Source organism: Acartia tonsa, chromosome 5 (assembly GCF_053477335.1).
Source record: "Acartia tonsa isolate MP-2025a chromosome 5, ASM5347733v1, whole genome shotgun sequence".
Taxonomy (NCBI): domain Eukaryota; kingdom Metazoa; phylum Arthropoda; class Copepoda; order Calanoida; family Acartiidae; genus Acartia; species Acartia tonsa.
The window spans coordinates 29,867,485-29,991,781 of NC_137264.1; the positions used below are offsets into that span (position 1 = coordinate 29,867,485).

General features: G+C 32.0%; 3 protein-coding genes and 1 non-coding gene across 7 annotated transcripts; 3 read left to right on the top strand and 1 right to left on the bottom strand.

Annotated features, from left to right (window-relative positions):
* Nucleotides 1–8,789: 8,789 nt before the first annotated feature.
* Nucleotides 8,790–30,470, top strand: LOC145320094 (uncharacterized). The gene is made up of 12 exons (XM_080162535.1): nucleotides 8,790–8,982; nucleotides 9,501–9,538; nucleotides 10,327–10,399; nucleotides 11,486–11,557; nucleotides 12,317–12,373; nucleotides 12,605–12,651; nucleotides 13,250–13,300; nucleotides 13,758–13,864; nucleotides 16,732–16,843; nucleotides 27,510–27,600; nucleotides 29,579–29,722; nucleotides 30,390–30,470. Exons 2-12 carry the CDS (start codon nucleotides 9,519–9,521, stop codon nucleotides 30,468–30,470), a joined length of 855 nt encoding a protein of 284 aa, XP_080018661.1. The 5' UTR covers nucleotides 8,790–8,982; nucleotides 9,501–9,518.
* LOC145319236 (uncharacterized) lies at nucleotides 25,957–94,236 on the top strand. Of its 3 annotated transcripts, XM_080161237.1 has the most exons (27): nucleotides 25,957–26,112; nucleotides 27,510–27,600; nucleotides 29,579–29,722; nucleotides 30,390–30,466; nucleotides 31,043–31,172; nucleotides 31,570–31,628; nucleotides 32,769–32,843; nucleotides 41,847–41,916; nucleotides 43,248–43,302; nucleotides 43,675–43,787; nucleotides 44,187–44,253; nucleotides 49,156–49,182; nucleotides 49,627–49,680; nucleotides 50,972–51,028; nucleotides 56,109–56,169; nucleotides 56,362–56,397; nucleotides 59,416–59,507; nucleotides 59,830–59,908; nucleotides 70,259–70,312; nucleotides 73,109–73,178; nucleotides 79,527–79,561; nucleotides 82,043–82,100; nucleotides 84,640–84,690; nucleotides 85,787–85,864; nucleotides 86,058–86,197; nucleotides 86,819–86,868; nucleotides 93,260–94,236. In XM_080161237.1, the coding sequence occupies exons 5-27, from the start codon at nucleotides 31,107–31,109 to the stop codon at nucleotides 93,316–93,318; spliced, it is 1,506 nt and encodes a 501-aa protein (XP_080017363.1). In that variant the 5' UTR covers nucleotides 25,957–26,112; nucleotides 27,510–27,600; nucleotides 29,579–29,722; nucleotides 30,390–30,466; nucleotides 31,043–31,106; the 3' UTR covers nucleotides 93,319–94,236. The 3 variants fall into 3 exon arrangements, with proteins under 3 accessions (XP_080017363.1, XP_080017365.1, XP_080017364.1); XM_080161239.1 differs by lacking the exon at nucleotides 86,819–86,868; XM_080161238.1 differs by lacking the exon at nucleotides 30,390–30,466.
* On the top strand, nucleotides 34,621–34,692 carry TRNAT-UGU (transfer RNA threonine (anticodon UGU)). The gene has a single exon. It is a non-coding gene; the product is annotated as a tRNA-Thr (tRNA).
* Nucleotides 94,237–101,802: 7,566 nt separating the features above from the next.
* Nucleotides 101,803–110,327, bottom strand: LOC145319237 (uncharacterized). 2 transcript variants are annotated; one of them, XM_080161240.1, is made up of 7 exons: nucleotides 110,110–110,327; nucleotides 109,743–109,855; nucleotides 109,080–109,106; nucleotides 108,320–108,392; nucleotides 104,794–104,850; nucleotides 103,730–103,804; nucleotides 101,803–103,348 (listed from the first exon to the last, which is right to left on the bottom strand). In XM_080161240.1, exons 1-7 carry the CDS (start codon nucleotides 110,170–110,172, stop codon nucleotides 103,262–103,264), a joined length of 495 nt encoding a protein of 164 aa, XP_080017366.1. In that variant the 5' UTR covers nucleotides 110,173–110,327; the 3' UTR covers nucleotides 101,803–103,261. The 2 variants fall into 2 exon arrangements, with proteins under 2 accessions (XP_080017366.1, XP_080017367.1); XM_080161241.1 differs by lacking the exon at nucleotides 109,080–109,106.
* Between the last annotated feature and the right edge of the window lie 13,970 nt (nucleotides 110,328–124,297).

Here is a 124,297-nt window from a genome sequence, read left to right on the forward strand (position 1 = left end):
ATTAAATAGAATTCCTTTATTGGTCAGTTCGTTCATCCAGTTGTAGTGGAGTGGATGGTGTAAAGTGTATGGAAGAGAAGAATCGTTATTTTAGCCCGCTGCATGTTTCACTTTCTTAAGTAACATGAAAATTTGGTATAAGATCCAAGTAGTTATATATCCATTATGCTACGATAAATTGCTGGAGCCGAACCCTGCCTTTTTCTCCTCACATTGTTACTCCCATTTTGCTTGTAGCTGCGGACGCAATTATACCGCATTGTTACTAAATATTGCAATCCAAAACAATTTCAAAACTTTACAAATTAAAATGATTATAAGCAAAGAAAATTCCTACATAAAGGATATCTTTAACGGATAGGCTTGTAATAAATGGGGGAAATGTGATTTTCCAAATTATTTCAAAAATGAGAGTTTTTATCGCCCCCACCTAATTTTTTCAACGTGGGTTAATCATTCTTTTGTATCATCATCCCTCCCATAGAAAAGGTTTTATTTCCATGTGAGGGGGGGGGGGATGGGTAAATATTCTTTTTTTTTTGCAAGATGCCTTTTAGCTGAAGAGATGGGGGATATAAATGGATGGAGATGGGGGATAGGGATTAGACGGTCCATAATCAAGTAATCCCACCCCCTTAAACGCCCTTATTTGAAATAGGTATATATAATCAAAATGCCCCCTCCCTAAAGCAAAGTGCCACCTAGGAGCACTTTGATATAGGGGGGGGGGGGGGGGAATTTTACTAAATTTTCAAAATGACCCCCCTCCTCCCCTTCTAGACAAAGTGCTTCGCACGCCACTGCTTTAACTACTTTTAATCTGATTATTGTATAAATCAAGTGCCTCAAGATCCATCTAGAGGTGTAGCTACTAGTGATGCATAGCAAGAAGCAGCGGCGATAATGAAAGAAAGAAACATTTAAAGTTATACTATTGTAACCCACTTTGACATTTAGAAAATTAATAGGGATGTGACAATAGATGATACAATATTCTACACAAAAATCTACTCATCAATACAAGCGAACAAAGGCAGAAAAAAGAATTCCACCCTCAAGAATCTGGATAGGATTATTCTAATGTCCATTGTCCTATACTTAAATCCCTGAGGATAAGGAAAGTTGTATTCAAAATTGCCGAATCTTTACTTTTTATCCCCTAGTCCTAGAATTATACTTATAGTATCAGCTGCCAATAATTGACCATGTATAGATAGACTTCTTTGATGCATACCATCTTTTTAAGTATTCACTTCTCTCACTGGATTACTGACTCATACACTCCCTCCAACAGAAGAGTTGTATACCACTATATGCCATTAGATTATATTATTGTGTATTATAAAGTATACTACACACCTTTTATTAGTAGCGAAGCTACTCTATAATTCGAAATGTCCGTCTGTCCGTCCGTCCGTCCGTCTGTCCGTCCGTCCGTCTGTCCGTCCGTCCGTGTAAGACAGAATAGGGGAAACGTGATTTTCTTGGCTCCTATTAAAGATAGACAGCTTAAATTTTTTGACAACATTCCCATTATTAAGGAGCACAATTAACTATAAAACATCAAGGTCGGTCGGACCCCTTTTTAGCAGGTTTTAGGCTATTTTTGTATGTTTCACATTTTCTCCATTTCTTCAGTGTTTATGGTCCGATTTTCAAAATTTTTTCAGTTATTGATATCAAAATTAAATTTCCTGTCGTTTACAGAAAACAACCATGACGGCCACACTGCCATTTTGCAGGTTTTAGGCTATTTTTGTATTTTTCACATTTCCACCATATCTTCAGTGTTTATGGTCCAATTTTCAAAATTTTTTCAGTTATAGATATGAAGATTAAATTTCCCGTCGTTTAAAGAAAACATCCATGACGGCCAGACTGCCTTTTTGCAGGTTTTAGACTATTTTTGTATTTATCACATCATTCTCCATATCTTCAGTGTTTATTAGGGTGGGTTCATATCGGAATTAGACAAAGCGGGGATATGCAACAGATAAAATTAACCTTAAAAACATTTCTGACCGAAACAGAATTTTAAAAAATTGAGTTTTAGAACACGACCACTTAAAATATAATTCATATTTATTAGTATGCAAAGACGACATTCAAAATTTATTTTGAATCAGAACTATGGCTTAATGGTGCTCCCTGGAAAGGCCTTGAGGAGCTAAATCAGGAACTTTTGTCCGTTTCAAAATATCTCGTTCCTAGCCTTAGAAATCACTAAAAAAACAATTTTTTTTAAGGTTTATTGAGAATTGTCCAATTTGTAGAGGTTTTTTAGATTTTCTCAGGCTAGGAACGAGATTTTTTGAAACGGACAAAAGTTCCTGACTCAGCTCCTCAAGGCTTTTCCAGGGAGCACCATGAAGCCATAGTTCTGATTCAATAAATTTTTGACTTCCATTTACAAATAGTTATACAATTGAATGTCTGGTCGTCAGCGGTTTTAAGTCTTAGGATAAATTTTAAATCATCCAGAGGTGTATTATATCTATATAAATTGAGTGCAGATCCCCGCTTTGGCCTCAGAAAAAAAATGTCCAAAATCGACCCACCCTAGTGTTTATGGTCCGATTTTCAAAATTTTTTCAGTTATAGATATCAAAATTAAATTTCCCATCGTTTAAAGAAAACAACCATGGCAGTCAGACTGCCTTTTATCAGGTTTTTGGCTATTTTTATATGTTTTACATATTTCCCCATATATTTGGTGTTTTGGTCCAATTTTCAAACTTTTTTGGGATAAATACACTTTAAATCTACTTTTACGCATTTCCATCCACAATTTTTGTGCTTTGCTACTTATGGATGTTGTCATCCTTGTTTATTTTACCCCCCTTTTTAGTAGCAAAGCTACTTTATAATTCAAAATGTCTATCTGTCTATCCGTCCTTCTGAGACAGAAAGGGGGAAACGTGATTTTCTCCGCTCCTATAAAAGATAGAGAGCTGAAATTTTTAGGGATTAAATTTCTTACCATTTTTCATATTTTCACTAAGTTTCATTAAGATTTGTCAATTAGTTGAGGTGCTAGATCGAATCCTACATTTTTAAGTTTTCATGATTTTCTCAAAGTTAGACAGCTGAAATTTTCAGGGTTTGAACACTTTTATATTCTGCATGCTTTTATCAAGATTTGGGGTGCTAGTTAGATTCCTAGATTTTAAAGTTTTTATTATTTTCTTTACTATTATTCAAGACAGCCGGCTGATATTTATAGTGATTATATAAGTTAACAATTTACATATCACCACAAAGTTTCATTGAGATTTGCTTATTGGTTGAGGTGCTAGATCGATTCTTAGATTTTCAAGTTATAAATCTAGGTTTCAAGATTTTTAGTTTAATGTTTTTTTTTATGAAACTGCAACATAGTTTATTTTCATCAGATATCCATCCATAATTTTTGTGCTTTGCTACTTATGGATGTTGTCATCCTTGTTTATTTTTTGAAATGTACAAGATGGATATAGAGATAAATAAACTTTTCTTTCTCATTTTTTTCTTTTTGTTTCTTTTTATTTATATATTTGTTAATAAATTTTATGTTAAAAAAATCTTCCAAATTATTTGTAAAAATACTTTAAATTTATTTTAACCTTTAGTTTTACATTGACATCTGAAGAGTGCAAACATGCACGAAACAATTTGTAATGTCTGAATAAATATGTAAAATTCATATTTTGTTTGTGAGTTAACCTCTTATATTATCTTTACATTATGTATTGAGAACTCTCTGGTAACAATTTTGATACCTTCACTTGCAAGATGAAACTAGTCTCCTATTATTAAAATAGTTGAGACCTCTGAACAAAATTGAATGAATGCTCTGAAACAAAATGATTTCCTTCAACCACCATCCTGAAGAAGAATCTGCCCCCACCCCCTGACCAACTTTACACAGCACCTGGCAAAACTGGTCCTCTCATGGCTTACAAGATCAAGAAGTAGAATTTCAAGAAAGAAACATCTCTTACCCTGCATCGACTGAACTTCTGGTGCTGCTGTATATAAATATTTTTTTTAAATTTTATGTTCAAAAAATCTTCAAAAATATTTGTAAAAATACTTTAAATTTAAATTTATTTTAAACTTTAGTTTTACATTGACATCTGAAGAGTGCAAACATGCACGAAACAATTTGTAATGTCTGAATAAATATGTAAAATTCATATTTTGTTTGTGAGTTAACCTCTTATATACATATATATATATATATATATATTTAATCATTGTATGATAACTCATGTATACATCTTTGTGTAATTAGAAGGTGCGCTACGAAAAATAAATTGAAAAGAAAGAAACTGTGGACATGTATTCTATATTAACTCTATTCTTTCTTTTTTCCAAGATTGGCGCGTACCGCCGCCCGCCTATTTTCCCCCCGGGATGCAGTCTCTGACCGGCCCGGCGAATTACAAAACACGCAATTTCTTAACAAAATTAAAACAAACTCACCAAATAATTGCAGTTTAAATATTGTGTTCCTATTTTAAAAAATGTAAATATTTTTGTAATATGACAAAAAGTAAGATTTTATTTTTAAATTTATTAAAAATCTTAGGATAATGGATTAATTTAAATGTTTTCAGTCTAAAAAGGTCAATTTTTTCAGGTTCCATGATCTAATTTGTAGGGTAACTCGCATGCTTTGAAACACCAAATTCAACAAGTTGTAAAACATCTCAATAATTATTTCCAGTATGGCTTCAAAACGAATTAAAATCCGCTGGATTAGAACCAATTCTCAGCCATGCTAAAAAATCATATATGGAATCCTATTAGAGACAGTTTTCGAAAAATATTAGAATTAAAAGTATGAAATAAATACCAATTTTGTTAGCCCGGCCTTTGCCCCTCGGGGCTAACAAAACCTACTATAATCTTATAACTTTGCATTTTAATATCTGCGGAAAGCTGACTATAATACGATACGATAAATAACTATTAGATATTTTTTTTAAAAAGAGTCTTAATATTATCAAGGCTTGGCGTAAGCAAGGAAGAAGAGCACTAAAAGTTGCTTTTTATATTTTGTTTAGTGCATCAGATGTTTAGCGTCATATATACAATATTTACACATTTTTTCTGGCCTAGAATAAAAAAATTATTAGAACTGCGTTATAGGTGAAATTTAAGCTACATATGATGCAATCATTCATGCTACTAAGCACAGAAGTGCAAATTGTTTCAACTTTTTTTTGTGAAAATATGTGAGAAAAAAAGTTTTAAAAAGATATTTTAAAGCAAAGATTTTTTACATTTAGAACCGATACAAAGGTCTGATTGTATGTCTGTATTAGATTGGACTGATCACGTTATGATTTAATCGTCCTATCGATCTGAAACAGAGGTGAATTCTTAAAAAAAAACTTTTGCCTCACTAAAATCAGTTTGCCTCACTAAAATTTTACTGAGGCAAAATTATCCCCCCTAAATTTTTAGCGAGCCTCACTAATTTTAGTCAGGCAAATTTTTTTTTAAGAATTCACCTTAGATTCTTTTTACACGGAGGCATAATTTTGGACTTGGTTGCACAACCAGAACTTCTGTAATCACGGTTTAAACATTTGTTTATTAATTTTGGATCTACTGCAGTTCATGGTAAAATATTGCAGGTAACGAATATTGCTAAAAATCTATGAATTTTAAAGGCTGCTAGCTGACAAACGGATGAACGTACAGATCATACCCGCACACCATTTTAAGCGGTATAAGAAGGCCTACAAATAATCTGGAATAGCCAAGATCCAATGATGCACAGGGAAAGCTTCACTGAAGAAAAAACGAGTAAAATAGGCCTTTTTCGCGCATTTCTCTGCACTGCGAGATAATTATGCATTATTGATTTATGGCTATTCCAGATTGTTTGTAGGCATTCTTATGCCGCTTAAAACAGTGTGCGGGCATGATCTGTACGTTCAGCCGTTTGGCAGCTAGCAGCCTTTAAAATTCATAGATTTTCGTTACCAGCAATGTTTTACCGTGAACTGCAGTAGATCCTTAATTTTCAACACAAAGTTGAACTAACCAAAAAGTGTTTGAAGTAATTCCTTCTGTTTTTAAATAGATTTGTTTCAAAACTTTTGATAGTGCCCATAAAAATTACACAATTAAAATGTATACAGGCCTACCATTGGTCAATTAAAAATGTATACTTGCCTGCCATTGTTATTGTTTATTTAATCATTGGTCAAATGTATTGTCACACCCCTCCTTAACCGAACTTTAGATTTAAAAAATTTCCCAAACATTTGGACAATTGGGCGTTCAAATAGGACCTAGTGGTAGTTAGAATCAGTTGAGAACGAAATCCTAGCCGTTCCTTCTTGCCGGATATGGTCATTTTAAGATTTCAAGTCAAATTACACTAAATAACCGGATACAAACTTCACTCTTCTTTCTAAATTTTAGTGTAATTGTAGTGGGACAGCCCTAAAACAGAGTAGATTTGCTCCTCTTGCCAAACATACTGCCTGGAGTTCCTAACAGGAAATGCCTTATAATGTTAACACAAGTGGGGATTCGAACCCATTCCCAAAACTATCTAATGTGTGGAATAGCTGTATATTACAGCTAGATGACAGGAATTTTGTATATTTGGCTCAGGAAGGGTTCCCATAGTTTAGTGGTTAGCACACTACGCTGTGGTTGGGAGAAACCATGTTCAAGTCCCAACATAGACTTTGCATATGGTTGACAAATGTTGTGGCAATTTGTCAGATTATGACAATGCAATCTTCTCTGAGATGCCCTAGGGTTGTAAGGCGGGATATTTGTAGGAAGTTAGGATTCTACCAATTGAGCAGCTTTAACCATGCTTTCCCTCACCCCTGCTCCTTGTATGAGAGTGCCATTAATTAGGATGGCTTACCATTGAACACCTGCCAAAACTTTAGGCCAGGATGATGCAATAATGAAGTAGCTTCCATGAGAATCGTGGATAAGCTTGTAATGTAACACAGATTACAATTAGCTGTGTGCAAAGCTTACCAATCTAAGATTGGTCCAAGGATTCTCACATCCAATCTCTGTGCGCATCTAAATATTAACTTCAGGGAATCAGGGCTACAACAACAACATATTGGGCTCACGCAATGCATGCCTCTCTGGATACACTGGGTATTGTTGGTGATCAGCCGGGTCAGCTTCGTGGTGGACTTGTAACTAGGGTTCCCCACATTAAGGCCCATTGGCTGGAAGTTTAGCCTGGTCTTTACCACCATCTCTGTTCTGAGGGGCAGTTTGATGTGAAACCCCACCCCTATCCAGTTTGTGCCTCCTGGAGGCACCTTGAATACCATGGGGGTGTACAATTTAGAAAAGCCCATGTCCAGTTTCTTCTTCTGGGGGGCCTTGGCCCCTACCCTGATGAGAATGGCCAGCAACTACAAGCTACCCATATCCTGGTCGTCGAACAGCTCTGAACAGTTGCTCTTTGACCACGGAAATTTAATGGGGGCAAGAGCTGTGGCCCCATGAGAGCTGCCTTGGCCAGACAGTTGATTGTACGGCTAAAGTGCTTCAGTCACTGGTGGTGGGAGGGGCCCTAGGCTTTCCCCAGGCTTGGCTGTAATGGGAGTGAGGGCGAACTATGGCTACTCTCTCAACTGATCCATACTATCAGCTCAGGTCCGTCAAACAGTAACTGTGTCCCCAACTCCCTCAGAAAGAACCCTCCCAGGTTCAGGGCAAGGGTTAAAGTGCACTCAACTATGATCTCCTGCAGGGTCAAGATCAGGGTAGGGCTAACTTGCATCTTGAGTGAAGATATACGGACCACCACCTGCAGCTCTCCTTCCATGGCAGCAGTGCTGATCTGGTATTGGCAGGGGAGCATCTCATTGCCCAGGGCACGAACCAGGGTGTGTTTGCCAAAGTCCACCATGGCATCTACTTCTTTTGTTGCCATTCATAGTTGGGCAGCCACACCCACAAGTGACAGGGTTACTGGGAGTCTGAGGGCACCATTGGGTCTTGGCCTGCCCAATCCTTGGGTGCAGGTGAACAACACCCCAGAAACACACCTCCAAGGTGCTCCATTTAGGCCTGGGGATGAATGGTCAGGTTTCTGGTTAGAATGGCTGGCCATCTATCAATCAGTGATGAAAATACTGACCTCATGCTGTAATGTACAGTTATTCCACACTTTGAATAGTTTTGGGAATGGGTTCGAATCCCTACATATGTTAACACATTAAGGCACTCTCTGTCAGGAACTCCAGGCACTCATTTCGGCCAGAGGAGCAAATCTACTCTGTTTCGGGTCTGTACCACTATAATTACACTAAAATTTAGAAAGAAGAGTGAAGTTTATATCAGGTTATTTAGTGTAATTTGACTTGAAATCTTAAAATGGCCATATCCGGCAAGAAGGATCGGCTAGGATTTCGTTCTCAACTGATTTTAACTACCACTAGGTCCTATTTGAATGCCCAATTGTCCGAATGTTTGGGAAATTTTTTTAATCTAAAGTTCGGTTAAGGAGGGGTGTGTTGTATGACGTCATTTTTTATAGGCACTATAAAGAGCTTTAATTGTTACCCTAGATACGAGTGACGAAATTTATAGCTAATTTCGCAAAACAAAGCCGATCCTCCTGAAATTCTACTATTTATTGGTGACTTATTATATGAAAAAAAATAACAAAATATCTTCCCTGTCGTACCAAAATGTGTAAACTTTCTAAATTTCTGATATGTTCGGATTGTTCCTAATTGGTCTAATTATGGTATATTGGATCTAAACTTTCTACATTTATTTTTTTGTTCATTTACAGATTTTATTTGAAACTTAGTACTAATCCTACAAAATGAGAAGCAATTCCAGTTTTTGAATTGTTAAAATTGGACTACAAACAATAGTGAAACTGTTGTTATAGAGTAGCTGTGCTACAAAAATCAGTGATATTCAGTAATAGTATGACATGCTATTGATTAATATAAAGCAAATTTAGTACGTCTTAATAAACGTGAGGTTTATAGTTAGCTACGCGATACCATTACATTTTGTTGGGAGAGCAAAGCTAGAGTTTTTCAATGTACTTTTTTTTCTAGTAAAATGTATCTTAAATCTGTTATTACCTTATAATCTTTATCAGTATACTTTACATTGTTCCATAATAGTAAACAACTAGGTAATCATATTAACCTTTTATAAAAGTGTATGTCGATATTGTGTCAGACATGATCACTTTCACAGTTCCTACAGTCCTATCCTTATGGATATCCCAATAAATCTTTAAATAACCTAACCTAACTTAAGATAAGCGTCAAAAAGTTTTAAAAATTGTTTTTTCTTTTCAGGGGCGATTTCTCTTGGGAGGTACCCTCTCCCCAAATAGCTTAAAGATTATGTAATGGTAATCATGACTAACGTTCCTAAAACCATAAATACAGATAAAATTACAACATAAAAGTTTGTCACAGTAATTATAATTTTGCTCATCTACTATAATGCAATCCCATCCAGTATCTAACTATTATGTATTATAGTTTTAATTGTGTATTGCTATGGAAGAGAGTGATAGTAAAGGAAGGGTTTATAAGAATTGCACTACCACGGGATCCAACCCAAGAATATAAACACATCTATAAAAACAAAGAAATAGATTAGGTTAGGTTCAATTAGAATACTACCTTTAAATTTGAGAAGGAGGGAGGGTGTAGTGTTTTAACTTTGGTTAGGTTATATTTGTAGCCCCACCGTGTGGGGCACCGCAATACAGGCCCCACAGGTTTAGGGATCCTCGTAGAGGTTAGGCATAAAGAAAAAAACCTCCCCCTTTTTTTAAAGGGAAAAGTAGGTTGCGTGTAAAATCCGTAAAGGTTGTGTGTTTTAAGTTAAAAACAGAAAAGTAGAACAATAAAAATTTATGTTAATCTTTAAAAAAAAAATTGTTGTCTATAGTTCTTTTCAACAAGAAATACACATATTTAGTGAATATTATCGTTCTACTACTATATTTAAGCCTAAAACCACACACTTTTATAGACTTTACCCGCAACCTACTTTTCCCTTTATCAAAAAATAAGAGGAATAATTCTGTGGTCGCTAGGCACTTAATAAATACCAATTCCATTTCAATTTACAAGTTTTAGGCTTTTTTCCACGATTTTGATTTTCATTTCTAAAGACGATTTTTATAAGACATGGAAGACATGGTTTTTCTTTATGTTCAGTTAAAATGCGGATATTTGACAGTAAATTATAATTTGATACTGTTAAGCCATGTTAATTTTTCTGGAAGGATAAGGTTCCCCGCAGGGTTTGGTAGGTTTGGGTGGAATCCAGTTTGGATGCAATTCTGCATACCCCTGCAGGCAGAGTTGTGTTGACATGTCAGCCAAGTTCTTCCGGATTTGATGTTAAAACAGTTTTCATAAACGAACAGGTAAATTAAGTTAAAAGCAAAGGTACGTTATAACTATGAAGTTAACCCATTAGTAAGAGTAGGGGGATAGTCTTATCCAGCAAAATTTCAATCCACAGAAAGGGTTTTTTTCTTTTATGATTATTGGGGATGTACAGTACACTTGTACATCCAATTATCGCCTGGTTATTATGTCATTTACATTGGACTGTAAATGTTTCTTTTCCCCAAAGATCAATAAACTAGAATGACATCATCCATAAAAAGAACTTGATTATTGCGCTGCTTTGCCATTAATATTGCAATCTTTACACCTTTTTATCCGTCCTTAGAGACCTTCGATTATATGGAAACTGGAATTTTCGCGGTTTTTATTAGAGATAGACGTTTTACGTTTTTTGTGAAATATTTTTGTTGTTAAAGTTTTATATATTCTTTAATGACATCTATAACTTTTTTATCATAAAATATCCAATTTAAATTATATCAAACAATGAATTTTTTTACATAATATATTTATTAGTGTCTTTTTTTTGCTTTCAAATCCTCACAACTCAATTTAAGTAATAAGTATATTAACAAATTTCAAATTTTCCCTTTTCACATTAAATATGTTTATTTTCTTATCTTATTTCTTATAAAAAGGCTTTAGGAATTTAATATAATAATGGACTCAATCCATTTTGGTCAAATATAGTACGGCTCAAAGGGAAATATGCGTGGATACTCAGCTACTATTGGGGAATTCGTAGATACTCAACTACCATTGAGCCGATAGTACTCCTAAAGCTCTTGGTGCATTTCCTCAAATACCTTTTTCTTTCCCCCTGTATAATTATAAAAGTATAGGTATTTATTATGGATTATTAATTGAATTCTTAATTTGTCTGAAATTAAATATCATAATGTAAACTCAAAATTTTGAATGGATAGAATCAATTTAGAGTATTGTATGTGCTATATCCTAAGCTAGGGGGTACCTTTTAACACCTAAAACATTTTATTATTATAAATCTATGTAATTTATATTCTACACAAGAGCTTGTTCCCCCCCCCCCCCCCAACACACACACGCCTCGTGTATTTGAATAAAACTTTAATTTGTAGGAACCTGAAGTAATTGGTCGTAGCACGAAAGAAGAACCTGTCCAAACTTCAAACTGTAGGTTTCTTTCTAAGGTAACTATAACCCAGGGATCTTAAGGGATAAAACTAAGAACAATAATAGCTATTTCTTTCATCTTATTATAAATTGCTTTCCGCGGATATAGAATGTACAATTATTAGATTAAAACCAGTTTTTTTAGTCAGAGGTGCCAAAGGCACGGGCTAAAAAACTGGTTTTAATCTTATGACTGTACATTTTTATATTCGTAGAAAGATGGATATAATACGAAGCTAGACATAGTTTTTTTTCGTATGGATGAGAACCGGTTCCTATCGACCGGATTCGAATGAATACGAGAAATTAATATATGTACATATATATACTCAGTGATGATAGACAAAACTGTCCCTATTGTAATTGGATTTATGGATAAACAACAAATAAAAGTCACATTTTTTATCCAACGAATGAGATAACGTTGGTAATAAACTATTAAACAACTAATATGAAACTACTAATAATATAATACGAACTATGTCTGGAAGTCCTTACTATATATGGCAATGAGTGCCGGAAAGGCTTTTAACTATTTTGGGGGAAGGTACCACCTCCCTCCCAAGAGAAATCGCCCCTAGAAAAAAATTATCTCCCCCCCCCCTAAAAAAAAATTTGATTTTTGAAAAAAATTTGAAAAAATTATTAAATTGGTTTTGGGATTCAACTCCCTCATCCTCAAAAGCCGCTAGAGGCCTCTAGGGGCGAAGCCGCTAGAACTATTTATATAGCAGTAAGTTCATATTTATAATTTAAATTAATCTTTATTGTTTAAGGTTTTATCGAAGGAGCATGCTAAAATAAGCTACAAGTATTCAGAATTCTTTATTCAGGTCAAATATTTTTGTAGCGTAGCTACTTTATAAATAGGGTCTGTACGTCAGTATGAATTAACCAAAAATCTAATTTTAATAGCTTTTATGCAAGATAGGCGTCTAAATTCAAGAATAGACAGTAAATTTCGTATTTTTTATTAAAAAATTATTAGACTAAAATAATTTATGATTTTCAAAAAAAACTGTAGATTTTTCAAAAGATTTAATATGACTGAAAATGTATTGTAGGATTTGGGAAGTAGTAATGGAACATTTATTGGTGATTTCAGATTAAAGTAAGTTTTCCATATCAAAACTACATATAAATAATTTGCTGTATGAAATTTTAAAAATTTATGGATCATTGAAAGAAAACGAAGTAGCGGGTTTCGTCGTATTTTCACAATAGCTCATGATAGGTATTTGCACCGCAGGGTTTGGAAATGACCTGGCAGGGTTGGAGCCCCCCACAGAGGAGACAAATAGGAGAAAAGCTACTGTGAAAATATGACGAAACCTGCTACTTCTCTTTCTTTCCATGAACCAAATTTTATTATTTGAGGGTGTAAAAACCTACATTTTGTAAATGAAACGTCAAAATTTAACCTAATGATTTTTTAAAACTCGAAACTTTAAAATGAGAAGCAATAAAAAATTTGTTTTGTGTGTTTTTGAGAAGAATTTATAACCATATATTTTCCCAATCTTTTACTGTAGATTTAAGACATTACCTTGAATCACAAAAAAAATATTAAGCATAGCTATCTCAAATGACGCCCAAGCCTTTTTTTTTGGGGGGGGGGCTTTACACCCCTTCATTCCCCCCTGCCTTTTGACGTCCTTGTCTATCTCTATATTGATGTATCTATTTCCCAGTTATTTTGATAATTTCAGATCTGAGGGAGAGGCTTCTGAAGTTAGAATCTACTCTGGTGATGTCATTAGGTATATATATATTTTTTTTATTAACTTTTAGGAGCAAATATTCTCTACATTTTCCACGTATTTGTCTGTTTGTCATAATATAAGGTCATTATATAAAAACAACTTTACTTATTTTTAATTTATAAGATATCTTTGCTTTACTGTTCAAATTATAATTGCATACAATCAATTCTACTGTAAAAACAACTAAGTTTTTTTGTGTTGTCTGTTAAGATCTCGCTAACCCCTGAACCGAAGAAAGAAAGCTCTACATAGGTCACAAAAGTTTTCAGATTATTGTTTTTTTTGAAGTTTAAGTAAATAAGTTTGTTTTATGCTATTTGTCTTCCCCTCCTTTCCTCCTCAAATACAGTGTCCCAATCTAATCTAGAGTAAAAAGCATTTTTTTGTGAGCATTTTGTTGTAAGCTGTTATTGCCGCGCTTCCTGAGGAAATAATATTATCTTTGTATTTTTAGATTTGGCGCAGCAACGCTTAACAAACAGCGTCGACAGAATGAAAAATGTGTCATTGCAAAATTTGAGCTCTTTCATCCTACAGGCAAAATTTTTATCAAATTCAGAAGTATATTATACTTTTTTCTTAAACCTTTTTATTGCATAAAAATGTATGGATCAAGACGGAACTACGATGAATTCCCTTTTGAAAAGGATTGAAAATGCGCCAATTAGCATTGGGTAATTTCACAGTGTTAACCAGGGGCGTGCGGGATGAGGGGTGTAGGAAGATTTTAATGTTTATTCCTATCACCAGTGGCAAATATCACTGCAAGTTCTACCCTTCCCTAGTTTCTTGCCTGTGAGCTGCCAAATTATTAAGATACAAATGAATAACTTTAAAATCAAAAGTATATTTTTTTTTACAGAAATCACAAAACCTTGTTATCACTAAAATCAGACATATTTATTTATCACTTATGTTCAAAATGATGTTTAATGTTTTTATAGAATAAAACGGCCTAAAAATTGTCTAAAACTATCGGCTTCAATGTCCATAAAATGTTAAATTTGAATTTGTTGCTAATATTCATTTGCCTTATACAAAATACAAATTGCAAACAAAATTACTAGGAGAGGCAAAATTTGCAATATATGTAATAAATTTTTTAAAGCATTCCTTAACTTCAGGGAATGGGATTTAGGCAATGATGGAAATTTAACCCTTTTCCCTGCATAACTCTTTAAAGCTTTGCCCTAGAGCTGACACAACTTCATATATCCATACTTACTATATAAAGTGATTTCAGCAGCGAAGTTACTGAATAAGTTGGTAATGGGTAATGGGTTTGAGCCAACAAAGTGAAAGATAAAATAACTTGCCTGAAGAGGTCATTGCGTCCAGGTACGCATCTCTTCAATTCCAATGGCTTAAATTAGATCCAACTTTTAGTACATTATTTAAAAACTTATCTCTTTTGGGTTCGCCACTTGAGGTGAAAGAGAAGGGGGAAAAGAATTGTAACATTTAATGTCATTGTCATTGTTTATATCTGTATAGAAACTTTAACATTTACCCAAGGGCGGACCAAGCCTTTTCATTTTTTTTTTTTTTTTGGGGGGGGGGGTTAATCTTTATATCACATAGGCAAGGAGGGGGGGGGGGGGTAAAAATTTAAACTTTAAAAATTTGGGATACGGCACCCCCAAATTCAACCCTTTTACCTTGCATTTACCCTCAAAAAATATCACAGAATACACCTAAAACCTATTAGAGACCTTTAAGGGGACTTCCATTAGGGGGAGGGGGGCGGTATTAACACCCACCCAACTTTGAATTTTAGTTTAAAACGAAAAAGAAATAAATCGAATCCCACTACCCAATTGCCTAAAACCTTCTCTAGACCAATGGAAAACTTCCCTAAACGATCAGATCAGACGCTTGCGAAATCTCAGCATACATACATATAGATCAACACCCTGTTACTTAACTAAATAAATGCTTAATAGGTTTTTACTTTTGCATTTTGAAATAAAATACTTATTACAATCTGCTTTGAAAGTTTGTATAAAATGAAAAAGTATGCAGCAAAATATTCCTCTGAATTGTTCAAATCTCGTAATAGCTATAGAACAGGTTACATCAGGGATAGGATAATCAATGATAAATAATTTTTTTAATAAGGCTCTGCAAATATTTAGTTTTCTGTAATATATATAATTATACACTAAATTCTTTTGCAATTGTCCTCTCCCTCACTTTGAAAATTGAAGTTGAAAAATTTAGTGAAAAAGATTTTTATGTTTTTTTTTGCTTTTTACAAATTAACAAATAGGCCATTAAATAGAAGTTGAACATCGACTTGCTGCAGATGCCGAGCCCTGCAAGTTTTTATATCGATGTTTCTTTCAAATTGAATGTTGAAAGCCTTTTTCTTTAAACATAAACAAATCCTAATATCATATTTGAATTATATAAACAACTTTCCTTTAAGAACATTGGATATTTTATAACAAGGATGATAACTAAAATAAGCGTAGTCTTAAAATTCTTAGAATAAGGTATTGATTTAAAGTATCAATATATTCAAATTAGTACAATTAAAACAATTCATACTTTTGGACTGTTCAAATTGAAAAAGAATAAGACATCAACAGTATAAAATGGACTAATTGACATACAGACAAACACTAGTTATAGAACACCCAAGATATTTGAGCTTTGAGAGAAGTATATACCTATTATTTTTTAAGATTGGCTTGAAGCCAATACGTAATACAATTGAAGCTTTTTAGTCTGTTTAGTTCTCAACATGGGGTCAACATAATAGCAACATCTTATTGATTGTATCATAATTAAAGTACAAAAATTAATTTTAAGTGTAAAAAACTTAGATAATTATTCACTAAAGAAATCATTAACTTTAAATTAGTGACAGTTATTCGAATATAGTGTATTATATAAAGTTATTGTGTTTGATTAAATAGATATCCTTAAGTTATTTCAAGGTTACAACAAAAGATATATAAGAATAGATGAATAGTAAAGAAGCCAACTAGACTGAAAATGCATTGACCCTTTCCATAGCAGACCAAAGCAAAAATAATATTTAAAGTAATGAAAGAATAATGGTCTAAATACGGCAGTTTGCTAATATACTAGAGGCTCTATATTCGACGAGATATGGAAAGGCATAAAAAAAGACTTAAACTATACCAAGACTGATTTATGAAATTAAAACAGCCAAAACCATTTCAGCCATATTGGTTCATCATCCTTCGCTAAAGACAAAAAAGCTTACTACTTTATGTAATAGGATTATAATGATGATAAAAAAATATTTGAAATACAAAGTTGAATAATAGAGTTTTTTAAAAATGCATTAATCCTTTAATTGCACTTTATTGAATATATTTTTAGACAATAGTTTGTGATCAATAACATAAAGATTAGCTTCTACCCTGTCTTTAAGTACATACTACATTTTTTAATAGGCAATGACCAGCAACTGTGGCATAACATTGTTGGAAAGGTGATAGGTCCGTATCTCGGCGCGGCATACACAAAGACCTTACAAATAGTTCCTACTGCTGCTATGCCAGGCGTGTAACACAGTCAGTGCTTCTAGACAAAGGTCGTGCAATTAGACCATATTATTAAGCAAAGATTTGGTTCAGAGTTGCACCAACATATTATCTCGTGGTGTATTCAGTCCTCTTAAGCGATTTTTCAGGCTGGGCTTCTATACCAATATTTACAAGACTTTTAGACAATAATCGCCTTTGTATGAAGGAGTTTTATTGATATTATAATAATCATTCTTGATGTTTATATACCTTCTAATTTTTATTCTGCTGTAAAGATACAGCCTAGTTGTCAATTTAATCTTGTACTTCAATTGTTAGTAGTGAGAGTAGAAATGCCTAAGATGACTACAGGGATAATACAGCTTTCTTTTAATTATATTATTAACAACAATCACAACATCCATAGAGGCGAAGCTCATAACCTGCATAAAATATAAAAATGCTTATTAGCATATTAGATTTTTATTTTTACATGTGTTTATATGGTCAATATTCAATTTTCCTTTAAAATTAGACTATTTAATTCTCACGCTTGTTATCAGAAGGGGGGGGGGGGGGTGGTGTTAATCGCACCATGTGTAATAGTTTGATTTGTATATTTTTTTCGGCACATTTGAAAAGATCTGGTATTGTTTTCTGTGAAAGTATCCTCATTAAAAACATTAACAATTATTGTTGTCTTGTGAAGCAGAGTCTCGTTCCAGGGAGAGACGGGACACTGGGCTGTTTATTACAGTAGTCCCCAAAGTTTTATATTAACTTTTCTTGTTAACTTAACAACTTTGGGGACTCTTGTTGAACTTTGATAGTTGGTTCATAAAGTTGAGAGTCATAACTTATTAACCGCTTCATCAGAAGGATTAACTTTGTGTATCATCATTGGGGATTTACCTAATTTTTTTTGCCATTGCACATAGGGGCAACAAGGGGCAACAATTCACCACCCCCAAATCAAGTTTTAAACATTCTATGAGCATTATCATACCCAATGTACATCAGATTTCAAAGGAATCGTAAAAATACGCTTTTTAAGTAAGCATTCTAATGCATGGAAGTCAAGAAATGCAAAAATTTTCTTACAGAAAAAGGCATACTTTTTGTGTTTCACCAACAATTTTAAAAGTATTATAAAATCTCTTAGAATTAACGTAATTAGACAAAATAACTTCTGATGAGTCATGCATTACATATATTTTGACAGTATAAAAGAAAAAAACACAAATTGAAGAAATTAGTCCTAAATAATTCTAGTTGAAGTCAAGATTTTAGTTTTTATTTGTTTGTTTTTTAATCAACATTTAAGAAGACAGTAAGAGAAAACATGTTTTCGCCGGGTGTCGCCGGCTAAAAAATCGATATTTGATTACCCAAAGACATATTTTAATCGCCAGTACTGGTTTCATTTACCCCCCCGCGCCCCCGTAGGGGTTTTTAGCAAGTTCTCTGAACGTGGGTGCACGAAAAGCTTGTAAAAAAAGGCGTTTAAATGCGCTTATAAAGTCAAAACTTAAGATATAATTCAAATAAATAAAAGACACAAAAACATAGACATATTGGGAAATATTTATTCTGACTTAGAATTAAAGTTAATAATAAATATTTTCAAGTTCTATTGCACTAAATGATGGTGAGGAGAGGGGGGGGGGGGGCGGGGGGCTAAACCTAAATCTAAATCTTTATGTTTGATGTTTTAATGTAACCAAATAATCGTTTCTTTCTATAGATTATTACAAATATCAGGGATCTAAAGGGATAAGACAAAGGTCAATAAATTGTTGTACATCCCCAATGATAATACACAAAATTACCCCTTGTGTAGATTAAAGTTAGTAGTTAAAACGTTTGAACACACAACTGTAAAACTTTGGGGACTAGTGTTATAAACAGCCCAATGTCCCCTACCTCACTGCGGAAAGGTATAGTTAATATGCAAATAACGTGAGGTTCTTATAATTATTCTAAATTGGAATTAGCAAGTAGTCTTCTGTCTGTCTATTGGTAATGCTTTGTTTTTAAATTATGTAGTTACAGGGTATTCATGTTTAAAGTCAGCAGTTTTATTTAGAAAGGGAGGGGACTGTTAATTACACTAGTCCCCAAACTTCAAAGTTTTATAATAACGTTTTTATATTCGTTAGCATAAGAACTTCAGGAAATTTAATTTTTTTTTTATTGGTTGGTTCATTAAGATGAGTGTCAAAACTTTTCAACCACTAATTGTCATCTACAGACAAATAATTTTGTAATATAATTTATTAAATAAGTATTTAATTTATTTATTAAATATGTATCAATATTGGGGATGTACATATTAATCGGTTATTGTTTTGTTCCTTAGATCCCTAGGTGTTAATATATAATACAAAGTAGCTTGATGTCTGTTTGTCTGTCCGCCCATCCCTTAAGATCTCGCTAACCACTAAACTGATTGAATTCTACTCTTCAGGGAATATATCTACTGGTCCTGTGGTTGTTTAAAGATCTTTTTCAAAAATAAAAATCCCCCTCATTTTTTTCATATTTCTATAATTAGGGTCGGTCCGTCCGTACGTCTGGTACAGTTAGCTCTTTTACTTAACTTAAACAGGCTAGAATTGTCCTATCAATCTCAAACTTTAAATGCTGATTTCTACAACAGTTAGGTACGACTTAGAAAGCACAGCAACTCTATAATCGTTACCAGAAAGTCCGTACATCCATTTATAACAAGCTGATTTTTACTTTTTTGACAACAAATAATGGTTTTGAATGTTAAAAATATCCTATTCATCTGATTTTTTTTAATACTGATTCCTATTTCAATAACGTCTATTGTTATAAGCGAAGCATCTCTATAATCAAGTCCTAAAAACGTCAGTATGTCCTTAAACAGTAACATGTATTTAATCAGTTTTAATTACAATTTTGTATAGACATGCATTAATATTCAGTTCTGACACTTCACAAGTGTTAATGTTTGTTTGTTTCAGAGCTTCGCTTCTTTCATGGATGTTGTCATCCTTGTTTAATTACCTCTTGGGGCAAATCCCCTAGAGGCTAGGGGCGAAGCTGCTAGTGTACATATAAACAGTAAATAAGAATCATAATATCATTATAAATATAGATATTAGCTAATAAAAATTTATGTCAATCATGCCCACATTTATAATGGATTTATTAAACATAAAAATAAAGTAAAACTTGTAGCTTGCTAAAATAAGGATCCCCATCCACCCCCATTTACACCATCCCCTCCCCTCCTACTGAAATGAATTCCATGACCGCAAATTTGACACTTTGAACACTAAAATCGGACTACAATTAACCTAGTTACACTTTAAAGGGCCTTAAAAGCTAGTGATAGGGTAGCTGCGCTACTAAAAAATTCTCATATTGCTCTGATAACCAAAACCCCTAATTAGACATTTTAAACACGAAATTCAAGATAGTTGATGGATAGATAGATGGATAGGTAGATGAATAGATATATGGATAGATAGATGGATAAGTAAATGAATAGACAGATGGATAGATGGATGGATAGATAGAGGGATAGATTGATGGATGGATAAATTGATAGTTGATGGATAAAGAGATGAATAGTTGATGGATAGATAGATGGATCGATAGATAGATGGATAGATAGATGGATAGATAGATGGATAGATAGATGGATAGACAGATGGATAGATAGATGGATAGATAGATGGATAGATAGATGGATAGATAGATGGATAGACAGATGGATAGATATATGGATAGATAGATGGATAGATAGATGGATAGATATATGGATATATAGATGGATAGATAGATGGATAGATAGATGGATAGATAGATGGATAGATAGATGGATAGATAGATGGATAGATAGATGGATAGATAGATGGATAGATAGATGGATAGATAGATGGATAGATTGATGGATAGATAGATGGATAGGGTAATTTTCTATCTACCTTCATAAAATGACCTTTATCTCCATGTTCCTTTCAAATGACAGAAAAAAACATAAAAGCAAACTTGTTTGTTGTTAAATTACCTACAAAAAAATATAAAATGAAATTTTTGTGAGATGAATTTTAAGGGTACTAAATAATTAAATCCCCTTTTTGGTTGATTTGCCCCAATGTGCATTGTCTTATCCATTTAGATACCTGGTGTCGTGCACTTTGAAATTATTTTACTTTATGAGAATTTGCTTGCTACATTTAACATTTAAGTTATTATAAACTAGCCGCTACGCCCCCAACCTCTATGGGCAGAGAGTGGCAAGAAAAATTGCTTAAAACCATTGTAAATCTAAAAAATAGACTAAAAACCATCACATGACTTATATGAAGATTACACAAAAAAAGAGAATTCAATCGGCTCAGTAGTAATTGAAATCCTAAACTTCAGACAAAACAACTACTTCATATAATAGGATATTTTTGGGTCAAATAAGGTATAAAAATATTTAACTCGATCTATATACAAAAGAAACAGGATGCCTATTTGTGAGTTATTCTGTACCTAAGTACTCCGCTTACACTCACGCGTCATTAAGGAACCACAAACTTCTAAATAAATTATAAAAGAAGAATTTATCTTTTCAACTAGTGTAGCATTTATTACTCTAATTTTATCTAATGTAAGGACAAATGTTTTTTAATTGTTGTACAATGTAAATTATTTAGAAAGCAAATACGCAAAACATTTACACAAGAATAGAGGGATAGGACAAGCAACAGTAAATTTACTTTCCCCCCCCCCCCCATTTCTGATTTTGAAAATCTACATTTGAAACACAATTTTAAGGGAGGGGGACGGGGGTTATATGTTGTAGATTAACTTTATCATCGTTGACTCTTCCTTCCCACTGGTGTACATGTAGATAAAACAAGCAAAGATTCTTAACAATCAGATTAAATACAGGACGATAAGTTCCTCTTATTATTTTCTTTCTTTATAAAATTAATATTTATTGGATTAAGGAACAAGAAGTAGAAAAAATTTACACTGATTTGACACGAAGCAACCCTAATTTTTTTTGCTACCCATCCCCTAAATCAAATCTTACGTTTTTTTTGTAGCTTAAAAGTATAATTAACTATCTATTTTTGCCAATACATTTTTCACACAATGTGATTGTTTTAATCTTTGGAGAATTTAATTCTTGTTATTAAAGCCTTGTGTTGCGAGCATGCCCTCATAACATTACAGTTGTATAAATAAACACAGACAGTTATACTTCTTATTTCATATACAGTGTGTCAAAAGGAATGTTTCAAAAAAAATATTTACCGATAAAATGTTAAATGTTAACCGTTACACTCTGGGTCTTACATTTATCGCTCGATGAGTGGGCGTTAAACACCCCATACCCTTCATCTCAACTACTGATTCAGAGTTAATGGGCTACAAATTAGGGTTGGGCCGGATACTTTTTTGGCCGGATACCGGATATCCGGCTGATTTCAAATGCCGGATATCCGGTAACCGGCCGGATATCCGGGGCCAATTACCAGATATTAAAGTAGTAAAAAAAAATTTCTTCAGAAATCTTATATAAATTTACATAAAGTTAAACTTATTCAGAAAAAATGTTCTTCTAGCTTCAATAATAAGAAAATTATAGCCATTTAAGATTTTAAAAAGCAGAGATTTTTGGTGTAAAGTATAAAAAATTATAGAGCCGGATATCCGGCCGGATAGTTTCAATATCCGGTATCCGGCCGGATGTTGAAAATGGCCGGATATCCGGCCCAACCCTACTACAAATATGTGTGTGATTTTCTTATTATGAACTATTTCTATCTTTTAAAAATTGTTATGTATTGTTTCCCTTCCTTTGCTCATTTATTTAGCGACTTTTGTGTTTAAGAATTTTTTTGAAAGCGAAGCTTTTCTATAATTAGGGTCGGTCCGTCCGTATGTCCGTTACGGATAGCTCTTTTTTTCGTTAATTTAAACAGGTTAGAATTGTACTGTCGATTTCAAATTTTGTATGATGATTCCTATATCAATTAGGTACGACTTAGAAAGGGCAGCAACTGTATAATCGTTACCAGAAAGTCCGTCCATTTAAAACATGCTAATTTTTTTACTTTTTGACAACAAATTCTTGTTTGTTAAAATTATCTGATTCATCTGATTTTTAGTATACTGATTACTATTACAACAAGGTACAATGTCATAAGCGAAACATCTCTATAATTAAGTCCTAAAAAGGTATGTATGTCCTTAAACAGTATCATGTATTAAGCAGTATGCAACAAATTTACTTAAAATTTTGTTTAGATTTATGCATTAATATTCTGCTTATTCAATTCTTACACTTTACAAGTGTTAATGATCGTTTGTCCTCCCATTTCAGAGCTTCGCTTTTATGGATGTTGTCATCCTTGTTTTTGTAAGTAAATTTCATTTTTATAATTTTCAATGTTTTAAGAAAATAAGATTAACATCCATTAAAAGCAAAGCACAAAAAATGTATAAATTGACATACAGACTATCTAGGAGTTGGATACATCAATTAAGCTTGAGTGTGTTGCTCTAACAAGTCAGGATGAATAAAGTTACAACAGTTTAATAATTAAAATTTTATTAGGTGATTCACCTTCAAAATTTAAGCTTCAACCAAAAATCTTTCAGTTCAGACATATATACATTGAAAGGTTTTGAATAGTAATAAGGATTTTTTTATTTCTGTCTTATCATGCACCTAAAACAAAAATTGTACAGCAACTTTTTTTCAGCTAAAAAAGATAATTATTTATAATTATTTATAGCCAATAAGTCTCTAAGTAATAGGCGAAGCCTCTCTAGGATCAAACTTAACAAGGATGACAACATCCATAAAAGCGAAGCTCTGAAAGGGTAGGACAAACGGACATTAACACTTGTATAATGTCAGAACTGAATAATCAGAATGCGAATGTGTAAGAGTCAAAGCAAAATTGTAAATAAATTTGTTGAAAAACTGCTTGATACAGGATAATGATTATGGACATACTTACATTTTTAGGACTTGATTATAGAGTTGCTTCGCTTATAATGTTGTACTTTGTTGTCCCAGGAATCAGTATACCAAAAATCAGACCAATCGGATAATTAGGTCACATACAAATTTGTTGTTAAAATGTAAAAAAATCAACATGTTTAAAATGGACGTACGGACATTCTGGTAATGATTATGAGTTGCTACGCTTTCTAACTCGTACCTAACTGTTACAGGAATCACCATGCAAAATTTGAAATCGATAGGACAATTCTAACATGCCTAAATTAACGAATAAAGCTATTTTAAAAAGTAAAAAAATCAACATGTTTAAAAAGGACGCACGGACATTTTGGTAGTGATTATAGAGTTGCTACGCTTTCTAAATCGTATCTAACTACTAAAGGAATCACCATGCAAAATTTGAAATCGATAGGACAATTCTAACATGTCTAAATTAACGAAAAAAGCTATCCGTTACGGACGGACGTACGGACGGATCGACCCTAATTATAGAAAAGCTTCGCTTTTAAAAAACTTTAGTATGTATATCAAATACATTATTAAAATTAGTTGAAGACATAGTTCAATGAATTGTTTAACATTTGTTTGTCTGTTTTGATTGTTATGGATGTTGTCATCCTTGTATTTAATTGGAATTGAAATATGTTGTTATCGCAGAAATCCATTCCGTAATCCGTGATAAAGAGTAAACTGTAATGCAATGCCTGGCTTTTTCTTAATCTTACATTCTCATGTCATAAGATTATCTTCAATATTTTTGTATATAAGCTTACTGTTCTTTTTTACTCAAAAAATAAAATTTTCACATAGAGTTAATTCTTAGTTTGCTTAAAAGATTTTTATTTCGTAGCTGCGTTACTAATGTACATACATAATTCACATTGATTTATTGGATAATTCTTGATATTACATGATTTCTGCCTGAAATGCGATGAAAAGAGAAAATGGCAAATTCTCTTAAAGTGACTAGTCAAGCAAAAAATAAACCCCTTATTTTAATATAAATTAAAAATTAGTGGGGGAAAGTTTTTACCATATATCAGGTTAGGTTTAGCCATAGGAACCCCCTTATATTTTCAATTTATTGCAAAAATAAGGAGTGGGATTGTAGTACTGGGTAGGCACCCAGAAAAAAATAATATTGGTTTATCTGATACATCTAGTAATATAAGTATTGCATGCATGTGTGTGCAGATAAATGTCAAACAAGGGAAACTATGTCCAAACGCAGCACAGCAATAGGAAGTTGAAAAAGTCTAGATGTAATCCTTATACTAAAGTAACAGGATGTCTGTGTGTTTGTCTGTGTGTTTGTGTGTTTGTACCGAAGGATCTCGATAACCGCTGAACCGATCGGGTTCTCCTTAACAGGGTAGCTTCTCATAAGTCCCGGGAAGGTTTATAACTATTTTGGGGGAGGGTACCACCACCCTATCAGGAGAAATCGCCCCTAGAAAAAAATTACCACTCCCGAAAAAGAGACTCCAACGAAACATAATCCAATTATTTCTGTAGTTAGATATTTTAAATAAAAAAACAAACATTCAAAGTGCCACTAGAGGCCTCTAGGAGCGTAGCCGCTAGTATGTATATATAAAGCTATTATTTTAGCAGACTTTAAATAAAAACCATAAAATATCCTAAAGACTTTTTTTTAAAAAATGAAATATATATGTTTGAAAATAGTCTTTTGAATACGTATAATTTGAATTACTCTGACGTCACTATATAACTACAGATAAACCCTAAATATAGAGAAGAAATGAAAATATATTCGGGGCTTTAAAATGTATAAAATAATGAAAACATTAACAATTATTCAATGTGATTTCAAATATAATAAGCATATCAAACCTGGTTCAGTTTATCGGTGTGAATGCACAAGGTTTAAAAGGGGGTTTCTGATTTCGATGTGGGTGGGAGGGGACAGGAAAATAGTTTAAAGCCATCCAAAATATCTAAAATATTAAGATAAAATAGCCTACCACCCTCCTGCAAACCTAAAATTAATCTTAACGGACAACTTCAAAAGCTTATTAATCTACTTATATAATATAAGAAATTTGCGCTAGTTTGACTTTAGCAAAGTAGTTAACATGTATAATACAAAAAAAAAACAGGCAATTTTATTTGTAAGTAGCGCAAAATCTAACAAATATTTAGAAGAGAACACACCTCATATTCTTACTATAGAGTAGCTGTGTTTTCCAAAATGAGTAGATAAATGACCATTTTATTTTTTAAAGATTGATAAAAATAAAAAATGAAGGCGAGAAGGAAATAAAACGACCTGCTTCAGAAAGGTAACATTTCTATTTTTTTAAATGAAGTATTTTTAAAACAAAGGCTATTTATTTAACAACAACAAAAAAGTTTACCAAAGCTCTTTATAGTGCCTATAAATCAGGGGATTAATTTTAAAAAATTTGGCCGAAGTGAATGACGTTAAGCCAAAAGTTTTCAAATTCATCCTGAAATTTATGCACTATAAATAGCTTCTAGTTTACCTTTGAAGTTCAAAATACTTGTGTTTTAAGAATATACTATTATTATTATAAAAATAAATGGGTTGTAAGAATATATTATTATAATAAAAATACTTGGGTTGTAAGAATATATTATTATTATAGAAATACTTTAGTTGTAAGAATATATTAATATTATAAAAATAATTGGGTTGTAAGAATATATTATTATTATAAAAATACTTGGGTTGTAAGAATATATTATTATTATAAAAATACTTAGGTTGTAAGAATATATTATTATTATAAAAATACTTGGGTTGTAAGAATATATTATTATTATAAAAATACTTGGGTTGTAAGAATATATTATTATTATAAAAATACTTGGGTTGTAAGAATATATTATTATTATAAAAATACTTGGGTTGTAAGAATATATTATTATTATAAAAATACTTGGGTTGTAAGAATATATTATTATTATAAAAATACTTGGGTTGTAAGAATATATTATTATTATAAAAATACTTGGGTTGTAAGAATATATTATTATTATAAAAATACTTGGGTTGTAAGAATATATTATTATTATAAAAATACTTGGGTTGTAAGAATATATTATTATTATAAAAATACTTGGGTTGTAAGATTATATTAATATTATAAAAATAGAAAGTAACATATTAAAACTACTGAAGGGAAAGAAAGGGGTAATATCCTCTTAGAAATATTTTTTTAAATTTTGAAAAGTTTAGACCCCCCCCCCCCCCCCCAGAACTATGAACTCTGGCCGCGGCGCTCGGCACCCTTGCCTGTCTAGCCGCAGCGCTAGGCCCCCTAGCCTGCCTAGCCGTAGCGCTCGGCGCCCTTGACTGCCTAGCCGCAGCGCTCGGCTCCTTAGCCTAAAACCTAACCTAAAATAGTTGTTCTGTCGGTTGGGTGGGGGTGGGTGGGAGTTTATAAAAATTAAATAAAAGAGGAGAACGCCATTAGGTCATGTAAAAATATTAGCCTTCATTTTTCATGATAGATGACATTTTTGGGGGTGATTAAACTTTTTTTAACCACCCCAATCTTAATGGAGGGGAGGGGGCTAGTTACTCACAAATAACTTTTTGTAGTGTTATAATCACCTTCAAAATAAAGGTGAAAATTTTATTGCGGTTTATGTATCACTCATTTTTCATTCTCTAAACACACGTAATATATTTTGATTCAAAACTTTTTTTTAGTTTGTCCTCCCCTGAGAAAGATAATGTGAAAGTGTTGACCAGTGACAAACCAAAAAGAAAGAAACAAAGAGTTGTTAAACTTAATGACGAGGTCATTAATTTTTATTTTTTATAGTACCACTACTCAACAACTAGAGTATGTTCTTGCATCGGTCTGACCGACAATCCTTCATTTAAACTGTTCTAAGTAAATCTAAAAGGATGACAACATCCATAAGTAGCAAAGCACAACAAATCAAGAATGGACTAACGGACAAAGTGAGTTATAAAGCAGATGTTCAGTGATCACAGAAAAAAAATATTGAAAAAAATCACGACACCTTTTAAATGGTAAAGATATTATGACAGTTATTTACTTGATGCTTACTGGTGTAGGGAAACTTTACACAGACATAAGCCATCTATCTTGAATAGCAGCCGAGAAAATCACATCCCCCATAGTGTTACTGACTGATGGTTGGATGGACAAACAAAGTAAATTATAGAGTGACACTATGGAGGAGTTGTTATACTTGAAAGTTTACAAAAGGTTTCAAATCGATAGGACATATATATCATGCTTAGAGCTATTGTATACAGACAAACATTTGAACACAGTAATAGTGTCTGACTGATTATGACGTAACAAAAAAAATTAGCCAATGAGAGGCCACCATAAATTTTACCATTGGTCAATAACGACCTCTCATTGGCTATTTTTTTTTGTTACGTCATAATCAGTCATACACTATTACTGTGTTCCAAACATTTAAACTGACAACCATGCCCTAAAAGTAAAAAGCTCTGCATTTTGGCTTAAAGTGAATATGAAAAATATTGTTCAGAACTTTGTTTTTTTCATCCAGCTGAAAAACTCATTTTCTCGAGATTAGATAAGGTTGAAAAATAAAATGTGTCAAACATAATTCAAGTCAGGGAAACAGAGATAAGTTAATGGGAGTAAATTTTTATTTTAATCTATAATGCTTTTTTGTGGGGTCTAACAATAAAGCGGCCCAACCTTCTAGGGACTCTGAATTCAAAGGGGGACAGATGTGTAAAAAATAAAAAGTCTTTCATCACCAATTTAATTTTTTAAAATTAAAAAAAAACTTTTGGGGGCAAACCATTACATTATTAGCTAAGAGCAATCGCCCCTTTGTATATAGGGGCTTTGTATTCGTTGGGGGTAGGAGAGGGAAGAAAAATAGCATAAAACCCTTAAATCTAAAGATAAAATAGCTCAAAACTATATCGGATTTTATGTAAGGCTTCTATAAAATTTAGAACTCAATTTGTTTATTTGTTATTGAGATCTTAAGCTTCAAATAAACAACCTTACTTCTTTTTAGGATTTCTTCATCCGTCTTAATAGCTGAAAACCTTTTTAAACCATAAATGCGCTTCTTTAAAACATACTTGAATTTGCCCATCCCTTATTTTCAAATTTTAACTCAATTTTGTGAGGAAAAACAGGGCAATACATGTCAGAAATATTTTCTGCCTTTATGATAAATTTAAATGTATTTTGTGTCCACATAATGCTGCTAGGTAAATTTCAACAATATAAAAACTATCTTGCACAAAAAAAAGAATTACAATTGGTTTTGGATCCTGGAAAAAAAAACGAAGTAGCGTGTATTTTCGTATTTTCACAGTAGCTTTTGATAGGCCATTTTAGGTTAGGTAAATATTAATGATTGCCCCGCAGAGATATTAGAAAAGCTACTTTGTAAATACGACTAAACCCGCTATTTCATTTTCTTTCCATGATAAATTATTTTTGATAATGAAATATAATGATACATTTAAAAAGAAAAAGATTGTCAATATGTTTCTTTTATATATTGGAAATTATATTTAATTTTTATTGCATCTGCCCGCTTTCTGTCCTTCTGTCTATCTGTCTTCTCTTTCTTCTGTAAATCTTCCCCCCTCCACTTAGCTTGAAATATATTGAAAATAATTGGGGGGGGGGGGGGGGTTTAGTGTTAACTGTTACTTTATTCAATTTCAGTGCTCATAGCAACATGAGGGAAGCACCTTTTAAAAAGCTTTGTTTCTTTTTAGATGTAATTATCCTTGTTTAGGTAAAAATCTACGAAGATCTTCGAGAGCTTTCTGATCACGAGGACCAACTTGCAGAATTTGAGCGGCAGCAGCAGAAAGCGGCTGAACAACAGCTAGCTGTTAGAAAGGAAACTGCTCTAGAGCTGGTTAAGTTAAAAGAGCAGGTATCCTTATAATACAGTTACAGGATGTCCGTTTGTCTGTCTGTGCCGAAGGATCTCGCTAACAGCTGAACCGATCGGGTTCTCCTCTACAGGGTAGCTTCTCGATTTTGGGGGAGAGTACCACCACCCTTCCAAGTGAAATCGTCCGATAGTAATGTTTTAATGTAAATACTATTTGTATTTTCAATGTCACTTTCCTCACGTTTGTATAGCTGTACGTTTGTTAGTAACTCTACTGTATAAGTAGATCTATAGATATATCATAAAAAAATAGGATTTGTTTTATCTAGCGCATCTATATTTAATCTGTTCGTTTGTCGGTTCATATCCAAATAAACTATTTAAATTCCTTAAGATTAGTTGTGCCATCTAGTAATTTATATTATAGATTTAATCATATAGGCAATCTATGCCAAAACATTAAATTTTAAATTTAAACATTAATTGACTAGAAAATATTTACTCTTGTTTTCAAGCTGTACTTAACTGTACATTTTAAACAACTTGTTGTTAGCTAGTTCTTGCTGCGAAACTTTAATACAAGATTCGACAGCCGCCTTTAAGTCTCAGGAAAATCAACCTTTTCACAAAAATCAAAACATTCAATCGGGTTTCAATTTGAAGCTTAGTCACGGCTGCCAAACCCACCTTAAATATATTTTTTCAGGTTGATCAATTAGAGAAAAAGTTGAAGAGAAAGAATAATGAAGTGAAAAATCTTACTGAAAATCTTAATTCAACTAAGTAAGTTTTCAGGGATAGACCAATGGACGATAAACTAATATTACATGAAAAATTTCTTTGTAAAATGTTAACTTTTATAGCTAATAATTATTTGAAGAAATAAAGGTATATAATATATATTAATTAAATTTTCTTTGACTAAGAAACAAACAAGATAAATAAAAAATGCGTTTGTAAAGTTAGTTTTGTGATATTTAAAGTTGAGTTAGTTGACCTTTTGAAGTATTTAATTATTCGAATTATTTTTTAGAAAGGGGCTACTTTTATGCCAAATGTTTACGATTAATAAGTTTAAATACCTTAATTGTATAAAAATGAATGTATCAACATTCATAAAAGCAAAGCTTAACACGTATACAGATCAATGAACATGCTTAACATTATTTAAAGGAACTTGCAAAATTGTACACAACTGTTACAGGAATCACCATGCCTTTAAATCAATTTTAAAAATTTTAACATGTCTAAATAATCAATTAGAGCATTCCATTAATAACAAGGGACGGTAGTATATACAAACAAACTGACCCTAATTGTAAAAAAAGCTTCGGTTAAAAAAAGAATTTTTTTTTTTAGAAAGGAGATTGAGGAATTTGAGTCAACTATCCTAGAATTGAGAACAGAAAGTGAAGAATTAAAGATGAATCTGACTAAAACTCAAGAGGAAAATCTCAAGCTGTATGATCAGCTTGCCCTAAAAGCAAAGGTATACTCACAAAAATAATTATTTTTCATTCAATTTACGTTAATTCCCAAGAAGAAGTATACCGTTTGATAGTATCAATAATAATTTTTTGATTGGATTATTTGTTTAAGAATTGAATAACTTATATAGGATTTACTAGCTGATATGTCCCTATAGGGGTTGGGGTATTATTTCTAGGAGTGATTTCTATAAGAAATGTGGATGTATCTCCCCCAAAATATTTATCGAACTATAGGAAGCTTCACTGTAAACGCTACCCTTGCTACAGAGAGACACCCTGTTACTTTTATATATCTGCATGTTAAAGTGGCTCGATTAGCCTAAAATTTCAAAGTAATTAATAACTTTTAGCTAAAAATACTTGTTAGAATTACATGTAAAAATTATTTGATTTTAGGAAATCTTGGAAAATGTGAAAGTGTCAGAACTGGAAAGTGAACTGGAGGACCATAAAAGGTATAAAAATTGTAGACAAGAACGGGGGGGGGGGGACCTTAACTCTATACAACAATTACGCAAGTTTTTATATATGACAGATATTACTTTAAACTAAATGCAAAATCGTTTACTACTATTACTAATAAATACTAAAATTGAAAATATTTATTCCTTTCTAATTTACTTTATTTTAATTGTTAATTTTATTTTATTGTTTCTTTTTATTTATGAGCTGATGTGTTAAATTATTAGTTTGGTGATTTGTGTATGATATATTGTTTTTCCTGTCATAATTGATCATTTGCACTAATCTATCATTTTGACTTATTTATAGCCATTTTTATGGCCTGTTTATTTTTCATTGGTTAATGCATATTTTACTTGGTACACACAGGGATCTAAAGAGATAAGACATTGGCCGATAAATTGATGTTTATCCTCAATGATGATACAAAAAATTTCAACTTTATCAAATTACAATCATTGGTTGAAACGTTTGGACACTTAACGTAATGAATCAACCAATCAAAATTTATTAAAAGCCCCGAAAGTTGTTAAGCCAACGAATAATAAAACTTAATTAAAAACTGATGTAATGAACAGACTATTGTCCCCCTCCGTCCTTGGGAACACAAGAAATAAAATATTAAACTTATAATTAATGCCTTCTTATTTATCACTTTTATTTTAAACTAGTTTGGGTGGCTCTTGTGGCCGCCCAGATAGACGGATTCAATTTTAGCGTATTTTATTATTTTTAACTGTATTGACGCAACTATTTTAGTGCTCAAAAACCTAATGTAAGGCTTTTTGAAGAGTATTTCTTATTTTTTTTAGATGTTAGTTTTAGATATAATGCTAACAAACACCTAAAATCAAGGAAAGTTGAACTGAATAGGGTGCTGCCACTTATACCATTAGCAAAAATATAGTCACTGTGTGACAAAAAGTTGGTGAAATTTTGTCAATTTCGTTTTGACAATATTTTTTATCCACTGCACTATTAAAATTGCACCTTTACCGCTGTCATAAACACAAATTTATTGTCATTTTCACACCCATGAATTTAATGAGGCTGTCAAATTCAAAGTTTTCATGACAAAAATACACCTAATTTATATTAATTTTAAATATTTTAACCAAACTGAATAATTTTAGAATGTTGAACAAGACCCAGGAGGAAAACTGGCTGCTCAGAGAAAAACTAAGGCTGGAGTCGGAACAAATTAGAAGGTATTGTATTTTAGCCAAATCATACAGGGTGTTTTAAGAGAAATGAATTTTAAAAAACCGGGTTTTAAGGCATAATTTGTTGAAATAATCATTTTTAAATATTTGAAACATAGATATCCCATAACAGGTTTTCCAAATACATAAAGCATTTTATCTATTCATTTAATCATTTTTCTTGAAACAACCTGCATAAATTTCTTAGACTAGCATAGGTTTTAGGATATCCTAAGCAGGGTTCGGAAGCCGCAGCCGCAGCCTCAGCCTCAGCCACCATCAGCCGCGCGGCTTACGAGAAGCCTCAAAATCAGCCGCGCGGCTTCCTCAGCCACCCAATAAGCCTCAGCCTTAGTCGCAGCCGCGCGGCTTAAAGAAAACATAAGCCACTGTAAGCCTCAGCCGCATTCAGCCACTGTAAGCCTCAGCCACTGTAAGCCTCAGCCACAAAACTCCAATTCAGCCACATTAAGCCTCAGCCGCACTAAGCCTCATTCAGCCAACGCCCCTCTAAGCCTCAGCCGCAATCAGCCGCGCGGCTTATAGTTGGGGAAGCCTCAGCCACACTCAGCCGCGCGGCTGTTAATAATTTGAAGCCGCAGCCGCACTCAGCCGCGCGGCTTCAAGAAAGCCTCAGCCGCAGCTGCAAAGTTATGATTATGCCGCAGCCGCAGCCGCGCGGCTTGATATTTGTAAGCCGCAGCCTCAGCCGCAGCTTAATTTTTTAAATTCAGCCGCAGCTTTGACACAGCCGCGCGGCTGAGATATTGTAAGCCCCAGCCGCAGCCGCAGGTGCTAAATTAGTACAAGCCTCAGCCGTCAATTCAGCCGCGGGGCTTAATTTTCATTTAATTTTGTCTGTCTGAAGCTTAAGATCTCAGCAACCACTGAACTGACAATGTTGTCCTTCTCAGGAATCCTTTTACTAAAGTAACAGGATGTCTGTGTGTCTGTGTATCTGTGTGTCTGTACCGAAGGATCTCTCTAACCGCTGAACCGATCGGGTTCTCCTTAACAGGGTAGCTTCTCATAGGTCCTGGGAAGGTTTATAACTATTTTTTTGGGGGTGGGACACCCCCAACCCCCCAAAAAAATTAAAAATCCCCCCCCCTCAAAAAAAGAAAAAAATTTTTAAATTTTTTAAACTAAAATTAAAATGAGGGGGGACGCCCCCCCCCTAAAAAAAAAAATTCCCCCCCCCAAAAAAAAATTTTTTTTTTACTTTTCTTTAAAAATTTAAAATAAGAAATTGGGTTATTAAATTTGACTCTCTCTCTTCCTCAAGTGCCCCCTAGAGGCCTCTAGGGGCGTAGCCGCTAGTTATATATATATTGACATTGGATGGTTTTGAGCTAATTTTGGGGTGGGGGTCAGACATTTCCATCGCCCAAAAATATTTTTTTTAAATGTTATACTTTTAAATTTTTTTATATTCTTTTATAAAAATTTTATCTTAAGTTTTTTTTTAAAATTACAACATAGAAACTACCATCTCGAACAACTACAAAAAATTTGAACCTGTAATGTAAGAGCTCCAGTGGCGCAATCAGTTAGCGCACGGTTCTTCTACACTGTTATGCCGGGGTTATAAGTTCGAATTTCTCCAGGAGCAATACGTTTTTGAACGTTGATACTTATGAATATTATTGAATACTATTTATAGGGTAACTGCCCTACTGACGTTTGCCTAATTTTATTGTTTTTAAAAGATACAAATTTTTCAGAATTTACTTAATATTCACTATAAATTTGTATTATCTTAATTTTTTTTCTTGTACAATTGGCCTATTTAGCTCAATGGTAGAGCACTCGTCTTGTAAACTAGGGACCGTGAGTTCAAACCTCACAGGGGGCAATCAATTTTTGTGATACTCAAGTTATATAGTAGCTTCTCTATTATTTTTCCGTTTAGGTACGCACTACTTGTTCTATATAATTAAGCTTCTCCTACTTAGATATTTCTTCAATTTTAAATGTATTTAATACTTTGTGGTTGATGAGAGACACTGAAAAAGTTATGCAAAAAAAAAGATTTATACATATTTCATTTTTCATAGTATTTTTAAATTAATGAAAATAATTAAATTAAGATTTGGGGAGGGGGGAGGGTGTGTGTGTGTGTTTATTTTGAACACAAATTATCCTAATATGTTTTCTAACAAAAAAAATTTAAACAGCGATGTATTTTACTTTTTAAAGTTGGTTAAAAAAAGGTCTTTAAAATGCAATAAATTGTCCTGTATAATATGCAAAAAAATCTACATAATCTTTATGTACTCGATAGATTGAAATAGTTAAATGATTATCATATATCATCCGATTTTGTTTATTTTACAAAGATGCCTACTAAAATTGATTTTATTTTCGAAACTGCAATTATTATAAAAAAAATGTTTCTTTATCTTTATCATTATGTTATACAATTTCTGAATTTATAAGCAATACATGAATCGATATATTATTACTTTGATGTTGTCCATATTTTCATGTACTCTGATAAAGAAATAATCTCAGCTGGCTAAAATAACAATAACCCCCATACACCTTCTTTAATCCATCTCTCCCCTCTTATGGGATATATAAATGAACTGGCCAATAAATGAGGTCCATAATTTTATTAACAAATTTTCTTTTTTTTAATATATCCACATATTCTATTATATAAAGTGGTAATGTGAAGCTTCTTATTGATCCAGGGAAAGTTTAAAATTTTTTTTGGGGAAATGTATCTTTTCCCTCCCAAAAAAAGATGACCCTCAAAATAAATTATTTTTGCTTCCCTTAAGTATTCCTAGAGGTTTTAGGGGCGCAGCCACTAGTATCCTTTAACCATTAACTCATTACATATTAAAACAGGTTTTAAAAGTATGTACATAAGAGTTATACCTATGAAATTTAGCACCCAATAATTTATTAAATTGTGATATTTAGACCTAAATTTTTCTTCAAAATTTCTGTCACCTTTGGACTAGGGGTTAGTGTGGCAGTCTTGTGTTGGAAAGGTTCTTGGTTCAATTCCACCAATTGAATGTGATTAAAGTTTTTATTCTGCTATGGACATTGGGACAATGGACAATAATTTTTGTTTCCTCTCATTTATATTTAGTTATTTTCCTCTCAAGTTGAAAAAAAATTTTAAAAGGAGGGTGGATATAATGTGTAAAAAAAGATTAGAAGAGATTTGTTCTAGGTAAACTTACTTTATTTGTAATATTATTAACTAAATTTTAATATAAAATTGCTTTACACCTATGTTCTAAGGGTTAGTGCACCATAATGTGTAAGAAAGGTTTTCTGTTCAATTCCACCAAGAATTACATATGATTATTTCTAAAACCTTGTATAAAGTATGGAGAGTTATTTTGTCTGTAGATTAAGAATTCGATAACTACTGAACTAATGAAAACTTTTTAAATTGCCTTTTCCAAGTTTTTGAATTTTTTAAAAAACTAAAATTAAAACTGGTGGGTGCTCAACCAAACTCCCCCCTATTTTCCCATAAAAAAATAATAAAAGTCACCCTTCATCCCCCCAAATTTTTTTTTCTTCTGGGATTCGAACCCGGATGATAGATGGTTCAAAGCTGTTACCGTACCAAAAAGCTATCAGAGCTCCAATATTTCAAAATGAAAATTTGTCTTATTTTTAGATCATTAAGTATTATGATGTCTGTTTGTTTGTCTGTCTATATGTTTGTACTACAGGATCTCGCTAACTACTAAACCGATATGGTGCTCCTATTCAGGGTAGTTTCTTATAGGTACTGGGAAGGTTTACAACTATTTTGGGGGAGGGTACCATCACACTACCAGAAAAAAATTGCCTTAGAAAAAAAATTAAACATCACCCCAAAATTAAAAATGGGATTTACTCGCCCCGGCCTTCCCCACCCAATAAAAATCACCCTACCCCCCAAAAAATTATTTTAATTCAGTTCTTCTTTTTCCAGTACCTATTGTTTAGTATTTTTTGTAATAACTTCATAATTACATTGTCATTAAGATTATGTGACATAAAAAGTTAGTCATAAAAATTATACCCATGAATAATTGTAATAAAAAGCACTTTTGTAAAAAAAACTTTTTTCATAAGAGGTAAGTTTTTATGACAAATACATTTATTGCAAGTGTACATATGATAAGCATTTTAAAGACGTTTATTTTTAAGACAAATTTAACCTGCGTACCATGGCTCAACATGTAGCGCATCTGCTTGTCATCATGGAGGTAATAGGTTCGAATCTTGGCCAGACACTGCATGAAATCTGAAGACGTTAAATGGTTCCTACTGCAGCTATGCCAGGTATGCAACATGTAAAGTTAGAGTATGAGGATTTCCTTGGCTCGTAAACAGGCGTAACTCATTACCATAGGACTTTCTGGCAGGTAGTTGGTTGCTGGATAGATGTCACTTAAATTGGAAAGAATTGGTTCCCCTTAATTATCCAAGGTTCAACAAGAAGCGCATCTGCTTGTCATCAGAGAGGTAATAGGTTTGAATCTCGGCCAGACACTGCGTTATAACTGAAGACATTAAATGGTTACTACAGCTGCTATGGCAGGTGTGCAACATGTAAAGTTGGAGAAGGAGGATTTCCTTGGCTCATAAACAGGCATAACTCATTACCATAAAACTTTCAGGCAGGTAGTTCAATAAAAAAAAAGTTGGTTGCTGGATAGATGTCACTTAAACTAATACAGAAAAGGAAAGAATTGGTTCCCCAAGGTTCAACAAGTAGCGCATCTGCCTGTCATCAGGGATGTAATAGGTTCGAATCTCGCGCAGACACTGCGTTATAACTGAAGACATTAAATGGTTCCTAGGTGCTAGGTGTGCAACATGAACAGGCGCAAAGGAAAGATATAATTCCCCTTGGACCTTGAGTTAATGTCATAGAAACCCTCGACCGTGGCTCAACATGTAGCGCATCGGCTCGTCGTCTGGGAGTTGATAGGCTTTGTACTGCATCATAACTAAAGATGTTGAAATAAATTCCTACTGATAAAAAACTTGTATAAAACTTTGGGTACCAGTATAAAACTTTGGGTATCAGAATAAATTTTTGTCTATTAGTATAAAACTTTGGGTACCAGTATGAAACTTTGGGTACCAGTATAAAACTTTGGGTACCAGAATAAATTTTTGGCTATTAGTATAAAATTTTGGGTACCAGTATAAAACTTTGGGTACCAGTATAAAACTTTGGGTACCAATATAAAATTTGTGTACCAGTATAAAACTTTGGGTACTCGTATAAAACTTAAGGTACCAGTATAAAACTTTGGGTACCAATATTAAAACAAAATTTTAGGTATTAGTATAAAATTTTGGGTACCAGTATAAAACTTTGGGTACCAGTATAAAACTTTGGGTACCAGTATAAAATTTGGGTACCAGTATAAAATTTGGGTAACTGTATAAAACTTTGGGTACCAGTATAAAACTTTGGGTACCAGTATAAAATTTGGATACCTGTATAAAACTTTGGGTACCAGTAAAAAACTTTGGGTACCAGTATAAATTTTTAGTACCAGTATAAAACTTTTGGTACCAGTTTAAAACTTTGGGTACCAGTATAAAACTTTGGGTACCAGTATAAAACTTTGGGTTCTAGTATAAAACTTTGGGTACCAGTAAAAAACTTTGGGTACCAGTATAAATTTTTAGTACAAGTATAAAACTTTGGGTACCAGTTTAAAACTTTGGGTACCAGTATAAAAGTTTGGGTACCAGTATAAAACTTTGGGTTCTAGTATAAAACTTTTGGTACAAGTATAAAACTTTGGGTACCAGAATAAAATTTGAGTACTAGTCTAAAACTTTGGGTACCTGTATAAAAACTTTGGGTACCAGTATAAAACTTTGAGTACTAGTATAGAATTTTGGGTACTAGTATAAAACTTTGGGTACCAGTATAAAACTTTGGGTACCAGTATAAAATTTTGGGTACCAGTATAAAACTTTGGGTACCAGAATAAAACTTTGGGTACCAGTATAAAATTTTGGGTACCAGTATAAAACTTTGGGTACCAGTATAAAACTTTGTGTACCAGTATAAAACTTTGGTTACCAGTAAAATTTGGGTACCAGTATAAAACTTTGGGTTCTAGTCTAAAACTTTGGGTACCATTATAAAACTTTGGGTACCAGACTAAAACTTTGGGTACCAGTATAAAACTTTGAGTACCAGTATAAAACTTTGGGTACTAGAATAAAACTTTGGGTACCAGAATAAAATTTGAGTACTAGTATATAATTTTGGGTACCAGTATAAAACTTTGGGTACTAGAATAAAACTTTGGGTACCAGAATAAACTTTGGGTACCAGTATAAAACTTTGGGTACCAGTATAAAATTTGGGTACTAATTCTGAATCAAACATTTGAAAAAATCCTGCTGTCCTCCCCCCTCTTCCCTCCACTCTTATTCTCACAACCCCTAACCACCCTCAACTCTCCAAAAAATGTCCTAGAATGCATTTAAAAAATCCAATTTAGCCGAAGCCTCAGCTGCAAAGCTTATTTTATAATCAGCCATAAGATCAGCCGCAAGGCTTAATATTGTATTCAGCCGCAGCCACATTCAGCTGCGCGGCTGAATTTAATTCAGCCACAGCCTCAGCCGCACGGCTTTCAGTAAGCCGCAGCCTCAGAATCAGCCGCGAGGCTTAATTATGTTATCAGCCACTCTCAGCCTCAGCCTCACTCAGCCGCGCGGCTTAATTTTCCAATCAGCCACTGTAAGCCGCAGCCGCTATGAGCCGCGCGGCTTTCAGTAAGCCGCAGCCTCAGCCACAAATCCTTCAGCCACGGTAAGCCTCAGCCACCCTCAGCCACTGTAAGCCTCAGCCGCTCGAAGCCTCAGCCACAAAATTCCAATTCAGCCACTGTAAGCCTCAGCCACCCCAATTCTTATTAAGCCTCAGCCGCATTCAGCCGCAGCCACTCTCAGCCGCACTAAGCCTCAGCCACTCTCAGCCTCAGCCACTTCCATAACTTTAAGCAGCCGCAGCCGCAGCCTCAGCCGCAAATTAGGATTCAGCCGCAGCCGCAGCCGCGCGGCTGATAGCGCGGCTTCCGAACCCTGATCCTAAGTCTCACATTTTCCCTAATCTCTATGTAAGGCTAATGTAACTCTAACTTCAATGCTAGCCTAGAAAATCTTTTAAAATTCGGCTTATTATTGCCTGACATGGAAAGGTATTATGAGGCTATGAAGTAAAGGAATACATTTGTTACTCTAGATGATCTTTTAAAAATGAATCCGTCTAACTTTAAGCAGACGGGGGTTTTTGTGTAAATCTAGTCACTTATGATTAAATGAGCTTAAAATTTTTTGGACGGATTTGTTTAACTCATCCAAATCTTTATACTCTGAAATTGGAACATTTATACCTGACTAAATATACGAATAAAATAAATAACTTTCATATTAAAATGTATACACTTTCAAACCAATTAAAAGGTCGAATTGTGTTCTAACTCTGTGTTTCTAGTATTTATTTTAAAGTTCTAACAAGGAAAATAAACAAACTTAAATTACTCTTTTTAAACAGACAAAAATAATTCTTTTAAAATCTGTTAAAGAATTTGTGATGCAAAATCTAATCTAAGAAAAAATTGTAAATTACAATATTTTTTTCTCATTTGAAGTTGTTTAAACCGGTAAATGGGCTTTTATTGAAGTTTTAATATGTTTATGATATAAATGAGTTATTTAATGAAACAAAATTAAGCATAAATGAATATTTAAATCCCAAGGTAATAAATGATCGAGCGATAGCTCATCATTTAATATCGAGCAATCTAACGGATAGAAACATAACCTACATTTACAATTTATTTAATCTATATAAATCTTCTAGACTAGCTAAGACCTATCAAGTGGCTTTGGGAAACAAAAATCATACTTGGACCATGAAAACCATTTACAGATTGACCCTTAAAAAAGTATTTTTAGGGCTTACAGCCCTTATTTCTTAATGTATCATCACAGTAGAATATGTCCTTGTTCTCTATACATTTCCACACAAGAATAAATAAGAATTTAAATATAGATTTTAACAAGAATTTATAAACCATAAAAAAAACTTTTTATATGGGTCATGCCGTTAAGACTAACCTGGATTTCTCTTGTTATTCTGGTTAAAAGAGTGTACATTGTTAGCCGTATTATTTGTTATCTTTAATAAATTTGTCGAAAATGACTTCCTTTCGTTTTATGATTTTTTCCAACTTTTGCCGTATGATGAATTTGGAAATATAAGAATCAAATTACATGAAAAGTGTGTATAAAGCCTAATTGGTATGTAAAACTGAGTTATAAAGCAGTGAACATTTTTTTATTCTCAGTTGTACATATTTTATTGCATGAAAATATGCAGTGTTCGAACGCAGTATCCGCCAGAATGTAATCTAAAAGCAGCCATACGCGGCATTTTAACAAACAGAACCTTTCACCAAGCTACCAGTTTTTGCATAAATTCAGAACCATTTAGCCTATCACCTTTAAAGGAAATGAATAGTTATTATCACATTTAGATATTTTTTTAAATGCAAATTAAGATAAAAATAATTTGATTGAAATAATTAATAACATAAAAGTTTTTTGTTTTGGCTTTTTCATTTTTACGCTGTTTTAATAACTAACCCCCGTAGTAATACTGATATGTAATTTGAAGAAAAAAATAATGCTTCTATTTTTCTTCATTTCTGCCAAAAATTTACATTAAATTTTACAAATTTGCCTACTACGAATGTGTATATAAATATTCTTTATCATTAATAGATAAAGGTATACTTTAATGTGTTAATTAAAGATAAAATATATAAAAAGGACCAACTTTGTACATAAGTAGTTCATGTATAACAAATTGACAATTTATCACTAAAATTTAATCAGTGATCTTCGGAGGGTCAGTACTCAGTATGACAAAAAAAAACGTTCAGAAATGCTCTACTTTTATAGTAGCTGTGCTCCTAAAACTAAATTAATTTAATTTTCCTTTAGTTTGGAGGATGCATTGAGAGATGAACTGAAAAAGAAATCCAGAAGGGTGACCGGAGACTTCGATGATGAGGTAAGTGGGAATGCCTTAGTAAATAAACAGGCAATGCTAATCATCATACTTCAAGAAAGCTGAAAGCCTAATTACACTGTTAATATATAATTATTGAAAATTATAGCAAATATTAAGGAATATACATGAATTGCTTCAAAATTGAAAAAGTCACGCTTCAAATTTTTTTTTATTTTTGTTAGTAGCGAAGCTACTCTATAATTCGAAATGTCCATCCGACCGTTTGTCCGTCAGTCACGAAGTGGTGGACAGGTGATTTTCTCGGCTTCTATAAAAGATAGAAGGCTGAAATTTTCAGGGATTAGATATGTTAACATTCTTCTTATGAAATTGGGTGCTAGGTCGATTCCTACATTAAGTTTTCATGAGTTTATCAACTCCTATTCAAGATAGACGGCTGAAATTTTCAGGGATTGAATACCTTATTATTATGCATACTTTATTAAGTTTTATTGAGATTTGCTTATTTGGGCGCTAGTTTGATTCCTAGAATATTAAGTTTTCATGATTTTCTTTACTCCTATTCGAGATAGATGACTGATATTCGAAGGGATTAAATAAGTTAACAATTTACATATCCCCACAAAGTTTCATTAAGATTTGCTTATTGGTTGAGGTGCTAAATCGATTCCTAGATTTTCTTTCATGTTATAAATCTCGTGATTTTTTTAGTTTATTTTTTATGAAACTGCTCTATAGTTCATTTTTTCCGGATATCCATCCATAATTTTGAGCTTTGCTACTTATGGATGTTGTAATCCTTGTTCTATTCCAGACATATAATGGACATCTAAAGTTAAGAAAGATAAATTATTTTTGCACAGCACCTTAGTCATTTTGACACATTTTTCTTAGAAATTTGGCCAATGCAAAATCATTTGCTAATTACACTTTAATTATTTTCAGTAACGCAGCTACTCTATAAATGAGTGTTTTTCCTCATCACTGTTTTACTGTAACTTAATTGTTGTTAGCTGGTTCTTACAGTGATATATATTGTCAAAGCTCATGCACTTAGTGATAAATTAGAAATCTATGCATTTGTTGTAACTTATAATTTATTTGTTGAAAAGCGGGCTCGGCTGCCACGACTCAGCCGCCTGTCAGCCACAGGGAAGTCTTAACTTGATACAAATATAGCAATCACTCTTTTCAACAAAACTTTCAAGGTTTCCAAACTGGTTTAAATTTGAGGTTTTGTCGCGGCTAAGATCTAATGTGCAACTGCCGAGTCGCGTTGAAAAGTCTACGATTTGAATTTTTGGCTTCATTAGGGGGAAAGGTAGGTCTACAAAGACAAACATATTTTTAAATAAACTCTAATTTTATAGGAAGTACAGCAGATTTTGGAAGAAAAGGAAAACCAACTCAAATCAAAATTGGAAGGTAACATTATTTTTTATTATTGTACATGAAATATTTTAAGGTTTCTATCTGTTTTTGTTTTGTTTGAAAACCGCTTTAGTTGATTGTAGTTTTGAATATAACAAAGCATTTGACTGATTGATTAACCAAATTTAAAGCTACCTACCCTTTAACACTTTCTTTAACACGCGACTGTGGCGTCCTGCCGGATAAGTGATTTGTTGATTCTGATTCTAATTGAAGACGTTAAAATAATTCCCTTTCCTTTTATGTATGATGAATAATCCATCTGATGTCAGAATGTTGTGGAGCCTATCATTCAAATTATTGTGTCTCATACCTAAACATGAGGACACTATAATCAACACAAAAACAATGAATCAAATAATTTAGAATTGGAAGTAGCTGAGGAGATGCTAAAGAAGGCAGATGAGATGATGAAGGAAAGAGACAGAGAGAATGCGTGGCTTAATGATATGCTCAGTCAACATGTTGAAAAAATACAGGTAAAACACAGGTTGATAAGAAGTGGCCAGAATCTTTTAGATTAAAAATAGCTGGATTAAGATCTTAAAAATTTCAGGAACGGACAATCAAGAATTTTCAGGGATGTTGATAATACTTTAGGGCAGGGTTAAGGCTATTTATTGTTAATTAAGCAAACTTCTCTAAAAAGATATGGTCCAAGGAAAATAAACCCCTTTTTATTCGGGTAGATTTTAGTAATGTAGTAGCTATTGAAGATTTTGGCTTTCTTAGATTTTTCATTGTTGCATATTCGCTCTCTTTAGTTGTTAAGACAACTTAACATCTGCTATATAGCTCACTTTGTCCGTTATTACATTCCATGATTTTTATTTGCTTCGCTACTTATGGATGTTGTTTAATTATAATTCCTATTTCAGGAGAAAGAATCAGAATTCCAAAGTTTGCAGCACTGTATGACAGAGGAGAATGAAACTGTTCATCAAATAGGAATAATGCAGTGCAAATTTTAGCTAGGGATGGGCTGGATACCGGATATTGAAACTATCCGGTCGGATATCCGGCAATATAATCTTTTAAATTATACAACACATCATTTCTTAAATTCTTGGTGTTATATAGCAATAAGTCAGTAACACTTCATTAATATTACAAATTAACGTACTTTCGTATGTATAGACGGACATACAGACGTACAGATGGACATTATAAGAAATTAGCTGGATATACGGTACCCGGCTAAATATGTATCCAGCCCAATCCTAAATTTTTAGCATCAAGCATATATTTTGCTGCAGTTACATATATGTAAGGGGAATGGGGATTGATTTTGAGAAAAGCATCCAGATTTTAGTTTAATGAAAATACTATTAGTTTATATAACACATTAGCGGCTACATTCCTGGGCTCTAGGGACTCTTTATTCGAAGAGATCTGGTAGAAAAATTAATTGAAACTATCCAAGTACTTAATCTCAAAATAGAATTGTCTAAAACTTTGAATAGAATTATGTGAAGCTCTCCTAAAAAAGTGGACTCAATTGTTTCAGCTGTTTTTGAGATCTTAAGATTCAAACAAAAAACCTTACTACTTTATATAATAAGATTGAAAAAAAAGTGTGATGTTAAAGATTAGGTATGAAAGAGTTAATCTGGTTTGCTTAATAATTTTTTTCAAAAAGCTGTCATACATATAAGTAAAGTAAAATATTATCAACTTTCGAGATGAAAAAGAAATGTTTTAATGCAAAAACTTAATAAAATAAAACCTGCATGCAGGAAAAAATAAAGAAACTAGTGTAATTCAAAGTAACTGAAAACTTGTAAAATGTTATTTATTTAAACTTACAAAAAAAATAATTTTCCTATTAAACCACCTTAAAAGAGCGAAACATGTTGAAGTCATTTCACAAATAATTTTAAACTTTATAGGATAAATCCAAATGAAAATCATTTTATCAGCTTCTTATTAAATACAATTTTGATTAATTGTACAACCTTTTTTCTACTTTTAAAAATTAACAAATTAACATTTAAGGATAACCATGATTCTAATTAAATATTATGACCTTTTCACTTGTCAAAAATAACTTTTGTCTTTGACAAAAACACCCAAAAAAATATATATTTATATAAGAATTAAACAGCAAAAAAATTTTCAAAGATGAAATCTCACTTTCCTGCAAAGTAATACCTACCTACACATTGAAAGTAAAACATTACATAACAAACTTTTGCGCGCATTAATTTTGTGCACTTTTAATAAAGTTACAGAATAGATGACCAAGTACGTCACATTTTTTTTCGAGGGGTTGGTTGTGGTTTGGAGATATCATAAATCTCAGTATGGTAATGAAAGTTTTATGGGTGGGAGGGGTGATTGGTCACCAAAATTTGTTTTGCAAAAAAAATTTTGTCAGTTTCAAACGAGTTTCTTTTAAGGGGGGGGGGGGATATTACACCATGAGACGGACAATGAACTTCATTTATTTACATATTCTTAAATTTCATCAACCAACAAATCAAATCTTGTTCAATAAAAATGCTAAATGATGAAATTCAACCTTTCAAAAACAGGTCCAAATAAATTGTCCCATTATAATAAGTTTGTAATTAAATAAATTACCGTATTTAAAAAAATTAAGGTCACTTAGAGGCAAAATTATTTTTGTGAAAAATACTCTAAAATCACATAGAAATCTACAAAAATTAAACAAAATCTTATGTTAATAACCCTTTTATGATTTTATTTCATTTTTGTAGATTTTTTGTGCGAATTTGGAGGATTTTTCACAAAAATAATTTTGCCTCACTAAGTAAGCCTATTTTTTTTAAAATTATCCATCTCAGGAAGAAACGGGACAATAGTCTGTTTTTTTACATTAGTACCAAAGTATTGAATAGTATTTTCTTACTCGTTGGCTTCACAACTTTGGGGACTTGAATTTTGATTGGTTGATTAATTAAGTTGAGGGTCCAAATGTTTCAACCCAAAATTGTAATCAAAGAAGAGGAAATTTAGTGTATCATCATTGTGGGTGAACATAAATTTATCGACCATTGTCTGTTCCCTTTAGATCCCTGGTATTTAAAGGTAAACACAATATATAGATAGGAAAAATGTATTTGTATTAAAGCAGTGCACCTCTATTATTGTACATCTATTGTACTGAAGTCAATGAAAAGAAAATTGTTGCACATATTTTAAACTTTAACACAAGTTCAACTTTTTGTATGTATTTTAGAGACAACAATTTTTGTATGTATTTTAGAGACAACAGTTTTTGTATGTATTTTAGAGACAACAATTTTTGTATGTATTTTAGAGACAACAATTTTTGTATGTATTTTAGAGACAACAATTTTTGTATGTATTTTAGAAACAACAATTTTTGTATGTATTTTAGAGACAACAATTTTTGTATGTATTTTAGAGACAACAATTTTTGTATGTATTTTAGAGACAACAATTTTTGTGAAAATTAAGATAAATTATATTGCAACGCTTTAAAAAAAAGTATAATTTCTATATCAATATTTTGGAAAAAAAATTAAAAAAATTATTAACGTCTATCTGTTGTTAAACAAGGAAAATTTCTAGGGAGTGTGTATCCATCCGTTTGTCGTCGAGGTGGTAATAGGTTTTATGCTGCGTCATAACTAAAAATGAAAAAAATATTTCCTACTGCCACTATCTCAGGTGCGCGACATAAATAGTTAGAGCAGGGAAATGCAATGGCACAAAAAGCACAACTCATTTCCATGCACAGTGACTTCTCAGACAAACATGGTGCAATCAAAGAATTGGTTGCCTGATGGATATTACGTACCCTAGTACCTCGGGTGTTTGGACAGAAATGGAGACTTTTTTCTCCCCTTAGTTATCTTTGGTTGTTGGTCCTGGCGTTTGAGTGTCATGAACAGCATCCCCGCCCGTATGAGGTAATTGATGAGGTATAGCTCAAAGCTAATTAAATGAAAATAAGGGAGATAGTTAAAAGGCCAGATAATACATAAAAGAGTAATCTGAATCAAATATGATGGGAACTTTTAACTGAACTGTGGTTGAGTGAGACAAGGTTTTTTTGTGAGGTACGATGACAATTTAAAGGATTTAGCAACCCCCCCACCCCTACATGACTTCTTGAATTTGTTTTCCAATAATTCCAATAATGTCTTAAAGTTACTCTGTTGTATAGAAGAAGATAAATAGCATATGATGAGTTGACTGTCAGGGATCTAAAGGTATAAGATAATGGATGATAAATTGATGTACATCCCCAATGATGATCCATAAAATTCATCCTTCTGTAGATTACAATTAGTTGTTGAAACGTTTGGACACTCAACTTAATGATCCAACGAATCAAAATACAAGTAAAGTCCCCAAAGTTGTTAGGCCAACGAATTAGAAAACGTTATTATAAGACTTTGGGGATTAGTGTTATAAACAGACAAATGTCCCCTTCCTTCCTGGTTGACTGTACAAGTAGCTTAGCTACTCTATTTCAATGGTTATCCGTACTTCCTCACGTAAAAGTATGTTAGGCTTATTGTTATATTTTTTAATGTTTTTTTTTAATTTTAAGGTAAATCATTTGACAGAAATGATAAGCTATTTTATTACTCATACATTTGTACATCCATAATCATATATGGGACTTTACTCAACTGCATATAAGATTAGCATAAGATGTGTTATAGAAGATTTCCATAAACTAAAAGCATCTTCCGACTGCTTTTTATTTTCTTTTAACGTTTGATTTTAATATGTTTACTTCGCTGGTTTGTTCTCATGCTTGTTTAATTTATTGATTGAATTGGACCAAGACACCAATAAAGTAAAAGGCCAGGTTTATCGTAAAAACTTTATGATTATATATGATAATAAATTTATCATAAACCCACCAATGTGCAATCATAAAATGAAAATAAAATATTGGATTATTTCCATTACATGGCAAAAATAAATTGAAGAATGTTAGAAGAAGGGGGATTTAAAACATTAGAATGAAACTTTTATTTGATATTAACCATCATAGACCTGCAGGGATTAAAAATATTCATATGTAGAACAAGATCAGAAAATGAAATTCAACTGACTGAAGCTTTCTGAATATTAATTTAAAATTAGCTTGATTCGGCCCATACCAACATCGAAATTAATTCGTAAATAATCACGAAACCTATATAAACGTAATTTCAGCTGTCGTTGGGAGTCAACACATTGTATAATAGACGACCTCTACATCTGCCCTCCGAATATCATTTTAGATTTATTTGTTCGTTGGTTATACCCAATTCCTGAGTTTGATTAGATATGGCCAGTGGCCACCAATCAAGAAGATTAAAGTGGTGGATTTTTTTTGCATTTTGCATATTAAATTCTGGCAAAATTTGCATCTTTGTGAAGAAACATAGAAAGATTATGAGATTAAAGAAATATATTTTCAATTTCTTCTGAGTTAAACAAGAACGATAAAATTCAATTGTTGTTGCCCACATCATTTTATCAAATTCTTTGAAAATGTCACGCAATTTTTTTTTCTATAACATCCAAACTGAAAAAAAGACTATTTGTATCTAACCTAACCTCTTGTAACAAAACCTGTCCAAATTTAGGTTAATTTCTAGTTATGAAACTTGTTTTCCAATCAGGTTTGCAAATGAGATGGATCATAGTAAAATTCAAATGATATACATAGACTATGATACCCTATTAGCTTAAAAACTTCCACAAAATCTTGATTTAGTTGTTCAGGAACAGGTTAATTTTGTTCTTCGTAATTGGATAATTACATTAAAAAAAGATAATGGTCTTATTACTTTACAACCCTGGATAATTACCTAATTTAAAATAAACAATTATTTATACTGCATTATTTCAAACTAGAGAAAGAAATGGTCAGACTAATCAAGGAAATTTAATCATCATTAAAACAATAAAAATTTTACAATTTTTTAATGCATTTTACTGACTTTTGATTAAAGAAAAAACAATACACATCATAAGTTTTCTTTTAGTAATTTAAAAATCATTATATAAAAGTAACAGGATCTCTGTCTGTCTGTGTGTGTACCTTTACAGTGTAGCTTCACATAGTGCCTTGGAAGGTTAATAGCTACTTTCGGCGAGAGTACCACAACCCTCCGAAAATAAATCGCCACTAGAAATGCATAACCCCCCCCAAAAAAAAAATTCTTAAAACCTCTTCTTTAAAATCTAAAATAAAAAATTGGGGCCGACTTCTCCTCCAGCCCCACCTTGAGTATTCCTTTGAGGCCTATATGTTTTATATTTCTGGATTCATAATTAAAATTTAGCTTCTCACAAAAAATGCTGATTTTATAAAAAAAAAACAGATCATTGAAGAGGATCAAGCAAATGCCGCCATTAAGGATCATATGATATCAGGTATTTTTTATTTGATAAATGTGTCAAAGAAATAGACATTTTGTCATTTAAAAAGGAATGGATTTTTTATATTACTAGCGGCTTCGCCCCTAGCCACAAGGGGCTTCGCCCTGTGAAGTAATGGGAAGTCAACCCTCCTAAGCAGAAATATTCAAAAAAAAGTTATTCTTTGTTTAATTACTCTGTGGTAGAATTGAACCCAGGTTGTGCGCTGTACGCACAAAAATTTTAATTCATAAAAATTAAACAAAGGTTGTTTGCCGTATATTTTTTTTGGGGGGGGGGGGATTAATGGGGGCTTCGCCCCATGGTGCAGTGGGGTTCCCCCACCCTAATTACTGGTTTTTGTTTACAAAAATAAAAAAATAAAAGTTTTGGAAGTGGGGATTTTTTAAATTTTTTGGGGGGATGGGGTGTCCCAACCCCCAAGAAAATAGCTAAAAATTACCAGAGGACCAGTAGGTATATTCCCAGAAGGGTAGAGCCCAATTTGTTTAGCAGTTACTGAGATTTTACAAAAATTGTAAATAATTTTTTTGGGGGGGTGGTTTTTTTTTAGTTTTTGGGAGGGTTGGGGGGAGGTATATTCGCTGAGGAGTAGAGCCCAATCGGTTCAGTGATTACTGAGATCTTAAGCTTCAGACGGACAGACATCAAGCTCTTTGTATTATAGATGGAAAATACTCTAAAAGTTTTGTTGTTTGTTTGTCTTTCTGCCTGAATGATGGTAATTTACTTCCTTCACTCACCCTTCACTTCACTTCCCTTCCCTTCTATTCACTTACCCTTCTCTTATAAGTATTTTAAAAACGGACTGTATAACTAACGAGCATAATTTATATTGCAAATTCAACAACTTTGCATCAAAAAGCAAGATTTTTTTTTAATAATTCAACTTTTAATATTCTTGACTTTACTTTTCTATTTTGAAATCACATTTTACTTCGCTTTTATTAGACGTATTCATCCATGTTGATTCTTTAGAGATAAACACCAGTGATCTAAAGGGATAAGACATTAGCCTATAAATTGATGTACGTCCCCATAAATGTAACACAAAACTTTCCTTCTTTAGATTACAATAAGTGGTTGAAACTTTTGAAAACTTAACTTCTTGAAGCAACCAATTAAAATTGAATAAAAGTCCCTAAAGTTGTTAAGCCAAAGAATCATAAGGACTAATAAGGACTAATATAAGGACTAATATCCCCTCACTCCCTGGATAAACACAATATATTGCCCAATTTAATTAAATTATATATTTTAAAACATGAATTATTGTATATTTTAGGTTACAGTGAAGAGATCAAATATTTGAAAGAGAAGCTTGATGCAGAAAAACAAAATTTAGGAAACTTTAAGTTTTTTTTTAAACTCAAAAAGTGTTTTTTATAAATTCTAGCTTCCCTGACCCTGTCCATCTGTATGCATGTATTTAGCAAATCTATGTTAAAATTCATGTAATAATTACCAGGACTTCGCAGCAAAAGGTATAACTGCGGCCAAATTACATATTTAATTTGCACAGCTACCCTATAATAAGGTTTATTAGCCCTTTATTAAAGACTAGAGGTTACGCCCCTATAGAGGCCTCAAGGTGCACTTGAAATGGGGGGAGTTAAATTCGATAACCCAATTTTTATTTTAGATTTTTTTGGTGGAGGGTGTACTTCCCCAGCATTTTAAATTTTAGTTTTTAATTTGGGGTGGGAGGGTAATTTTTTTGGGGGGCGGATTCTCTTGGGAGGATGGTGGTTCTCTCCCCCAAAATAGTTAAAAACCTTTCCGGGACTTATGGGAAGCTACCATGTAAAGGAGAACCATACCGATTCAGCGGTTAGCGAAATCCTTTGGTACAGACAAACAGACTTTATTATAAGGATTAATGGTAATTCTAGTTTGCTTTAAAACATTTAACAAAATTATCCAAGATTAAATAATTTATCTGCATTATGATTTTAAGCTTTTTAGAAATCCTCATATAAGTACAAAAACTTTAGATTGCAAATTTTTACAAATTTTGTATTTTTTAATGCGACAAACCATAATTATATATATTGCGAAAATTGAATGCAAAAAAGGAATGGTAGAAACAGTGGTTTGACTCAACTGTCTGAACCCTTCCCCCTCCCTTTTGTTTGTAACTTACTTAAATAATTATGTACTTTTCGTTTAGACTTAGAAATTAATGTTATTGTTCGTTTGTACTTCCTTCTTATTTTAGAGCTTTGGCTTTATGGATGTTGTCATCCTTGTTTTTAGTTTCTTATCCCTTTATACGTGTCTAAACTTGGTTAAAAGTTCCGCAGTGTGAAAATATTAATCAAGTAGAAAGTGGGTTTTATGTCTGACAGTTAACCCTTTTTTTTAGCAGCGTAGCTTTTCTATAATTAGGGTATGTTCGTCTGTACATCTACATGTTATAAAGTTCTTTTGCCAAAATAACGTGTATGATTATTAGCTGGTTTTATAAAATCACAAATTATCAAGCTAAATAAGATACAAAATGATAAATGGAGGAGGTCACTCAAAAATCAGACATGTGACGTCATAGAAATGAGTGATTATCTATCTCTTTTTTAGGGGTTTTATTTCACACTCCACCTTTTATCTCCCTCATTTTTATGACGTCAAATGTATGCTTTTTGAGTGATTTTCTCCATTTACTAGAAAATGTTATTTAAAGTGATTTATATACAATATCTACTCAAATATAATTGGTTTTAGGCTTGGAAAGGTGTTTACATGATTACATCATTACGTCGACAAGCTTAACTTTTGCTTTATACCAAATTTGTTACTGCTTTGCTATTCTTGGGCTACATATGACCTATCAATTACCTTATACGGTTGAGGCATCTGTCCATGACACTCTAACGTCAGGTCTGACAACCCAGGATAACCATGGGGAGCCAAATCTTTCCTTTTCCGGCGTATTAGGTTAAGTAACACCCATTTCACAACCAACTCTTTGATTGCACGACCTTTGTCTGGAAGTCCAAACTGTGCATGGTAATGAGTTACGCCTGTTTTAGGCCATGGCATTCACCCTACTTTAACTATTAATTTCGCGCACCTGACATATCAACTGTAGGAACCAATTTTAACGACTTTAGTTAAGACGCAGTGCAAAGCCAAGATTCGAAGCTCCTCGACGAAGCGCTACATGTTGAGCCGTGATCGCAACTTATTTATTTACTTGTTCTCGATTGGTTTGGTTCAGTTAAAGGTACAGACAGAACATTAGGTTTTACCACATTTGAACCCATTTGTTTTCAGAGCATTTTTTAAAACAATTTTAACAATTTAAGTATACTTTACAATCGAATAGAAATGTGTTCCTGTAGCGAAGGATCTTGCTAACCGCTGCACCGATATGGTTCTCCTTTACAGTAAAGCTTCTTGTAGGTCCTGAGATGGCTTTAGACTATTTTTCTTAACTTATTTATTTCTTAGAATAAAAAAGCTCCTAGATGCTATGTCCACAGCCGTTAGTTTATTTATAATGTATCGCAGGATACAATTCTAATCAGCACATTATATCCAAAGTCTAAGGTAAAAGTAATTGTTAATAATCAAAAAATTTTGTTAAAAAGTATAATGTAACAAAACTATTAAAGTAAAGGAAAGACTAACCAAAAAATAAATTTATTGAGCAATATTTCTTATTCTGGGGATATTAGCATAAAATATTAGGTAATAAATATCCTAATATTTATTTTATCAATAGTTAAATGTTATTTGACTTGGTAAATTTGAATTACTTACAAAATTGATTTGCGCAGGGTGTGTTTCATAGCTCTAAGATTTCTCCACTCTATTATAACGAAAATTATTGGTTTATAAGAAACATAAAAGCTTTTTTGACAATTAATTGTCTTTCTTTTTTAGAACACTTATGTTCAGGGCCTTATCTAAAATCCAATAAGCAACTTTGCGACAATATAAAAACAATTACAATAGGTAAACTGTTGATAAAGACAAATTTGCTAAACCTTAATTTATATATAATGTATCTATTTCATTTTTTACTCTAAAAGAAGCATTGAGTATAATTAAGGAAGTAAAAAACATTAGAATGGTAATTATAACCAAATATAGACAATTATACAACTTTTTCTGCTACTCATTAATACTACTTTTGTAGAGCTTAATTGATAGTAGTCTGTATATTTAGACAAATTATATCTTTTTATAAGCAAAGCTACTCTTCAATTATAACCAACTGACAATGTTAAATATAATAGGACATGATGATAAGTTGTTTCTTTTAACAATTATTTAATCTTACGCTTTAGAGGGATCTTAATGGATTAGACAATAAATTTCAGAATGATTTAAATGTACTTTTCCCCCTTAAACAACTTAATGAATTTAAAAAATTACATTATAAAACATATACATTTTTCTCAAGAAATAAACGTGAAACCTTCTTGGTAGCTTTTGTATGATTGCTGCGTTTATCAGATTATACCTAGTTGTGACAGTGATCCTCAGATCCTCACAATGCTAGTATCGAAAAGTAGACAGGCTGTACTGAAATGCATGAAAGTTTTAATTTTAAAGATTTGATATGCCGCTTGCGAGGGTATTACTATTACACCGTAGAGGCTAGAGGCAACGCCACTAGCCTTAATTTCAATATCGGCCATTGTTTTATCTAAACGGATAAGACAATGGCCGATAAATTGAAGTACACCCCCAATAATGATGCACAAAATTGCCCCTTTGGTAGATAAATAAATAGTGGTTGAAACGTTTGAACACTCAACTTAATGAACCAACTTAAAGTCCCCAAAGTTGTTAAGCCAACGAATAAGAAACCGTTTTTATAAAACTTTGGGGACTAGTGTAATAAACAGCCCATTATTTCTTTAATCTTTGCCGATAATGAATATTTGGTGTGAATTTCTACACAAAACAAATGAAGAAAATAAATAGCTGAACAACTTTACTAAATCAACAAAAGTAAATGCATTATCTGTTCTTCTATTAAAGGTATTGGGTAAAGCTATTTAGTTACTTTAACAATCATAATGTTGTATTAATGTAGCGCAGCAAAAACAATCGAATATCGATGCTTTCCCTGCGTTACAGTTCTATCTAACCTCACCTGACGGGAAAAAAATGCTTGGAAAACTTTCCTCCCCGCCTTATTTTCAATTTATTATTTTAAAAAGGAGGAAGAGTGAAATATACCGCCCTAATAACATAAAATAATAGTGGTGGACTGACTGAGAAGGAATGCTTTAGTTTTAGAGTAGCTGCTCTTTTGTAAATACTTAGCTTTTTGCAAGAAGTGCGCAATTATTATTAAATATTTCTTTTGCTTTTCTGTTCCTGTGATGGTTTTAAGCTATTTATTTCCTAGAGATGTGGAACATTTTCCCCTTCAACACTATTTTAATATTTTTATGATTGGTTTCAAATCCGTTGGGGTAGGACAACCCTCTCTTGATAATTTGCCTATCCCCATAAACCAATAGCTATTTATCGCAGTGTATTATGAACAGCTTTCCTTGGATATATAAATGTACAATCATAAGACTAAAAACAGTTTTGTTAGCCCCGAGATGCCAAATGATTATTATTATGATAATACAATTTTTATATTCGTAGAAAACTGGATATAATACGATACGATGCATGATTTTTCAGTGTGGCTGAGAACCGGTTCTTATCCACCGGATATTAATCTGTTGCGAAGCCATACTTGAAAAAAGTTGCTGGTGATAATAATAAAGGGCGAGGTACTATGTATTAGGGTGGGTCGATTTTGGACATTTTTTTTCTGATGCCAAAGCGGGGATCTGCATATGATTTGTATGAGTATAATACACCTCTGGATGATTTAAAATTTATCCTAAGTCTTAAAACCGCTGACGACCAGACATTCATTTGTATAGCTATTTGTAAATGGGAGTCAAATTTTTTTTGAATCAGATCTATGGCTTCATGGTGCTCCCAGGAAAGGCATTGAGGAGTAGAATCAGGAACTTTTGACCGTTTCAAAAAATCTCGTTCCTAGCCTGAGAAAATCTAAAAAACCTCTACAAATTAGACAATTCTCAATAAACCTTTAAAAATTGTGGTTTTTAGTGATTTCTATGGCTAGGAACGAGATATTTTGAAACGGACAAAAGTTCCTGATTCAGCTCCTCAAGGCCTTTCCAGGGAGCACCATGAAGCCATAGTTCTGATTCAAAAAAAAATGTTGAATGTCGTCTTTGCATATTAATAAGTAATGAAATATGTTTTTTAGTGGTCGCGTTCTAAAACTAATTTTTTTTAAATTCTTTTTCGGTCAGAAATGTTTTTAAGGTTAATTTTTTCTGTTGCATATCCCCTCTTTGTCTAATTCCGATATGAACCCGCCCTACTATGTATGTCAACAATTTGATGAAAAACTTAAACTTTTTGAAAAAAAATAGAAAAGCAAAAGGAGACGGCCGACCAGAATTTAGAGATTGCTCTTAACCATAAAAACAGGTAATATAAACTCATATATCTATTAAATTTTCTCCAAAACAGATAAAACTGGAACACAGTAATAGTGTCTGACTAATTATCTATATAATCTATAAAAACTATATAGTGGTTTCTTAACGGACAGACTTACGTACATACGAATCTGTTACACCTTTTTCTATTAGGATAATGATATTGGATTTTTTATTTCAGCGAAATTGAAACTCTACAGAAAGAAGTTGAAGAAATCAGGGAATTGTTCAGATTATTTAATTTTTTAACCAATCATAGAATGAATGAAGAATATATGTGGATATTATGACGGGGGAAAAATTGTCGTCAATTTAGGTTGCTAACATGGACATCATTTATATGTCAATTCGTAGACCAGCTGGAGGGAATGGGTTAAAGGGGGTGAATCTGGTGAAGGGGGTGGATGGTTTAAATAGATGTCTGGTACGGATTTGATTTTAGCCAACTACAAGTTTAACTTTATTAGAGAACATGATAATCTGGTGTAAGATCTAAGATTAGAATAACCAAAGTTACAATTCTGTTGTTCCATCATTCGTTGGATTGCATTACTCTTCTTCTATATTCTTACATATCTATGTTTCAATTTCTTTAATCTTTTACTTTTAAATTAATTTGTTGATCTATTTTTTGTGCGCATTCATCGCTTAATTAAATGCACTGAAAAATGTTTTTGTTCGTTTTTCAAGTAAAATCTTGGAAAGCGTTGCCTATTTTACAAAGAAGATTTAAGTAATGGTTAGGTTTTAGGCTTTTTGTAGTGAAAAGGGTAGGTCATTACCCTCTGAATTTAAAAGTCCCGGAAAAAGCACCTGTAATCTTGTGGCACAGCCGCTAGTTCTAAAAACTGGCAAAAAATGGATATTAGCCGTTAATTAGTATTCTCTTGTCTAACTTTCTTAAGATTTACTACAAGTAAAAATCTGGCATACAAATGAGATAGCAATAAAGCAAACTTGCGCCAAATATTAAAACAAAAACAACAAGAACAATTATGTGTTCATATTTAGCACAGCAATTAAAAGCTAAAAAGTATCAAAGTTGATTGTTTTTAAGATTAGGAAATAAAACGATAATTATACACATGGTGAATATGTTTTTTCAGATAGTGATGTTCATCAATAAAGTTAATATGACGGAGTGACAGACAAACGTAAATATATACCCTAGTTATAGAATAGCTACATTATTGGGTTTTTTTATCAACAACTTTATCATTTAAAATTTGTTTTACAAATGAAATAAGTTTCTGATTTCAAAATTTCTCCCTAAAATAAAATTAAATGCCTGTCTTAACTAAGAACTTAAACAAAGCTTTCCTAAAAATATCAGCCTATTCGTAAAAGAAATCTCCCAATATAAATATGATTTAGTATTTTATTGTACCGCATAAAAAAACCTAATATTTTATGAGTCAATCACACAATTTGATCTCCTTAATAATAAGTTACACAAATTATTGTTTTTACGATCAGATACCTATAGAGTAGCTGTACTATTAAAATACATATTATGATACTAGCATCAAAGTTTATTTGTGCATTCTTATGTTGTACATGCAATGCTACATAAAACATAACAGAGACAAGCATGCAGTAAAAGAAAATCTTCATACAGAAGACAAATAATTAACATTTTCTTCACAAAAACAGACAAATCGTTTTTTTTTTATAGAAGACACTTATTTGTCATCCTTTCTGGCATTTGAAGCTGCCATAATAATTTACAGACAGACGGACAAACGAAGTTGGCTATGGATGTTCTTTAGTCAGAGAAATCATACAAAAAGTTCATCTGAATCCAGTATCGATTCAAAACCGATTAATATCCGGTGGATTAGAAACGGTTCTACGAATATAAAAATGTACAATCCTAAGACTAAAACCAGTTTTTTAGCCCATGGCTGGCTATGGCATCAAAAAATATTTCAATCTTATAATTGTCCATTTTTAAATCTGCGGAAAGCTGTTTATAAAAGGATGCGATAAATAACTATTCTTGAAAAAGCTTTGCTTCAAAAAATGTGTAATGTATACATCTGCAAAATAAAAAATATTTTTTTTTATTTAAAAATATAAAATATGCAGAAAAGTTTACATTTTTCATTGAAAGATTAATGCAATATTTTACATAAAAGAAAGTTTATGATTTGACATTAAAAGCAAAGAATAGTTATTTCTCGTATCGTATTATAAACGGCTTTCCGCGGATATAGAATGTACAATTATAATATGATTGTACATTCTATATTCGTAGAAAACTGGATATAATACGATGCTAGACATAGTTTTTCGTATTCATGAGAACCGGTTCCTATCCACCGGATTCAAATGAATACGAGAAAATTTATTAAATGTTTAGAATATGCTATAACTTTCATCCGTTTACAAAGATTTTTTACGTTTTTTAATCAAAATATTAAACGCACATTTTTGTATGCCTTTCGATTAAATTATAAGATAAGTTTACCTATTCAAAAGATATGTTTTAAAATTGTAGGTTTCCCAACATACTTTTTAATTGTAACTCAAGCTATGTTACTCTACCTAGTAAGTGGGTCATGGGCTTTGGAGTTTTTGCAAGTACCACCTACTAGTGCAAGTACTAATCTTATATGTGTCAAGCCCTCGGAGCATTATAAGTCCAACAAGTTAGATACGATTAAATCTTGTCAAACAAGTACTACCTTTTAACGGTTCTCGTGTAAGCCTCATATTATGACTTTAAAATTCAGCTGGATGGCTAAACCTATCCCTTAACAGACAATCCACCTTTTCGAAGTTTTCTTTTTTTGCTCAAAGGCGGGTTAAAATTTAAGGCTTAGAAGCGGCTGAGGCACGGCTGTCGAGCCATTCTTATATGAAACAATTTGCTTTAAATTCGTATCAAACACCTCACTGACAATACGCCCATTGGAATTTAGGTTCGAATCTCGGCCCGACACCGTCCTACTGCTGATATGTCAGTTGTGCGACATAAATAGTTAGAGTAGGGGGATTGCCTTGGCCCACAAACTTTCAACACATTACCATGTACAGTTAGGACTTCTCAGACAAGGGTCGTGCAATCAAAGGGTTGGTTGTCTGATGGTTGTTACCACTACGCGTTTTAGTATTGCATCCCATTACAAGCGGATGATGACCTTGGGTTCTCTAGATGATCACTCTAACTAGAATCTCGCCCTAAAATAGGTAATGATGTGGGTGAAGTTATGATCTGAAAAATTTAAACCTACAGAGCTGGTGTGCAGGAGAAAGAAACTCAGCTCCAACAAACTTCGGAAAATCTTAAACAATCTGAAACAAAGATTACACATCTTGAAACAGGTTTGTAATTTTTTTTTTCATTGCATCTGGGAGATGCAGGGCTCGGCAGACGAGATGTATTAGTGGCCAGCTATTTTCTAATAGTAATTTAACTAGCAGCCTCACTCAAACTGTATAATTTTTACAATGACTTTTTGTTTTCAAAGTATTAAACTATAATGAACCATATTAGAGTTGAATTTTGATGTTCTTAATATTTTGCATATTTCATATTATATTTTTTTCTGGCTAAATTTATTCAAAATCTGCAAACTTTAAGTTTTATATTAAGATTTCAGTATAATTAGTTACCTAAAATCAGGAAATAAACTTTCTATTTTAGAGCTGTCTAAAATTCAAGAAACATTGAAAGCTCAACAAGCAGATTTAGAAAAATTGAGAGGTGAAAACCAAAGATTAAAGTAAGCCCCTTTACTTTTCTTATAGAAACATTAAGGTCACTTTTTGTTCATCATTTTATAATAGTAACAGGATATTTGTTTGTCTGTGGGTAAAGCAAAGGATTTCGATAACCGCTGAACCAAAATGTTCAAGTTTACAGTAGAGATTCTTTTAGGTAGTGGTAAGGTTTATAACTATTTTGTGAGAGGCTACCACCACCATCCCAAGAGAAATCGGCCTAAGAAATTATCTAGATGCATCTATAAGAGGAGTAGTCTCTAGTAAGTTAAGAAAGTAAAATTTGGATGAACAAGTACTATCCATAAGACGCGATTAAATGCCAAAATTACAATATTTTATAGCATAAAAGTACAGTAAATTGGAATACAATAAAAGTATTGAAAATCTTGTATGAGCAAGAGTAAAAGTCTTGATTCTGTGAGATCTTGTAGATGTGTAGTTTTTGTCCTACTGGCATGAATGACGGTTTCCATTTATGCTTTGTCGATGAATATATCCAATCTTAAAATTTCTTGAAATCTTCAAATAACAACCAACCACAGTATTTGAAGAGTCAATTCAATGCCAGAAAGACTTTTCCTTGTTAATAACTTCATTAAATTCAAAATCAACAAAATAATTTTTAAAAAGTAAATAGTTGACTTAATATGCTCCCGTTTAAAGGCGAAATTTCAATATGTTTTCCTTCGTCTGTCTGTCTGTCTGTATCTTGCATTTTACATCAATAAAAAAAAAACGGAATTTTTCCTCATATCGTTGGCACTCTATAACTTTTAATGTTAAATTGTTGTTCTGTCTGATTTCTTGGGCTTCGCCTTTATTTATATTTTCTTCCTTGTTTTAAATGAATAGTTGTTTACCAATTCATCATATCAAATTTACTGCAAAGTCTCGAGTAGATTTCAGAAGCAAAGCAACTCTAAAACTATAATTAATGGTTAGTAAGTCACTGGGAAGAAGATAGAGAATATTTGAGGTAAAAGATGAAACATTGAATGACAAGAAGTTTTTAGTGTCTGTTCACGGGAGAAACATCAGTCAAAAAAGGAAGGATGAGAGGAGAAGTTGTAAAGGAAACCCCTAAAAAAGAGATAGATTAAGACTTATATTTGAAGGACGTCCAAGGGGGGGGGGGGCAAAGGGGTGATTAAGGATATAAAAATCAAATTTCCTGTCGTTTTAAGAAAACAACCATGGCGGTCAAACTGCCTTTAGCAGGTTTTTGGCTATTTTTATATATTTTACATATTTCCCTATATCTTTGGTGTTTTTGGTCCAATTTGAAAACTTTTTTGGGATATCAGTATCAAAATAATTTTTCCCATTGTTATGAGCATCTTTTATGTAAATTTCTTTGACCTTCATCATTATACAAAATATATGGTATATTTATTTTCTCCAATAAATCTATTCTTATCGATTATTTTCTGTGCTTCGCTACTTTTGGATGTTGTCATCCTTGTTTCCTCCTGTCTTACTTCGAATATCCTTGGTGAACTTAAAATCATTGCATTAGACATTAAGAACTCTCTATCAAAAATTTACTTAGAATTAAAGAAAGAAAAAAAAATTATATAAACTTTAATTTCGTCATAAACTTTTTATAGACATTTGATTAAACTTTATTTTTTCTTTAACAGTTAGGGAGTTGAATCCATTTTTATAGAAGCAGAAATATAATCTATGATTATGGTTTGGACCCTCTAAAACTGTAATCTACCCTTCCACTTTCCCCTCTCTTGGTAAAGATATCTTCAACGCCGATACGATTTTTGAAATATAAGATTCCACTTTTGTCTCTCTTGTTGAAGATATCTTCACCAAGAGAGGCAAAAGTGGAATCTTAAATTTCAAAAATCGTATCGGCGTTGAAGATATCTTCACCAAGAGAGGGGAAAGTGGAATCTTACATTTCAAAAATCGTATCGGCGTTGAAGATATCTTCACCAAGAGAAGGGAAAGTAGAATCTTACATTTCAAAAATCGTATCGGCGTTGAAGATATCTTCACCAAGAGAGGGGAAAGTGGAAAGGTAGATTACAGTTTTAGAGGGTCCAAACCATAATCATCGATTATATTTCTGCTTCTATAAAAATGGATTCAACTCCCTAACTGTTTAAATAGACGGAGAGAAGTCATACCATGCCTTCATTTTTAAACTTAAACAGTTTTGAAACCTCCAATATTGTGTGATTAAATTTTTAAATTGATAAAAAATATATAAAATTGATACATTTATTCATTAGTATATTTGATTCATTAAGTGCAGAATAAAAACAAATAATTCTTTAGTAATTAACAAAAAATACATTAACCAATGATTAATAGCAAAAAAATAAATTTGAATAATGTTCATTTAAAATAAATAAAGAAAAAATACTATGACCATGTATATTTTAAATAACAAACTGCTTAGAATCTTTAATGTGACGTACGCTCGGACATATACTTGTTAGATAAAAGTGGCACTGAATAAGAATACGTATTTTCCCCTTTAGATTATTTAAACTTTATTCTAAAAATAGATTTACAATAAAATGCGGTAAAAATTGAGAAGTTCAGGATTAAAAGTGTTTAAATTGTAAATACATAGTTGGTTAATAAATAATTATTGTGAAGTATTGATTTCTGGTGACCTTCAATACAATATGTGGATAAAGAGATAAGAAACTTATAACTTGGTAATAGTATACAATAGATCTTTTCATGAAAATACCCTTTTTCGAATTTAAATCTTCTGCTAACCTAAAAAGTTACTTTAGGGGCCTAGAAATATATGTACAAAATTTCAGCTCTCTATCTCTACTGGCGACCTAGCGCCAGGCATGTAAAATATCAACAGATAACGGTAGCACGGCGGTTTTAACAATATCTCAGTAATGTGCAGGTTTTCAGCTCTTCTGCATATTTCAATTTAAACACATAAGGCCAAAGATAATATATCCAAAAAATCTTTTGTCAAAGTCTACTCTAGACCTAGCGCCAGTCAGTTTTCTAAAATCATGCATTTTATACCTGTGAAAAATGAAATCGCCAGCGCTAGGTGTAGAGTAGACTTTGACAAAAGATTTTTGGGATATCATATCTTAGGCCTTATGTGTTTAAGTTGAAATATGCAGAACACCTAAATTCACCTTTTAAGCCATTCTCTAAGCATTTTAATTTTTTTTTTGAAGTAACGGGATTTCAAAACTGCCTTTTGAAAAGGCCTAAAAAATATCTTTTTTTGTCCCTTTTTTCACTGTATATAGTTACAACTTATTAAGATATTATTCTCAGTTAAAAAAAAATTGGCGCTTCCAGCACCAAAACCGGCAAAAACAGGCAGTTAAACTTCTGAACCCCTACTTAACCCCCTGACAGACCCCCCCCTCTATCTCGGCTCCTGTTACAGATAGAGACATAAAACTTTTTTCTGGTTGTTCATGTGTATTTTTAGAGAATTACTTTTTCTAGTCATAGCGGTCAGACCGCTCCTTATCCGCTTTTTAGCGTCAAGCCGCTAAATATTAAAACAGCTTTAGAGCGGCCAATTTTAAAGCTAAGAAAACCAAATTTTATGACAAACTATTATTTTTTATAATAAAAAAATACCTTTTTTGACCATCGCCGAAAAACGACATATAACGGAAACCGCCAATTTTGGCGGTTAAACGGCCAATTTTAAAGCTAAGAAAACCAAATTTTATGACAAACTATTATTTTTTAACGGCCAATTTTAAAGCTAAGAAACCCAAATTTTATGACAAACTATTATTTTTTATTTTTTAAAAAACGACAAATAACGGAAACCGGCAATTTTGGGGGTAAACGGCAGTTAGTGGCGCTAAATAATATTTTTATCTGTTTATAGTTACAACTTATTAAGATATTATTCTCAGTTTAAAAAAATTGGCGCTTCCAGCACCCAAACCGGCTAAAACAGGCAGTTAAACTTCTGTATCCCTACATAACCCCATAACAGACCCCCCCCTCTATCTCGGCTCCTATTACAGATAGAGACGTAAAACTTTTTTCTGGTTGTTCATGTGTATTTTTAGAGAAAATTACTTTTTCTAGTCATAGCGGTCAGACTGCTCCTTATCCGCTTTTTAGCAGCCAGCCGCTAAATATTTAAAAAGCTAGGAAAACAAAATTTTATGACAAGCAATTATTTTTCATAACAAAAAAATGCTTTTTCTGACCATCGCTAAAAAACGACAAATAACGGAAACCGCCAATTTCGGCGGTAAAATGGCGATTGGCGGCGCCAATTAATATTTTTATCTGTTTATGATCACAATAAAAGACTAAATACAAAAATTGGCTGATTAAGGTCTGGAAAGGGTCAAGACAGTTAATTGTTTAAACTAATGTAATAGATTTTTATTTTAGTCAGATGCCAGACGCAGACAATTAAAAAAAATAACATTTAGAAATATTATCAATTTGTCTACAAAGGGTTAACAACAAAATCAAAATATACAAATCTAATTATTAAAGACATCAAGATGATCTTCTCTATAAATTTTATTTGTAAAGCATTGATATTTTTATCAAATAATATGACAATGATGACAACATTAATAAGTGATTAAATACGGACAAAAAATAGGATGACAACATCCATAAAGACAAAGCTCTAAGATCAGAAGTAAGGACAACTCTCTTGTAATTACTTTTGTAATATTTAATCAACCTTAGTAAAAAATAAGATAAAAATTAGGTGTTCAGGTATGATCCAGCAGGATATAGTCCTCCTAGTCTTCAAATAACTTTGAATGGCTCCAGTGTATTTATTTTTTTACTCATAGACTTAAAATTGTAAAATTGAGCTTATCTTACATGCCTACATGACATATTAAATTTTTTAAAAATCAGCTGTTGTTTCCAGCTGACCGCAGCCAGTGGCGACAGTCCATGTAAGCTTCAAATCAATTAAATTTTTTGATAAATATATATTAATTCTTGAGTAATAATAAACTTCCGTGAATAATAAGGCCATGACCGTTTGGCCACTCCTTGACCGATTTTTAACTGATTTTTTATTTCCTACCTGTAGTTTTGCCGTTTTTAAGCTGCCAGTAGCGGAATTCAAAAACAGCTCTAGACCAGCCAATTTTTGTATGTAGTCTTTATTGTGATCATAAACAGTTAAAACTAGCGCCGCCAACCGCCGTTTTACCGCTGAAATTGGCGGTTTCAGTTATTTGTCGTTTTTTGGCGATGGTCAGAAAAAGAATTTTTTTGTTATGAAAAATAATTGCTCGTCATAAAATTTGGTTTTCCTAGCTTTAAAATTGGCCGCTCTACAGCTTTTTTAATATTAGCGGCTGGCTGCTAAAAAGCGGATTAGGAGCAGTCTGACCGCTATGACTAGAAAAAGTAATTTTCTCTAAAAATACACATGAACCAACAGAAAGAAGTTTTACGTCTCTATCTGTAACAGGAGCCGAGATAGAGGGGGGTCTGTTATGGGGTTATGTAGGGATACAGAAGTTTAACTGCCTGTTTTTGCCGGTTTTGGTGCTGGAAGCGCCAATTTTTTTTTAAACTGAGAATAATATCTTAATAAGTTGTAACTATAAACAGATAAAAATATTATTTAGCGCCGCCAACCGCCGTTTTACCGCCAAAATTGGCGGTTTCCGTTATATGTTGTTTTTCGGCGATAGTCAAAAAAGGTATTTTTTTATTATAAAAAATAATAGTTTGTCATAAAATTTGGGTTTCTTAGCTTTAAAATTGGCCGCTCTACAGCTGTTTTAATATTTAGCGACTGGCCGCTAAAAAGCGGATAAGGAGCGGTCTGACCGCTATGACTAGAAAAAGCAATTCTCTAAAAATACACATAAACAACCAGAAAAAAGTTTTACGTCTCTATCTGTAACAGGAGCCGAGATAGAGGGGGGGTCTGTCAGGGGGTTAAGTAGGGATTCAGAAGTTTAACTGCCTGTTTTTGCCGGTTTTGGTGCTGGAAGCGCCAATTTTTTTTTAACTGAGAATAATATCTTAATAAGTTGTAACTTTATACAATGAAAAAAGGGAAAAAAAAAGATATTTTTTAGGCCTTTTCAAAAGGCAGTTTTGAAATCCCGTTATTTCAACAAAAAAAATTAAAATGCTTAGAGAATGGCTTGGAAGGTGAATTTAGGTGTTCTGCATATTTCAACTTAAACACATAAGGCCTAAGATATGATATCCCAAAAATCTTTTGTCAAAGTCTACTCTACACCTAGCGCTGGTGATTTCATTTTTCACAGGTATAAAATGCATGATTTTAGAAAACTGACTGGCGCTAGGTCTAGAGTAGACTTTGACAAAAGATTTTTTGGATATAATATCTTTGGCCTTATGTGTTTAAATTGAAATATGCAGAAGAGCTGAAAACCTGCACATTACTGAGATATTGTTAAAACCGCCGTGCTACCGTTATCTGTTGATATTTTACATGCCTGGCGCTAGGTCGCCAGTAGAGATAGAGAGCTGAAATTTTGTACATATATTTCTAGGCCCCTAAAGTAACTTTTTAGGTTAGCAGAAGATTTAAATTCGAAAAAGGGTATTTTCATGAAAAGATCTAGTATACAAGGTACTTAATGTCCAATAGTAGCGAGCATTACTGATTTGCCAATCAGGTGCTAAGCAAAACGTCATTTTTTATTAGGCACTATGAACAGCTTTTAATTACAAAAATGCTAAACTTAAATCAACCAATGAGATATTTAGATTTATCATAAAATTTCGTGACGGACTGAAGAGAACAAACAAACGACGTGTATATAGTAGCTTCGCTATAAGAAATATATGGCATCATATTATAAATAAATCTCCACATTAGTATATCTAACCCTATGTTATATGAATCTATCTTGGGAAAGACTATTTCAAAATATACTAGCAGCTTCGTCCCTAGAGGCCTCTAGGGGCACTTGATTAGAGGGGGAGGAATCCCAAAACCCATTTTTTTAAATTTAGGTTTAAAATGTTTTTTTGTGTGTGGGGGGGTGGTGGTACCCTCAAACAAAATAGTTATAAATCTTCCCGGGTTATGAGAAGCTACCCAGTTAAGGAGAACCTGATCGGTTCAGCGGTTAGTGAGATCCTTTGTTTCAAACAAACAGACAGACAGACATCATTCTACTTTGTATTATATATATATTTAAATTTCCTTAACTTTCTGATTAACTCATAAATTTTAAATGTTTAAGGAAACTATTAATCATTTACTTAACAAATTTATATTCTACAAAAATATTTGGGACTGTTTTACAAATTAATGGATCATTTTTTTCAATGCTTTTACATTTTATGAAAATACTTTGATATGTCATTTAAAATTAAATTATTTATTACTAAAATATTTCAATGAAAGGGTATTGAAGAATATATGCGCCTTTATTATTTACTAGCGGCAACGCCCCCCTAGAGGCCTCTAGGGGCACTTGAGGAGGGAAGAGTCGAATTTGATAACCCACTTTATTATTTTTGATTTTAAAAGAAAAAGCAAAAAAAAATTTTTTTGGGGGGGGATAATTTTTTTTCTAAGGGGCGATTTCTCTTGGGAGTGTGGTGGTACCCTCCCCCAAAATAGTTATAAACCTTCCTGGGACCTATGAGAAGCTACCCTGTTAAGGAGAACCCGATCGGTTCAGCGGTTAGTGAGATTCTTCGGAACAAACACACAGACACACAAACACATAGACATCCTGTTACTTTAGTATAAGGATAGTTCATCTACTATTCAAGTATATTGAAACTAGCGGCTTCGCCCCTAGCCTCTAGGGGCTTACCCCAAGAGGTTTGATCAACCTAATTTTTTTGGGGGGGCGGGGTTTTCATTTTTTTGGGGGGTTGGGGGTGTCCCACCCCCCAAGAAAATAGCTTAAAACCATCACAGGACCAGTAGGTATATTCCCTGAAGAGTAGAGCCCAATCGGTTCAGTGGTTACTGAGATCTTAAGCTTCAGACGGACAGACAGACGGACAGAAGGACAGACAGACATCGTTCTACTTTGTATTATAGATGACTCTCTGATTACTGTTATTGAAATTGGATGTTTTTAGTTTTACCTCAATCATTAAAAGGTTTCAAAAGTGCACATATAAAACAAAACCATATATTTATATAATTATCTTTAAATTAGATTTAATCTAATTATATTTGGCTGCCTAAGGACAAAGATGTCATTTTTTGAAATTGTGTTTTGTAATGTGCATTTGAAGAAAAAAAATTATTAAATATTTTATTTTGATTATCTACTTCCGTCTCACGAGAGTATTGATAATATGTATAAGACTTGTTAAGCCTATATTAAACAGACCCTCTAACTCAGATGGGACAATGGGCTGTTTATCAAACTAAAGTTTTATTATTCGTTGGTTTGACAACTTTGGGGACCCAGTTAATTTTGATTGGTTGATTCATTAAGTTGAATGTTCAAACGTTTCATCAACTAATTTTAATCTACAGAAGGAGTAATTTTGTGTATGATTATTGGGGATGTACATCAATTTATCGGCCATTGTCCTATCCCTTTAGATCCCTGCCCTTTAACTGCACTGATAACTGGTGCATCAAGCAAGTAAATGATTGAGTTATATTTAAGCTTGAACCAGTAATTATTTATAATTAAATCAATGCAATTAATGTACTAAGTAAAATGCAGGGTTTTCGAGGGATAGGGTAATAGAAGATAAATTTATATACATCCCAATGGACCAACCAATCAAGATTAGATAAAAGTACCCAAAGTTTTACAAGAGCATATGATAGATCGTGTTAATAAAACTCTCTAATGTTTCCTGGTAAAATGAGTTTAAACTCAGGGATTCCGTGATTAAGGACAACGAAAAATAAATTATTCTTAGTGGTTCTACTTTTTAAATGTAGAGAAAGGTTTGTAGCAAGATTTGTAGATAAATTGTTCCCTCCCTGTATCCTAGTTTTATTAAACCACAATAAACTAGTAAATTCATAATGAGAAATTAATTAATGATTCACGTTTATCTACATTCTCGTAGACAAAGTGTTTCATTTTTTTTAAACATTAACCAATAGAAAAGCTTTAAGAATCTTCGGAAGCCGCGCCTCAGCCGCGCATAAGCCTCAGTTTTAAACCTGCTTGTGAGCAGAAAAAGAAATTTTCGAAAGAAGATTTGTCTACTAAAGAGACAGTTTTATACATCCAGCTAAATTTTATAGTGATAAAATGACGATTTCACTGAGGCTTACACGCGGCTTACGCGCGGCTTCCGATCCCTGTTTAAGATTCTGTTTCTGGATTTAAGTAATTGGAGGGTATGATTATTTTGTCTGTTCCAAAGATTCTTCCAGACAAAGGTGGTGGAATCAACGTTTTGGTTGTCTGCTCGGTGTTACCTAACCTAACACCCTGGATGTTTTGGTTGTCTGCTGAGTGTTACCTAACCTAACACCCTGGATGTTTTGGTTGTCTGCTCGGTATTACCTAACCTAGCACCCTGGATGTTTTGGTTGTCTGCTGAGTGCTACCTAACCTAACACCCTGGATGTTTTGGTTGTCTGCTCGGTATTACCTAACCTAGCACCCTGGATGTTTTGGTTGTCTGCTGAGTGCTACCTAACCTAACACCCTGGATGTTTTGGTTGTCTGCTGGGTGTTACCTAACCTAACACCCTGGATGTTTTGGTTGTTTGCTGAGTGTTACCTAACCTAACACCCTGGATGTTTTGGTTGTCTGCTGGGTGTTACCTAACCTAACACCCTGGATGTTTAGGTTGTCTGCTGAGTGCTACCTAACCTAACACCCTGGATGTTTTGGTTGTCTGCTCGGTATTACCTAACCTAGCACCCTGGATGTTTTGGTTGTCTGCTGAGTGCTACCTAACCTAACACCCTGGATGTTTTGGTTGTCTGCTGGGTGTTACCTAACCTAACACCCTGGATGTTTTGGTTGTTTGCTGAGTGTTACCTAACCTAACACCCTGGATGTTTTGGTTGTCTGCTGGGTGTTACCTAACCTAACACCCTGGATGGTTTGGTTGTCTGCTGGGTGTTACCTAACCTAACACCCTGGATGTTTTGGTTGTCTGCTGAGTGCTACCTAACCTAACACCCTGGATGTTTTGGTCGTCTGCTGGGTGTTACCTAACCTAACACCCTGGATGGTTTGGTTGGCTCCCATAAGTTATCCATGGTTGTAGAGTGTCATACAACAGCTTCTCCCGTATTAGGTAACTGACGGAGAAATAGGAAAAGATCTTAAACACTTTCCTTCTATGATCTATGTTTCCTAGATTATGGCATATCGATAATGTAATATTTGAAAGATTGAAATCAATAGGATGATTCTATCAAGCTGAAACTTATATTAATATTTAAATTTAGATCTCTGGGAGAGAATGGAGTAGATTACAGAACTCTGCAACAAAAACTTATCAGGTCATTTTTAATCTTTAGGATAAAGGGATAGATAAATGGATTAGAAAAGAGACACATTTTACTCACAGTGATGCCACAGCCGAATTGGAAAGCGGCTCACCTAATAACGATTTTAAAATCAAAATGGCAGATGTGAGCCGGGAAACACATTGGAAAGTGAAACATCTCACTTGTAGCTCAAAATGACTACTGCCACTGAGCTGGTAGGTGTTTCAAAAGTGTTTCCCGGCTCACCACTGCCATGTTGATTTAAAGATCCATCTTTTATTGGCAGCACTGGCAGTGCAGTGGCAGTGGGGAGCACTAAATGATATATAGATCCAGCTCTGATCTAACTTTAAATTCATTATAAAATTATAAAGACTTAAAATGAATTATTATGAAACCTATACAACTATTATAATTGTAATCATTAAAATCAAATTCACTAACTAACTATAACCTTTTCAATCGAATGCGGTATTAAAGTCAAACTAACTAAAATTAACCTTATTTTTAATCTTAACAAGGAAAAATGTTCCAATTTCCAAATCATGAATTAATAGCTATAATAAGGAAATTAATAATTCTATAAGGAAAATTGATTGAATTTCATGTGGCTTTTGATATATAAAATAGTTAAGATTATAAATATTTTGAAAAGAATGCTATGGAAAATACTCATAGTATCGTTTTTTTTAACATGATATACATTATACATAAATCGCTTTTGTCACGTTCTGCATTTTTTTTTTTCTGCGGATATTGACATTTCTCAACCAAAGAGCATAAAATCAGTAACACTAAAAAATCCTCAAAGATATTTTCTAACATTTACAAACACGTAGATGACCTATTACTTACTATCTCCAGAAATCTATGAACATAAAAAGCTGCTAACGGCCAAACGGTGGAACGTACAGATTTTCCTCGCACAGAATTTTAACCGTCAAAAGAAGGCCTACAAATAATCTGAAATAGTCATTAATTTAAAAATGCACAGTTATTTTGCAGTGTACATAAATGAGCGAAAAATACTATTTTACACGTTTTTTCTTCAGAGAAGCTTTCCTTGTGCATCATTGGATCTTATTTTAGGCCTTCATATGCCACTAAACACGGTGTGCGGGCATGACTTGTACGTTCAGCCGTTTGACAGCTAGCACGCTTTAAATTCATAGATTTTTGGAGATAATCGTTACCAGGAACATTTTACCGTGAACCGCAGTAGATCCGACTGTCCTTATTTCTTTATATGCCTGTCACAACCAAGAAAAGAAAAAAAAAGTTTCCCAATATAAGAATCTTTCAACTTTTGTTTGATATAAAAAATAAAGAATAAAGTTTCAATTTCCAAAGATAAGAAAAAAGTGCAACTTTTAAATACCGTTCTTTGGTAGGGAAGCTAATCAATAAGTAGCGCATGTCCGCCCGTCAATATCTTACAATGCACTGTATAAAATTCTCCCATTTTATAAAATTTTTATCCCACTTAAGAAAATTCCATTGTCGTATGCGTTCATACGCAATGTTATAAGGGTGACTCAAATTTCAGGTATTTAAATTTCATTTACTTATTTTCTTTATGAGATAAAAGCGATGCTTGCGATGATATATACATAATTTTTTCCAAAATCGCAAAAACTGACATCTGAAATTTGCGTCACCCTTCCAATATTGCGTATGACCGCGTACGAATTAGGAAAACAGCATTTTATTACCCATCAATGGTCGCTTGGACCTTCTGCAACTTTATCCGTAAATTTACTATTAATGATTTTGATTTTTTTAGAATATGTTTTATGTTTGTTTTATGATACTCTAATTTTCAATACAATTATCTTTATTTGTACTTTTGTTTTCTATCTTTAAATTGCTGCAATTTAGAATTTAGATAAAAATCTCTTTTATAGTTGTGCAATTGCTCAACAAACAAGGATGACAACATCCATAAAAGCGAAGCTCTGAAACGGTAGGACAAACGGAAATTACCACTTGTGTAGTGTTAGTACTGAATAATCAGAATATAAATGTATAAGAATCGAAGCAAAATTGTAAGTAAATTTGATGAAAAACTGCTTGATACAGGATAATCATTATGGACATACTTACATTTTTAGAGACTTGATTATAGAGTTGCTTCGCTTATAACATGTACTTTGCTGTCCCAAGAGTCAGTAAACCAAAAATCAGATCAATCGGATAATTAGATCACCTAAAAATTTGTTGTTAAAAAAGTAAAAAATCAACATATTTAAAATGGACGTACGGATATTCTGATAATGATTATAGAGTTGCTACTACAGGAATCACCCTGCAAAGTTTGAAATCGATAGGACAATTCTAACCTATTTAAATTAACGAAAAGAGCTATCTCTCTGTGACGGACGGACGTACGGACCGACCCTAGTTATAGAAAAGCTTCGCTTTTAACAAGGTGTATTTTTTCCTCAAATCATCAGTAAAAGTGGAGGGGAGGGAACATTGGATTTGTATTACACTTGTACCCAAAGTTTTATAAAATATCATGAAATTTGGATACCTGCATCAAATCTTGATTGGTTGGTCCAGCACTGACAGTTTCGAAACTTTTCAACCAATAATTTTAATTTATATAAGAAATGTTTTTTTATCATTGGGGATGCGCATAAATTTATTGTCCATTGTCTTATCCCTTGAGATCCCTCGGCTAACTGATATTATGTGAAATAGAGTTAAAATTAAACGTGGAATTTCATTATCAAAGTAGTTTTTTGATATTGCTGCGACATTTTTGAAAATAAGCGAGGCTTTTCTATTATTAGCTTATCATTTCAGAGAGCAACAGTTAAACAAGGAGTTAGAAGATGAAGTTATCCAGCTTAAAATGGAACGTTCCAATCAAGAGGTGAACATATTTTATAGCTATGTTTTATCAACCCCACCAAATAGCCAAAAACCTGATGAGCATTTACACGAATTGTGAATTAATCAATGCAGGCATTTACGCAATCTTATTGACAAACATATAGCTACTTTGCAAAATACAATCGTCGGCGACGTAGCATCTAAGAGAGGAATATCTTATTTCTCAAGTTTACGAATAAATTTGAAAATTCAAGCCTCTAGGGGCTTCGATCTAAAATTGGGTGGTGAAAAACCCAGCATTATAACTAACTAAATATCCCCTTTTTGTAAGGGGGGAGGGGGTGTCGTTGAAAAAACAAAGCCCTATCGGTTCAGTGGATAGCGAGATTATAACCTTCTTACGGACAGACAGACAGACGAACAGTCATCGTTCTCCGTTTTATTATATAGGATAGGGTGGTATATATTATTGAATGGTTCATACAAATGTTTGAATATTTCTGTTTGGCCCACTTTTACTCACTTACAGCCCTTATACATTCACCCATATATGTACAAATACACACACACACACACCTACACATTACACACACACACACACACACACACACACATATTTATATACTTGTATGTAATACTCTTTCAACATAGAAGTCATAGAACCTTTAGAATACAAAATCAATAGCAAAACTGATCAAGAGGGTTTTCTCAAGAAGTAAAGGGTCGTAGGCTTGAACAAAATGGCTAGATAGGCTACCTGACTATGTATCTATAGTTATCTATGTTACTCATACAAGTGTTATATGTTAACTATGTACATTCATAGACAATATGACTAGCTAGGCTACCTGACTATGTATCTATAGTTATCTATGTTACTCATACAAGTGTTATATGTTATCTACTTTACATCACTATTTATTTAACATTATATATACACAATAAACATGTATAAGTGAGGCAATAAATATGCTTACATGTATAAAAGTAAAATAAAATACTATAAAATAGTTCTCAGATGTCTGTAATATGTATATTAATCCCTTTGAAACAAATTAGTAAAATCATTGGAATATTGAAATGAAAATTTATAAATAAAAAAAAATAATAAAGCGGAACTTATTGGTATTTAGCTGAGTAAATAACATTTAACATTGAAGACAAACGAACGGTCAGACAATGTAAAAGTTATAAAGAAGCTTCGCTGCAAAAAAAAACACACACAAATCTAATCTTTCTTTGTAAAGCAGGAAAAAACTAGTTTTTATTAGAACAAACTTGGGTATAAATAATTAATTAGAAATACAAAGCATATTTTATTCATAACAGAGTAAATTCAGCTTGTTTTAACTTTAAAATGCGGGCCGTTCAAGACACGACAGTAGCCGTTACCAAGATATCTAAAGTGATAGGTCTATGGCCGATAACTTGAAGTACATCCCCAATAATGGTACATAAAATTACCCCTTCTGTAGATTACAATTAGTGGACATTCATCTGAATATACCAACCAATAGAATTCAATAAAAGCCTCTAAAGTTGATGAGCCAACGAATAACAAAACGTTATTATACAACTTTTGGAACTACTGTAATAAACAGCCCAATGTCCCCTCCCTCCCTGAGTTTACAGACACTATAAACTTCTTGTTTCCTTTGATTTTTGGATGCATTAACCCAAAGTGCCTCTTAAGCAAATTTTTAAATTAAATTTTAAGGTTGGGTAAATTGTTTTCCTATGCTGAATCCCTTCAGTTGGCTCCACCCTTCTGGGATAAGTACCTGCAGTGCACCAACCCCGCGTAGCTAACCAGCACCAAATATAACCTAACCGAACCAGACCTAAAGTTATAAAGAAACTAACCCCGCACTTATTTTCAATATAAGAGGTTTCTCAATGCTCAACAGTGTGCATTGTGTGAAAGCGAAGTAGCGAGATATTATGAAAATAACGCAGCTGCCGAGCCATGGTAAAAGGAATGTGTCTTTACTTCAAGTATATAATTTCATTAAGGACTCAAATTGAAAATCTATTTTAACAGAAATAAGGTAAAAAGTAAATTGATTTTATCGGCTGCTATTTAAGATGAACAGCTGAAATATTTGGTTAAGATTAACTAATCATTCAGAATAAACTATAAATTCTACTTCATCGGTCTGTCGGTCATGTTTCGTATTTTAATCGATTATTCTCTTCTTTTTTTATGGCAACTGAACATCGGCTTTTAAACTTACTCTGCTGTTTGTCCATCAATGATTTTTTGTGCTTCGTTACTTAAGGATATTGTAATCCTTGTTTATATACTTTTTCTTGATTTCTGACAAAAATAAGTGGTTGAATTAAGTTCTGTCCGGAATCCTAGCTGGGACTTTTATAATTCAATTCAGTATCAATAATTTGTTCCTTTAATAATTCATACAATATTGAGGTTTTCAAATGACTGAATATTTTTATACTGGGTATTTAAAATACTGGTGACTAATTTTTAATTTATTTGCATTTTGTCGTTGATTTATTGCCTGCTACCGCCATTATTTTCAAAGATTTTTATCAAGATCAGCCAAATAAGTTTATATATTTCTATTCTTAGATAAAACTGTTTTTTTACCGGAAAGTCCGCATGTCTTCGCTTTTTAATGGATTTATAATAGGGGTGAAGTGTTTCAACCCCTATCTAGCGATGTCCAGCGACAGAGCCCCTAGCCTAGAGATTCTATCCAATAAGATACTTCAAGTCAGGGGCGTCCAAGCTTTTTTTTTTGGGGGGGGTAAAAAATTTTAGGGGGGGGGGTAATTCGTGTTTGGGGGGGGTAAAATGGCGCGCGAAGCGCGCCGAAATTTTTTTTTACCCCCCCCAAAATTTTTACCCCGGGGGTAAAATTTGATTGGGGGGGGGAATTACCCCCCCTAAAGTCTGTTGGGGGGGGTAAATACACCCCCCAAATCTGTTGGGGGGGGTAATTACCCCCCCCAAACTAATTTACCCCGGGGGTAAAATTTTTGGGGGGGGTAATTTAATTAAATCTATTAAGTTAATAATAAGTACTATCTTATAACATAAAGTAGTAAGTAAGGTTTATTTGACTATAGCTTCAGATTTCATTACTTTTAATACTGAGTTCTCCTTTTTAAGAAAGCTTCACATAGATCCCATGATGGTTCCACACTATTATAGGTCAATCCTTTGAGTGGTTTTAGGCTATTTTTCTCCTCCCTTTTTACCCTTTAGAAAACACGAGTTCTTAGATGCTAAGGGCGCCACTACTATTCAAATATATAGTAGTATCTCATTCTTTAGAACATAAAAATACAATAATTAACTCACTAACCAATGAACCAATATGATTTTACTTTAAAGTGAAGCGTCTTATAGGTCCTGGTAAGTTTTATAACTAGTTTTGAGACACCCTGACATCCTCCCAAAAGAAATCGCCTATAGAAATTCTTTTTCATTATTTAATGAAATATTTAATTTAGTTAGGTATCTATTTTATGGAATCTTCAGTACTTTACAATTACATCATAGATCCCCAGGATGGTTTTAGGATTTATAAAGGCCCAAGCAAATAAAACATGATCAAAATATTAAATTTTTTGTTATCATGGTTAAGAACTGTTTTAACTGGTTGGACAGTAAAATTTTTTTTTAAAGAACATTCAATTTGGGGGGGGGTAAATACCCCCCCCAAAATTTTTTTTTAAAGAACATTTATTTTGGGGGGGGTAATTACCCCCCCCAAAATGGTTTGGGGGGGGTAAATACCCCCCCCAAAATCGTTGGGGGTGCCTACGGCACCCCCAAGGTAGGGGTAATTTTTTTTTGGGGGGGGTATTGTTCACAAAATTTTGGGGGTGCCTACGGCACCCCCAAAATCGTTTGGGGGTGCCAAATGGCCCATTACCCCCCCCCTTGGACGCCTATGCTTCAAGTGTTTACAGATTGAAGGTTTATTCAGAACTAAAGTTATATTACAGAATTACAGTTTATATACACAAAATTATAGATATTGGGTAGGCAATCAAAAGGGGATGGAGATGATGGGGAAGCTCTGTCCAGGCGAGAGAGATAAGGGTAGGTCAGCTGAGGGGGTAAGGCTGGTGTCACCAGAGAAAGGGTAGGTAGCTCTGCTGGAAGGGGGGGAAGAGGTAGATTTATTATGTTGTCATCCTTGTTAAAAGCGAAGCTTTTCTATAATTAGGGTCTGTTTGTAACTGATAGTTAATTTTAAGAATTGTCCAATCGTTTTCAAACTTTGAATAGTGATTCCTGTAACAATAAAGTAAGAAGTAGTAAGCGTAGCAATTCTATAATCAGTACCAGAAAGTCTGTACGCCAATTTAAAACATGTTTTAACCTTTAACTGATTTTTAACTATATTTGTGCAACTTTGCATTTTCATTTTTAATTGATATTCTGCTTATTACGTTTGAAACTCTACACTTGTTAATATTTGTTTGTTTTAACGTTTGACTTTAGAGCTTCGCTTGTATGTATGTTGTCATCTTTTTTTAATTATAGATGTAGTATCTCTATGATATCTAATCTATTGATAAAACAAAGATTTAATAAACTAAATGTTGACAACCAGATCTTCTTTGTTATTCAATCATATATGTTTCCTATTCAGAGAGGGAGGGGACATTGGACTGTTAATAACTTAGGTACCCAAAGTTTCATAACCAATTTATCTTATTTGTTTTAAAAAACGTTGGGCCCTTTTAATGAATTTGATTTTTTTGCAAGGTATAATTGTTCAAACATTTCTCTAAATATTATAATCTTCATAAAGAGAAATTTTGTTTATTATCATTGAGGATGTATATCAATTTATCATTTATTGTCATATCCCTTAAGATTTTGATTTCTAGTTTCTATCAGATGAACAAATATTAGAGCTCGTAATAAGTAAATCTGTTGAAAATTCCATATACTTACAATGTTAAAGTCACTAAAATTCATACCAAATTGGTTAAGGTCATACCCACATTTATAAAGACTTGAGTATAGAAATGATTTGCTTATAACAATGTACTTTACAGTCCTAAGAATCAATATGCCAAAAATGAAATAAATAAAATAATTTTGTAAAAAAAAGTGGTTAAAATCAACATCGACTTTTTGGCCATAATTAAAGAGTTGCAACGTTTTCTAAATTGTTCCTTGCCGCAACAAGAATCATCGTGTTAAATATGAAATTGATTGGCAATAGTAACTTGCCTAAATTAACCATAAGATCTTTACGTTACGGACCCTAATTATAGAAAAGCCTCGCATTTTACTAAGTAAATCTAATATATGAGCTTTAGGTAGAACCAGATAAATCTTTTGTATAAGTTTCAACTATAGTTATAACTAGAGTTGGCTCGATATAACTATATCTCGCTATTGGCTAGTGTTCTATAAGTATATATCTATTTATCTATTTCTCAATAAATCAATTTTCCGCCCCGTTTATTATGGATTATTGGAGCACTATGAGTTTTAAACGATTATTCCTTGGAAAATTTGAGCTCATTTATAGACATTTATATCCTATATAGATCTGTCATGGATCTTGAAGCAATAAAGCAGGCCCTTTTGTAAATGTTAAAAATTGGAAGAATCTATTAAATAAAAGTTATCGCAAATATACTTAGTAAATAATAGAAATCAAACCTTTGTCCGCAGAATCAACAGGGATAAAGGAACAGGACTATGGTCAATACATAAATCTTATTAAATGCAAAGTCCTTGTTCTAATTATTGCGTGGAAGAATCGTTTGCAGATTATTTTTAGTGTAATTATCCTTTCCCCGTGGGTATCATTATATTAGTATTCTTAAGTAAAATTTTGTTTGGTTTACTTAGAACAAGTTTATATCTGTTTGAGTTACAGGTTGACGTAGGATTTAAGTTTGAATATTAGGTAAAGTTATTAAGTTATACTGTTATTGGTTGTGCGGTGCTTTCCGTTGAAGTGCAATTTTGAAATAAATAGAAAATAGGGTAGGAGGTGGATTCTATACCTTACCACTGCGGCGCCCTTACTTACAGGAAGGAAGGGGACAATGGGCCTTTTATTACACTAGTCCCCAAAGTTTTATATAACGTTTTTTATTCATTGCCTAACAACTTTGGGGACTGTACTTGAGTTTTGATTGGTTCGGTTTATTAAGTTAAGTGTCCAAAAGTTTCAACTATCAATTGTAATCTTCAGAAGGAGTAATTTTGTGTATCATCATTGGGGATGTACATCAATTTATAGGCTATTGTCTTATCCTTTTAGATCCCTCCCTTACTTGCGTTGCACTAAAACTGCGAAGATAATCGGTACCCAATATAACAATTAAAAATTTGTATCTCTATTGTCTTATCCCTTAGATCCCTTATAATTTGTATATGTTTCAGAATGGATACGGACGAGGCCGACCACCAAGCCAGCAAGGAAATTAAAACATACCTCTAACTTTAAGCACCTATATAAACTTTGAAGAAAGGGGAAGGAATCTCTTTAGGGATAAAGGGTACGTTACCCAAAAACTACCTAAACCTTTCCTAAATCTATATGAAGATTCATTGTAAAGAAGAGTCACAAGGGTTTAGCGGTCAGCCAGATCTTTCTATAAAGACAATCATACAGACCTCTTACCATTTTTTACATTGACATTAAGGTTTCGCCAATATATAGGAGCCATTTTCTCTTATATAAAATGTTTCATAACTTGTTATTGCTGCACTATGTGTTACTTGTCTATGCTTTTCATACAAATTTCGGGTATAGTCCCTTTCTTGACAATCCCTCTTAAGGGGCGTTTCTTCGTATTTTTACAGTAGTTTTGTGATAGCTTATTGTGGGTTAAGTTATGTTAGGTGATTGCCCTGCAGTGTTAGGCAATTAGACCTGCAGGGTTAGAGGCCCCCGCAGAGGCTAGAAATAGGAGAAAAGCTTCTGTGAAAATACGACGAAACGCCCCTTAAGAGGCGTTGTCACGAAAGGGACTGTACCACAATTTTTTTTTGTTTCTAAATATGTTTAATATCTTTTTATAAACCTCTTGCTACGCATATGAAATGCAACAGTTTTGAAATATGAAACAGTTTCTTTGTCAACCATATTTTCCTTTCTTCCAGCATTAAGTAATATTTGTGTGGATAAAGGGAAAAAAATTTTATTTGTGTTTTGCTAGGACATATTTCATCGCTTTACAGTTTTCATAGCTGTCATAGGAATTGTTTACTTCGACAAGTAACAAGTATGTTTACTTCCAAAAAGATTTTTAAAATGTAAAACAAACTTTAAAAAAGAGTATTACAGACGGAAAGAACGACACAAAGACTTAAAGAGTAGCCTCTCAGCTACATTCTACAATCTACATTTATAAGATGTATTGCACTCAAAATGTAACAAAACGCCTAGCTTTTTAAAAATGATGGAAAAAAACAGGCGATCTTAGTAATAAATAGAATGATTGTAAATTTATTTTCTTATTCCATTATTCCTGATTTTTGTTTTGTTTGCACAAGAAAAGGCTGCATCTAAAAGACTAAGGAAATAAACTAATATCTTCCCACAAGAACATACAAGGAGAGGGCAGGGGGATTAAAAATATGTTAGATTTTTTCCAATTCCTTCAAAAAGATTTTCACCTGAATATAGTTATCCCCCCAAAAAAGTATTGGTCTATGGTTCAAATTTATGGAAGGCTTTACCCAATGGCCTTCTTCCAAAGATTAATTACCACTCATATAAAATCAATTTCCCCAGTCCCTTACCTCATAAAAATAAGCTTGGCCTCTAAAACCTAAAAATAACCTAAACCATTTGAAACAAAACTAATTTAGCATAAAACCATCCTGGGTGCTTCACTAATTGAAGAATCCTAATGCTTTCGTGGTTTACAAATTACATAAAAAAGACTAAATTGTGTCAAAAATGATCCATGGGACGTCAGAAAAATGAGGGATATGGGAGGAGAAGTGAAAAAGAAAACCCCTAAAAAAGAGATGGATAATCATTTTTGACACAATTTGGTCTTTGGCAACAAAATCTTAAGACTACATCAGATTCAGCAATTTAACATTTTAGCAGAATTTGTACCTGCAGGATTATACCTGAATTCTGAAACCTAAATTATACCAGTTTATCATTAATGATGTATTTACTTCTAGTGGCTACGCCTCTTGAGGCCTCTAAAGGTACTTGAAAAAAGGGGGGATCTGGATAACCTAGCAAGTTTTGCAGGTGTGCTTTGACTGCAAGGCTGATAATATACAAAAAGGTTCAGTTCCTTGTTGTGTATAATTTAACCATGAAGCTCTTTATAGTGCCTGAAAAAAATACATTTACAATACAATACAATGACCAATACACAGACTAAATTACCAATGGCAGGCCAGTGTGACGTCATTTTTTGTCGGCACTTCATTAACCATATTTTCCCCCAGAAATCTTATCCCTGAATTTTAAATGTTGCTATCTCACAACATATATTTGTGCATTCGCAAGCTAAATGTGTTTTTAATGAAGCACGGCATCCGGTAGGGGTGTCGACACCTCCTTAAAACTGAAATAGGAAAGGTCTGCCTTCTCCTTTTTCACCCACTAATGGTTTACACTCACACACCCCTATTGAATCGCTATGCACACCACAAATCTACAAAGAAGAACTATGTCTGTCTGACAGTCCCTATGAAGCTAAAGATCTTCCTAACCGCTGGACCAATTTGCTTTTCAGGGATTATACCTATAGGTCTTTAAATATTAAGATTATATATCAATAAAGAAACATTATTTACTAACTTTATACAATAGAGGCTTGTGGCGAATCTACTATAGTAACTTCTAATTATCTAAAACTTTTAAAACACTTTTATTTTATCAGAATTATTAATTAAACGAGGTTATGTTTTATTTAATTGTGGCTAGATGAGAGTGGAGAGGAATTATTCAGAGGACTTTCTGATGAAATCAAGAGATTGCAGGTTACAATATATATTATAAACTTGGTATACATATATATAATACAAGCCGTTTTGGAAATGTTTAAATTCTAAAAAAAATTGTAGTTAAAGTTGTCGCAAATATAGGTATTAAATAAATTAGTTGAAGCGGAGCCACTCTACTACTAGAGTGATTTCTCATTCCCTGTCTGTACATCTGTCTCTTCGTAAAAAATTAATTTTGTTGACATTGATAATTATATTAGAATATGTCGACATAAGATTGGGATATAATTAATCCGCAATTATTTCTCCCCTTCCCCCTCAAAAAAAAATTCTACAAAAGTAGGACTTTACACATATCTATTTTGGGGGAGGTTTTTTGTAAGAATTGGAGTAAAAACAAGTTTGTAATCATCTGCAGTAACATTAAAAGTAATAAAATACTGCATTTCAGCTGAATATAGAATTTCTACAATAGTTTAACATACCAAAAGAGCGTCATTTTTTGCATTATTCCGAACACAGTAATAGTGTCTGACTGATTATGACGTAACAAAAAAAATTAGCCAATGAGAGGCCGTTATTGACCAATGGTAAAATTTATAGTGGCCTCTCATTAGCTATTTTTTTTTGTTACGTCATAATCAGTCAGACACTACTACTGTGTTCCATTATTCCGTAAAGTTGTGTGCGAGCTTCCAGTCAAATGCGCTTAATATGTAAAAATGTTCTACATTATGCGTTTAATTATACTATTCACTTGAAGCTGGCACCAAATTTTAATATTCTTAATTATATTTTGTATTATTTTAACAAGAATGATTTCATCCAATACTAGCCTAACTTCTGGAGATAATAATGATAACATAAGTTATATAAATAAATAGCGGCTGCGTTCTTAGCATCTAGGAGCTCTATCATCGGAGGGGTAGGGATTATAGAATAAAAACCATCCCAAGACATAAATCTAAAATTAAATAGCCTAATTATAACCATGTAGGGACCAATGTCAAACTATATATATCATAGGACAGATAAATGTCTAAAAACTAATATTAAGGGGATTTTAGCAGAAAATACTAAAGATTTTATATATATTAGGGATATTATTCTTGATGTCACCAAATTAAAATATAAATGTATGAGACTTAAGGAATGGGACAATTATAGTCTTTTCTTCATTAATTTTCTTGGCTTCATTGACCTTTTAAAGTTGTCTGAATATATTTCCCCCCACCTCTCAAATCCTGACGGGACCCAAGACCTGCGTGTTACCTAAATATTACTTGACACAAAATTTCATAATTTTTCTTCCTTTAAATACTAGAGAATAAAGGAGGGGGGGGGGGTCATATATAGTTAACTATGTGTCATTACTAATTTAAGTTTGTAATTTAGATTATTTAAACACTAATACATATTTATATCTGGATTGGCTATTATTTTGACTCATAGAATAACAAATCTTATTGAAATTAAAACTTCAAATTATTTTAGAAATTTGTTCAACCATTAAACAAAATTATCCTAATTTACATATGCTCTGTTTTATTCTGAAAAAATGATCCTTTCCGTGAAAAAAAACTGTCTGAAAATTTAAATGGGGCAGCATGGATTAATCAAATCTCTACATTTCTTCATTCCAGTCATCTCAGACAATGAATATAGGAAGTTTAGATAATCACTTTCTTATTTGGACCAATAGGAAACCGTATTGAAACAATCCCACCAAATTATTTATTACTAGCGGCTAAGCCCCTAGAGGCCTCTAGAGGCACTTTGGGAGGGAGGATTTAAATCCCAAAACCCTTTTTTGGGGCGGGGTGGAGAGGGGGGTCTTATACTTATTACTTATTCATTTATTGAATCAAATGTGAAAAAAATCTACATTTGAGCATCTAGGGTAATATATCTATTTGCTCGGAACTCAGACGGAATTTTAGTACTAATGTTGTTTCATATTTCATAATTCAAAACAAAATTAAAATTATTTTTAGAAGCATAGGCATCATTTTAAATGAAATAAAGTGAATTTATAATAGGAAGTTCCTTAAATCGTTGTAATAAACTAGTTTAATCTTTAAACCTTTTAATCTAAAAATCTTTATTGTTAAATGCCTTGATAACTTATTAATATTGAAGGCTCAACCCCTTTAGGCCTCAAGGGACACTTGAGTAAAAAGGGAGGGGGGGGGGGTTCACTTTTAATTTTGTTTTAAAAAGAAAAGTGAAAGATTGCTGTTAGGGGGCGGGATCATTTTTTTCTAGGGGTGGTTTCTCTTTGGAGGGGAGTGATACACTCGCCCAAATAGTTATAAACCTTTCCCAAACCTGAGAAGCTTCACTGTAAAGAAGAACCCATCCCATTTATGATACACTAAATTACGCCCACTGTAGATTAAATTTAGTTTGAATACTTAACATAATGAACTAACCAATCAAAATTCATTAAAGTCCCCAATGTTGTTCATCCAGCGATTGAGAAAACGTTATAATAGGACTTTGGGGTCAAGTGTAATAAACAAAACAGCCCATTGTCCCCTCTCTCTCCTCTGAAGATTAAAGGGTACTATTTTAGACGGAGCTGTTGAACGAAAAACAGATCAGCAACCACATTCAAATTACACAGGTAAAGACTTGAAATGTTTTAGACAAATACACTATTAATTCCTTGCTTATACCAACAATGGTATTAATTCGAGGAAAAAAAACTTAATTTCAGCAGTCGTTTTTTTTTTGCTATTGGTCCAAGGACTTGTAGATTAGATATTTATTTTTATGACACACATAACAAGTAAAAATAATAACAGTGTTATAATACAGGTATTAAATATTCATATACAAACAAAAAAATTGAATATGAATAAAATATTAAGGACAGATCAAATAATGATTATGTACAGTGTCAAAGGACTAAACAATCTCGTGAGAGGTAATATAAAGTATTCCTCCCTCGAACCGGTGGGAACTAACACTTAGTACAATTGACGACCTTTATATCTCCCCCCCCCCCCCCTCAAATATTATTTTAAATTTATTTCGCTTATTGGCTATATCTTATTCCTGATTAATTCCCTCAAATCAATAAGTGGCCCTAATAAAAACAACCCTGAACGTGTTTTTAGTCCGTATACTCTGTTAAAATCCAGCAGAGTTTTTTTTTGTAAACCTTACTTTACTAAACCCATATGAGGAAGGAAGGTGTCAACAACCCCTAAAAATTGAGAATGGTTGACTTCCCCATTTTTCACACCCTCAGGTAATATAACCCCCTCGAAAAAAACTGTGCAAGCCACTGATGACTGAACCATAACGCTAATTTTATCTTAAAAACGGAAAACTACCGATAATTTTAGTAAAAAGAATAAAATTAAAATTTTTATGTATAGAAGACAATTTATAATCTGAATATATTTTATCTCAATTAGTTTTCAATTTATTTAACAATACACTAAGAAAATGATGTATATTGCTTTTAAAAGAAGGTATGGTAAGGTTTAAAACAATCTAATTAGATTTAAATATTTTAAATTAATTCGGGAAAATATACGAAACCTATACGTAATTTCATCTGTCCTTGGGATCCAACACTTAGTAGAATTGACAACCTTTACTTCTCCCCCCAAATATTTTTTTAGATTTATTTCGCTTGTTGGTTATACCTTATTCCTGTTGTTATCCATCCCTTAGATGTTGTTCAACATTAATAATAATATCTTGTTTAGGAAAAAGAGCTACTTTTGAAGGACCGAGAGATCCAGCGGCTTAGCGCCATGTTTAACCCTTTGGGAGTCATTTCAAAGGTTTGTTTTAATATGTATTTGCTGTTGTTTTCTCTTAAATTGCCTTGTTGAGCACAGAAAACCACCCCACCCTTATTTTCAAAATAAATCTAAAGCAATGGGGTGGAATAGTTTTTTTCGGTAAGGACCCAGACCGACAGACAGAGATACATCGTTCTATTTTGTATTATATATTTTAGTTGTCTTATTTTAGATATCCAAAGGTCGTAACAAGGCAGACCTGGCAGCCCTGATGTCCCGACGTGGGCTGGAGACCTCCGACACGGAGACAGAGGAGACCCTGTCTCTGTCCTACCATGATGCTATGTCAGGAGAGGATAGTGGCAAGGACAGGTCAGAACATTCCCCCTTGTTGTGTAAATTTTTGGTTTATAAGGTTTTTTTTAGAATATTAGGATAGTCTGTACAATACAATTTTAAGAAATGTTTTTAGATATAAAAGTGTGTTAAGAGCTTGATTACTTTCGGGTTTGTACGGTTAAATTCAAATTTAACTCTTAAAAATGAGGAGAGAACAGAATGTTGAAATTCTAGGAAAGATTAAGTAAATGTTTTGAATAGTTTTTACCAGGAAAAAAATCTTCTATAAAATCTTCCCTTGGTAGAAAATTGGCTAATTATTTTATTTCTTTATTACTAAGCGGCTGCAATTTTGTTTATTTTGAATTTTGCATTATCTATGTTTTTCTAGAGGAAGGGATGATTTTCTAGAGGAAGGGAAAGATAAAATACTGCGTTTTAAAAGATTATTATACATACTGTTCAAATAAAAGAAAAAAAACTTGACAGCTATCTTATTAACCCTATAAAATATTTTTAATTATGATTTAATCCAGTTGGTGAAAGTTCTATGTTTTTATAAGATTTAAGAAAACGCAAAGTAAACAAAAATAATATTGAACCATAGATGGTAAAAAAAGCTTGGCCAAATTTTAACTTTGCCTAAATACTTAGGAGGGTAGTTATGTTACCAGCCCGAGATTGTATTCTTCTTTACTCATTTGGTGAGTAAACCTACCCACCCCAGTCCCTATATTATCATGAAAGAAGGAGCTGTTACAGGATAAATCTTATTTATTCTTTTCTAAGAGAAAAATACTTTTTTTTCAGTCTAAATTTTTGAAAGAATATTAGAGTTATTTGTATGGCAAGAATCATTGGCTGTGAGGTGAAAATACTTGGAGAGAATAGTCAATATTTCTAATATTTCGCATCGTATTGTTGACAACTATTAACTATATATATAAAATATGTTAATATAGTCTCATTCGAGTCTTCCTTTAAGTCTGTCATTCTGTTAGTAATTATTGGATTGTCTAATTTTCTAATACTTCTAACAGTTAGGGAGTTGAATCCATTTTTATAGAAGCAGAAATATAATCTATGATTATGGTTTGGACCCTCTAAAACTGTAATCTACCCTTCCACTTTCCCCTCTCTTGGTGAAGATATCTTCAACGCCGATACGATTTTTGAAATATAAGATTCCACTTTTGCCTCTCTTGTTGAAGATATCTTCACCAAGAGAGGCAAAAGTGGAATCTTAAATTTCAAAAATCGTATCGGCGTTGAAGATATCTTCATCAAGAGAGGGGAAAGTGGAATCTTACATTTCAAAAATCGTATCGGCGTTGAAGATATCTTCACCAAGAGAAGGGAAAGTAGAATCTTACATTTCAAAAATCGTATCGGCGTTGAAGATATCTTCACCAAGAGAGGGGAAAGTGGAAAGGTAGATTACAGTTTTAGAGTGTCCAAACCATAATCATAGATTATATTTCTGCTTCTATAAAAATGGATTCAACTCCCTAACTGTCTAATACAAACAAATAAAAAAGAGAAAAATACACAGAGTTACACGAGAGTGCACCAAGAGATACTCTCTACTTGGTAATCAAATATCATAATAGTTATTTCTCGCATCGTATTGTAAACGGCTTTCCGCGGATATAAAATGTACAATTATAAGACAATTGTACATTTTTTTATAATTGTACATTTTATATTCTTAGAAAGCTGGATACAATATGATGCTATTTTAATAGAGATTTGGCAAGCCAAATATTGTTATTCCAATTTAGCCATAGTCAAACTTTATTTTGCTTTTGTACTAAATCTTAGTTTATATTCTAAACTTTGAACTAAAATATCCTCTTTATTTTTCAAACAACTTTGATATATTCCTCCTGAAATTATTAAATGAAGGGGAGTATGACGAAGGATATTAAATAATCAATAGTAAATTTTGTAAATAGTAATTTTTTTTGTTTGTCTATTAAGATCTTGATAATTTTTTAACCATTAGAAAATGGAGTACTCAATTTTAGAGACGCTTCACACAGCTTGTCTAAGATGTTTGTAGGCTATTTTATTTCTATATTAGTCTAGGAATGATTTTAAGCTATTTTCTTTACTATGCTTCTACAGAGCAACTAGCAATTGAATGAATCATAATTGTATTTTTAATAAATTGCTTAAAGTTTCAGATGAATGAAAATTTTCATAAAACAAATAAGTGTTTCCCTCAAAGTGACTTGTCGAGTAGGGAACCCCCCCCCCCCCATTTTGTTTTTTTTGTTGTGAATTGAAAACTAGGGGGTAAGGGTAGGTTTTCAATTGTTTGTTTATTATATAATTGAAAACAAGGGGGAAGGGTAGTTTTTTTTAATTGATTGTTTATTACATTAGTTCAGGCTAGAATAGGTTATATTAAGTAATAGGTAGTCCTGTGGGGTTAGGGCAAGACCGATAAAGGCTCCGCAATGTTAGTCCCACTCAATTTTGACAGGCACTTTGGGGGAATCCACCGAGAAAAAAAACATATTCAAATTGTTTACTTAAGTTAAATTATTTGGTTTATTCTATTCTGTCTCCTTCTTTCAAGGGGACTGGCACAAATGTTTGAGTTCATTTCCTGTTTAGTTTTCTCAAGTAATTTAGAATAAATATCCAGCATGCTATAAATATAATTTACCCAAAATTTAATCTTTTTAAAACAATGCCACGACTTTTTAAATGTTTTCATTAATGCTAATATATTTCATACATATGATGTTCTTTTTTCATAATTTCATTTTCAAAAATAAAGGTTTTTATGGTCTTTACATGGTGAAAATATAATCATAAATTTAACAATGAAAAGCTCTTTTTGGTAAGATCATAAAAATCTTAAAATTATTTGTTTTTAAGGTTTCTGTTTCATTTGTAGTAGCACAGCTACTCTATAACTAGTGACTTTCTATCTAGCAAAATCATTTTCGTGAATTTGCTATGCATCTTTTTTGTTTATTAATGATTTAAACATTTCAAAACTCATTAGATTAGACAATTAATTACAATAATGTTAAATTTTTTCGTAATAGTTAATTTTTTATTTTTTTCGGCGAATCAGTTCACTTTTTTTACAATAGCTTGGCGTTTTTGTAAATCTTGTGGGCAGGGCTTTTTATCATTTTTGCATTTTAAATCCTAATTTAACTTTTTAGAAGAAAGGTGTAATTGTAAGTTAAACTTTCTATTTTAATTCTAATTGCATTACCCTGATGCTTTTGAAAAATTATTATTATCATAGCTTATTTCTGCTTAATAGCTTTTTCTATGTAAATATGATAAAACAAGGATGACAACATCCATAAAAGCGAAACTCTAAAATCACACCATGGATCAAACAATCGCTAAGACTTGTGGTGTTTCAGCTTATAAAATTGTACTTTTCTTTAACTAGGAATCATTATTCTATTGAATAGAATAACTGTATCATATTAAGAAATTTTGGAATAGTTATTTCTCGCATCGTATTATAAAGAGCTTTCCGCGGATATAGAATGTACAATTATAAGATTAAAACCATTTTTTTAGTCCCGAGGTGCCGAAGGCACGGGCTAAAAAACTGGTTTTAATCTTATGATTGTACATTTTTATATTCGAAGAAAGCTGGATATAATGCGATGCTAGACATAGTTTTTTCGTTTGGATAAGAACCGGTTCCTATCCACCGGATTCGAATAAATATGAGAAAAAGAATTAACAAACTTTAAGTGGACTTTCTGGCAATGAGTTCCTACGATTAATAAATCGTAATTAACTGTAAGAGGAATAATAATCAAGTATGAAATCGATTATATGAACATATCTATGTTAACGATAAGAGCTATTTATAACGGATACACGGATGGACCTTCTCTAATGATAGAAAAGCTTCTTATTTGAAAGGTTAAATGAACAATAGTAAAATTTAACATGGTCTTTTTAAACTGGTAGGTATTGTTTAAAGGTTAATATTTTGCCTTAGCGCTTGTCTATTCATATTACTACGAAATGCGCAGAAAACATAAAGTTTGGACATCCTCTAGTTATGGAGTAGCTGCGCTTCTAAAAATGATTATACTATGTTCCTCTCTATCTGAAAGGTTGGTATAATTGTAAATAAAATCAAATAATTAAACCTAAATTATAATTAATGCTTATCATAAATAACAAGCTAACAAATAAAATTATGATTTTTGGCATTTGATGGGATATATGTAATATATATTCATCAGAAAGGCATTTTGATTGAAAGCAATTGATGGCGTAGAATTTTTCTATATGCATAAAACAATAAACCGTATAAGACGGTAGAACAGTCATACTTTTATGTGCAGTATCTGTACTATAAAGTAAAAACAAATCTGTTGTGTATACTAGCTTTTTTAGTTGCTAGGCTACTCTATAAATAAGTTTTTGTGTCTGTCTGTACTCTATCCGTCTAAAACGCAATGGAGGAATGTAATTTTCTCGACTGCTTTTCAATATAACCCGCTGAGATTTTTATGTCGGACATGCTTAAAAAATACGTATTTAAGATAAAGGTTTTAACAAAAATTTGTTTGGTTTCTTAAATTCTTGAAAATCTAGGTAAGTTTAAATAATTTTATGAAGTGTACTTTAGTTAGACTAAAATTAAAGTTCAATATTTGAACTAAGTTGATGGTTCAGTAAATAAAACTCAGAGTTTATTTGGGGCGTGTAAACTTTACATAAAATTTTCTTGGGATGGGGTGGGGGGTTAATTCCCCCTTTACTAAAATTCAAAGTATATTTAAGCGATTGATGAATTATTTAGCAAGCAAACATTTATTATTATTATTTGATTCTTTATATGTCCTATTTGATTTGTATCTGTATATATTGAAATTTCATTTTTTTACCCCCCCCCCAAAAAAAAAAAAATCAAAAAGCTTGGACGCCCTTGCTAGTTGCTACGTCTTTAGGCCTCTAAAAGAATTCTAAAGAGGATTACGAAGGACTGGATGGTCGACTCAAAATATTAAATTTTGGTTTTAAAAGGAAAAAGTTAATTCTTTGGTGAAACTTGCAAATTAACTTCTTACCTTGTATGGTATGCATTCAATACTTGTATTTAACCCGGGTGTTAGGGATAATACAATAGCCGATAAAATGATGATACATAAAATTACTCCTCATTGTTTAAATTATTGTTTGAACAGTAACACTCAACTAAATAAATCAACCAATCAAAATTTCCAAAGTTGTAAAGGCAATGAATAAGAAAACGTTATTATAAAATATTGGGGACTATTGTAGTAAGTTACCCATTGTCTCCTGTCTCTATGTATTTAACATTTTAAAATTTTAATGTAATTTTAAAAAATTAAAATTTTTTAAATTATGATAATGAATAATTTTCATTCATCAAACTTTCTCCAAACTTTTTAACTAGGTTAAAAATTCTTCCGTAAAAGACCTATTCCAAAAGTTTAAATTGTGAGAAGACAAAAAGTTTTCAGCAACACAAGAAAAACATATTCCGAAGTAGCATCATAAGTGACAATTATGATAAATATTTAATAACATAGAGGCAAACTAAACATTAAATAACCTAAATCAAAATCTCTTTAAACCTCTAGGTTATCGAAGTCGTAAAGATTACCCCAAAATTAATGCTTTTAAAATGGAATAGAAAAAAATATTTTTTGTGACATACCTTTCCTTGAAATAGATGAAACCAATAAAAAAAGTGTTCTAGCTGTTAGTGAGATCTTTTCATACCGGCATACAACCCTTTATAATAGAAACTGCAAGATTCAAAAGAAAAGGAAATATACGACCTATTTGAGATAAATAGACAAACTTACAATTTGAAAGTAGAAGTAGTATTGCTCCACATAACAGACAGATAACTTTACTTTCTTACTCGTTCTACTAAATTAAATGATGACATGACAAAATTGTTATACAAGATTAACCAAGTTTTGGACATTACTTCTTATACAATACCTTTTAACTTTTTTGTTACATTTGCGCTAATAGAGTTTCACATTAACAAGGATGACAACATCCATAAAAGCGAAGCTCTGAAATGGAAGGACAAACGAACATTAACACTTGTAGAGTGTCAGAACTGAATAAACTGAACATTAATGCATATGTCTATAAAAAATTGTAAGTTAATTTGCTGCAAACCTGATTAAATACATGTTACTGTTTAAGGGCATACTGACGTTTTTAAGACCTAATTATAGAGATGCCTCGCTAATAACACTATACCTTGTTGTAAAAGGAATCAGTATTCAAAAAATCAGATAAATAGGATAATTTTAACATTTAAAAATTTGTTGTCAAAATAGCAAAAAATCCGCTTGTTTTAAATGGACGTATGGACTTTCTGGTAACGATTATAGAGTTGCTGCGCTTTATAAATAATACCTAACTGTCAAAGGAATCAGTATGCAAAGTTTGAAATCGGTAGGACAAGTCTAAGAGCTAACTGTAACGGACGGACGGACCGACCCTAATTATAGAAAAGCTTCGCTTTAAAAAAAAAATTTTTGAATCTTTTTTTCTATCATAATTTTAAAAGCGAATATTTTCTACATTTAGGATCGGTTGGCATCCTTCCGTCAATACGTAATGAATTGTTTCAATTTTTTATTTGGGCATTTTATAATCTTTTTATTTAAAAATTCAACCAATAATCTTTCTTTCTTTAATATGAAAGATGGTGTAATCCCTTGTAATATGTATATTTCTTAATGTAGTTTACATATTTAAATATCTGACCTTCGTTTTTATGGAAAAATGTCACTATAGTAATTAAATAATTTCTTTGAATTTAAAAAAAATTAAACTTTATAAAAGTCATAAAAGATTATTTAGCTTATACAAAAATAATTTTTGAAAAGCCACAAAAAAAACTGCAATTTCATCGATTTTTTAAATCACTAAAGGCCTGAAAGGCCTATCAAGAAGATAAATACATAATTTGTATTTTTTAGAAACATCGTAAACTGTAAGTATTAAAATTAATGGGTTTTAAAGATTAATTTTAGTTTTATTAACATATTTTAAAGTAAAAAAAAAACAATAATAAATTGCAATATATTTCAATTTCAGGGTTTTGGACGCTGATGAAATTTCTCTGGGATAAGCAAGGCACAAGGCTAACACTTTAATTAAACAAAAGACTTTGGAAAAATCAAATCAGTGAAAGAAATTTTTTTTATAGAGATGACATGCATAAGAATGATATCTGGAGATTTTGAAGTTTTAGTTAATTGTTCAATTAGTAGTGCTGCATATATTTTGTCTAACTATTCTCTAACAGTACGAAAATTAATTTACTTCGGGCTAAATCCTAAAAGATTTTATTTAATTATTACTTTTCAATATACTTTTTAAAAATTATTTATTATAAAAATAAAAAAATGATTTTTGGTAAAAAAGATACTTATAGTGCGGTATTAATAGATTTATTTGTCCTTGTTTCTTTAAAAATTGTTTGTGAATCTAGATTTTAAAAATCTGAAGCAAAACTATTAAATTTGAATTAAACCCATTTTTTCCCTTTTTATACACCCCCATCCCCAAAAAGATTTAAATCTATATAGAAATATTTTTAATTAACCATTTTTCCCTTATGTAAACCCCCCTTACAAACCCTGTAAATAGCAAGGACCTCTTTGTTACTTAGGTCAATGTGAATCTTTTTTAAACCTGAGGTGGGTTCTTAAAAAATAAATCATCACTGAATCGGCTATGGTAGCCATATCATAAAATTTTGTCTTGTACTTGTGTATAAATTTAAACTAAGTGCTCTAAAATCATATAATGTTTATTAACATAGGGTTTTATCTATTTTTTAGATTTCTAAAATGATTTTAGAGGATTTATTACAAAAACAATTTTGGTAATGTTGCTATTATAATAACATTAATAATCCTAATATTTTTAAGAATCCACCTCTGTTTGTTTAATCTAAAAACTTTACCATTAAGAAATAATATGAAATGTACCATTATATTTAATTAATTAGATGTATAATAATTTATTTTGAATTATATATGTACCAATAAATTAATTGTACCTTCTTATTTTGTGGTAGTAATTATTAATAATGTGTGCCTGTCCGTATGTCCTGTCGTAAAGCTATGAGAAATAAAGATTTTCTCACATGCTATTGAAGAAATTCGTCTAATCCATAAGTATTTTCTCTATAGCTCACTTTGTGTATCTAACCGTTTATAAAAACCGGAGAGTTGATTTTATGTTTGAAAATATTGTAATTTATGACAGTTTGAACTCAGCAAAGCTTTCGATGTATGCAATAAATCAAATAATAGTTATTTCTCGCATCGTATTATAAAGGGCTTTCCGCGGATATAGAATGTACAATTATAAGATCAAAACCAATTTTTTTTAGCCCCGTGGTGCCGAAGGCACCGGCTAAAAAACTGGTTTTAATCTTATGATTGTACATTTCTATATTCGTAGAAAACTGGATATAATACGATGCTAGACATAGTTTTTTCGTATGGATGAGAACCGGTTCCTATCCACCGGATTCGAATGAATACGAGAAAAATAATTAAGGGACACCTATTTAATATCTATATATTTGAACCCGCGACCGTGGCTCAACATGTAGTTCATCCGCTCGTTGTCGGGAAGGTGATAGGTTCGAATCTCGGTCCGACACCGCGACATAAATAATGACGTTAAAAATGGTTCCTATGTAATAGTTAGAGTAAGGGAATGTCTTGGTCCTAAACAGGCGCAACTAATAATACCATGCACAGTTAGGGCTTCCAGGCAATGGTCATGCAATCAAAGAGTTGGTTTTCTGATGGGTGTTACATGACCTAATACTACATGATTCTTGACAGAGAAGCCAGAAAAAGATTTGCCACCTCTTAGTTATCCTGGGTTGTTGGACCTGACGATAGATTGTAATGGACATCGGCATCGCCCGTATGATGTAATTGAAAGGTAACATCTATAAAAGTCTTGTTATGAGGTAAATAGTAATACACATCTGTGAGATACATACACCGATACGAAAATGGATAATTAAATATAGATTTAAGTTTTTAAAGTGAATATACAGCAATATGTAAAAGTACCTTGGTCAGTAAAAAAGAAATTAAGATGATTTTTTCCTATACACCCAAATTTTCAAAGTTAATTTATAACCTAATAGCGGGTTCGCCCCTATAGGTCTCTATGGGCACTTGAGGATAGGGGAGTTGAATTCGATAACCCAATTAAAAAATTACCCAAGTTTAAACAATTGTGGAGGGGGACTTTTTTGGGGGGAGTGTGGTGGTACACTCCCGAAAAATACTTTAAAAACCTTCCCAGGACCTATTAGAAGCTTCCCTTTAAAGGAGAACCGTAAGGATCTTTCGATAAAAACAGACAAACATTCTGTTACTTTATTATAAGATAATAGCACATCAAGAACATATATCACCATCATGCCGTTAAAATACAATAGCATGACAAACCAATGGTTTGTAACCATGCAGTCAACGAAAAAAGTCTGTAGAGTATCCTCAGAAATGTAAAAGACAGATATTTCTTTAATAAGATTACCTTGTTTTATAGATATCTGAAAAATAGAAGCACATTACTTTAGCCTTTGTTTGTAGAAATTTATTCTATGTGGATTAATGATATGAAATGATATGAATTTTTAGGGCCAAGGCTTTTTTACTACGCTCTTGGTATTTGAACGATTATTAATTGCTTATTACAAGCTACCTGTAAAGGAGAACCATATCAGTTCAGCGACTAGTGAGATCCTTTGGCACAAACAGACAGAGAACCTTTTAGATAGATATTAAATCTTGTTTATATTTGAAAAAAATGGGTCAAATATGACAGGAATTTAATTTCATCTTTTGATCTTTGCGTCTCTCTATATTTTACAACTTTATTTGTGTTGCTTAGGGCAAAGATATTAGGTTTTCTGTGTGAGAGATACTGTAAGCATGACAAGAATATATCAAAACTAATAATGGATACTCCGGGAGTTATCCTATAAAATAAAGTAGTAAGGTTTTTTTGGGTGAAGCTTAAGATCTCAATAACGACTGCACCTATTGGGTTTCTTATTTTAGTTAAGTTTCTTTTATGTCTTGTGGTGGTTTTAGACTATTAATATTAATATATTGGGATGGTTTTGAGCTACTTTCTAGCCTCAATATACCCCTTCGAATACACAGCCCCTAGATGCTAGGGAGTAGCCACCAACATCTATATATCTTATTCATTGATTTTTTGGAGGGAAGTTGCGAATTATTAAAAATAAATTGAAAAAAGGGGAAAAGTTTTTATTTGTTTCTTTAAAACTTTAGGTCAGGTTAGGTTAAGTCATATTAGGTACTGGTTAGCCCCGCAGGGTTTGAGCTCAATGCAGGGATTAGGCATAGGAAAAAAATACCCCTGATATTTTCATTTTATTTTGAAAATATGAGAGGGGAAAGGTGTCGACCCTACATTTTGTTTTATTCTTGTTTTTGTGGAAGTGTCCTCTTAAATGCCATGACAATGTGATAAACTATAAAAGAAATATAGATTAGTGTAAAAACTAGAGAAACACGGATATAAGGTCTCACCGTTAATCTAGTTATTGTAAATCTTTTAAGCAAGGGTAACTCTTTAAGAGTTAAGACTCTAGGGGGCTAGGTGTCGCTTCAGGTACTAGACCTTACTCCACGCACCTTGAAACATACATACAATACTTATGATTGCGTTGTAAAGCGTCCATTCACCCATCAGACAACCAACTCTCTGAGGTGCACGACCTTTGTCTGAGAAGTCCCAACTGTGCATGGTAGCGAGTTGCGCCTGTTTTGGGCCAAGGCATTCCCCCCACTCTAACTATTTACGTCGCGCATCTGACATAGTAGCAGTGGGAACCATTTTTAACGTCTTTAGTTATGACGCGGTGTCGGACCGAGATTCGAACCTATCACCTTCCCGACGACGAGCGGATGCGCTACGTGTTGAGCCACGGTCGCGGGTAACTCTTTAGTCTTCAGTTATGTATAATTTAATTGAGACTCGACAAAGCGTCAGAAAAAATGAGCCGTGTGACATCATAGAAGAAAGGTAGAAATTTGAGAAGAAGTGGAAAAGGAAACCCTTAAAAAGAGATAGATCTATTGACGTCACACGGCTCAATTTGTCGAGTCTCGGTAATATAAACAAGGATAATAAAATCAATGAAAGTAAAGCTCTAAAATCAAACGGTAAGATATCGGAGTAACAACTCTTGATGCAGAATCTAAACAAAATTAATGTAAATTTGATATAAGATTATTATATACAGGATACTGATTACGACATATTCACATTTTTAGAACTTGGTTATAGAGATGGAATTTTACCTTGTTGTCCTAGGAATAAATTTTCCAAAAATCATATGAATAAGATAATTAAATCATGTGGAAAAAAATATTTAAAAAGATTTTTTAAATGGAAATACGTACTTTCTGGTAATGAATATAATGTTTCAAATCGATTAGGACAATTCTAGCATTCCTAAATAAACTATGTTAGTTATCCGTCACGTAAGAAAGGATAGACGGACGCACAGGTCGACCCTATTTATAGTAAGTTTCGCATTTAAAAACGACTTTTTCAACTATAACTAAGTTAAAGTCATTACAAATAATACATAAAGAAAAGATGGATCTTTCTAATTATAAAGACTATCTTTGCTACAGCCTTAAAATGTTATGGATGTTATCATCCTTGTTCATATATAATTATCAGAAATAGATTAATGTTTATTTATTAATAAAGATCATTACTAATTTTATGGGCTGGTTAACATAATCAATTGTTCTTTTGTAGAGGGGTGAAGATATTCTTTACTTAATGTCCCTCTGCCATCAATGCCAGAGTGAGATCTCTCTCTAGAGGGGGCAATGGGCTGTTTATTACAACAGTCCCCAGGGTTTTATATAAACGCTTTCTTATTCGTTAGCTTTATAACTTTGGGGTCTTATCTACTATATAACTCAGGGATATAAAGGGATAAGACAATTGGGATTTAATTGATGTACATCCCCAATAATGATAGACAAAATTACCCCTTCTGTAGCCTAAAATTATTGTTTAAAACGTTTGTACACTCAACATAATAAACCAACCAATCAAAATTCACTAAAGTCCCCAAAGTTGTAACGCCAACGAATAAGAACGTTATTAAAAAAAACCTTGTGGACTAATGTAATAAACAGCCCATTGTCCCCTCTCTCTCCTGTTTATAACTAGCTTTTATTATATAAATATTTGTTGCTTCATCTGCCATGGTTGTTGTTATCCTTGTTATTATTATAAGCATTTAATATTAATGATTAGCAGCCGGAGATAAATAGTTTTTTTTATATCTTTTTAGATATTTATTGCTAAATGGAGAAAAGACGCAGAAAACTATTTCAATATTAGAAGTTTTTGTGTTTGAAGCTCAAGATTTCTTAAAAAGAGAGAGGTAGCAATGGACTATTTATTACGCTGGTCCCTAAAGTTTTCAATAGCGTTTTCTTATTCGTTGGCTTAACAATTTTGGAGACTTGGTGAATTTTGATTGGTTGATTCATAAAGTTGAGTGTTCAAACGTTTCAACCAATAATTTTACTCTACATAATGGGTAATTTTGTGTATCTTTGTTGGGGATGTACATCAATTTATCGGCCATTGTCTTATTCCATTAGATCCATGTGATTTAACTCTTTATAGCTGACTTATTGTAAGGATTAATTAAAGATAAAACTACCCGTTTGCGCCAAAATAGGTTCACCTTCTAACATAGAATGAAATTCTAAACTGTGTGTTAGTCTTATTAGGAGATTGTTCATCTAGCATTTATATATCTATTGCTTTTTTTCCTTATAGTTTTGTGTTGCAGGGATATAAAGGGATACCAAAATGGCCGACTAATTGATGTAAATCCCTAATGTTAATACACAAAATTACCCCTTTTGTAGATTGCAACTAATGGTTGAAACGTATGAACACTCAATTTTATAAACCAACCAATCAAAATTCATTAAAAGTCCCCAAAGTTGTTAAGACAACTATTAGAAAAACATTGTTATAAAACATTGGGGACTTGTGTAATAAAAAGCCCATTGTCCCCTCTCTCTCTGTCTTTGTTGAGAGTGGGATAATGAGGTTGGAGACAAGCCATTCCACTCAAATAATTATCAAAGCATATGATTTTCTAGTATTATAGATGTGTATGTATGTAATATTTTCATATAATACAGTACATACTCAAAAAATTTAAGCCAAGTACCTCCTACTTTTAATTCACTTCTCCCCAACTTATTTAACAGCGGATGCACCACTAGCATCTACGAGTGGTAGATCTCAATAGTTTGAGCGGGTAGTGAGATCTTAACCGACAAACAAAAGAACCTTATACAACAGAATTAGAAATCACATTAAAAAAAAAAAGTTTTTTTTTACTAAAATGGAGATTAATAAAATATAAATATTTAACCCATAATTTAATAAAAATTGCTTCATACTAGGAAATATTGAAACCGATTTATAACATTTATGACTTTAATAGGTAGTAGTTAGACTCAATATAAATAGGCCAATATAAAATATTCAACAAAAATTGCGGATATTAATCAAATATGTGGGCTCGGCAGTTGCCTTTTTTACAACAGTTATCTGCGGCTGCAGCTTTGTTTTCAAAATGGTTTACTGATCAACGACCGTGAGTTGTTAAATATTTGCTATTTAGCAGGGAGCTGAAGAGATAAGGCAATGACCGATTTACATCCCCAATGATGATACACAAAATTGTCCCCTTCTGTAGATCACAATTAGAAACGTTTGGACACTCAACTTAATGAACCAACCAATCAAAATTCAATAAAAGTCAAGGAATAAGAAAACGATATTATAAGACTTTAGGGACTAGTGTAATAACAGCCCAATGTCTCCTCCCTCCCTGGCTATTTGGTAACTCGCAAGCAGTCAGGTAACTAGCCGCCAAATTAAGCCCATTGGCTGCTGAAGGTACAAACTATCCATGTATTTTTTTTTTTTGTATTTTTGCGGCTTATTACCAAAACAGAATGGCTTGTTAGGTTGCCGAGCCCTTGAATATACAATACCGTATGTATTTGTAATTTATTAGGCATATTTTTCATTGTATTAACTTCAATATTTTTTATAAGATATTATAAAAAGGTATAGTATGCATTTATTACTCGGTTTAACTTGAAGCCATTATAGGACAAGCAAGCAAAAATCTATATCTAGATTTTCAATATGGCCCCATAAACCTTAAAAATTAAAAAGCGATTTTGCAGACAAACTCATTATGCGAATAAAATAAAAATAGAAAAAAAATTTCGAATAAAAATCTGTATACCTTCTAACTAATAATATGGACGGATTGTTCCTCCGCTGTTTTGATACTGGCTGATTTAGAGAATGTGTATCTATATCTTATATATTTAACTAATCCATAAAAATAGCGGACAACAGGTTCAGAATTAAAGACTGGCGCTCTCGGGTATAGTCCCTTTCGTAACAACGCACCTTATTGGGCGATTCTTCGTATTTTTCACAGTAGCTTTTCTCCTATTTCTAGCACCTGCGGGGGGCTCTAACCCTGCGGGGCCAATTACCTAGCCCTGTGGAGCAATCACCTAGCCCAATATAACCTAACCTAATCTAAAATAACCCATAAAAAGCCATTTTAAAAATACGACGAATCGCCCCTTATGGAGCGATGTTACGAAAAGGACTATTCCCGAACTTTCTGTGTAAATTATTTTTTTTTTCATAATACATTATCTATGTACTTATAAAAATCAATATTTTTAGATGGTATCAACTTGTTTTGTAGAATTAGTACAGGCAGGTGTTTTTTCATGTGAGACCAACAGCCTACAAAGAGCCAAGTACATCAAGCAAATTAGGTTATTTAAAACAACCAGGAATTTTAAACTTTGAAAGATCCAGGATTATTTTTGTGCTGACTGGATTTAGAAACCTAATAATAATCCAAGGAATTAGAAAAGGTTACCAGCAACATTTCCAAGTTTTTTGACGGTAATTTCATTTATATACCCATAAAATTATTTTGAAATAATTAGTTTGTTTGTTATTGCTGCCCTATAACTGGAAGACCAACATAAATGACTTGCAAAATGGAAGGATTTCCTTTCCAAAAGAAATCTAATCCATTAATACTTTTTGTTAACTCGACCCAATGTCAACAAACGCCAAAAAAATGTTAGGATTTTGCTCAACCACAATTTCCTTTTTTCTCAGTAATCAGGGAAAATTTACTGGCAAGTTTTTACTCGGGGTAAAATTTGGTAAGGTAACTTGTCTTAACAATTCATTTGCCTCAAGGGGCGTAGCCGCTAGTAATAGAAGGAATAATATTTATATTGTATTTGCTTTTCATGGCATTTTAATATTCGGGTGACGACGCCTCGTGACAACGCCTCTTAAGGGGAGGCGTTTCGTTTTCACTGTACCCCATATATCTGTCAAAACCTGCTGTGAAAATACGAAGATACGCCCCTTAAGAGGCGTTGCCACGAAAAGGACTATACCCTATAATATTCTTATTGCACTACTTATGAAAATTCCCATTAATAAGAAACCAAATATTTTCTGTATGTTTTATTATTATACCTTTTAATTAAGGAATAAATTTTCATACACATTAGAATAAAACTGAGAAAAATATCTCACTTTTTATTTTAATCATTTTACAGAATCAAAATATTCAAATACACAGGGTGTCTCTCTCTAATCTAAAAGCTTGAAAAATCATTAAATTGGCTATATATATTTGATTCTTTAAGGCTGAAGGAATTAATAATAGTTATCTACTGGTTTTATGGTAAATTGGAAGAAAAAAGGCCAACAGAATGCAATAATTTTTACAAGTAAATAAAAGGTAATTCAGAAGCAAATTTTAAGTAGACATATCAATAAAAATGAAAAATTTTTTCTAAACATTTATCTTGATATTTTTCTATTAAAGCGACACCCTGCATAATATGTTACAGTTATAGTGCAGAAAGCAGAAAGCAAATAGAGTTTTAATAGAAAGTATTTCTCATTAATTTAATACTTTCAGGTATAGGACATTCAATATTCAAGAATGGTATTTTTTCGTGTAATCCGCAAAGTTGGGTGTTGGGTTGTAGTCAAATACTCATGTTAAGTCAAAGTGTTCCTAATTATTACCATATGTATTTAAATATGAATTAGTTCATAATTAAGAACTGTTTGACTTAATGAGAGCATTTGACTAAAAAACCAACACACATTTTTATGGAAATACGCGAAAAAAATGACCCTCTTAATAATTCAAATCTACAGTAAAATTATAAAAATAAACAACACTAAAATTATAAATTAAAGTAGTTAAATTTTCATTACTTGTAAGTTAAATAAAAAAAAACAATTGTTGTTAGTTCACATTTTTAGAAAATTGATTGTTCATATTACATATTAATTGGTCTTGACTAAAAAGGAAAGAGTTTAAAAATATTTCACAGTGCTGATTTCATAGAATAGCAATTTAAAGAAAATACTTTATCAATGTTATCGTTTAATAAATAAAAATTCTGTATTTTGCTTTACAAAGATCAGTTTATCTAATCATTATATCACACTTGTAATGGAGAGTTCAGATAGATACAAACAATTATCAATGATTATATGAGTTTTATATTATTATCAATGGGAAAAAGAGTGCTTTTTTACATTTTTACTCATGAAGTACTTTTAATTTTACTTAACTTAAGAAAACATCATTAAAAATAAATAGTCACCTTTAAGTTCAAATTACTTAATTAATATCTCTTAAAGTACTCATGATTTAATTGCATTATTAAGCTAAAAATATTTTTAGAAAAAGTAAGCTGAAATTTTTTAAATATAATTATTATAAAAATCAATTTATTACTTGTAGGTCAAATAATTTTTACAAAAAAAGATCATTTTTCAGCTTACAAAATTTTTTTTAAGAATAATTATTTTGCAATGATGTTAAAAAGAAAATATGAGAGGGGGGGGGGGTGTATGCTAAATGAAATACACAAGCCTTGAATGTAACTATTTAAATAGCAGTCTGAATTCTTCCAGGGTTATCTTGCCATCTCCATCTTTGTCTAACTTATTCATCAGCGCTTCTTGTTTACTCTGTAATATAAATCAAGTTATATATTACGCCCCTGTTTGTAACAAAGGATCTCGCTAGCCGCTAAACCGATATGATTCTCCTTTACAGGGTAGCTTCTCATAGGTCCTGTGATGGTTAATAACTATTTGGGGGGAGGGTACCACCACCCTTCCAATAGAAGTCGCCCAAAGAAAAAAATCTACCTCCACAAAAAAATATTTTTTTTTATTTTTCTATTTTAAACTAAAATTAAAAAGGGGGATTCCCTCCCCCCCCCTAAATTTGTTTTATACTTTTACTTTTTAAATCTAAAATAAAAAAATGGGTGGTCAAAATCAACTCACTCTCCCCCTAAAGTGCCTATAGGGGCGTAGCCGCTTGTAAAAAAGTAAAAAGGATACCTTGTCCATTTTACCTCCGCCAAGTTTAGATAATTCACTAACATCTATGAAGCCACTGCCATCCTTGTCGATTGCCTATAACAAATCAATTATTTAGGAAAGGGAATAAAAGAGTGCTTTAAACATTTTACTCAACATACTAATTGCAAAATTAGGAATAGGTTTAGCTGGGATTTAAAGGGTTAAAAAAATAGTCGATGAATTGATTTACATCCCCAATCATGACACCCAAAATTATAATTAGTGGTTGTAACGTTTGGATACTAACTTAATAAACCCACCAATCATTCAATAAAACTACCCAAAGTTCTCAGACGAAGAAAACGTTATCATAAAATTTTGGGGATTAGTGTTATAAACAGCCTATTGTTCACTTCGTCCCTGATATTCAGCCGAGGCGAACGCATGCCGAGCCCTAATGTAAGTAAGTAATTATGATGTCAATTAGCCTGTCAAATCAAATTAGTTTCACTTATTTTTTATGACAAAACAATGACGTCATCGTTAATTAATATTTATCTATACTTTACATTAATTTAAACAAATATGCCATTTGCTTTACATACTTTTTATTAGCCCAGCCACTCTAGAAACTACTAGTTTTATCCAGTCTGTCTTGTGAATTTGTGATAATTTAGTGATTTTCCTTCTATTATTCGTGGAAAATTGTCTAAAATACGATACGTTACATGATTTAAAGTGGGGCTTAGAAACGGTTCTAATCCAGTGGTATTAATTTGGTTCGAAGACATATTGGAAATACAAAATCTTTTTTTAATTTAGTACTTTAAAGATATCAATATTAGTTATTTTTATGTAGGTTTGACATTAGAAAAGTGTTTGATAACATAAAATAGATTATGACGAGTGATGCCCTCTATAGTGCTTTTTGTCGCTGTGGGTTCTAGACCTCTCAATGCACCTTGAAACATACACTGCGTATTATAATTGCAGTGTAATGCGTCCATTCGTCCTATTGAACCTTTCACCTCCCCAACAACGAGCGGATGCATTACGTGTTCAGCCATGGTCGCAGGTTGAAAAACCTAAAATGTATATTTTACCTTAAAAGCCAATTCAGCTTTGTCAATATTTTTAGACTTCTCTGCATCTAACCATTCCTAAAAGAAAATTTATTTGTTATTAACGAGTTTCTTTACTAGTCAACATTTACATTTTTAATTTTAATCATACCTATTCTTCATTCAAATCAAATATTTAAAATTTGTTTTTCTGTTTATTGAAGTTCACCTTTTAGAATATTGATATACTTGTTTTGACAAAAAAAAATCTGATTTTTTCAATCCTTAGATGTTGAAGGTACAGAAAAGGGATCTTGTGCAGTTTAAGGTAAAATATTCATGGGACCAAGTATCTAAAAAAATCAATGAACTTTAAGGCTGTTAGCTGCCAAACGGCTGGAATAGCCAAGTTTCAATGATGCACGAGGATAGCTTTACTAAAGAAAACACGCGTAAAATAAATCCGTCATTTATGCGAGATATCTGCAATATAGAGTAATGGCTATTCCAGATTATTTGAATGCCTTCTTTTTCAAATTTTTGTGCAACCATAATGTATATCTAGCCGCCGTAGTCTTTAAAGTTCATTAATTTTAGAGATAATCGATCCCAGGAACATTTTACCGTGAATCTCATCTGATCCGAACAAGAAATGGAATGGCAAGACATCAATACTTTATTAAAGTATAGAAGTAAAGTTAGCTGGGTGACAGTATCTGCAGAGAAACATTTTTAAATTGTTATATAAATTACAATACATTTAGTGGGAAACAAGGATATGAAAATACATTGTACAAATAAATAAATAAAGCATTAAAGTACAGGGATCTAAAGGGATTTGACATTGGCCGATAAATTAATGTACATTCCGAATGATTATACATAAAATAACCCCTTCGGAAGATTACAATATATGGTTGAAACGTTTGGACACTCAACTTAATAATCCAACCAATCAATATTCACTAATCAAAAAGTCCCCAAAGTTGTTAAGCCAACGAATAAGAAAACGTTATTAAAAAAACTTTGGGGACTAGTGTAATAAACAGCCCATTGTCCCCCCCTTCTCTGACTAAAATATCAACTAATGGTTGTCAAGTAGGTAAGTTATGATTATAAACAGAGCTGGATCTTTAAATCGTTTTTATAGTGCGCTGAATCGGGGCGATTCAGATGTGAACCGTAGGTGCGCTGGTGGTTAGCCACAGCGCGCCTATAAAACATGGATTTTTATGATTTTCGGCGCGGTGTTGTTAAATCGCCTGCGCACTCACTAAAATATCGATACGTGCCGATACAATTTTTTAACTTAAACTGGGTCAGTACGGTGTTTTATATAAAATAAATATAAAATTTATTTTAAAATAACTATAAAATGTTTTCACGATAGTTTTGCAATAAAATATTAAACTAATTTTAAAAAAATATTTATTTATTAAATATGAATCACCCAGATTTAGCGCGGCAATGCCACTAGTTGAGTACCATTGCCGCGCCGGTTCGGCGCAACTGACCGCGCTGAATCGCCCATGCCATTTCAATTTAAAGATTGGTATTTAATAATTTGATGGCGCGTTGAATGAATCGCCCCGGTTTAAATCACCTATAAACGATTTAAAGATCCAGCTCAGGATAACATAATATTTTGTCAAAACTGAAGCTACTCTAAATAAATAAGGTTGTTAACAAAGTACATGAAACTATGAACAATGATTTTTAGTATATTGTACATCGCTAATGATGATGAACAAAATTACCTGTTCTAAAAAAATGTTGAAAAGTATGATCATCTCTAGATTGAAGCAATCAAGATTTAGTAAAAAAAAACTAAAGTATTTAAGCCAAAAAGTGGGTGGATGTTTTTATAAAATGTTCAAAAAACAGTCCCCTTTTTCTGAGAAGTTGCTCATGTTTTTCTGACATTTTGGATTGCGTTCAATTGTAAAAATGAAAATCAAATTCGTAAATCTCAAATTAATTAAGTAATTACAAGGAAAATGTTTAAAGAAAATAGAATAAAAAGAAAATATATGTGCACAAAAATATTTGTATGTATTTATGATTTTCGTTGTTTATTTTTTTGTACCCTAACGTCTGTCTTAATATCTGCACAGTTTCCCTTTTTCGATGCTAATACCGGGGATTGGAAGGGATAAGACAATGGATGATCATTTTAAGTGCATTCCTAATAATGATAAAGAAAATACATATCCTCTGGATTAAAGTTAATGGCTGAAAGTTTGGACACTTTTAGTTTGATTCAACCTATCAATCACTTTTTCAAGCAAACTAATTTAATTTTTGGAAGTTTTTCAGTGCGATAAATGTATCTCAGTTTATTTTTCCTTCAAATAAAATGTAAAAAATGTTTTGACATGTATGTGTATCATCTAAATATTATGTAAAATCGTACATGTAATGTGAGAAAATCCATGTATGTATCTTTTAGTATATGCGACCCACAAAATGGAGTTTTAATAATGTTCGCAAAAGTAGATAAATTATTTCAAAAGTTAATTTTTTCTATTCTTATAAAGTATATTGTTCTATGCGTTCTTACGTCTGTTAAGACTAGTACTAACTTTCACAAAAAGTCGCATATAGGTTTTAATAGCAGTGCTACTTATGGACTGGAATTACTGATCACGTCAGAAATCTTTCTTTGTGTCTATTTACTTTTCTTTTTTATCTGAGTAGTATAACAGTCTACTGTTATTTTTTCATTTTTTGTTGCATTGAGAATTATGCACATTTTTGCCTTTGTTAACCATAAATATTATTTGTATTTAATTTTATGGTGCGTTATTTATTGGACACCATCACAAAGCCTATCATTTTCTTTCAAAGGGAAGGTTAGCTATCAATTCCACAAAAATGTCCCATAATTTTACATTTAGAACAGCAAATTACTAAAACATTCGACGTCCTTTGATGATTCGTATTAAAACAAACCTCTCTGATTGAAATTGAATACGAACACTTCGCGAATATGGTTAATGGTTATATGCGCACGTGATGATACACCTAGGCTAGGAAAATGTCTAAAATTCTAAGTAAAGCTTTCATATTCTTATATGTTTATATTAAAAGGAAAATTCAATTTTATCAAATTTCAAACATTTTTTCTTATTTTTGTGTTTTTATTGGGTACTAGAATACAAATTTTCGGTGAAGTTTTTGCCAACAGTTACTTTTAAATTTTTTATGTTTTCCTAAATAATTACAGGTGGGTTTTGTACAATAAGATGCTAAAAACAATTCATATTGTTGCAATAATTCTATTGAAAAGTTGACATAAATTAAATTCTTAATAGTTAATTATCGCATCTTATTATAGACATCTTTCCGAAGTTATTAAATTTAAAAAGATTAATTTCAATTTCATTAGAACCGAGCGGCCGAAGGATTAGATTATAATTTTATTTTATTATTCGTAAAAAATTAACTAACATACGGTGTATGATTTTTCTGTATGGCCTAAAACCTGTTCTAATCCAGCGGATATTAATCTGCTTCGAAGCCATACTGGAAAAGGCATTAACCCTTGTCCCTGGTATTTCATAATTACCTTAACTGCATGTGATTTCTTAGCATACTCAATGAATTCGTTTCTATCCATAAACCCGTCATCGTCGGACATTCTAAAAATATATTCAATCATAATGTGTGGTTTTGGGTTTCTAACAGTAGCGCAGCTACTAGATAACTACGGTATGTCATTACGTCCAACAATAAGTACATCTTGTTGGTATAATTGGCTGTTATTTACTTGTTGATTCTAAAAGTTCAACATAAAAACTAGTACTAATTGTTAATTTAGAATTATAAGTAAATTTCTTGTTTAATTGAAGATTTTTTTTTTCATGCTTAGATTTTTGTATATTTGTGATTATTGCTATGGTTATGTTAACTATGGATATAGTTGTTCTTTTTATAATTGAAATAGATGATAAATAAAGTTAAATTTAAATAATTAACATGCGATGCAATGGAAATTGAAATTTTCTTGAAAATAACTTCACAATTTTTTTATTCGATCAATCGTTATTAAAAAATTCTTAAAAATGCTAATTTAACATGTTTTTTAGTTAAAAAAAACACTTTTTTTAATTATAATGTTTTTTGTGTGATTTATTATCTTATTTGTCCAAATTGTAAAATAATAATATCTTACAAATTAAAACTTTTTCTAAATTTTTTTAACCTACTTTAAGGGTTTTAATATTACACCTAAACTTTAAACCTATGAACATCATACTGTGAACATCATATAGTAATATTGCAAATAAATACAAAGCTATTTAAATTACGTGGATTTATTTTTTTACCTTTTTTTCATCTTATTCTGCGCCATTCTAGAGAAAATAAAGTTTCAAAAGTGGCAGAAAATTTTGCAAAATTACTATATACAAATTATGCCTAAAAAGGCGCAAGTTAAGCTTTTTAAATTAAGAAAAATGTAAGATATTTTGAAGAAAATTAAGAAGTTCTGGAAATTGTCATGTGTGACGTTATAAAAATACGTCTTAAAAGAAGCGAAAGAGATGGATTTAGGCATATTTTTATGACGTCACCACATGACACTTTCAATCGCTTCGAATTGAAAAGGTTTTCAAATCTTTGTAAAGGAGAGTAAAGGTTATCTCCCATGCCTAACTTCAGAGGAGAGCTTTTACCCGGCAGGGTCGATACCTCATTGCTTTTACCCTGCCGGGATAATTAATGTCCTATAAAACCTAATATTATCTAACCTTAAGTTTATAAACAGACAAACTACATCCCCTCTCCATTATTATATATTTGTCTAAAAGTTAGGCGGGCTAAATTTAGCATATAAATATTCTATTTTGTATTCTACTTTCCTTTTGAGAGGGGGGGGGGGGTGAATTGACAAAAGAAAATATTAGGGAGTAAACATATTAAATTTGATTTGTTATGGATGAGAACACTAAAAAGTTAAAACAAAGTCTATGGGTCGATTTTCAATTTACCTGGTGACTCTGGCAGTCTCTTTATCATCAAGCTGGAGCCCATGTCCAGCCAGAACATCCATGTATCCTTGGACAGGTATAGGACCTCCGGCACTCCCACACCGTGCCAACATCTAAACATTATTTGAATCAGTTTGACTTTATAGTAGCGTTTGGTGTAAAATAAGAGAAGTTACCTCAAATGTGACATTTAGACAATTACCTTTTTTTACTTTACGCAAACTGCTTATTCGTACAACCCAGACAAGATTTTATAAAAATATCCAGTAATTTTAAACACTTCAATGAGAAAAAAAAATATTTCTAAAACTTTGGGACCATTAGAAATTACAGAAAAGTGTTGCATTCCTTCCTGAGGTTTACTTACCCTTTCAATTCCTTCCCTAAGCTTAGCGTCCCTCTTATTCTTGAGATGAGAAACAGCCGCCATTTTGAATTTGTCAGCTGTTCAGTGATGGTCCTTTTGATTGATGAAGTTTTTTAATATTTTGTTGATTTCTTGTGATGGTTTGATTTTGTGTTTGTTTGTTAGATTGTTAATCTGTTGGGCATTTCTTTCAGGTTATGTGCTACTCATTTTTTTCTGAAAATAAATATGTTAAACATAAAAATAGGCAATTACAGTAACAAATACAGGATTTTTTTTACAAAGACAAACAAAATAGAATCATGAAAAGTAAAAACGTTCAAACGTCGAACATTTATTGTTAATAAATATCTAAAAAATATAATTTTGAAAAGATGTTTAAAGAAGCTGCGCTGATAAAATATTCCAAAAAAATAATAATGTATATCATTTTAAAGTAAATAAAGCATTTATACAGTGTGTTTTTTTTATGAGCACTTTTTTGAAAGCAATTTTACCCCACTTATAGTTATCAGAATTTAATGATTAATGGCTTATTTTCTTCGTTTTTTAAGGGAAATTATGAAACAACAAAAAAAATTACAGATTTTGTTGAAAAAGTACAGTAAAGTTGAAAATTAAAAACTTAGGTGTCAACATCTAAACATGGTTTTAGCGCATTTTTCTTATGCTCAAATAATCAACCTTTTGCAAGAATGGCTGCTAAACACTTCAAAGTTGAGATATAGAGCTAAAAATGTATACAGATACTATTATGGACATGTACTAGAACATATCAAAGTTTGAAGGTCATATCTCAACCAGGGAGGGAGTACTGGCCCCCCAAAGTCGACTACAGAAAATCCATTTTTTTACGAAAAATGCGCTAAAACCATTTTTATATGTTGACACCTAAGTTTTTAATTTTCAACTTTACTGTACTTTTTCAACAAAAACTGTAATTTTTTTTGTTGTTTCATAATTTCCCTTAAAAAACGAAGAAAATAAGCCATTAATCATTAAATTCTGATAACTATAAGTGGGGTAAAATTGCTTTCAAAAAAGTGCTCATAAAAAAAACACACTGTATATACATTGAATATTCAAATTATCATTTTTAGAATATTCCAATTTGAATAATGAAAGATATTTACCCCAAAAAAATTAAATATAAAAATATATTTGTTTTTTTTTCGGATAATATGTATATGTAAGTAATGCAGCTAACAAAAGTCAATAGTTTATTATCGCATCTTATTATGAACAGCTTTCCGCAGATATAAAAATGAACAATTATAAGATAAAAACCAGTTTTGTTAGTCCTGAGAAGCCGCTAACAAAACTGGTTTTGATATTGTGATTGTACAATTTTAAAATCTTAGAAAACTGGATAATATACGATACGATACATGTTTTATCAGTATAGCTAAGAACCGGTTCTAATCCAGCGTATATCAATTGGTTTTGAAGCCATAATGGAAAAATAATTTATTTCTGGCATATTTTGTAAGGACATGCATAATTATTATAACATTTCTTTTAAATTGAATATTTATATCTAATTATTTCTACACATATTCTTTCACTAGCGGCTGCGCTTCTAGCATCTAGGGGCTCTATTTTTTATAAGATATGGAAGGGCAAAAAAAGTCTAAAAATATACCCAGACTTATTTATAAAAATATATATAGCCTAAGACCAACTTAGGGCCGATAAGGAGATTCACTGTAAAGGAGAACCATATCGGTTTGCGAGATCCTTTGCTACAAACAAAAAAAGGCTTACTACTTTATAAAATTCTTTGTATGATAGATGATTCCTACCTAAATAATCAATCTCAATTAATCTTGTCCCATTTTGAATAACATCATTTAAAACGAAAATAAAATGGAAAGATATCTGAATCTTGCATCAGCTTAGAAAAATTATTCTACCATTAAAACGTTGAAAGCAAAAATCCATTAAACTTGGCCATTCTAGTAGCGAAGCTGGATCTAAATGCTCTATGTCTGTATGTCATAAACTTTCGAGTGAATTTTTTTCTACGCTGTTTTCAGATCGGTGTTCTTTTAGTCCATCTGTTTCGTAGTTTTGTTATTTTAACAATGGTTTCTGTGTTCCGAAAGGTTAGCTTCTAATGAGCGTTGTTATCCTTGTTTTGATATGAACATGAATTCTGATAAATAGTTCAAATTTCTCATCAGAATGAGGATAAAATTGCCTTAGAAATCATCTCATTTTTCATACTCTGAATGAAAACCTTTTTTACTTTAAATGGCTATGAAGAAAAACAAACTTTTAGTAGCAAAGCTTCATTCTAATTCTAAATGACTGTCTTTGTGTCCATTTATGTGTATGTCAAAAAAGTTCAGTGGGAAACGTGATTTTCTCTGCTATATGAATAAAATAAGTTGATAGATGTAAAACGGACGTAGACCATTACCAAGATATAGAGTGGCTGCACTACTTATAAAGAGTTTAACGAAAGAAGAACATATTGTGAATATAGAAAAGTTTTGCTTTAAAATTTATTGTGTTAAATAGAAGATTGCGTGGAAAAACTAGACAAAGACAACCACAAAATTCAGGTGTAGGACAATGGATGATAAATTAACCCTTCCTCTTCATACATAGTTTGCTTTTAAAGTATTTGATTAAATGGGGAAGGGGGAGATTACTTTTTATTATCAATTGTCCCATCCATCTGTGAAGAAACCCGATATTAATACAAAAATAAAAGGAGTTGAAGGAAAGAATAATTATTTGTCAAAAAAAAACTATTGTAATTATTTTTGTGGTTGGTGAGTATTTACATTGGCTCAACTTTTGTTAAGGATTGTTTTGGTGCTAAATGTATTTAAAGTACAGCTAGAATAAAAAAAGTCAAAAGTAACAACTCTAAAATCACTTTACTTGAAAGATAATTTTCTTCATTTATTTGTAGTATAAAAAAAACAAATACGGAAAGTGTCATGTGTGACGTCATAAAAAAAACTTGTAAATCCATCTCTTGTCAAGGTTTTCCTTTCCCCCTTCTCCTCTCATTCTTCCTTTTTTTCAAGTATTTTTATGACGTCACACATGACACTTTCAGTATCTCCATCAATGATATACATTTATTGTCGTCGAAATATAAAGACTGTCAATTTGTAATTTATGTTGAAAAAGTGGAATATATACCTGGGTCTATAAACGAGGCTGAATACTTTCTTAGGTTGATAGTACAATCAAAGAGTTGTATGTATTAATTTTTGTCAGGGCTCGGCAGCCAGGAATGAGCTACTTTTAAGTTAATGAAATGTCTTTAGATATCTAAGCTTGTTCCAAATATCCGTTTATTTAGTAAGATAATTTAACCACCTAAACATGTATTGATTGACGGATTATGCACAGATGCCAAGTCTCATGAGGTTGCAAGATTTAGTTTGACTTTTCTATTAAACACAATAATGAATTATATAATCTTTAAATTAGGGTTTGGGCTGGATATACGACCATTTTTAATATCCGGCCGTATACCGGATATTGAAAATATCCGAATACCGGATATCCGGATAAATAAGTATCCGGCCCAACCCTACTTTGAATTATTAGGAAACCAAAAGTACAATTTTCCTTGTCCAATTTTTACGGCGATTTCTTTCTAAGTGCCTGACAACCGCAAATCCCCCCCCCCCCCCTCTACCCTTATTCTTCAATTCAATTGTATTTAATTTACTCCAGTGTAGTTGTATTAGGTTTGGTTGTAACTTTTAAAGGGGTGTAAAAGCACTCACCGTATGTTAGTTTCCCTTTTCTTAATAACAACCTAACCATACCCCTTATACTTTTTTTTGTAAATTAGTGAGTGTTGGGGGGGGGGGGGGGTTAATTTGATTTGATGGAAAGCACACCAATTTCGAATGACAAATTTGTTTTGAGAAATATAATGACTAAACAGAATATTTTCTCAGAAGCAATACCATTATCATGATGTCGGATACATCAATTGAAGATAAATTTATCTTCTTCTCAGACTGCATCTTATATGTGATGAATTCAATATTTCTATATTGTTCGTGATAGTTTCTCCCCCATTTACTTATCCCTTTAACAAGACATTCTTCATCTTAATTCTGGGGGGACCATAGCAACATGGAACTAGATCTTTTTAGGAGATTCTATACTTTTACTATTGCAGGCAACCAACCTCTTGATTGCTAACCCTAGAGAAGTCCTAATTGTGCATTTTAGGTCGATATTCCAAAGCATAACTCCCTCGCCAAAAGGCTTATTATATCATCTAATGTTTTTTTATATAATTTTGAGACATTTTTTGAAAATTACCAATCGTTTTGAGCCAAATGCTAAAATTAATTTGAAAAAAAATTATAAATAAATTCATTTTTTCCCCTAAATTTTTACTGTCAGTCTTTTGAATGTCAGACTTCCATTAATTTACATGAGCAAATAAAAAACTAATTAAATTTTTTGTATGACTTTCATTTTTTACCTCCACTTTTTTTGCTAGCTTTCTTAAAAAAGGGAAAAAAAAGGGAAACAGGGATAATTATTTGTGCTATGGAGGATATTATAAAAAGAATTTATTATCTTACAAAATAAAAATAAAAGCATGCAACCTGTAAAAGAGTATATACGCCACTGCAAAAGAAAGATTTTTTTTTTAGATCTGCTTGTCAATAGCTAATCCACTAATCCATGAAAAAGGCCAACTGTAGTTTAGGATTGTTTCTAGGGACAAGGGATCATGCATAATCAATCAATTGAGACAAAAGTTATTATTTTCAACCTCTATTGTTTTGTGCAAAATAGTTTAGTTGAGAAACATTATCCCTTGTCGCTGAGTTTGTTTGCCTAAATAAAGTCTTATGCAACTCTTCAGATAGTCAACACAACACAGTAAACTGCATTTCTTAACAATTTTGTTTTTTTTAGCACAGATTAATTGATATAGAATACAAGATAAGTAGCTTTAGGGATCTTTTAGAATATTCATAAATAAAAGAAGTTTGAGTTGTCCAATAAGATCTCAGAAACTCCTGAAATATGAATTTCAGTGAATCTTTTCTTCTTCTTACGGGGAGTGATTGGTAGCGCATCTAAGGTCTAAAAATATATTTTTTCATACACATATGTTACAATGAAGCGTGTTGTTAATTTTTTGTTTAAACTTTTTCTAAAAAATCCTTTGTTTGCTTATTGGAGTAATATGTGATGGCAAAAACATGAAAATTGGTGTTATAATATATGAGTATCCTTTTTGCTAACATAAACTTATAATATAATTTTATATTTAACAAAAGATAGCAAGAATGAACAACATTAATGTATTAATATAGCAAAAAAATTCACAAAAATATTATTTTAATTCAAATATTATTATTTTTCATGAAAACTGATGCCTTATTGAAAGAAAAATTATTACTATTTTTTTGTGTACAGAAATATAAACCATTAAACATCTAGAAATTATTTTCTAAGGCTTATTCTAAAAAAATCAGAACCATTCTTCTAGCTCAAATAAAGCCCAATTTAGACTACTTAATAATTCTTATATTATGTAACCGCGTTATTACACTTTGAATTATTATTTTGAATTGGTAAGACATACGGACGGAAAACTGACCCTAATTATTGAGTAGCATGCGCTACTAATAAAAATACGTCAATTTTCACAGTTCCAAGAAAAGCCTCCTGTAAAACCCTATTCAAGAAGGCAAAACTTTGCGAATGGAAAAAAGCTAACGCTAGTTTGTTATTGCTACAATTTTTGGTTTATGTTAGTACCTACATAGTACACATACTACTTATTCAAAACAAACTGAATATATATAGTATAAATATTTGAGACATCTCCCTAGAGACTTATCCATAAACCTATATCGACAAGGATAAAAACATCTATGCATAAACAAAGATAAAGAGAATTATCGAAAGCTTTAACATATAAAAATGTTTCTACAATTTCATAAAGAAATAATGTAAAAAGTAAATAAAAAGTTTACCTCAAGGTATAAAAAACGAATAAAGATTATGTTGAATTTTATTATTTATCACGGTATTAGTTACTTTTTAGATTTAAGATCTAAAAATTAACTTTTCTTTTGTTCGGCCCAATAAAAAAAAGATTGCGGTTTGTAAAAAAAAACATCAGCATATTGACTCAGCAAATTATTTTGAGATTTCAAATAGCCTCGTCTTAAAAATGGCTACAAAGGTCGCAATATTATCAAATGAAGACGGCTGCCGACTGTCGGGCCATAGAAATGGGAAAGCTGTTACTAATATATCAAAAGTTATGTTTGTACCATTGTACAGTAAAATTTATGAACAATTTTTCTTCCTATTATATTTGCTACGCTTTTGTTAATTTTCACAAATAAAAGGGTATAAGAATAATAAATACAAAATAATTTTGAAATATAAAATATTTTGCTTAAAAATGTTTCTTGTGAAAATCAATGATAGATCTTTTTATACAAAAAAAATCATAAAAGCGGGGAGAATAATCCCCCCATCCTTACATTCAAGAGTTGAAACCCGGGGATCTTAAGAGATAAGACAATGGACGATAAATTGATGTACATCCCCAATGAAATGATGACACACAAAATTACCCCTTTCTATAGATTAAAATAAGTAGTGGAAAGGAACCTTTGAACAATCAACTTAATGAACCAACCAATCAAAATTCAGCAAAAGTCCCCAAAGTTGTTAAGCCAACGAATAAGAAAGCGTAATAAAAACCCATTGTCCCCTTTGTCTTTGGTTGAAACCACTGGAAGTAATAAAGATAAACACTTACACTAAAATAAAATTGATTTTTTCTTAATCCATTTTTATTTGTTGTGGTTAGAGTATTGTGAATAATATCTATCTATAGAACTTTATTATATTGATGGATTCCAGGTATAACAGGCATAGGGCAATTCACAAAAAAAATCTTCCTCCAAGAAATTTTTGATAACAGTAGTTAAGACAGTATTATCAATAGTAGAATAGAATAAATAGAAATTTACTTTTGATATGGTAATTAGGGCCAAAGGGATCTAAACAATGGCCGATAAATTAATCAATATCCCCAGGTTAATACACTGAATTTTTCCTTCTGTAATTTAAAATTAGTGGTTGAAACGTTTGGACACTAAACTTAATAAACCAACCAATCAAAATCCATTAGAAGTATCTAAAGTTGTTAAGCCAACAAATAAGAAAATGTTATTTATATATAATAAACGGATCTTGGACAAAATATCCTCGGACAAAACAGCCTCGGAAATGATAGCCTCGGACAAAATAGCCTCAGGACATTTACGTAAGAAAAATAGCCTCAAATAATAATACAGGTAAGGTTAGGTTAGGTTATATGGATAGGGGGCCGAGCGCCCGCGGCTAGGCAGGCCAGGGGGGCGAGCGCTGCAGCCGTGATCATTATCAGTTGAGACTATTTTCTTTAAGAGGCTATTTTGTCCTCAGGGTATGTTGTCTGAGGCTATTATGTCCGAGGCTACTTTGTTCGAGGATATTTTGTACAAGATCATAAAAAACATCTTATTGTCCCCTCTCTTTCTCTGTAATTAGGCTAACTATTTTCTTATAAATGTCTAAGTTGTATAGAGGCTCATATTATTTAGTAGCTTTGTCACTAGCAAAGAAGCATTTGCCTTCAATCATTATTCTTGTATACACTTGGTGTTGACACACAACGCACAATTAAAGAGTAGTGAAACTTTTTAGCTCAAAAAAATACCTCCATAAAATACCACAGTTTAATTTTGTATTTCTTTAAAACTAGTGGCTGTGTCACTAGTCTCTAGTGGCTTCGCGCCATAAGGTTTTAATCTGGGTTATTGGAACACTTCCCTTAATATTGTAGACATACAGTAATACATCCTGTTATAGAACTACTTAAATTAAACAAACAAAATGACGTCATATAATACAAATAACCAATGGAAGGCCAAAATATATTTTAATATTGGTCAATTAAAATGTATAATTGCCTCTCATTGATCATTTGTATTTCATGACGTCATTTTTATTAGGCACTATAAGCTGCTTTAAGTTTTGGGGAAAATATTTTCATTTTTGTTTGGACACCTCTGTGTTCAAGGTCAACATATTTTTTAAGCGAAGCTTTTCCATAAAGTGTCTGTCATTTTGTCCGCACGTCATTACATCTTTACATCATAGAATAGTGTAACTAAGAAAGACTGTACGCCCAGAATTATAATGGCTCACAATTTTAAGTAATTTTAATTCATAATTAAACCGATAATGATTTTTAGAATTTTCTTCTTTTTTTGTAGCAATTAAATCTTAATACATAAATGTTATTACCTACTTTTTAAAATAAATACTAGTGGTTACACCACTAGTAAATAGAGCGCTATAATCGCAAGGGCAGAAAATAGCCTGAAACCATTCCTAGGCTTAACACAGAGTTAGTACGTCCCTAATTCAATTGTTAACATTATAATCTTCGCTTTAATGGATGTTGTCATTTTTGTTTTGTTGCAAATTATTGTTCGTAGTGAATTCTAAATTGTGTTCCATCACGTACGCAAAAAGATATGCTATTTTTATATTATTAAAACACTAGAGGCTGCGTTAAGGTATTCAAAGGATAAAGAAAAGTAGGAGAATGGCCTAAAACCCTATTTATATATAGGAATTTATTAGCCTGGACCTATAAGAAGCTTCCATAAAATTGAAAACTAAACGGTTTCAGTATTTATAGAAATCTTAAGCTAAGGACAAAAACAACCTTATTTCTTTATATAATAGTTAAGCATAATTATCTTAATAAGCTATCAGAACCTAAGATTTAGATCTCTACCCCAAAATTTCTTACTTTTTACAAATTTAATTACTAATCTTATAGTGCAATTGTAATTTTGCCAATATGTAAAAATTTTCCAATATGATATTTGCAGAATAGTTCAATTTAGAGTGTGACACTTACGCGGAAGTGAGTGGACACTTTTCTCTGTTGTGTATTGGTGAAGCTAAGGCCTTGCACTTTTGCCAAGCTCATAAATAACAGGAAAAGTTAAATAATTTAATAAATATGTCAAATATTTTTCGGTAGATCTTCTGATTATAAGGGGAGGCGTGTTTTTTAATTTGTCTTACAAATTTCATATAATATTTAATCAAAGGGTATGGAATAAAAATATCCAGAACATAGCACATTTTTGATAAATTATAGTTAGAAACATTTTTAATAAAATATTTATAAAGTTGCTGCGCTACTAAAAATTATTAAAATCTAGGTTGGTTTACCTATTATTTATCCGCAGGTGTCCCTCCTGTGACGTGTACAATATGACGCACAATTTCTTAAAGCATAAACAAGAAAAATATCGTCGTTGGAGCGAAGCTTAAAATTTAAGACTACAAGAAAATTAATTAAATCAAGGAATAAAGATGTTTAAATTTTTGCAGTTCAAATGTAAAAAACATAGAGAAAAAGTGTTAATCTTACTTTTATTCTAAGGTAAAATATGTCTGAAATATGGTGCCCTACACTCATATTCTTATTTAATGAACCTAGAACATTTAAAATTCTTGGTTATTAATTATATCAAATTAGAGTTTCTTTTCTCACAATTTTCCCCTTCAGAAATGTATTTTCTCATAAAATATCTTTTAACCTTAATTAACTTAAATTGCTGATTATAGTCTTCTATTGCAATATTGGTTTTGATAACATTTGAAAATAAAAAACTATCTAGAAATAATAGTGAAATTTGTTACATAGCTTTAAATTTAAAGAACCTCCTTTATATAAAGAAAAAAATTTAATATATATACAGGGTGAGTCAGAAAAAGCTGAGTTTTTCGATTTTCAGAAACAACCAGAAGGAATACAGAAAAAATAATTATATGTCCTTCTCTGTACAAAAGCACATCAAACTTGTAAAAGGTGTTTTTCATTATCTCTAAAAATGCGGCCTTTATGGTAGGTGTATGGTGTCAAAAAATGCCTTGTGTGAAAAATGTTGATCAAGAAAAATTAAAATAACTCATCTATTTTTTATAAAAAAAATCTTAAAATTTTAATATTTATTTAGAAATAGGTTTAAGAAAAGTACTTTAATGAGTTTTAAAGGTAATGCTTTTTGGCTCCTCACACTAGCATTTTTAGAATACTGCAATTTATCATTTTTTATATTTCTTGATTGTGATACATGTGGTTTAAAAGAATCTTCTATAATAACGTAGCTTACAGTAAAAAGAAAAAAAAAACTTTTTATTTGACAAAAAAATCTCTTAAGATAAAAAAGTTATCAAGGTTTGAATTTTTAAAATAAAAATACCTTTTAGATACCCTACCCTATTTAATGAAGTTATTTTGATGGATTATAACACACAAGTATAATTTGTCAAAAGGAGGCGGAGATTTTGAAGATTAAATCCAGTCTTGCACCAAATATAGAGGAAATTCAGGGGGAGGTGGGAGGAATTTAGGAAACAAGATGAAATATTTCCGGTCATGAGCTGGTTTTCCGGTCATAGGGTATTAAATCTTAACAATAGATTACAACAAAACGTTTGAATTATAATGTGATAATTTAATTTAAATAAATTGTATTTTTAAGATGTTAAATATTTACAATTTGTTGAATAAAAATTTTAATAATCAAAAAATATGTTTGTTTATCTTTTTAGAATGGTAGACATTTTTTATCATAAATAAATCTACCTAAAAAGTACAAAATAATGGCCGAAAAAGTCATCACACACACTTTTAGAAATCTTTATGCTCTAAAAAGCTCCATTGTTTTCAGAGATATTCTAAAACACCTTTTCTAAGTTTAATGTATATTTTTATAGAGAACAAGAACCTATAATTGTTTTTTTCCATATTCCTACTGGTTGTATCAGAAAATCGGAAAACTCAGTTTTTTCTGACTTTCCCTGTATAGTATATTTAAATTATCAACAGAAACTTAAATTTAAACTTAAAAAAAAAAATGTATCTTTTTTTCGTTTCTGAAAACAATGATGCTTTAATCTAGACTATAAAAAAATATTTCTTTCGTTTGAAATATTTTCTAAGAATTTTTTATGTTAAATAAATACAAATTCACTTTTAATAATCACTTTTATATAATGATTGTCAATTAAACTACAAATATAAACAATATGTTGAAATATTTACTTTTACGTATACAAATGTTAAAACAATTGTATAAACTTTAGGTCTAAAAAATGTAAACGTTTTATAGAGATTTTATACAATAACTCTATTTTTATTAATTATCCATTTTGTGTTTGATTTTCAAACACAAACAAAGTCGTAATAAATTACAAGCCAATAAAACAAACAAAAAACTCATAAAAAATGTTTCATGTTCAAATGTAAAAAAGAAAAATATTAGTGCAGTAATTATGATTTTTTGTATAAAACTTTACAATAAACCTTTAGAACACAATCATATAAACTAATGAATATATCATAAAAGGTTTTTCCTGCCTAAGAAAGCATAAAGTGTCCGTCCAATCTGTAAAAAGAGTTTAAAATTAGGTAATGTCAATGACTATGCTTGCATTATGAAGGCCTTATTAAGCTGTAAAATTAACTTTTAAATTTTGGAAGATTTTTTCAGATTTATTTAGCGGATTTTTTGTACTTCTTTAGTTGAATATAAACATAAATTAGATGGTGTATTCTTCACCTGTCTTCAGCCCATACTCACAGCTTTCCTACGAGTCAATTTACTCAAGTATTTGTAAACTATAAATATGTATGTATCTATCTATATTTTGTAAACACTTAAAATTTTAAAGTTCACATGATTTTTTTTAAAATTTACTCTATTTGAACAAAAATATTAAAGAATTTTTATAAAAATAAATAAAAAACCACCATTTTGAATTTAATATTAGCTAGTAACAACCAACTAAAAAAAGGGTTGACAAAAAAAAGATACTTGTAAATTCAAGTTTAAACTAAAATGCATAAAGGGGGGGGGGGGGCAGGTAATTTGTTGAGAGGTGGGGTACTAGTTTGGGGTACTAGTTTACTGGAGTTGAAGAAATTATATGAATGTTCGGGAAAGTTAATGTGTTTGGGTTGATATAGGCCTACTAAGTATTGAGGTATAGATTGTAGTGGACTGTATATAAGACACTATACGGATGTATACGGCACTGCTGCCAAGAGGAAGGAAACGGACCAACTGAATAAACCATGGAGAATTATGTATGTATATAGTAGAAACTCAACACTCTAACACCACTCTTCGGGTACTACACCCCTCTCTCTCTATTTCCCTTTCTCTCTCTATCTATTTATCTATCTATCTTTCTCACTTTCTTTGTCTCTTTACCACTGACCGATCCAAGCCCAAAATTTCTTTCCTTCCCTGTTTTTCTATTTGTTTCGCAAGTAAAAGACACATTTTCTATAGAGGAAGGTTAATTCTTTTTAAAAGTTCAAACCCAATTTTGATTTACTTTTACTATGAAACATAGACTACAGATATTTTAATAGATAAGACAATGAGAGATAAGTTATTGTACATCCCCATTTATAAAAAAAAAACAATTACGCCTACTGAAGATTGAAATTATTCTTTGAAAAGTTTTAAAATTGTTAGTTTGAAGCTACCAATCATGCTTTGATAAAATTACGGGTGTGTAATTTACAGTCCAATATTCCCATCCTTACTAAAACTCTGATATTGCACCTTGTAACACATTTTAGCGACTACGCCCATAGGTGCCTCTAGGAGCACTTGGAGGCGGTGAGGAAATAGACCCCCCCCCCATACTTTCAATTTTAGTTTTAAAAAGAAAAAGTAAAATAAAAATTTACTGGGGGGGGGGGGGAGGGAGAATTTTTCCTATGGATGGTTTCTCTTTGAAGGGTGGATGTACACTCCCCAAAATTAGTTATAAAACTTTTCAGGATCTAGAGAAGCTTAACTGCAAATGAGAACCATATCGGTTAAATGGTTAGCAAGATCCTTCATTACAGGCATTGATACTGTTACTTTTATGTAAGTATAATATTATCAAAGGTTTTGCAAAAGTCAAACTGTGATTAATTAACTGTTTAAGAGACACACAAAAATCTTTAAATTAATTATTATTTCATGAAGGAAACTTTTTCTATAGTTATGAAAACTCTAGCATTTGGTTTTAAGCTTCTAAAATCATCAAATCGACATGAAACCCTGTAAGAAGATTCATGGAATAATTTATTGTTTGATATTGAAATCGTAGCAACTTTACAGTCGTCAATTTAATATCTTTCATTAGCGTAGAGTCTCTATGACTACAACGCAATAAGTAAGATACGTTAATATGTTGTATTCTAATTAATAGAATAATGAACTTTATAACAAATTTAGCGAAGATTTTGTTTTGATTACTATACAAATTAAATTTTATCATCCTATTGGAATTTTTAATATTTTTCAGTTTAAAATGAAAAGTACTTTTACCAATTATAATTGATGTGCATTATACTTGCTTAAACAAAGTCATTACTTAGTTTTCAAAAATTAATTTTTGTTCTAATAAATAATTCAATAGAAATTATTCATCATTTTAATACATCAATATTAAAAGGTACATTTTTGTTTCTATTATAGGATGAAAACCAGTTTTTCTCCGAGCTAACAAAACCGGTATTGATTTTATGATTTTTCATTTTAATATTTGTGGAAAATACGATGTTATACTTAATTTTTCAGTTTGGCTGAGAACCTGATATTATACTGATATGTTTTCTCCCAATTCTAATAAAACGTGCCAAGTTTCAGATCAAGAAGAGAATACCAACCAAGTTGAAGCCAACCTCCAACTCATATGACAAAGCATAAACTTAGCTACCAAACCGAATAAGTTAAACGCAATCTTGTCAAAGTTTACAACATTTAGCTGGTTAGACTAAATTGATTCAAGTGATAGATGTGATAAACAATTCAACTTTGCCAAAGAAAAGCAGTTCAATTCAATACTTTAAACTTAGATTAAAATTATGTTATGAAGTACTTATAAGCTATAATTTGCAAGAATATTAAATAAAGCTAGATTTTCCAAGAATAAATAAATAAAGATTTATCCAATGCTTAATTAAACTCTAGCAAGCTACCAGGTGTATTTTGCTTTTCTTATAACAATAGAAACTCAGAGTAAACTGCATAGCCGGCTTATACAAGTACAACTTGATGCGCTACCGTACCCTTACTCC

Coding starts and splice junctions, on each gene's coding strand:
- LOC145319236 (XM_080161237.1), top strand. CDS start 31,107: ATGAATCTGACTAAAACTCAAGAGGAAAATCTCAAGCTGTATGATCAG. Junction 51,029..56,108: donor TGATGCAGAAAAACAAAATT/TAGGAAACTTTA, acceptor TTTGAAAAAAAA/TAGAAAAGCAAAAGGAGACG. Junction 59,508..59,829: donor GATTACACATCTTGAAACAG/GTTTGTAATTTT, acceptor TTTCTATTTTAG/AGCTGTCTAAAATTCAAGAA.
- LOC145319237 (XM_080161240.1), bottom strand. CDS start 110,172: ATGGCGGCTGTTTCTCATCTCAAGAATAAGAGGGACGCTAAGCTTAGG. Junction 103,805..104,793: donor AAGCTGAATTGGCTTTTAAG/GTAAAATATACA, acceptor GATTTGTTATAG/GCAATCGACAAGGATGGCAG. Junction 103,349..103,729: donor GCGGAGGTAAAATGGACAAG/GTATCCTTTTTA, acceptor TTTATATTACAG/AGTAAACAAGAAGCGCTGAT.
- LOC145320094 (XM_080162535.1), top strand. CDS start 9,519: ATGGAAGAGAGTGATAGTAA. Junction 10,400..11,485: donor CAGTTTTCATAAACGAACAG/GTAAATTAAGTT, acceptor TTTAATTTGTAG/GAACCTGAAGTAATTGGTCG. Junction 13,301..13,757: donor TACTCTGGTGATGTCATTAG/GTATATATATAT, acceptor TTGTATTTTTAG/ATTTGGCGCAGCAACGCTTA.